This window comes from Carica papaya, chromosome 3 (genome assembly GCF_054855325.1).
Source record: "Carica papaya isolate Zhongbai chromosome 3, ASM5485532v1, whole genome shotgun sequence".
Taxonomy (NCBI): domain Eukaryota; kingdom Viridiplantae; phylum Streptophyta; class Magnoliopsida; order Brassicales; family Caricaceae; genus Carica; species Carica papaya.
In genome coordinates this window covers 22,094,360-22,238,538 of record NC_142311.1, presented here as the reverse complement: position 1 = coordinate 22,238,538, position 144,179 = coordinate 22,094,360, and the positions used below count along the sequence as shown (strand labels likewise).

At 35.6% G+C, this 144,179-nt stretch overlaps 3 protein-coding genes across 8 annotated transcripts; 1 reads left to right on the top strand and 2 right to left on the bottom strand.

The window, feature by feature from the left end:
• Nucleotides 1-48,579: 48,579 nt before the first annotated feature.
• On the bottom strand, nt 48,580-49,566 carry LOC148266842 (uncharacterized). Its single transcript, XM_088216069.1, has 3 exons — nt 49,499-49,566; nt 48,835-49,015; nt 48,580-48,732 (listed from the first exon to the last, which is right to left on the bottom strand). The coding sequence occupies exons 1-3, from the start codon at nt 49,564-49,566 to the stop codon at nt 48,580-48,582; spliced, it is 402 nt and encodes a 133-aa protein (XP_088072195.1).
• A 2,676-nt stretch (nt 49,567-52,242) lies between these two features.
• On the top strand, nt 52,243-56,643 carry LOC110818505 (LOW PSII ACCUMULATION protein (DUF1995)). Of its 3 annotated transcripts, none has more exons than XM_022047404.2 (9): nt 52,243-52,464; nt 53,227-53,379; nt 54,469-54,516; nt 54,609-54,648; nt 54,790-54,890; nt 55,217-55,409; nt 55,485-55,583; nt 55,971-56,088; nt 56,268-56,643. In XM_022047404.2, the coding sequence occupies exons 1-9, from the start codon at nt 52,363-52,365 to the stop codon at nt 56,386-56,388; spliced, it is 975 nt and encodes a 324-aa protein (XP_021903096.2). In that variant the 5' UTR covers nt 52,243-52,362; the 3' UTR covers nt 56,389-56,643. The 3 variants fall into 3 exon arrangements, with proteins under 3 accessions (XP_021903096.2, XP_021903097.2, XP_021903095.2); XM_022047403.2 differs by having other exon boundaries at nt 52,244-52,464; nt 53,203-53,379; XM_022047405.2 differs by lacking the exon at nt 54,469-54,516 and having other exon boundaries at nt 53,203-53,379.
• A 3,875-nt stretch (nt 56,644-60,518) lies between these two features.
• On the bottom strand, nt 60,519-132,107 carry EDR2 (ENHANCED DISEASE RESISTANCE 2). 4 transcript variants are annotated; one of them, XM_022047407.2, is made up of 22 exons: nt 131,543-132,106; nt 131,023-131,097; nt 111,274-111,327; nt 101,990-102,055; nt 101,538-101,641; nt 97,505-97,572; nt 97,305-97,421; nt 97,070-97,125; nt 96,872-96,972; nt 84,207-84,302; nt 83,050-83,114; nt 82,896-82,967; nt 82,642-82,797; nt 69,799-70,034; nt 69,659-69,698; nt 69,086-69,240; nt 68,370-68,471; nt 67,872-67,916; nt 67,647-67,787; nt 61,353-61,448; nt 61,169-61,270; nt 60,519-60,850 (listed from the first exon to the last, which is right to left on the bottom strand). In XM_022047407.2, exons 1-22 carry the CDS (start codon nt 131,678-131,680, stop codon nt 60,743-60,745), a joined length of 2,193 nt encoding a protein of 730 aa, XP_021903099.1. In that variant the 5' UTR covers nt 131,681-132,106; the 3' UTR covers nt 60,519-60,742. The 4 variants fall into 4 exon arrangements, with proteins under 4 accessions (XP_021903099.1, XP_021903100.1, XP_021903101.1 ...); XM_022047408.2 differs by having other exon boundaries at nt 97,070-97,110; nt 131,543-132,105; XM_022047409.2 differs by lacking the exon at nt 131,543-132,106 and adding an exon at nt 130,648-130,795 and having other exon boundaries at nt 131,023-131,103.
• Nucleotides 132,108-144,179: the final 12,072 nt, after the last annotated feature.

Here is a 144,179-nt window from a genome sequence, read left to right as displayed (position 1 = left end):
CAATTTAGCCAATTTTTTCATTAAATTAAATAAAATAAAATATAATAAAATAAAAAAAATATACTTATTAATAAAAAATAAAAATAAAAAAGTAAAGTTTTAGTTGGGTGTTACAGAATATGTTTTGTGCATTAGATAGCAACTCATTTGCACATGGCAAAATGATTGGAATATTGATCCCTCGGCCCTCACCGACTAGAGCCTACAGCCCATGTCTACTCATGTTCCATTTTTGTCAATCAACATGTTGATCCTTCACATGGTTAGTAATCAATCCATACCTATTCCAGAAACATTAGCAATCAATCCTACCAGTAATTAATTCATGTTGAACGTTAGGTCTTATGTTAATTCAAATAGTTATAAACTTATGATGCCACCTCACGGATGCCTAAAAAATGGTTCTCTATTGAAGTATACACTTTCTTCAATAGCAGAATGTACGCTTTGGTGTCAAGCACACATTTTTTATTACAAAAATACCAAAAGAAAGAAAACATAAATAAATCAAGAATTATCTTTAACCCAGATTGCTTGTCAAACTTAAAATCTCCATTTTTCTCTGCATTTGATTAAAGCACTGGGAATGCTAGTTTAAAGTTTTATATAACTCACAAAAAGGACATGATCATTTCAATTTAAGCAATTGGTCAATGAAACGCCATAAAAATGTGAAAACACAATTAAACGTTTGATAATTAATAGTGTGAAATGCTTTCTAGAATTCCTTCTGACACAAGTATCTCAATTCTCCTTTGGGAGATGTGACCTAATCTCTTGTGTAATGAAGTAGAATTCTCCTTAGTTAATTTTCTCTTTATACCTCTTGTACCAACAAGCAATGATTCATTATAAGAAACAATTGTATTAAGCAAATAAAGATTATGATATACTGATAAAAAATCAGAACCAACCAGATTTGAATTAAAAAAAAAAACCTAAATTCTTCATTTTCAAATGAACATGAATAACCAAATTTGTCCAATACAAGAACAGAAATCACATTTCGTTTAAACGATGGTACAATAAAAGCTTCTTCTAAATCCAAATAAAATTCAGTCTTAAACAACAATCTAAATTTGCCAATTACTTCCACCTTAACTAGTTTTCCATCGCTTACATAAATAAATCTGGCATCATCACTTGGCTTGCAATAATGAAGGCAACCCTGCATAAATACACTGATGTGAGTTGTGACATAAGAATCTATCCATCAAGTGTGTGTAAGTACAGAAGGTAAATTAACCTTAGAATAAACAAAATTAAAAAGCATACATTTCTTTACGCTCCACGCATAATAGTTAGCACATTGCTTCTTCTGGTGTCCAGAGCTTTACAAAAGAAACAAATATTTTTTGTGTGAACCTTCTGTTGCTTCTTCTGTTGCACTGGAACTACAACAAATTTACCTATTTTCTTTTTTTGAGTCTTTCCTCCTCCTGAACACAATGTGAAATAAACTCATTTAGATTCCATGATTCTTTCTGACAGTTGTATGTCACCTTAAAATGATTGAACTATAATGGAAGAAAAATCAAAACAAAGTACACAAATACATCTTTTGATAATTCCACTCTTAGTGCCTTGAGTTTCGTATACACATGTGATATCTCCATTATGTGCTCTTTAATGTTTCCATTTCCCTTATACCTCATGGAAACAAAAATCGACAAAAGTCATGCCTCGGCCTTATCACTTCTGACGAAGCGTTGTTCTAGAGAATGAAGGAAATCTCTAACTGTTGTGATCTCATCGGACATAATGCCCCGAAAAACCTCTAGAATGGTATATTCCATAACCAACATACACATACGATTTGACCGATCCTATCTTTCAAACTCTATTTCCTTAGAGATACTGTTAGGAGTAATTGGATCAAGTTGATCAACCCGTAAAGTCTAATCTAGATCTATAACTCCAAGTACAAGTTGAACATTATTCTTCCATTGTGTGAAGTTTGTGCCATTCAACATTGGGATGGAATTATCATTCACAGTGATATTTCCAGTAGAAAAGGAAATTGAACAGAGAACATACAAAAAATAAATTAATTGATACTCGCATAAAACTGTAAATCATAAAATTTGACAATGAATTTTAAATAAAGATATATTTCCATCTCAAGATACCGAACACTTTATTAACATTCTATCTTTGAACAGAATTTTAATTTGTAAGTATTACCTTGTAATAATAATTAAATACAGATAGTAGAAAGACATCAAACAATATATCTTCCTTTGGGCCGATTAAAAGTTTACATGTTATACTGAATAATTATCACGTATTCATTATCACAAAAATAAAATACAATAATGTTAAATATTAACCTTTTTTTGGGTCGACTAATATTTACATAAATTACACATACACAACTGTTTATATTATTAAATAAATAAATTATTCACAAGAGATGTCACTTTGGTGACATGTGTAAATTAATTTATTTCAATATATATATATGTACATACCAATATTAAAATTCAAAATTAAAACCAAATTTAAACTGAATTAGGAAAAAAATCAACCATAAAATGACCAAAAATGTCCTTAAAAATTTTTTTTAGTCAAAAGCTGACTGTTGACCGATCAAAGTCAAAAGCTGACTGTTTTCCGATCAAAGTCAACATTGATAGTTGACTATTGACCAATCAACCATTGACCGGTCGACCGTTGCCTATTGACCGTTCAATCATTGACTGGGTTGGGTCAATATTCGTCGGGTCCAGGCCGAGTTAAGTCCAATCGGGTTGGGTTCAGTTGGCCCAGCCCAAACCTGCCTGGGTTTTAGCCCAACCGAATGGGCCTCTCTCTTTTTTCTTTATTTCTCCTTTTTCTTTTCTTGTGGACCAAGCCCAAATAACTTAATTTTAAAACACAAAAATAAAAACCCAACAAGCCCAAAACCCCTTGTTTTTTCTCTCCTTCCTCATGCAGCCTGTAACGGCTGCTTTATTAATTGCTACAGTAACGGCTGGAATTTTTCAGTCGTTATGCACGTAATTCAGTAGCCGAAACGACTGTTGAACGATTGCATTAACTGTCGAGCTTTCTTCCTCATGCAGTGATGGTAAACTGTTGCTTTTCCTTTCTTGTTTTTCTGCTTCATATATATATGTATATACATCCGCAATATACATATATAATACTTAACTTCTGCATATATATATATATATTTAATCTTTTCCATATATATATCTCTAATATATATATATTTCTAATCCTTATATAGATACATATATACATATATATATATATTTCTACATATATATATATATATATGAATTCAACTAAATAAAAATAAAATCCAAAACATGAAATTTTGAATCTAAAATGGAAAATTACATAATAAAAAAAAATTTTCTCAAAAATACAATACAAGAGATTGTTCTAATACCAATTATTAATAAAAAAAAAATTTCTCAAAAATACAATACAAGAGATTGTTCTGATACCAATTATTAGAATAAAAAAATTCTTTTTGAATTCGTAGATATGTAAAATTAAATATACAATCTTATTCTGAATTAATAAAAAATATAAACAAAAGTATATCTGGATTCATTGTGGAAGAATTATTTGTGTCCAACGGTAGAATCTTCTAAATCAACACGGTGTCTTAAAACTAGTTTTTTTCTGGTGACAGAATTTTAGAAAAATACAATGACAATCTTGTGATTCGAGAACTATAACCACCTTTTATATCAATACACTTTTACAATTTCCATTTCGTCCATCATAAAATAAGAAATTACAAAAATAGTATCTGCACATTACAAACCTATATTTAAACCTGATACATTAAATCCTAATATTATTTAACCAAATTTGATCACTTTTAAACGCACCCATTAAATTGATAGCCTGTACCAAAACCCACATTAAGCAATATGTTAGAAAAAACCCAACAAGAGTGTGAAAAAGAAACAAGTTGAAAATAAACTTAGCGAATTTTGAGACATATTTTCAAGTTTAATGATTATAAAAACTATACCTATACTTTAGACACAAGGTAACTCATTAATTTGATTGGCAGATGCTCCAACATGCTGGTTATTTTTCTCATTTAGGACCAATAGCATTTCATAATAATTTCTGCATAAGACAAACAAGAAGAATAACATAACTCAACAACTTGCACCTTATATATTAAAATTCAATTTATTTCCAACATATATATAATCATTTTTGCATATTAAATATCATCTAAAGCAAATGGGTAGGAAAGATATTGATCACTTCACCGTTATAGATAAATAACATTAAAGAAAAAGAATATAATGTACAAATTAATATAGTTAAGAGTAAACATTATATCGACATACTCAGACAACTAATCTAATAGAGTTAAAAAAAAATGTTTCTTCAACTACATGTACTATAGAGAAGGCAAAAACCCACTTACTAAATCAAATAGGCAAGTTAAACAAGCATGTTACAAAATCATGTAGACAGCAATATGCTAGAAACACATTCACAGCCAAAGGAAATCCATAATCCAAACAAAGGAAATTAAAAAAAAGGTCCTTCACTTGATATAGATAACAGTTTGGTCCTTTACTTTACAGAAAAAGACAAAAAAAGTCCCTGTTCTAATCTAATAGAACATAAGATTTTGTTGTATAAATCCAACTTATTATTGAAGTACTTTAGCAACATATTATTCTCTCTCATCTAATGTATTGGTTTAAAATTTTTAAGAAACAAATATTGTGATCGTAACATCTTGCTCATCATTGTGTTTAATTAATTTGAAAAATCTTAATTATTCGAGCCTTTGGCCATCTTAAACTCATTTAAATTACACCGCGTATTATTTATCATAATTCATAAATCTAGTTGATTTTTAATTATTTTTTCTTTTATTTAATTTTAATTTTTATTTAATTTTAATTTTTATTTAATTTTTTTTTTTTACATTTAACTTATTTAAATGAATTCTAGAAAATTGGCAAAAATCAGAAAAACGGTGAAACGAGAAGAAATCCCGTGGGGAAGCAGAGCTGGCCATGTGGATGCTGCGCAATGTGCCTATGCGCACGCGTGGACAACAGTCACTGGATGTGCGTACGTCCCATCCACGCACACGGTGCGGGAACAGGTCTTGTATGCATCTTGTCACGTGCAAGTGGGCCATCCGTGCAGGCTTGCTGCGCTGATAGGCCCTGTGTGTTTGGGGCCTACACGCGCGACGCCCTACGAGCCTAGGTCCTGCATGCGCGCAAGGCTAGCCCTACATGCATGCAATTCTAGCCCTGCTTGCGCGACAGGAGACCTGTGCGCCTGCAGGCTAGCTTGCAGTGCACCGGCCGGGGCACTGTCGCTTCTGGTAGGGCATCACCGTCGCCCCGGGCAGCACGTCACCGCAACCGGTGGAGGAGACACTCCTCTCTTATTTTTTGTGCCGAACATCTTTTTCTCCTATCTCTTCACCAAAATTTACCACTTGGCAAGAATATGACGGTTTCAAATTTTTATAAATAAGCCTTATCACCTCATTCTTCAACACACTTCCATTCTTCTATTTTTCAAAACTTAGAGAGAGTAAGCTAGTGAGAGAAGGAGAAAAAAAAAGAACGGTAAAGGAGAAAACATCAAGGTTTCGGTAAGGAATTTAATATTTTTTTCAACATTTTAAGGAGTATTTTTAGATAATCTAATATTATTAAATATGATGATTATGATTTTACCTATTTTTATATGCCTTTGTGTTCATAATATGGTCCAAAGTGTATCTCTATTGACATGCATATTGCATCAAGTGTCTCGTTAGGTTTTTTATCTCTTAGAGCTATATGTTCCCCTTACCCTTTGGGGTATCAGTTTCCCCTTCCCCTATCTAGTCTAAAAAGACGTAAGAAAACCGTTTTCAGTGGATGACGGTGTGCGCTTTAACGAAAGTGGTATCGCATTATTTGTAGGGGTCACCTATGGCTAAGTAATATCATGACTATAGATATCTGTTAGGGTCACTATGGTTGGTACGGTCATAGTCATAAATCGTACAATGATTTTTCCAGCTAGAAGTTGGCCTGAGCAAATTGTCATATATGTATTTGATCTGGTCATTCCACTTAAATAGTTAAAAATCTGTATTTACCCTTAGAGATGAAAATTTATAACAATTTTGCGAAGTATGACACGAAAAATATGTGCATTTCATGATTTATTTAATTTTCTTTATTATTTGTCATGATGTATATTCGATTTTCTGTGTTAATGTACCATTTTCGTATTCAAACAAATGGTTTTCATAATGGTGAGATAGGTAAACAAGGAAGCTAAACGGTAAGATAAAATAATGAATTTTTAAAATCTTACATTTTAATTTAATACTGTTTTCCTTACTGAGCATATGGATTTCACTCTTTTCGTTCCCCTCCCCCCAACAAATAAGGAAGAAAATGAGGAACCACAGACAGACCTACCCTTAGAAGTCTATCAGGATCCCGTAGCTCCACAAGTCTGAGTGCATGATTGTTCCCGTGCTCTGATGAATCCAATAGCATAGTGAAAGAAGTGGCCCTTATGTTTTGTATTTTGTAGTCATTTTTAGCCTTAGTTTATGTATGTTTTTGGAACATTATATATATTTGTAAGGGATTTATTATGGTTTGATTCTGTTGCATAAATTTTATTATATACTCATTATTCTGAATCTGTATCTAACTCCCATTTGCCTTAATTAGCACTTGAGATGTCACACATTAGGTTGAAAAAGCCTTTTAGAGTACCTAGGAAAAAAATAAAAAACAATAAGTCATCTTTCAAACTAGATCACCAACTCGTATCTTCCTTTCTTTTGGAGGAATGACACGAGGAAGACCATCCTTAGAGTGTATTGAGCGACTTGAAGCCCCAAATCACCCAAATAGGGTTAAATTTGTCGAACCCTTCCGAGCTATCTAAGGATTAACCACAATCTTAGAACAAATCAAGTTAACTCTTGTCCACCTCCTACCCCCGAATTCCAAAACACTGAAAGATCCATTTCCTACAATATAACGAAGTTTAGGAAACTTAATCCCCTACACTTTGAAGGTGGCCCTGATCCCTTGATAGCCAAAGCCTGGATCCTATAGATAGAGAAGCTCTTCTCTGTCCTAGACCTAACCGAGGAACAAAAAGTTCCCCTTGCAGCCTTCATGCTAAACGGCGAAGCAAAACACTTGTGGTGACTTAAAAAGAAGTCCTTCTTACTCCAACCACCTAGGAAGTTTTTCATGGATGTATTCTTTGATAACTTCTTCCCTGCTTATGTTCGGGAAAAGGAGGAGGAATTTCAAGACCTCCACCAAGGGAGTCTGACGACTGCCCAGTATATAGTCCGTTTCATTCAACTGTCTAGGTTTGCCCCTCTAATGGTTACCCCCGAGAGCCAAAAAGTTATGAAGTTTCTTAAGAGCCTCATGTCGACATCTATGACTAGGTCGCGATGCAGAGACCCAGCTCATATGCGGAGGTGCTCGAACATGCCCAATTGGCTAAAGATCTCATCTCAGCCAAGCACCAATGCATTACCCGAGTCCGTACCCAACAATAACCTCAGCAGTTTAGGAGGAGATTACTTGACCCAGTAAGTAGCCATCCAGATAAATGAACTAGAGTTGCCCTTCCTCCTGCCTTAGCCCCACCTACAGTTCAACCTGCTCGATTTAGCCAACCTTGTCAGCATTGTGGTCGCTCACATGGTGACTTGCCCTGTCGGCATATCGATGCAGAAGCACCCAACACTTTATAAAGGACTACCCTCAGCGATCAAAAGATGTAGCCCGACCCATAGAACAAGGTCACGTGTACTACTTGGATGAACCTGATACTCTTTCTACTCCTGTTCTTATTTAGGATATGCTTTCTATTTATGACACTTTTGCCAAAGCTCTTATCAATACAGGTGTTACTCATTCTTTTATTTTCCGTACATTTTCTTGTAATCTTGATTTTAGACTAGAATCTTTGACAAAAATATTAACGGTAGAAACTCCCTCTAAAAGTCTGCTAGAGGCTCATTGTGTATATAAAGACTGTAAGATAAAAGCTTCAGGAATAAAGTTATTTATAAATCTGATACTGTTAAATTTTATAGGATTTGATGTGATATTAGGAATAGATTAGTTTAAAAAGTATAGAGCTATAATCGATTGTGAAAGTAAAATTGTAATTTTACGATCTTCGAAAAAGGAATAAAATTTTTGTTATTATTTTCCTAACCAATGAATGAACATGAATATGGGTACTGATCCTACTGTGTGTACCATACCAATTATTTGCAACTTTATGGATGTCTTTCCTATTGAACTTCTTGGTCTACCTCCCCCATGAGAAGTAGAGATCTTAATTAAATTACTGCCCGGAACCTAGCCAATCTTGAAGCCTGTCTATCGTATGAGTCTGAGTCGTGCTGAGCTAATAGAGCTGGAACATCAGCTTTCTGACTTTATTACCTGAAATTTTATTCACCCTAGCCATTCTCCTTGGGGCGCTTTGGTGTTGTTCATGAAGAAAAAAATGGTTCCCTCAAACTCTACATGGACTATTGAGAACTCAGCTAAATGACCGTTAAAAGCAAGTACCCTTTACTTTAGATTGATGACCTCTTCGATCAACTACAAGGAGCCACAGTCTTCTCTAAGATCGATCTCAAGACAGGATGCCACCAGTTAGAGTCAAAGAAGAAGATATTCGGAAGACCACCTTCTAATATAGGTACGGTTTGTACGAGTTCAGGGTAAGGTCGTTCGAATTAACCAATGCCCCTGCAGCCTTCATTAACCTAATGAACACAATTTTTCGGCACATACTAGATCAATACGTCATCGTTTTTATTGATGACATTCTAGTGTACTCCAAGAGCCTCGAAGAACATGCAATGCACTTGTCTGAAGTGTTAGAATCTTCACCGGAACCAACTGTACGCTAAACTGAGCAAATAATTCTTCTAGTTGAATCGAGTTTCCTTTCTCGGACATATAATTTTGAGTGAAGGAGTTTCCATAGATCATCCAAGGTGAAAATGGTTATCAACTGGAATCTGCACACCAATGTAGCCGAGGTACGTAGTTTCTTTAGCTTAGTAGGTTATTACCGACAGTTCATTGATGGATTCACTAAGATTGCACCCCGTTGACCCGACTTACCCGAAAGGGGGTACCTTTCGTTTGAAATTATGAATGTAGTGAAAGCTTCATAGAACTGAAGTGTCATCTCACCTCTGCTCCTGTGTTGATCCTCCCCTACAATATGGGAAGATTTTAGGTCTACTGTGATGCATCTCATATTGGCTTGGGGTGTGTCTTGATGCAGTATGGCAGAGTAGTCGCCTATGGGTCCCAACAATTGAAGCCTCATGAGTAGAACTACCCTACCCACGACCTGAAGCTTGCAGCCATTATGTTTGCCTTGAAGATATAGTGTCATTGCCTATATGATCAGAACTTTGAGATTTATACTGACCATAAGAATTTAAAGTACATCTTTTCACAGAAGGAGTTAAACATGAGACAAAGATGCTGGATGGATCTTCTAAATGACTATGACTGCAAGATCATCTATCACCCCAAGAGAGAAAATATGGTCACTGATGCACTGAGCCGAAAAGAGTCTGCTGTGTTGGCTCAAACCATGACCTCAAGTTAGAAATTGATGGATGCTATACAGTCTCTCCGCCTTAACTATTATGGCAAAGGCACCTCTCTTGCCAGATCCGAGCCTTACCAGATCTCTTTATGAAAATTTGAAAAACTCAATCCACGGACCCGAAACTCATCAAGAATCTAGGTAAGTTCACTTCTGATGGATCTAGTGATTTTAGGATTTCAGATGATGAACTGTTTAGATTCTGGAATCGAATTTGGGTCCCTGTTGCTGTAAGGGTGGATGTTCTCAAGACTGCCCATGCTTCCAAGCTATCAATCCATCTCAGAAGTACCAAAACATACCAGGACTTGAAGCGTCAGTATTGGTGGTCAAAAATGAAGAAGGATATAGTTGACTACGTCTCCTGATGTCTTACTTGTCAGCATATTAAGGCAGAACATCAGAGACCCGATGGTTTGTTACAAGGTCTTCTAATTCTTGAATGAAAATAGGAGCATGCAACTATGGATTTTGTTACAAGATTACCCAGAACTTGTTCTGGTCGAAACGCTATCAGGGTCATCATGGACAGACTGACCAAAACTACCCATTTTCTACCCATCAGAACCACTGACTCCATCAGCAAGTTAGCCCGTCTATATGTTAATAAGATTGTCCGAGTTCATGTTGTTCCCTCATCTAATGTGTCCGACCGTAATCCTTAGTTTACCTATTACTACTAGGACAGCTTCCAAGAAGCTCTGGAGTTGGGTTGTATTTCAGTACCGCTTATCATCCCCAAATGGATGGTCAATCGAAATGTACAATCGAAACATTGGAAGACATGTTGCGTGGTTGTGCCATCGACTTCGGTAATAATTGGTATGAGTATCTTCCCATTTATGAATTTGCTTATAATAACAGTTATCATTTCAGCATCGATATGCTCCCATATGAAGCACTGTATGGAAGGCCTTGTCGTTCTCCTACTTGTTGGAGTGAAGTCGGAAACTAGTGCCATTTAGGACCAGACTTCATTTAGGAGACCATTGAGAAGGTCATGATCATTTGTAAAAACTTGGCCACTGCCTAGAGCCGTCAGAAGAGTTACGTCGACAATCATAGGTGACCCTTGGAGTTTACCGTGGGAGATCAGGTCTTCCTCAAGGTTTTTCCCTATAAGGGAAAAATGCAGTTCGAGAAGGGAGGGAAGTTAAGTCCTCGTTATATGAGACCTTTTCAGATCATCGAGCGCATTGGACTCGTGGTATACTGCCTTGCTCTATCCTGAGAATTTATGGGTCTACATGGCATCTCTCACGTCTCAATGCTTAAGAAGTACCACCCTGATCCTTCTCATGTTATTCCTCGTGATCATGACTAAATCATTGTCTCCCTTTTGTAGGTGATCATGACTTAAGGGAGATCATCCATTGAAAGACCCGAGGTTTGTGATGCCTCAACTAGGACATAATTCACTGAATTGTTTCGAGCTATATAGAGTTTAACTATTGATGTGGCCTATAATTGTGCTCACAATAATGATCATCCTTGTCTTGCAGAGGACTAACTAAACCCTGCTTGTACCATTTTTAGCAACATTTCTGAGTTCCAGAAACTAAGCCATCCCTCTTTTGATGGTAGACCAGACCCCGTGGTAGTTGACACTTGGATCATGTAAATAGATAAACAACTCAGTCCTTAAACTCAGTAAGGAACAAAAAGTCCCCATAGCAGCCTTCATATTTATGGGAGACGTTGAACACTGGTAGCATCTCAAAAAGGAGACTCTACCTACCCCTACTACCTACGACCAATTCCTAGATGCATATCTTAAGAGTTTTTTCCCAATATATATTCCTAAAAGGAAGGAGGATGAATTTCAGGACCTTCATCAGGGAAGCATGTTCGTGAGTCATTATGTTTCCAAGTTCATTCAATTGTCCCATTTTGCTCCTAAACTGATAGTTACTAAGAGCAAGAAGGCCAAGAAACACCTGAGGGCTGATATCTTTGACCAGATAGCATTGATGAAGTATGCTACCTATATGGAGGATTTGGAGAATGCTTAACTAGTTGAGGAACTCATTGTCATCCGATACCAGCATATCAACCATGCTAAGACATAGAACTAGTAGAAGAGAAAACAGTTTGATTAGGGTCGTGTTGATAAACGACCAAGGGTAGCCCATACTATAGTTACTTTTTTGCCTCCATCTCCAGTCCCCAAGTAATACTTATAGGCCTGCCTAGGTGTGTCGACACTACGATAGAAACCATGGCAATCACCCTTATTACAAGTTGAACAATGCTTGCTACAAGTGTGAGAACACCCAACACTTTGTGAAGGACTACTCGCAGAAGCTGAATGACACTGCCCGATTGGTCACTAGAGGAAGAGTTTTTCACCTCGGAGAGCCAAATACCATATCGACATCAGCCATCATTCAGGGAATGATTTTGATACATAATTCCATAGCTCGTACTTTGATTGATACTGGTGCAACTCATTCCTTTGTATCTTATAAGTTTGCTAGAAATTGTTAGCAAAACCTAATCCCTTATAGGAAGCTTTAAGGTTACAAACCCCTTCCCAATCAACCTTAGAAGCTTATGTCGTATACAAGTCATGCAGGGTAGATATTTCTAGAATAAAATTAGTCATAGATCTCATTCTTTTAGATTTTCAAGGCTTCGACGTGATATTGGGCATGGATTGGCTGGAAGCCTATCGTGTTATCATAGATTGCTATGACAAAATGGTGACTTTTCACCACCCTGGGAAGAAAATCTTCCATTATGTGTTGTATGAACCTTTCGTTTTGTAATTAAAACATGTATTTTGAATTATAATTATTTTCTGAGTTTTATCTTATGCGTGTGTATTAAAATCTTAAATGAAACAATTATCTTTTCCTAATATCTTTCTTGCATATAGAAAATCATGGATTCCGAAAACATAATACAACTAATACTGATAGTTCGCAACTATCTGAATGTTTTTTCGAAGAAGTTTTCAGGTATGCCACTTAGGCGGGAGATTGAGTTCTCCATTGACCTGCTATCGGGCACACTTTCAATCTTTAAGGCTCCCTACTGTATGAGTTGTACAGAACTTGGAGAATTGAACTATCAACTAATAGTACTGCGATTCAAGAAGCTGATCAAGCCTAATAGTTCCCTGTTGGGTGCCCTGATGTTGTTTGCTAAGAAGGATCAGACCCTTAGTGTATGCATTGACTACAGGGAACTGAACTAGGTGACTATAAAGAATAAATACTCTTTTCCCTTCATTGATGACCTATTCAACCAGCTTCAAGGTGTAGCTGTCTTTTTCAAGATTGACCTCCAGTCTGGTTATCATCAGTTAAGGGTTAGAGTCGAGGACATTCCCAATACCACATTCCGATGTAGGTATGACCATTATAAATTATGTGTTTTGGGATTGACCAATGCTCCTATAGTCTTTATAGATCTTATGAACAGAATCTTCAAGCTCGTACTAGACATATGTTATCGTTTTAATTGATGATATACTCGTGTATTCCAAGGGTCACATAGAACATGTCACCCATTTAGCACATGTTCTGAAGACCCTCCGACAGTAAAGTTTGTATGCCAAATTCAGTAGTGCACTTTCTGGTTGGATTGGATCTCTTTCATTGGCCACGTTATTTTCGGTGGTATTTTTGTGGATCCCTCTAAGATAGAGAGTTTGATAAACTGGAGTTGACCAAATGACACTTTTAAAGTCCGTAGCTTCTTGGGTTTAGTAGGGTACTATCGTCGATTTATTGAAGGTTTCTCTAACATTGCTTCCTTGCTAACCAAACACATTAGGAAATGTGCTAAATTTCTTTAAAGCCCAAAATGTGAAGAAAGTTTTCTTGAGCTCGAGCGTTGTTTGGCTTCTGCTTTGGTATTGGTTATTCCCAACATTACTCGTGGATTTCAAAGTTATTGTGATGCATCGCACCTTGGTCTAGGATGCGTACTTATGCAACATGGTAGAGTGGTAGTTTATGGTTCAAGATAATTAAAGCCCCATGAACAAAACTATCCTGCACATGATCTTGAGTTGGTAGCCATTATCTTTGCTCTCAAGATCTGGTGACATTACTTGTACGGTGAAACTTTTGAAATCTATACTGATCATAAAACTTTAAAGTACTCATTCACCCAAAGGGAACTCAACATGAGATAGAGACGCTGGATAAATCTTTTAAAAGATTATGACTATAAAACTCTATACCATCCGGATAAGGGTGTTGTTGTCAATGCTCTTAATAGGTAGAAATTGGCCTTGTTGACATAAATGATGATTTCCAAATGAAAGATGCTCAAAGTAATTCAAATCTTCGATTGAATCATCAAGGTGGCGACACCTATCTTTTCTATATTAGGATCCAACCCACTCTTATCCAGAGAATTAGGAAAGCCCAATCCCAAGATCCCAATGTGGAAAAAATATAAGGACAAAATGGAAAAAGGAGATCAATATGATTTTAGAGTGTCTGATGACAGAACTTTTAGGTTTCGAGGGTACCCGATGACCCCAAACTCAAATTGGACATTTTGAAGGAAGCTCATGCCTCAAAGTTTGCCATCCACCCTAGTAGTACTAAGATGTATAGAGATCCAAGACTCCATTTCTGGTGGCTAGATATGAAACCTGACATTAATGACTTTGTTTCCAAGTGCTTTATTTGTTAGTAGGTTAAAGTGGAGCATCAGAGACTGAATGGTCTCCCACAATGCCTTTTCATTCCAGAATGGAAATAGGAACCTGTGACCATGAATTTCGTTACGGGATTGCCATGGACTAGATATGCAGATAAGGTTGTTTGGGTTATAGTTGACAAACTGACCAAGTCAGCCCATTTTTAAGCAAAAAAATTAACTAATTTTATCATCAAATTAGTTAGGCTGTATGTACAAGAGATTGTTAGACTATATGGTATTCTAGTTTCTGTGGTATTTGATAAAGATCCATGTTTCACTTCTTAATTTTGGACAAACTTTTAGGAAGCTCTCGATACTAGTCTTTCCTTTAGCACTCCTTACTATCCCCAAACTGATGGTCAATCTAAAAGAAATATTTAGACATTAGAAGATATGTTAGGGGTCTATGTGCTAGAATTTGGTGGTAGTTGGGACATGCATTTACCACTGTTGAAATTCGCTTACAACAATAGTTATCACTCTAATATTGGGATGGCTCTTTATGAAGCCTTCAATGGTAGGCCTTGCAGATCACCAACATGTTGGAATGACGTTGTGAATAGACATCCCTTCGGACCAGACCTTATTCAGGATACAGTGCATAAGATTGCCATCATTTGCAAGAATCTGCTCACTACTTAGAGCCGACAAAAGAGTTATGTTGATAATCGAAAGAATGACTTAGAATTTACAGTGGGTGACCATGTCTTCCTCAAGATCTTTTTGGCCAAGGGAAACATGAGGTTCGAAGAAAGAAGTAAACTAAGTCCACATTTTGTGAGACCCTTTGAAATGCTAGAATGTGTTGGTTTCATAGCTTACCACCTTGTTTTATAACTCGAATTCTTGAGTCTTCATGATGTTTTTTATGTTTGATGCTCCAAAAGTATCATCATGATCCCTTCCATATCATTTCATACCAACGACTCCCAGTGTGATCGAAAATGACCTAATCAGAGTACCTCGTCGAGATCATTGATTAACAAGTGAGAGTTTTAAGATCCAAGAAGATTCCCATGGTCAAACTGGTTTGGCAATATCACTCACATGAAGAAGCTACTTGGGAACTTGAAGATGAGATGTGAGACAAGTATCCCAAACTATTTTAATTTAAAAATTGGAGGACTAAATTTTTGTAAAGTGAGGAGGATGTGACCACCCTCACTTTGTGATCTTGAAAACCTTGAAACCTTTATGTTTGTTTTAATTTTACAAAATTTATTTTAATGCTTTTTGTCAACTGTTTAAGAAAATTAATACATGATTTTTCAATAAAAAAAAGAAAACGGAAGGAGAGAAAAATAAATTTAGAAAAGACAACATGCATGATTTAAATATTGAAAGCTAACCTGCGACTCATGCGAAAAGCCTCGTGGGCATCTGTGTAACAATCCGAAAACCTTCGTGCTTAATTTATAACGTAAACCCCTATTTATTTGGGCCCTAAAGCCGTTTAAACTCCTTAATATTTTGTATTTTATTTTTCAGATGAAAATCGTATTTCGTATTTTATTTTTTCATATAAAAATCATATTGCATATTTTAATTTCGTATTTATTCAGTTAAATGATTATTGAAATTATTATTTTAATTATCTCATAGGTAATTTTATTTTTAGAAATTAAATAAAATAATTTCAAGGAAAAAATGGAGAAAAGGCAAAAAAATCCTACGGGAATGCCCATAGGATAAATCTCTCCCGCACGGGCCATGCGCACGTACACACGTGTGTGCGCGCGACCAACATAGGATGTGCGCACTATAAGCAAGTCCTGTCCGCACACGGTGCAGTCCGACAAGTGGTTCCACGCACTATGTGCACACGTCGTCCACATGGTAGGCCTGTGACGCAGTAGGCTGGGGCAGTGTGCGCTGCCTCGGGCAGTGCTTACTACCCCCTTGAGTGTTAGGCGTTGCCAATTGGGTGTTGTGTCGCCACCAGGTTGGGTGGCGCGTTGCCATTGCTTGGGCGATGTGCCGCCATCATTTGGGTGGTGTGCCTCCAGTTTCGTGCCACCGTAACATCTCATCGTCCATCCGTTGGTCACATCCGTCAGTCATCCATCTCACCTTTTCCATTGACTTTCTCTCTCCTCACCAGATTTTGCCACTTGGAACAAATCCAATTGTCTCCATTTTCTATAAATAGGGACCCTCCCTTCACCATTTCCTCATCACTTCTATTTTCATTCTTGGATCCTTCAAGAGCTTTAGAGAGAGATGGAGTGATCTAGAGTGAGAGGGAGAGGAGGAGAAGAAGAAAAAGTATAGGAAACATTAAAGTTTCAGTAAGGAATTTAGTATTTAATTTTAAACATCCTAAGGAGCATTTTTAGAATAAAATTAATAAAGTTTAAATTAATGGTTACATAGTTAAACTTTATGCCTAAACGAAGTAATTTTACGTGTTAATGCATGTCTTATGATCGTATATGGACCTATTAATTTGCTTGTGTAATTTAGATGATTTAAGGCTTGAAATAAATAATGATATATGATGCAATTAACGGTGGAAAAATGATTAAGCATGAAATAATGTATAGACAAGAGAAATATGTATTAGTATTGGCATGCATAATTCATAAAATATTTCGTTAGACTTTTTATCTCTAAGAGGTTTCTGTTTCTCCCCCCATCTAGTATGAAAAGACGTGACAGAACTGCTCCATATGGATGACGGCGTACTCTCTAACGAGAGTAGTGATGCGATATGATTGTAGGAGTCACCTTTGGCAAAGTATGGTCATAGCCATAGTTAACATGTAAGACAACTGTGGTTGGCACGACCGTGGTCATAAATCATGTCATGATTTGGTAAGCTGTAAATGTGTTGTTGGTTTGGCAAGTCACAAATTGTTGTTATAAATGAAATGAATTGGTCATTTCACATAGGTAGTCGAGAATCCATATTGCCCTTCGTAGATAGAAGTTAGAACGACTTCGCACGAAGAATAAAATGAAAGATAGTGCATATCATAATTTGTTTGATTTTCTCTATTTTCAACGTGATTGATTTGATTGGCATAATATGGCTATAACATGATGGATTTGATCTTTTTTAATAAAATAAATTATTTTCATAATTTAATAAAGAACTCTAACATGACTTTTGATGATAAGTAATGATGATACTTTAAATTACCTTTAAAATCTTATGATATTATTTAAATACTATTTTTCTTACTGAGTATATAGAACTCACCCCTTTCTATGCCCCATTTAGATGAGGAAAATAGTGAGGAACCGATCAATGACCTATTCTTTGAAATCTTTGAGGATCCCATGGATGCATTAACTTTTATGAGTGCATAACTTGTCATGCACTCTGATGAGTCCATTTATATAATGATAGAAGTGGCTCTTTTTTGTATTTTATTATTTTGTATTTTATCATCACTTCTGGCCTCAGATATATATGTAATTGGGAACTCATATATTTTGTAAATGATTTGTAATTTATTCTGCTGCATGCATTACTCTATTATGCACTCGTAATCTATTTTTATATCTTGTACCCTTATGCCTTAAACAGTATTTGGGATGTCATAAATAGTATAAGAGTAGTTATGCAGAATAATCCCTTACAACTGAGGCTGTAGCTAGGAAACCGTTCTAAGATACTTAAGAAATATGTCATCTTTAAAAAACTAGACCACCAGCTCGTGTCTTCCTTTTCTTTTGTAGGAATAGCGCGAGAAAGACCTTCTATAGAGCGTACTGAAAAACCTGCGACCTAGGATCATCTAACTAGGGCCAAGTTACTGAACTCTTCTGAGCCATCTAAGGTCTAACCACAGTCGCAGGACAAAATCAAACTAACCCTTGCCAATATCTTCCTGCCTTTGACTACCGACCAGTTGAGAGGTCTATCTGTTACAACATAGTAAAATTTAGGAAACTTAACCCAATCCATTTTGAAGGAGACCCTGGCCCCTTAGTAGCTAAAGCTTGGATTCTACAGATAAAGAAACTTTTCTTTGTCTTAGACTTAACCAAGAAACAAAAAGTCCCCCTATCAGCCTTCATGCTAACTGGTGAAGCCAAACATTAGTGGCAGTTTAAAAAGAAAGTCCTACTTACCCTTACCACTTGGAAGCTTTTCATGGACACATTCTTTGAGAACTTCTTTCCAGCTTATGTCTGAGAGAAGAAAAAGGAGGAATTTTATGACCTTCATCAGGGAAACTTGACGGTTGCCTAATATGCCACTCGATTTATCCAGTTGTCTAGGTTTGCCCCATTAATGGTCACCCATAAGAGTCGCAAAGGTAGGAAGTTTCTAAAGAGTCTTCATGCTGATATCTATGAATGGGTTGTGATATTGAGATTCAGCTCATATGTCGAGGTGCTAGAACATGCCTAGTTGGCTGAAGACCTTATCTCAGCTAAGCACCAACGCATCGCTTGAGTACATACCCAACAACAACAACACCAACCCTAATAACCTATAAGAAAATTACCTGACCTAGTTAGTAGCCATCCTAATAAACGACCCCGAGTTGCCCCTCCCCCTACTCTGCCTCCACCTATTAGACAATCTGCCCGACCTTTCTAACCATGTCAGCATTATGGTCACGTGCATGGTGATCAACCTTGTCGGTGTTTGAACAACACCTGCTATAAGTGCGGAAGTACTCAACACTTTGTGAATGATTGTCCCCAACAGTCGAAGGACTTAGCCAGACTAGTAGCCCAGGGTTGAGTATACCACCTTGACAAAGTCCGTGCCCTCACCTCTTCTGTCCTTATCTAGGGTATGCTCTTTATCCATGATATTTCTGTTAGAGCTCTAATTGATACAGGTGCTACCTACCCCTTTATTTATTATTCATTTGCTTGTAAATTAGATATTAGACCTGAATCTTTAGGTGAAGTGTTATTGGTAGAATAAAAATTGTATAAAAATTAGAAGCTTATTTTTTGTATAAAAGTTGTAAAATAAAAGCTTCAAAAGTAAAACTATTAGTAGATCTAATACTTTTAGATTTTTCAAGATTTGATGTTATTTTAGGAATGGATTGGTTAGAGAAATATAAGGCAATCGTTAACTGTGAAAGTAAAGTTGTAACCTTGCCATCACTAAAAATGAAATAAAAATCTAATTTTGCTATTATCTAACCTCTAAATAAATAGGAATATGGATGTTAACCCCACTGCATACACCATTCCTATTATTTGTGACTTTTTGAAAGTTTTTCTAGAAGATCTACCTAATCTGCCTCTCCCACAAGAGATAGAGTTTTCTATTGACCTACTTCCTGAAACACAACATATCTCAAAACTTGCATATCCCATGAGTTATACTGAGCTCGCAGAATTAAAAAACTAGCTTTGCAAACTTCTTGGTCAAAAACTCATCCGCCCCAATCATTCCCCTCGGGGTGCTCCGGTGTTATTTCTGAAGAAGAAGGACGGTTCCCTCAGACTATGCATAGATTATAGAGAGTTCAACTGGGTAACAATGAAAAATAAGTATTCCCTATGTTGTATTGATGACCTCTTCGATTAGTTGCAAGAAGCTCTAGTCTTCTCAAAGATCGATCTCATATCAGGATACTATTAGTTGCAGGTCAAAGAAGAAGATATTCCAAAAATTGCCTTCCAATGCTGATATGATATGTATGAGTTTAAGGTTATACCTTTTGGATTAACTAATGCCCCTGCTGTCTTTATGGATCTTATGAACAGGGTTTTTCGGCATGCACTGGATCAATACATCATCGTGTTCATTGATGATATCCTGGTGTATTCTAAGAGTTCGAAAGAACACGCAGTCCACCTGTCTCAAGTATTAGAAACCCTTTGTGCAGAACCAAATGTATGCTAACTTTAGCGAGTGCTCTTTTTAGTTGGATTTCCTTAGTCCTGTAATTTCAGGCGAAGAAGTTTCTGTGGATCTATCCAAAATTAAAATAGTGATTAACTAAAACCCACCAACCAATGGTGTTGAGTTACATAGTTTTCTTGGTTTGACAGGTTATTACTAGTGATTCATCAATGGGTTCTCCAAGATTGTTGCTCCGTTGATCTGTCTCACTAAGAATGGTGTACCTTTCATTTAGGATTGTGAATGTGATGAAAGTTTTGTTGAGTTAAAGTATCATCTCACCTCTACTCGTGTGTTGATCCCCCCCGACAATACTAGAAGATTTTAGGTTTACTGTGATGCATCCCACGTAGGTTTGGGTTGCGTTTTGATGCAATATGGTCGAGTGGTTACTTATAGATCTAGACAATTGAAGCCTCATGAGTGTAATTACCCTACTCATGACCTGGAGTTAGGGGCGGTAGTCTTTTCCCTTAAGATATGGTGCCATTATTTGTATGGTCAGACATTTGAAATTTACGCATACCACAAAAGTTTAAAATATATATTTTCACATAAGGAATTGAACATAAGACGGAGATATTAGATGGACCTCCTAAAAGACTATGACTACAAAATCATCTACCACCCCAATAGAGGTAATGTAATCGCAAATGCTCTGAGCTGGAAGGAATCCACTTTGTTGGCCTAAACCATAGCCTCTAGTCAAAAATTAATTGATGCTATACAGACACTCCGCGTTAACCACTATGGCAATGGTGCTTACCTCACTCATATATGAGCTTTGCCTGATCTTTTTATGAAGATTTAGAAAGCTCAATCTAACAATCCAGAAATCACCAAAAATTTGAGTAAGTTTACTTTTGATGAATTTTCTGATTTCAAGCTACGGATGGTGAATTGTGCAGATTTTGGGATCGTATTAGGGTCCTTGTTGCTGTCAGGATAGAGATTCTCAAGGCTGTTCATGCCTCCCAACTATCCATCTACTCCAGGAGTACCAAGATATACCAGGACATGATGCATTAATATTGGTGGCCTGGAATGAAGAAGGACATTATTGACTATGTCTCCCAATACCTTACTTGCCAACGAGTTAAGGGAAAAAACTAGAAACTCGGCAGTTTGTTGCAAGGCCTCCCTAGTCTGGAATGGAAGTGGAAGAATGTGACCATGGACTTTATCACTGATCTGCTCAGAACTTATTCTGATCCCAATGCAATATGGGTCATTGTTGACAGATTGAACAAGACCACCCATTTTCTACCAATTAGAACCATAGATTCCACCAGCAGATTAACCCGCTTGTATGTTAATGACATCATTTGACTTTAGAGAATTCCCTCATCCATTGTGTCAAACTAAGATCCTTAGTTCACCTCCCATTTTTGGGATAGCTTCCAAGAAGTACTTGGTTCGAGATTGTACTTCAGCACTACCTATCATCCCCAAACTAATGGCTAGTCTGAAAGTACTATCTAGACACTTGAAGACATGTTGTGCGCTTGTGTCTTCGACTTTGGCAATAACTGGTATGAGTATCTTTCCCTATACGAATTTGCTTATAATAAGAGTTATCATTCCAGCATCATCATGACTTTGTATGAAGCCCTGTACGGCAGGCCTACCGTTCTCCCATTTCTTGGAACAAAGTCGGGAACCAACATCGTTTGGGACCTTATTTAATCCAATATACTATCAAAAAAGTTGTTATCATTCGAAAGAACTTAGCCACCTCCTAGAGTCACCAGAAAAGCTACCCTGAGAACCGTAAAAAACCCATGGAATTTGCAGTTGCCGATCAAGTCTTCCTTAAAATTTTCCCTTATAAGGGAAAATTTTAAGGAATATAAGGGAAAAATGCATTTCAAAAAGAAGTGAAAGTTAAGCCCCCGTTATATGGGACCTTTTTATATCGTGAAATGTATTGGACTCATGGCGTACCGCCTTGCTTTACCCCGAGAGGTTAAGTGATGTGTCATCGCCAGCTTAGGTAGCATGTTGTCGTTGTCGTTTGGGTGGTGTGCCTCTGATTTTCATATTGCCGTCACATCGCTTCATCCATCCATCGGTCATATCTGTAATACCCCGCTCACCAGCGCGCTAAATTTCTAACTAAAACTCCCTATTTATTTGGGCCTTAAGATTTCCTTAATTCATTTAAATTTATTTCGTAGTTCTATATTGTAATCGTGATTTAAAATTCGTAATTTCAATTTTATACTGATTTTATTATTTTATTTATTTATTTATTTATTTAATTTAATTTAGTTTAATTTTTTGTTATTATTATTTTTAATTTTATTTATTTATTTTTTTAAGAAAATAATTTTCAGGAAAAAACGAAAGAAGGGGAAAAATATTGCGAGAGTTTACACCCGCAAAAGAGGTTCGCCTGCGCGACTAGTCGCAGGACGTGCACACTGTGCGTATGTTCCATCTGCGCGGGGCCTTGGGCCAGTCCTGCGCACGTGTCTTGTTACACACAGGCAGGCTAGTCTGCGCACATCACATCGCGCATAGACAGGGCCAGGTGTCGCGCACTGTGCACGCATGTACTGCCTTGGGCGGTGTGCCGCCGCTAGTGGAGGAATTTTTCCTCTATTTTTTGCACCGTCACTGAATTTTTCCATTTGGCACAAATTTGATGGTTCCTATTTTCTATAAATAGGGACCCTTTCTTCCATTTCCTCATCAGTTTTATTCCATTCTTTTATCTTCCAAGAGTTTAGAGAGAGAGGGAGTGATCTAGAGGGGGAATGAGAAAAGAAAAATAAGAATAATGTAGGAAAACTTCGAGGTTTTGGTAAAAAATTTAGTATTTCTTTAAACATCTTAAGGAGTATTTCTAGAAAAATTAAATTTATGAATCTGTGTTGATTTTTTACATGTTTCATGTTTAGTAGTTCTAATAAAGTGAATTGTTCTTAATTTTAAGCATGCTATATGAATTTATTGACTCTTGATGATTTTGCATGTAAATTAAATAATGTGAATCTTGTGATATTTGCTTGAGAAAAAATTAAAAAAAAAAAAGAAAAAGAAAGAAGAGAAGGGGAATGAGCTTGAATGGTCTGAGAAATATATATATCTGTATTGACATGCATAATGCATCAAGTGTTTCATAGGATTTTTATCTCTGAGGGGTATATGTTTCTTCCTCCCCCATATGTTCTAGAAAGACGTGAGATGACTGCTCCCTATGGATGACGGCGTACCCTCTGGCGAGAGAGGTGATGCGAATATCTATTAAGGGTTACCTTTGGCTAAGTAATGCCGTAACTATAAAATATCTAGGGCCACAATAGTTGGTACGATCGTAGTCATAAATCGCACATGATTTGGCAAGCCAAAAATGTACCTGAGAAAATTGTCGTTATCTGTATATTATTTGGTCATTCCACATGGGCAGTCAGAAATCTGTATCTGCCCTCATAGATGGAAGTCAGAACGATTTCGCAAAGCATAACACAAAAATATGAGCGTTTCATGATTTATTTAATTTTCTCTATTGCCAAGTATGATATTTGATTTTGATTGTTGTGACTATGACATGATGTTTTTTTTAGTAAATAAAATTATTTTCATAAAGTAAGATAGGACCCTGACGTGACCTGATGGTAAGTATTTATGATATAATTATCCATCTTTAAAATCTTACAGTGTTATTTAAATATTATTTTTCTTATTAGTATATAGAACTCACTCTTTCCATGCCCCCCATATGAGGAAGATAGTGAGGAACCGACTGCTGACCTACCCCTTGAAGTCTATGAGGATCTCGTAGATCCACAACCCTTGAGTGCATGACTTGTCCTGCACTCTGATGAGTCCAATCACATAATGATAGAAGTGGCCATTTTGTATTTTTAGTATCTTAATATTTTATATTTTGCCACTTCTGGCCTTAGTTATGCATATGTGTAATTGGAACTCATATATTAGATTTGTAATAATTTACTCCGCTGTATACAATTTTATCATGCACTCGTAATCTATTTCTATATCTAGCACCTTTATGCCTTAATTAGCATTTGGGATGCCATAGATGATATCAGAGCAGTTACACGAACTAAATCCCTCACAATTGAGGTCGTTGGTAGAAAAGGCCTTGAGGAATGTCCAGCAAAAATAAGTCATCTTTTTAAAATTAGATCACCAACTCGTGTCTTCTTTTCTTTTGTATGAATGATGAGAGGGAGACCTTTTATAAAACGTACCGAAAGACCTGAGGCCTAGGACCACTTGACCAGGGCCAAGTTTACCGAACTCTTTTGAGCTATCCAATGATTGACTACAACCGTAGGAAAAAACAAAGCCAACTCTTGTCAACATCGTGCCTCGAAATACCCTACAACTGAGAGGTCTATCTCTCACAACATAGCGGAGTTTAAGAAACTTAACCTGCCACACTTTGAAGGTGGCCCTGACCCCTTTGTAGCCGAAGCCTAGATCCTGTAGATAGAGAAGCTTTTCTCTATCCTATACCTAACCAAGGAACAGAAAGTTCCCCTAGTAGCTTTTATGTTGATCGGTGAAGGAAAACACTGGTGGCGACTTAGGAAGGAAGTCCTGCATACCCCTACCGCGTGGAAAGTTTTCATGAATGCATTTTTTGATAACTTTTTTCTAACCTATGTCTGAGAGAAGAAGGAGGAGGAATTTCAGGACCTCTGCCAAGGAAATCTGATGGTTACCCAACATATAGCCTGATTTGTCCAATTGTCTAGGTTTTCTCCTTTAATGGTCACCCCTGAAAGTTATAAAGGTAGAAAGTTTCTAAAAGGCCTTCGTGCTAACATCTATGATCGGATTGTGATGCTGACACCCAACTCATATGTTGAAGTATTAGAACATGCCTAGTTGGCTGAAGACCTCATTTCAACTACACATCAATGCATTCCCCGAATTCGTACCCAACAACAACCCCAATAACCCAGAAGAAGGTTGTCTAACCTAGTAAGTAGCCACTCTGATAAACAAACCTGAGTTGCCCTTCTCCCTGCTCTACCTCTACCTACTAGACAGCCTGCCCAACCTTTCCAACCATGTTAGCATTGTGGTCGCTTGTATGGTGAATTACCCAGTCAGTGTATCAATCACGCCTGCTATCAGTATGGAAGCACCCAACATCTTGTAAAGGACTATCCTCAGCAGTCGAAGGATGTGGTCAGACCTGTAGCCTAGGGTCGTGTATACCACCTAGATGAACCCGATGCCCTCCCCATTCTTGTCCTTATTCAGGGTATGTTTTTTATTCATGATCCTTTTGCCAAGGCTTTCATAGATATAGGTGTTATCCACTCTTTTATCTTTTGTGCATTTGCTTGCAAATTTGATATTATACCTGAATCTTTAAAAGAACTGTAGAGACTCCTTCTAGGGGGATTATTAGAAGCTCATTGTGTTTATAAAGATTGTAAGATAAAAGCTTCAGAAATAGACATATTTGTGGATTTAATACTCTTAGATTTCTTAGGATTTGATGTTATTCTAGGAATGGATTGGTTAGAAAAATATAGGGTAATTATTGATTATGAAAATAAAGTTGTAACCTTGCGAACTCTAAAAAAAAATAAAAATCTATTTTTCTCTCTAACAATTAAATAAACAGGAATATGGATGATGATCCTACTGTGTACTCCATTCTTATTATTTATAACTTTTCAAAAGTTTTTCCCGTCGAATTACCTGGTCTACCTCCCCCGCGAGAGGTAGAATTTTCTATCAAACTAATTCCTAGAACCCAACCAAATTCAAAATCTGTCTATCGCATGAGTCTTGCTGAGTTCGCAGAACTAGAGAACCAGTTTTTCGAGCTTCTTGGCTAGAAGTTTATTCGCCCTAGTCACTCCCCTTGGGGTGCTTCGGTATTATTTGTGAAAAAGAATGATGGCTCCCTCAAACTATGCGTAGACTATCAAGAACTCAACTGGATAACAATAAAGAGCAAGTATCCCTTAGCTTGAATCAATGACCTTTTCAACTAATTGCAAAAAGACACGGTCTTTTCTAAGATTGACCTCAGATCAGGATACTACCAACTGAGAGTCAAAGAAGAAGATATCTCAAAGATCATTTTTCAGTGTAGATACGACATGTACAAGTTCAAAGTAAAGTCGTTCGGGTTAACTAATGCCCCTACTGCCTTAATGAATCTCATGAATAGGGTTTTCTGGAATGCACTGGATTAATATGTCATCGTATTCATAGATGATATCCTAGTGTACTCCAAGAACCTAGAGGAACATGCAGTCCACCTGTCTGAAGTGATGGGGACACTCCGTTAGAACCAACTGTTTGCTAGACTTAGTCATTCCAGTTGGATCGAGTTTTCTTTCTTGGTCATGTAATTTCAAGTGGAGGAGTTTTCATAGATTCAACAAAGGTTAAAACGGTGATCAACTGGAACCCACCCACCAATGTAGTTGAGGTATATAGTTTCCTTGGTTTGGCATGTTACTACTAACGATTCATCGATAGACATTCTAAGATTGTTGCTCTATTGACTTGACTCAATTGAGAGGGTGTACATTTTTTTTGGGATTACGAATGTGGAGAAAGGTTTATGGAATTAAAGCATTATCTTACCTCTGCTCCAGTGTTGGTCCTCCCCGATAACACCAGAGAATTTTAGGTTTACTACGATGCATCTAATATTGCATTGGGATGCATTTTGATGTAGTATTGTAGAGTGGTCGCTTATAGATCTAGACAATTGAAACTCCATGAACAAAATTACACTAACCATGACCTGGAGTTGGTGGCCATAATTTTTACCTTGAAGATATGACATTATTATTTGTTTAATCAGACTTTTAAAATTTACAATGATCACAAAAGTTTAAAGTATATCTTCTTGTAGAGGGAGTTGAACATGAGACAAAGACACTAGATGGACCTCCTAAAGAACTATGACTGTAAGATCATCTACCATCCCAGTAGAGGGAATATAGTCATTGATGCACTGAGCTAAAAGGAGTCCGCAGTGTTGGCCCAAACCATGGCCTCCAGTTGGAAGTTAGTATATACTATACAAACACTCTACCTCAGCCACTATGGCAACGGTACCTATCTTGCTCAGATCTGAGCTTTACTTGATTTTTTCATGAAGATTTCGAAAGCTCAGGCCACAAACCAGGAAATCATAAAAATTTTGAGTAAGTTCTCTTATGATGAGTTTTCTGATTTCAAAATCTTAAATGATGGGTTATGTAGATCTCAGGACCGAATTTGGGTCTCTGTCACTATCAGGATAGATATTCTCAAGGCTGCCCATGCCTTCAAATTATCCATCCATCGTGAGAGTACTATGATGTACCGGGACCTAAAGCGTCAATAATGGTGGCCGAGAATAAAGAAGGACATTGTTGACTACGTCTCCTGATGTCTTACTTGCCAACGAGTCAAGGCAGAATACTAGAGACCTGGTGGTTTGTTACAGGACCTCTCAATTTTGAAACGGAAATGGGAGCATGTGACCGTGGATTTTATCACTTGGCTACCCAGGACCTATTATGGTCGTAATGCTATTTGAGTCATCATTGACAAACTAACTAAGACCATCCATTTCTTGCCCATTAGGATCATTGACTTCACCAGCAAATTATTTTGCCTCTATGTCGATGAGATTGTTCGACTCCATGGTGTTCCCTCATCCATTGTATCTGATCGAGACCCTCGATTCACCTCCTACTTTTGGGACAACTTTCAAGAAGTGCTTAGGTCTAGATTGTACTTCAGTATTGCTTATCATCCCCAAGCTGATGGTCAATCTGAATGCACTATCCATACGTTAGAAGATATGTTGTACGCTTGTATCCTTAACTTTGGTGATACCTAGTATGAGTATCTTCCCCTTTGTGAATTATAATAACAGTTATCATTCCAACATCGGTATGGATCCGTATGAAGTCCTGTACGGTAGGCCCTGTCATTCTCCCACTCGCTGGAGCAAAGTCAAAAAAACCAAAGTCATTTAGGACCAGATTTCATCCAGGAGGCTATTGGGAAGTTGCGATCATCCGTAGAAACTTGGCTACCGCCTAGAGTCACCAGAAGAGTTAACCTGATAATCATAGAAGATCCCTGAAATTCGCCATTGAAGACCAAGTCTTCATTAAGATTTTTTCCTACAAGGAAAATATGCGGTTCAAGAGAAAAAAAGAGAAGTTACGCCCCTGTTATGTGGGACCTTTTTGGATTGTGGAGCGTATTGGACCCGTGGCGTACTGCCTTACTCTTCCTCGAGAGTTTGTGGGTCTACATGATGTTTTTCATGTCTCCATACTCAAAAGGTACCATCCTATATCATTCCTCACGATGAGGCGCAAGTATAATCCGATATGACTTACGAGAAACCCTCCATGGAAATTATTAATTAGACTGACAAATTTTTACGCAAAAAAATGATTCCCATGATGAAGGTGCAGTGGCAACACCATACTCCAGAAGAGACAACCTAGGAGTTGGAGGGTGAGATGAGAAAGAAGTTCCCAGACCTATTTGAAACAAATTTGGGGGACCAAATATGTTAAGGTGGGGGAAGTGTAACACCCCGCTCACCACCACACTAAATTTTTAACTAGAAATCCCTATTTATTCAGGCCTTAAGACTACCTAAACTCATTTAAATCTATTTCAAACCTTTATATTGTAATTTGTGATTTAAAATTCGTAATTTCAATTTTATGATGATTTCATTATTTTATTTATTTATTTATTTTTATCTATTATTTTATTTTTATTTTTTTAAGAAAATATTTTCAGGAAAAAATAGAAAAAGAGGGAAAAATCCACACGATAAAATACCCACAGGAGCGGTTCGCCTGCACGGCCACCGCGCGCACTGCATATGTGCACGTGCATTCCTACGCAGGAAAACCTATCCCGCTGGTATTTTCCTGTAGGATTAGTCCTGTGCGTGTTTCTTGTCGCGCAGGTAGGCCAGTCAGCACCTGTCACATCGCCCATGGACAAGGCAAGGCATCGCGCACTGTGTGTGCACTGTTTGCGTAATAGGCTTGTGTGGATAGGCCTATGCATTGTAGGCCCTGTGCACGCACAAGTTAGCTCCTGCACACAGTCGGCCTTGTGGGGTGCACTGCTGCCACGGGCAGTGTGTTACCGCCCCTTTGGGCGTCATGCACTTCCTTGGGTGGTGTGCCGCCGCCAGTGGAGGAATTTTTCTTATGTTTTTCACGGCATCACCGAATTTTGCCACTTGGTGCAAATCGGGACCCTTTCTTTTATTTCCTCATCACTTCCATTCCATTCTTCAATCTTCTAAGAGTTTAGAGAGAGAAGGAGAAAAGAAAAAGAAGAACGATGTAGAAAAACTTCAATGTTTCAGTAAGAAATTTAGTATTTCTTTAAACATCTTAAGGAGTATTTTTAGAAAATTAAATTTATAAATCTGTGTTGATGTTTTGCATGTTCCATGTTTAGTATTTACTTTTAAAGTGAATTGTTCTAATGCACCTTTTCTTCTTTTCCTCCTTTCCCTCTCTCTCTAAAGCTTTTAGAGGATGGTAAAACTTAAATTTTCTAACTTTAAAAGTAAATACTAAATTCCTTACTGAAACCTTGATAAAGTATTTTGTTAGGTTTTTTTATCTCTGACGGGTTTCTGTTTCTCCCCCCATCTTGTCTAAAAAGACATGAGAGATTGCTCCCTATGAATGATAGTGTACCCTATGACGAGAGTGGTGATGCAATATGATTGTAGGGATCACCTTTGGTGAAATACGGCTCTTGCCATAGTTAACATGTAGGACCACTATGGTTGGTACGGCCGTAGTCATAGATCGTGTCATGGTTTGGCAAGCGGTAAATGTGATGTTGGTTTGGCAAGCGTAAATTGTTGTTATAACTAAAATGAATTGGTCATTCCACATGGGTAGTCGGGAATCCGTATTGCCCTTAGTAGATGGAAGTTGGAACGACTTTGTGAAGAATAAAATGAAAGACAGTACATATCATGATTTGTTTGATTTTCTCTATTTTTAGCATGATTGATTTGATTGATATGATATGACTATGACATGATGGATTTGATATTTTTTTAATAAAATAAATTATTTTCATAATTTAATAAAGAACCCTGATATAAATATAATGATAAGTAATGATGGTACTTTTAGTTACCTTTAAAATCTTATGATTTAATTTAAATATTGTTTTCCTTATTGAGTATATGGAACTCACCCCTTTCCATATCCCTTCAAGATGAGGAAGATAGTGAAGAATCGGTCACTGACCTACACCTTAAAGTTTTTTAGGATCCCGCAAATCTATAAACTTTTATGAGTGCATGACTTATCCCGCACTCTGATGAGTCCATTTACATAATGATAGAAGTGGTCCTCTTTTGTATTTTGCTATCACTTTTGGCCTTAGATATATATGTAATTGGAAACTCATATATTTTGTAAGGAATTTATAATTTGTTCCACTACATATATTTATCTATTATGCACTTGTAATCTGTTTCTATATCTAAAAACTTTATGCCTTAATTAACATTTGAGATGTCACAAGCTGCATGCCTCATGGGCATTTTTTCTTGCTCGTGTGATAGGACATGCGCACCTGAACATATGCAGACAGATTTTGCCCGCCACCCATTGGCCAGCTACTATTTGGTGCAGACCACTATTAGCCTCCGCAACACCCTTCTGGCACTTGCTACACATTAGTTGGACATCCACGTGCACGGTCAGCCATTTAGCCGATCAACGGCCACACTTCCCTACATGTGATCTAAAGAATCACCATGCTTCAGCCCCAACTATTTAAACTTCTTATTCACTCATTCTTCTTTCACTCTTTCATCATTCAAGAGATTAACTTTTAGAGAGAGAGCTTGAGAGTGAGTTAGGAGCGTTTCCTAAGTGAAGGATTGTGAGGTTGCCCCTGTTGCTGCCTCCTCTTTTATTGCTGCACTCAATGCAAGCTTTCCAGCGCATCCATCCTTTCTTCCCTGAGAGATAAACATCGACCTTGTCTCCTTGTTTTCCTTTCCTTTGGTGCCTATCCACCTCACAATAGCCATATTTTCTTCTTGCAAAAATAAGGTGCAGATAAATTCTGCATTCTTTTCTAGAACCTAGATTCTGCCTTCTGCTACAATAGTTTTTCTTCTTTAAACCTGAGAGTTTTCTTCTTTAAAGAATGAATGCATGAGCTTTTGTGAAGTGTTTATGTGTTTAGAATAGTTTTAGTCGGTTATTGGATTGATATTTTGCTATAATTCTTTTTAGAAGTAAAAATTTGGTGTTCATGAATACTTGGGAATCGATCTTGGAAAGTTGAATGCAAAATGGCATTTAGGAATCAAAGGGAAAGGCCTTCGACTTGGCCTGGTGCGGAGAAGACATTGATGTGCCAAGACAGATCGTACCACAGGCGCAGTCGTGTGCCGAATGTGCAAAGGACACTATCCGATCACACATATATGCTGAAATAAGGCCCCTAGCATGTGGTGCGCGTGCACAGCAGTCGCGCACTCGTATTCAATCTTCGTCAAGTACTCATACAAGTTGAGGTAGCTCATGGAAGAACTGTGCATGCATGTGCAGGACTACCCTGGCACATCTATAGTGTGGGTTCAGCCCCTGGCATGCACAGCGCACACGCAAACACATTGCTCAACCGAACACCTAGGCGCGAGTGAGCATGCGCAATATTACTCTATGCTGTACGAATAAGGGAATAAATAATTGCTGCATTGAATGAGCGCATGCAGGCATGCCAAGCTGCACAAGCACATGGACATATTGTCCAGCACGAAGAGACATATGCATCTATGCATGCGGGACTATCCTGACATCTTCAAGGTGTCCAAATAGCCAGCCTTAAGTGCGCTGCAACACGTAGTCCACCTAGGCTAGATGACCTTGTTAAGCACACCCGTTTGGCAAAAAGGTTGCGCAATTGGCCCTCATCTCGCCTAGTTGATGAGTACAGTGATGGGTTTCCTCGTGGGCTAGGTTTGTTTGATGGGCTTCAAGGAGCCCAAAAATATAGTAAATGAGCCTCTATTGGGCCCAAATTTGTTATTGGGCTTTATGGAGCCTAGAATTTGGTAGTGGGTCTTGATAGGTTACGAGTTAAAGTTTATAGTCCCAATGAACTGAGGACTAATTAAATGAGCCTTGTTAGGCCTAATTTTGTTAAATGAGGCTTGCTGGGTCTTGTTAGATGGGTCTTGTTGGGTTGAGAGACAATTAAAAAGCATATTGGTAAGTCCAAATGGGGCATAAAAGAAGAAGTTATACAGTTATCTGTAAATGGACGATGGATTTTGGAATAGCTTTAGGAATAGTCATTTATTGTGATGTAAATGTAAACGAACAAAAAAAGTCCTAAATTCATTTAATCATTATCATAGAGGGATTATCATTATCTGTTCGTCTACTAACTGGTATTGAACCACTCCCTATGAATGGATATTTTATTGGCTTTCCCTCTTATGAAAGTAAACCACAATTGATTGTAGGGATCACAATGGCGAAGTAATACCGTGATCATAGATTTTCACTGAATTACTAAATTGTGAATTGAACTATTTTTTCCATTCACAATGGCAGTTGGGGGTCCCTCGGCCCTCCATTGATATACGTTTAAACGATTTCTCCTGAAGGTGTGTAAATAATGGAAACTAAATTGACTCGAATAATTTTTAAAGTTAAAAGCAAAACTGTCTAGTTGTCATGTAATGGATTGGATTATGATCTACCTTGAACGACTTGTTTTGTTGTGTATCTAATCATATTTTTAGGGATAGATCGAAATTGTTATTTTAAAGAAACTTAAGTTAAATTTTACTATGAAATTTTTAGCAATCTCTATCACGCTATACGGTGTTTAAAATGATAAAATGTGTTTCACTGATTGCCTTAAATGAACTTTTGAAACGTTAATAGTATGATTATAATGTTGCTTTTCCTTATTAAGTTTCATAGAATTCACCCTAATCCATCTCCCCCAAATAATGTTGAAGAAAACGATATGCCTCTTAACCTGCCCCTTGATGCTTGCTTGGATCCGTTTGTGGATCCTTAGATGTTGAGTGCAAAAGTGCGCTTTACTATGAGGGACAACTATTTGGTAATTCATAGAAGTAGCTTAAACAATGTTTTGTAAATTTTTGATAGCTAACTTTGATGCCTCATAAATACATTTGTAAAATTTTTATAAGGGATGAATGTAACTTATGTGTTATAATTTAAATTGAATTGCACTAGTATCTGCTCTGTATTGGACATTGTTGCCCACCGGGGAGCGGGATGTCACATTAATATTAGTTTTTAACATTATTCTGTCAAATTTTAAGTATTTCTAGTATAATATGGATGTTATTTTGCATTGACAAGAGATAAAAAAGGAAAAGATATATGTAGTGTTTAGTTCTTTAATCTAATTCACCATCTTAAAGATGACTCTACAAAAGAAATTTCTTGAGACCTCAAAAAAGATGTTTCACATCTAAAAAAGAGTGTTAGATAAGAAGAATTTTAGGAGTCAATTTCATTTTTATTACATCAAAAGTGGTATTAGAAAACAAAATTATAATGTTGCACAATATAGAGTTGTTTGAGCAAATTGTCATTGAAGTTATGATCCACTCTCTCAATCTCCAACTCTCATTTGTCTACTGTAGCTTGAAGTTTTATTTCCTAAAGGCTCTGTTAACCCAAGTATTAAAGTAATCAAAGAAAAAGGGGTGAATTGAATTTTTATTTTTTAGAAAAAATAGATTTTTTAAAATTTCAAACTAAGTGCTTCTAACTTCTTTAATTAGTGAACTATACAAAAATGTTAACCTTAAACAAAAAATGAAAGCAACATAAAACAAATTATAGAGAGAAAGAGAGAGCTCAAACTTGAATTTATGGACATCCTCTTCCTCAAGCTAACTTATTTCCACTACTTTCCTTAACTTCTTATAAAAGAGCTAGTTTCTTTAATATTTACCTCAGTAAGCATTTGTGTGTCTAAATAAAAGGATCCCAATAGGGCTTTACAAAACTTTTTACAACAAACAACCAAGAGTTTAAAAGAAGGAAATTTATATTTACTCTCTCAAGAGTGGACTGACAAATGAAAGCTCACTTTTAGGTTTAATGAAGGCTTAAGAGAAAGAGAAGAACTTTTGCCTTATTTTTCACAAAAATTTCTTAAAAGTTGTTTGAAATAATATAAGATAATTATTTAAAAATGTTGTTCTAAATTACCAATATCACTCAAGAGGGAGGTGAATTAGGTTTCTCGAGGTTTTTGTTAATTTTTATCTTGACCCAACTTTTCAAAAATTTTAAATTTCTAATTAGTTAATTCCAATTAATTTCAGCAATGATTTATAGAAAGCAAATATAACATAAACTACAAGTCAATAACAGTTAATGCAAGTAAATTAAGTAGGAGTAAGGCAAAGAAAATGCAAACATAATTTATAGATGTTCAACTTAGCACGTGCCCCTATATTATCTCCTCGGATACCCACCTGATAATTCAACTAATAACCTCTTCTACTAGAACTGCTTATTTTTCTAGGGTCGAGAAGCAACATCTTTCAAAATGCTTGTTATTCATAATGCTAAGCTCACCCTTACAATACTTTTTTTATTCGATGCCAAGCTCACCCTTATAATGCTTAATATACTTAATGTCAAGCTCATGCTTATAATGCTTGATATACGTAGTGTTAAGCTCACCCTTACAATGTTTCTTCAATACTTTTTACTCAAAAAAGTTCAAATCCTTTCTTATAATACTCAAGAGTGAGTAAAAGACTAAAGCTCAATCTTTTCTAACGTGACCGTAAGGAGGCATTCAAGTTACCAGGTAAATAGGGATCAGAACTCATGACAGCCCTAAGATAAAACCTGAAAGAAACCTCAATCGAAAAAACAGAGTCAAAATTCAGATACAAGGTCCAATCCCATAAAGCCCAAAGATTCAGTTCGAACAAGCCTAGATCGGGTAAGATGGATCATCAACGCCATCACAATCGAAAAACCATATGGGTCGCTAAGACAACAGGCCTAGGGAAGCATCGAAGATGATGAATTAAGGCTTTTAGATTAATCTAGGAAGCTAACAGCCCACTCCATCACCTATTGAAAATCCAAAAATCTGACTCGAAGACAATGCGTGCAAAGTTGTGCATATAGGGTAGAACCCTTGAGTGGCCAACCTGAGTCGCCTGACCCGCCCAATGACCCACTAGGCCCAAATTGTGAGCTAGTAGGCCACGCACACAAAGGAAATGAGTGGCCTATGCCACACATCAATAGAGATGGGTCAAAAGAAGCCCACCAAGAAAGCCTGAAGGCCGGTCGTCAACCCGAGACCCTGCCCAATGGATTTTAGTGTGAGAAGGAAGACGTTGGGCCGATTGACTGGCCCAACAAGTAGGCCACCACACCCAGCCCAGCAGCACCTACAGGGCCAGCGGGTGTGTGTGTCGGTCGAGCTACAAAGCCGTAAGGCTAGCGGGCCACACGCACGTGAGCCCGGCCCAAGCTGTACACACACGTGCAGGCCTCCTTAGCTCGCACATTTTTGTGTGTGTTTGGAGCGGCCAGGGGGGGGGGGGGGGTGGGGGTGGGTGAAGGGGAAGGGATGGCCTATCTTGGAACTTCTTTTCCACCATATGCCCCATGTGATTTTCAAGGCCAAAATTAGTAAATTCACATGGTAATTATCCTTCATTATTTTATTAATATTTTTTATGTATTTAAATTTCAATTATATTCAAGGATTAACTTATGTAATATTTTAACCTTATTATGTAATTTTAATTCTAGGACCCTATCTTATTATTATTTTAATATAAATTATATCCCTTAGAATTATTCAATTATTTTATAATAGGATAAAATAATATTTTATTATGTAATTATCCTAGATTTAGATAGAATTTTATTTAGGATATTATTTTATTATTTTTTCAAGTGGTTGTCATCATCTAGAACTATCCCCGGAAAGCCTATAAATAGGTCATTGCCTATAAGTTGTAAACACAATCAATTTGAGAGAAATAATATTGAAAGCTTTGGTTTTTCTTTAGGAATTAGCATTTTGCTAATTTTTATTTTAGCATCTTCAAGTTCTTCAAGATGCAGGAGTTTTCAGAAGTCTTATTGAGCCAAGGAGTAGGGATCAACTTATTGAAAATTTTGTGGCTTTTTCCCTTTCCTTGCTAATTTTTTATAGTCTTTGTTTTTACTTTCCTTTTAGGATTGTAGATTCAATTAGAGAGAAGTCTTTTTCTAGGCGGTTAAGTTTCGGTACTGCATACATTGAGTGGGTTATAGGAATTGATTTGATCCTCCCCATACCCTCTTGTGTCATCTGGTATAAGAGTTTAGGCTCCCAAAACTCAAAACTATCTTTTTTGCTTTCAGCATTTTTGTTCCCAAATTAATATTCAAAAAAATTATTTGATCGTTAATTCATTTGCATATTACTTCGATTCATTCAATCTATGTGTTTCAAATGATTTTGTGTTTATTCCATTATTCAAAAAAATTATATATCAAAAATATAAAAAAAAATCTAAATTACACCTCATAAGGCAATTGGCACGTTGTTTGCATCTTACATGATAAAAGTAGAGTAACCGCCTATTATATTGTCAGAAAACCATTGAGAGGAAGAGTAAGTCATCTACTAGGTGAGAGTGAAAAATTTTATTTTTCATTCTATTTGGATCATTTATACTACATTGCACAATCCATTCGTGGTTGCACAATTTGGGAATCTAGAGTCTATTAGGAACTTTTTGTAAAATTTTCTAACTTGTAGGGACTCAATTAAGTAGATCCCAACTTCGATGCTCAACTTGATCAAGAGAATGAGTGTGGTAGCATACACAAGTGTAATGGGACAAAATGAATTACGGCACCCAGACACTAGCTCAATTTCACATGCAAATGTGTTCCTCCAGACCACAGTATCATCTTAATGCCTTCCATTATTTCGTAGCTTCTCTATTGTATCCAGGATCATTATGCAGCAGTGAGATGGATTCGAGGGCAAATCCTTTTGAAGAAGGGGCATATGATGTACTGTAGGGAGGTATTCAAGTTACCCGGCAAAGAAAGATCAGAACTCGCGCTAATCTGAAGATAAAACCTAGAAGAATCCTCAACTGAGAAAGTAGAATCAAAATTTAGAGACAAGGCCCAATCCCGTAAAGCCTAAAGATCCAGTTCAAGCAAGCTTAAAACGGATAAGATGGATCATTGACACCATTAAAACTGGAAAGCCATATAAGCTGCCAAGACAACCGACCTAAGGAAGCATCAAAGACGACTTATAGGCTTTCAGATTAATCTAGGAAGTCAATGATCCAAATCCATGGCCCGTTGAAAATCTAGAAATCTGACCCAAAGACAACACGTACAAAGCTGCACATGGCGAGGGAGAACCCGCGAGTGGGTAACCCGAGTCACTTGACCCGTCCAGTGACCTGCTAGGCCCAATTCACGGGCAAATATGTTGCACACATGAAGGAAACGAGTGACCCATGCCGCACGTCCATTGAGATAGGCTAAATAAGGCCCACTAAGAAAACCCGAGGCTGGTCCTCAACTTGAGACCCGGCCCAACGGGTTCAGGCCCGAGAAAAAAAATGTCAGGCTGATCGACTGGCCCAGCAATTAGGTCATCGCACCCGGTCTAACAGTAGCCGCGAGCCTACTTGGTGCATGTGCTAATTGGGCTATAGAACCGTAAAGCCAACGGGCCGCAGATGCGTGTGCTAGTCGAGCTGTGGAGCCGTAAAGCCAATGGGCCATGTGCGCGCGCATCTCCCTAGCCCGTATGTTTTTGTGTGTGAGTGTGGGGAAGGGGGGAAGAGATGGCGTATCTTGGAACTCCTTTTTCACCACATGCCCCATGTGATTTTCAAGGCCAAAATCAGCAAATTCACATGGTAATTACCCTTAATTATTTAAATAATATTTTTTATGTATTTAGATTTAAGTTCTATTCAGAGATTAAATTATGTAATATTTTAACCTTAGGATTATCTTATGCTATTATTTTATTATGTAATTTTAATCCTAGGACACTATCTTATTATTATTTTAATGTAAATTCTATCCATTAAAATTTATGAATTATTTTAAATTAGGATAGAATAATATTTTATTATGTAATTATCCTAAATTTAGATGTAATTTTATCTATGATATTATTTTATTATTTTTTCAAGTGATTGTGATCATTTAGAACTATCTAAAGAAAGCCTATAAATAGGTCATTGTCTATAAGTTGTAAACACAATCACTTTGAGAGATATAATGTTGAAAGATTTGGCTTTTCTTCAAGAATTAGTATTTTTCTAATTTTTCTTTGAGCTTCTTCAAGTTCTTCAAGAAGCAAGAGTTTTTAAAAGTCTTATTAAGCCAAGGAGCGAGGATAAACTTATCGGTAAGTCCATAATATTTTTCCTTTCCTTATTTATTTTTCTAGTCTTTGTTTTTTCCTTTCCTTTTAGAATTGTAGATTTAATTAGAATGATAGATTTTTATAGGTGGTTAAGTTTCGGTATTGCTACATTGAGTAGGTTATAGGAGTTGATTCGATCCTTCCCATACACTCTCGCACCATTTTCTCTCTTAGAGAGTAGATATAAAAGTTAAAATTCAAATATTTTAGATTTAGAGATCAAGAAGAGAAGTTAATTCCCAAAACTTATAATAAATGAAGTAAAGAATGGTATTTAAAGGCATTAAGATAAAGTTACATATTAGACATAAATCTAGTCGATGAGAACAGTTAATGCTCTTAAATATAGCTTTTTTGTGTTTTTCAAATTATGTAAGCGACAAATGTGTTTAGAGAGTGTCAACATTTTATGTCGTGTATATATTGTCATACTCCTAAGAGGAAAAATTCTCATAACTAGTTCCCAAAGTTTTTCAAAAATTACTATAATTCTCAAAAGTTTCCTCAAACGTTTCTTACAATGGCCTAAAGAGTAAAGATAAAATATTTGAAGTTTTTCTCTCTCAGAAAGTCAATCTACAAATTATAAACATACTTAGAGCTCAAGACATATCAAAAAACTATGATTTTTTCTTTTTTTTTTCCACAATCAATTTTTTTCTCCTTTTTCTTTTTCTCTCCACTTGTAAAATATATAGAAAAAATCATTTAAATATTTGGAAGTTAAAAATAGTTGTTAGAGGATCTTTGAAAATAAAATCAAACATTTAAAAAAGCTAAAATCATATTACTTAAGAATTCATGATTTTCTCTATGACGTGATCTTGCATACTACACTTATTATAAAAAGTGTCTTCCATCAAATTTAAATTTAATAGAAGCAATTTAAAATAAAATTAGTCTAAATGATGATATCATCTTGGGCAAATCATAATACTTGATATACTTAACGTTAATAATTATAGTTTGATTTTAGTGGTGATTTTGAAATAGTACGAAATAAAATACATGTTCAATCACATTTAACATTAAGATATTGCTTCTATCCATTCTGAGAAGTATTATGTTGAATTACCTTTTATGGCATACAAACTATTTAAAGCAATATTCTATATATTTAGAAAAGTGATTCTTATAATCTTATTTATTGACACACTAAACTCAGGTTTCTTAAAAAATCCATTTTCTTAAAAGTTCCTTCCACACAGTGTTTTAGTTTTAAAACATAAATAAGAGAATTCTAAAACCAAATTTTCTCTCTAAAAAATAATTTTCATAAATAGCACATTTTTCAAAAATATTTTCATGAGTTTAAAATCGAAAGAAATTATACTGAGCCGTTAACTATGAACTAGGTAATTAATACAAAAGATTACCAAATCTTATAAGGGATTTATGTTTGATTTTTAATTTGTTCCTTTTCTTATTGATACCTTTGTAGTCTTTCACTATATGTTCCACTTTATTTCGTGACAACACATTTGCTTGCTTAAAAAACTCTATTGACATTGTTATCATAAAAATAAGTTTATTTGATTCCCCAAAATCAATAATATAATCCATTTTGTTCAATAATCCCCCTTTTTTTATGGATGACAAAAAAATTTTTGCAACATATGTCATGTACAAATAATTTTAGATTATTTCAAGAACTCTCCCCTTATTAAGTTTAAGGAATGCCCCTTTTGTAAGTGCTTCTAAGTCTTTCTCTTTTAAACTATAGATAAGCAAAACGTTTATCCATCATCTATCCAAGTTCTAAAAAAAGCTTTAAGGCAATATCAGGTAACGAGATATTAAGCAACTGAAATTCCAACAATTGTCATTTCATTTTATGCATGTTATGTTTTCTATAATATTTTACTAACCTTCTCTTCACACCTATACTTCTCCCCTTTTTGTCATAACTCAAAAAGTCTTATCAAAACAAGAATTCTTCTCTAATACTTCTCCCCATTTTTCTTTGTAGAAATAAAAAGTAAGCAATAACGTAGAGTGATAGTAGAAACATATTTGTTATCCAAATAATTTAGAGAATAGATTTAAGCATAGGCAAATCAGAGAAGCATTTCAATATAGGGATCTGCCTAATATTTTCAGGATGTATGAAGAAAACATAATGGCAAAACACAAACATAAGCTAACATACTATTGAGAGAGAATGCATAATAACTAGTAGAATAAAATGCATAAGTAGTTTTCTAAAAAATTGCAAACCATATAGTCCATGCTTACTCAAATAAAAATTTATTGCAATTATTTCATCATAGAGACCCTAACAAAATTCTAAATTTCTAGACCTATGTACTCAATTTTTTGATAACAAGTCTTCATTTAATAGGTAATTCATCATTTTGTTCGAAAATGCACTTGATATGGATTCAAACATAAATATAGAAGAAATTGATTACTAAAAAGATGCTAGAGGTTCTTCCTCAGCTGCTTGATATGAGGTATCAAGAATATGAGTGCCTGTTATAGTTAGTCTTGGCTTTTGGCAACTTATAGAGGCAAGTGGTAATAGAGAGATGAGAGACTTGTAAGGTACCAAGGCTGGTGTAGTCTTAATGTCCTTCATCTATTTAAAAATAATATAGGGTAGGTTCACAGGTTTTTCAGTCACAAAGTGCCACATTATCAGGTTTTCATAATGGATACCTGTGTGATGGCACCATAATAAGGAAAAATGTTTGTCCTAATTATTGATAAGGAATATAACTCTATTATGGTAATTGTCTTTTAGGAAAACTCTAGTTGCATATTTTTCCTCTTTCTACTATGATACTCTTGTATAAATATTCACAATTGTCAATAGAATATGATTAAGCTTTCAAATCTTTTATGGTATTAGAATAGAAACCCTAACCACACCATGTCTTCACCTAAAGCCAAACTGCCAACAGTGATGCTTCCATGGCTGTTACAACTATATCAGCGCCAACTTTCTTGCTCCTTTTTCAATTTCACCCAATATTTCACATCAACTAACAATTAAACTTACTAATACGAATTTCTTGCTATAGAAAATGCAGTTTTTGCTTGTGGTAACTAGTTGCAGTTTAGAATGTCATCTTGATCAAAATGAGTTGGTTCCATCACCAGTGTTTGAAGATGGTACATAAATCCTGCATTTCAACTCTAGAAATGACAGGATCAGATTGTCCTTAGCTGGGTTATCGCTTCAATTTCTAAAAAGGTCTTGCCTCAATAGGTTGGCATAATAACTGCCTGAGTAGTGTTGAATAAACTTGTATCCACATATGCCTCTGGATCAAAGGCTCAAATCTAGGTGTTACATGCATAATTACATAACTTAAAGTGAGAAAATTTCTCTATAGAGACCTATGTAGTGTGTACCAAAAGGATTTAAGGTAAACTGGCAGCATTATAACATCATACTCCAGATGAAGAACTTATTGAATTTGTTGTTGCTTGTCTTGGACTAGCCTATAAATTATTCTTTAAAATGCTCGATTTTCATACTAATGATTTTTATTTTGATGATCTCTATGGTATGGTTTTGACAGAAGAAAGGCATCTAAAACATGAGGAGACAATTATAATACAACCTTATGCTCAATTCTCTCAATTTTCTCCCAATCAATCAAGCAATAGGTGCGATAGAGGGAGAGAAGGACGTGGTCATAGTCAAAAGAATTATCAATCCTCCTTCTCTCCTTCTCAAAATTGTAGGTATCAATAATTTAATGGTGCTTAGTTTCAATATGTGCTTTTAGATACTTTCACAATTGTGTGTCACAATTATAATGACAATGGTCATATTTCTAAGATATACCCTTCTCCAAAGGTGAATAATTCAAATACTCATGCTCTCACCACCAAACCATCCATAAATATGACAAATACATCATCTCAACCTACCCAGGCATGGCTAATTGATAGTAGTACCATAAATTATTTAACTACTGATCTTGACAACTTGGTAATCGATTCTGAGTATATCAGACCTGAAGAGGTTACTCTAGGTAATTATTTTAAATTACCTATATCTAATGTTGAAAATTCTTGTATTACTCTTAATAACCATAAGTTTTCTCTTCATAATATTTTACGAGTTCCAAGTGCTACACAAAATTTGTTGTATGTTAATGCCCTTAAACGTTCTAACCCTGTTTCTATGGAATTTTTTGTTGATCATTTTTTAAGGATTTGGACATGAAGGAAATTATGCACTAAGCCAAGAGTGATGGTGGTCTGTATTCTTTATCTACCTTGCCCAAGGGTTTTACAACCCAAACCTATTTAGCCACTCATTCTACTTGGTCTGCACGGTTAGGACATGTCAATACACCAACTGTTCGAAGAGCAATTGATCATCAATTAATTTTTGGTCCTCGTAGTCTTTCTTATATGTTTCAATCTTGTTCAATGTTAAAAAGTCATAAGCTTCCTTTTACTTTATCGCGTTATTCTGCCACTGGGCCTTTGGATTTGATTTGTTCGAATTTGTGGAGACCTTCCTTGTCATTTCAAATGATGCATATCAATATTATGTTATTTTTCATGATCATTATTCTAAATATACCTGGATTCATTTTTTGCATTATAAATTTGAAGTTCTTTTTATGTTCAAACAATTTCACACTTTAGTAGAGAAAGTTTTTAAGAGACCAATTAAAGTCTTTCAAGTTTATTGGGGTGGTGAATTCTAAGTTTTATTGTGAAGATATAATATCTCACCGTGTTTCTTGCACATATACCCCTGAACAAAATGGTTGTGTTGAACGCAAACACAGACATATAAAAACTGGTAGGCTCCCCTCTATCATGTTTATGTCCCACATAAATTTTAAACAAATGCATTTGATTTAGTCGTTTATGCTATAAATCCTTTACCAACTCCAATTTTGAATAATATGTCTCATTTTGAGAAATTATTCAATCACAAACCAGACTATAGTGCTCTTCTAATTTCTAATTATTTGTGCTATCCATGGCTGCTTCCTTATTCCACCAATAAATTATCCTCTTGCTCTCATCTCTATGTTTTTTTGGGTTATATTAGAGCCCATAAAGGTTATAAATGTTTTGATCCCCAATCTAATAAATTTTGTCTCACGCCATGTTGAGTTCGATGAACATGTTTTTCTTTTTGCCAAGTATGATGGTGTGGATGCCGCTACATCTTTCATGATTGATCAGCCTCCTATTTTTGTCGTGCCATATTTTATTTTGGTTCACATGGATGAGAGCTTGAGTACTGAATGTTCCTCTTACGTTCAAGCCATGGGCACGGTTATCTCTGTACCTAGAGATGTGGGTGAGTTTAACTCTGGATAGCAAGCTATGACATGGTTAACACTATGCAGACTCCTTAACACTATAACAGTTTGCCACTTCTATTCACATTGATTCTCCATGGATACATGATGCTATTGATGTTGAACAACCTGGTTCTCTATCTCCTGTTCCATCGGCTATCTCAGATAACAATACTGGTCGTCGTCGTCCTATGGTTACTTGATCTCAAATTGGGAATTTAAAGCCAAAGAATCGATCCTCTTTTAATGTAGCAACTACTTCTATAGTTGACCCTACTTCTTACTTTGAGGGAGTAAAGTACCCTCATTGGCACGAAGTAATGCAAAATGAGTATAATGTGCTCATGGAAAATGGTATGTGGTAGTTAGTTCCTCTTGATCTAAAATAGAATTTTGTTGGGTATAAATGGGCTTATAGAACCAAACAAAAACCTGATAGTTTTATTGAGCAGTACAAAGCCTGCTCGGTTGTCGAAGGATACACTTAATATCCTAGAATTGATTTTTCATACACCTTCAGTCTTGTTGTCAAGCTTGCTACAAGTTGACTTCTTTTTTCTATTATTATCTCTCAAGGATGGAAAGATACTCAGATTGATATTTCTAATGCTTTTTTATATGGGTTTTTAGAAGAAGAAGCTTACATGTCTCAACCTCCAGGTTTTGTAGATCAACAACGAAAGGATCATGCCTATTTACTAAAATAGTCTCTTTATGTTTTAAACAGCACCCATGATGTGGAATAAAAGGCTCACAAATACTTTATGTCATTTTTTTTTTGGGTCCAATGCTGATCCATATCTTTTTTATTAGTCTCACGAAGCTAATGTTATCTTTGTTTTTATATACGTTGATGACATTCTTGTTATTGGTTCTAATGAGATTCTTATTCAATAATTGATTGCCTATCTTCACAAGCAATTTGCACTACGAGACCTTGGTCAACTCTCCTATTTTCTTGGTATTGAGACACATTGGAAGCCAAATGACTTACTGTTAACTCAATGAAAATATATTGTAGATTTGCTTGCACGGGCAAAAATGTCTACCTCTAGTCCTATCAATACACTGGTGGTTGTTTTAGATAAACTTAGTGCTCGAGATGGAAAGACTTTTCAGGATGAAACACCATTTCAGAGTATTGTTGGTGACCTGGAATATTTAACTTTTACTCATCCTGAAATTATCTTTATTGTTAACAAAGTCTCTCAATTTATGCATTCTCCATCTGATGTTCACTGGAGTGCTGTTAAAAGAATTTTGCAGTATCTTTGTCACACTGCAGATCATGGACTCTTCTTGAGTAGGCAGCCAAATTTTCTATTACATAGATATAGTGATGGAAGTCTACTACTAGTTTTTAAATTTATTTAAGTTCTAATTTAATATCTTGGGTCTCTCATAAATAACAATTTGTATCTCAATCCTCTACTAAAGTCAAATATAGAGCTATTATAATGGTAGCTTCTGAGATCACATGGCTTCGTTTGTTGTTGCATAAGATTGGCCTACCACTTCGCATTTTTACTATTTTATCGTGCGATAATTTGAATGTCATATATTTCACTACTAATCTTGTGTTCTGTCATCGCACCAAGCATGCTAATGTTTTTACCAGGCCCTTAGCTAAAGACCGCTTGCATTGGTTGCCAAATAAGTTAACGGAGTTGGCTAACCCTGCTCAACCTGTGGGGGAGTGATAAAGAATGTAATTCTATTATAGTAATTGTGTTTTAGGAAAACTCTAGCTGTACATTTTTCCTCTTTCTACTATAATACTCTTTCCTATTTCTACTATGATACTCTTGTATAAATATTCATCATTGTCAATAGAATATGATTTGAGCCTTCAAATCTTTTAATTATGTGATGTAGGATTCAAAAATCCTAAGAAAAATCTTGAACTGTAGACTTTATAGTTTCAACAAAAATTTAGTTTCCAATTAAAAGCTTGAAGGCCTCTTACATCTTTAAAATAAGGAATATTGCTTATTCACACCTCGACTTCATTAAAAGTGGCTCCCCTACATGGAACTAGCATTTACTGAGCTATTTTTTCAATCATTACCTTTATAGATGGATTACCTATTATAGTATATAAATATGCCCAGAGGCATCAATTCTCATATTAACATAAAATAATTGAACAATCATGGGATAAACTTTATAGGTATCAACAAAACAGTAATCATACTCTTGTTGTTTCAATAAATTATTCAGGAAAAAATAAGAAGGTTGAAGCTAGTCATTTTAATGGGTTTGAGAAGTGAAATGGAAGGGGCTATTAATCCATTTTGGTACTTGGACTTGGGGTTTGAGGATTCAAAATCCATATCTTTAACTTACTCAACGCCTTGTGTCTACTTGTCATATGGTTTGGGAAGGAGAGGGCTCCATGCTAATAGAGGGCTACTAAAACTTTAAATTAGAGGAGTCATTTCTAGATCCAATGGGTTTAATGGTAGGAGCACGAAATGAGAAGACACAACGTGAGACAATACAAAAGGAAGCTGTGACATCCCAAATGCTAATTAAGACATAAGGGTCCCATATACAAAAATAGATTACGAGTGCATAATAGACAAATGTATGTAGCAAAAAAAAATGTTTACAAATCTTTTACAAAATATATGAGTTCCCAATTACATATATAACTAAGGCTAAAAGTGGCAAAAAGTTACAAAATAACAAAATATAAAAGAGAGTCACTTATATCATTATGTAAATGAACTCATCAGAGTGCGGGACAAATCATGCATTCATAAAATTTTTAGGATCCATGGAATCCTCAAACACTTCAAGGGGTAGGTCAACGATCAATTCCTCTCCATCTTCCTCATCTAGAGGGGGCATGGAAATGGGTGAATTCTATATACTCAGTAAAAAAATATATTTAAATAACATCATAAGATTTTAAAAGTAATTAAAAGTATCATCATTATTTACCATCAAGAGTTATATCAGGGTTCCTTATTAAATTATAAAAATAATTTATTTTACTAAAGAAACATCAAACCCATCATGTTATGGTCATATCATATCAATTAAATCAATCATGCTGAAAATAGAAAAAATCAAACAAATCATGATATGCATTATCTTTCATTTTATTCTTCGCATGAAGTCGTTCTGACTTTCATCTACTGAGGGCAATATGGATTTCTGACTACCCATGTGGAATGACTAATTCATTTCATTTATAACAGCAATTTACAGTTTGTCAAACCAACAACACATTTACGACTTGCCAAACCATAACACAATCTATGATCACAGTCGTGCTAACCACAGTTGTCCTACATGTTAACTATGACCATGGTTGTACTTCGTTAAAGGTGACCCCTACAATAATATCGCATCAAAACTCTTGTCAGAGGGTATGTCCTCTTCCATAGGGAGTGGCCGTCTCACGTCTTTTCAGACCAGATGGGGGAGAAACAGAAATTCCTCATAGATAAAAAGCCTAATGAAAATACTTTATAAATTATGCATGCCAACGCCAATATATTTTTCTCATGTCTATATATCATTGCATGCTTAATCATTTTTTCATCGTCATTTGCATCATATATCAATGTTTCTCTTAAGCATTAAATCATTTTAATTACACATGCAAATTTATAAGTTCATATACGATCTTAAAATATGTATCAACATGCAAAATTAGTTCGTTTAGGCATATGAACTAAATCATGCAACTATTTAATTTCATCTTGTAAATTTTAATCTATAAATACTCCTTAAGATGTTTAAAAGTAAATACTAAATTCTTTACCGAAACTTTGATATTTTCTATGCCTTTTCTTCTTCTCCTCCTCTCCCTCTCTCTCTATATCGCCCCCTCTCTTTCTAAAGCTCTTGGAGGATAGAAGAATAGACAAAGAAGTGAAGAGGAAATGGTGAAGAGAGGGTCCCTATTTATAGAAAATGGAGACCACTGGATTTGTGTCAATCGGAAAAATCTGATGAGGAGAGATAAATTCAATGAGAAAGATGAGATGTGACGACCGACGGATGTGATCGACGAATGACGATGCAATGTGAAGGCAACGCGATAATCAGAGGCATGCCACCCAAAAAATGGTAGCATGTCACCCAAGCGACGAGGACACGCTGCCCAAGCCAGCGATGACTTGCCTCATAATCGGCAACGCACACAGCCCAAGGCAGTACTCACTGCCCCAGCCAACTGCGCGTTACAAGCCTAGCTTGTCGCACTCGCAAGCCTACAACACAGATGGTGCGCGCACAGGGCGCACGGAGCCGTGCGCCCTTCTGTGCGTGATGGGATGCTAGCGCAGACTACACCTCGCACCCCACATGGACGGGAGGTTCTGTGCTGGCCGCGTGCATGCAGCGCGCTGGTGGGATTTTTCCCCCGGGCATTCCTGCAAGATTTTCCACTTTTTCTTCGTTTTTCTCCAAAATCTTTTTATATAATTTCCAAAAGTAAAAATCACTAACGAGATAATTAAAATAAATAATTTTAATAATTATTAAACAAAATAAACTATGAGATTAAAATACAAAATATAGTATTCATCTAAAAACTAAGATATGAAATATTAAAGAGTTTAAATGGCCTTAGGGCCCGAATAAATAGGGGTTCACGTTACAAATTAAGCATGAATATTTTCGAGGTGTTACATTCCCCGCACCTTAAAAAATTTTGCCCCCCAAATTTGTCATAAATATGCCTGGGAGCTTCTCTCACATCTCACTCTCCAACTCCCACGTCATCTCTTCTGAAGTGTGGTGTTGCCAATGCACCTTTATCATAGGAATCCTCTTGTTGCGCAAAACCTTGTTGATCCAATCAAGGATTTCTGCGAGGAGCACGTTGTATGTCATATCAATTTGAACCTGCATCTTTTAATGAAAAATGATGTTATAAGGGTCAGAGGCAGGTTCAAGTAGACCTATAAGCTCTCAAGGTAAAGCAACGTGGTACACCACAATTCTAACACATTCCACGATCTGAAAAGGTCCCACATAATGGGAGCTCAGCTCTCTCTTCTTACTGAACTGCATTTTTCCCTTATAAGGGAAGATCTTAAGGAGGACTTGATCACCAATTGCAAATTCCAAGGGTCTTCTACGGTTGTCGGCGTTGCTTTTTTGGTAACTATGGGCAATGGCTAAGTTCCTTCAAATGATAGCAACTTTCTCGATAGCTTTCTGGATGTAATCTGGTCCCAAACGATGTTGGTTTTCAATTTCGTTCTAACAAGTGGGAGAACAGCAAGGCCTACCATAGAGAGCTTTATATAGAACCATGCTCATGCTGGAATAATAACTGTTATTATAAGGTAATTCATATAGAAAAAGATACTCATACCAGTTATTGCCAAAGTCAATGACACAAGTGCAAAATATGTCTTCTAGTGTCTAGATAATACGTTCAGACTGGCCATTGGCATGGGGATAATAAGCAGTGCTAGACTAAAATCCCAAACCAAGTGCTTCTTAGAAGCTGTCCTAGAAATGGGAGGTGAACCGGGGATCTCGATCTAACACAGTGGATGAGGGGATGTCTTGGAGTCAAACGATCTCATCGACGTACAGACAGGCTAATCTGCTAGTGGAATTTATGGTTTTGATTGGTAAGAAATAAGCAGTGTTGATCAACCTGTCAATGATGACCCATATTGCACTGCAACCAGAATAGGTTCTAGCCAGATCGATGACAAAGTCCATGGTCACACGCTCCCACTTCCATTCTAAAATAGTGAGGCCTTGCAACTAACCGCCAGATCTCTGGTGTTTTGCCTTAACTCGTTGGCAAGTAAGGTATCAAAAGACATAATCGACAATGTCCTTCTTCATTTCAGCCACCAATATTGACGCTTCAGGTCCCGTACATCTTGGTACTCCTAGGGTAAATAGACAGTTTGGAGGCATAGACAGCCTTGAAAACATATATTCTAATAGTGACAAGGACCCAAATATGATCCCAAAATCTGCACAATCCATCATCTACGAGCCTGAAATCAAGAAACTCATTAGAAGTATACTTACTCAAAATTTTGGTGATTTCTTGGTCCGTGGACTGAGCTTCCCAGATCTTCATGAAAAGATCAGGTAAAACTCGAATCTGGGTGAGGTAGGCACCATTGCCATAGTAATTAAGGCGGAGTGCCTGCATAGCATCAATTAATTTCTAATTAAAGGCTATGGTTTGGGCTAACAAAGCGAACGTGCAGCTTGGCTTGGTCGCATGCCTCTCATGCTTCCTCATGTAGGTGAGGTTCTCGCATGTGCGGGTGGGTTCTCTCGCACATGCAATAGTCCACACATCTGCCAATGGGGGTCACATGTGCAACATATACAATCCATGGATCTTTTTTGGGCCTTGGCCCACTTTAGCCATGAGGTCTTTAGGCCACCTTGGGTTGGGCCATAGATGAGCTTTTCTTTTTAGCTTGTAATTTCTTCATGCCCATGAAGCATTACTGGGCTTCAAATATTTTTTGAAAAAATTTGGCCCACTCCTTGGAATAGTCCCATTTAAGAAAGTCAACGATGAAATTACTTTTCTTTTCAGGATACCCCAATTTAAGAAACTAGAATTTACTTTCTTGTTCAGGACGTCCCAATTAGGAAATTGTGATTTACTTTTCTGTTCAGGGCGTTTCTGTTAGGAAACTAGACATTACTTTCCCGTTTGAGTCGATCCCATTTAGGAAACAAAGAGATTCTAGACTTGCTTGCTTGTTTGGGATGGGACTTGCAGGACTTATGTGTGCACGTCTGTTGTGCTGCAGGAGCATGGTCTCATGCTGCAGCGAACTCGTAGGTAATTATTGTACAAGAGTCCAGATTTCCATGGAATTCCTCCTTGGTGCAGGATTTCATCTTTGGAACCAAATTTAGGTAATACAAGATCACATCACTGAGGCTTCTTTCTTTTTTAGTGGAGTATCTCTTGTCAATGTTCTATGACAATTGAGTAGGAGATGAGAGGGATGGTAGCAATAAAAGGGAAGATAAAGGTTTAACATATGGTTTAGCAAAACATGATAGGATAAGGAAGAGGTTATGTAGGTGGTGAACTAATGGCTGAAAGGGGTAAGTGAAGTGAGGTGTTATTTAGAAAGTGGAAGTAGTAGGGATTGTGTTGGATAAAGAGGATACAACTAGACAGGGAAGGTGATAGTAGTCTGTTGACACATAGAGGATAGAGGGCTTTTGAATTTTGAAATTTCGAGTTTGGTGATTTTAAATTAAAAATGAAACTGTTGCTCCACTTACAACATTATTTGTTAAATTTGTAACCTCTAGGCTTTAAGTCGCATAGTGCGATTGTAGGAATCACTTATTTCAATGCATTACTCATTTTAACAATCAACCAACCTATTTTCTAACGTAATTCAAATAATCACGTCTATTATCACATCACAAGTATCAAACTAACATTATAAGATTTTAGCAATACAACCCAGATGTGATTATGTGATTTGAATAATCATATTTCATGGCACATATACAAACAAAACAACATAAATCTAAAGAGATTATTTTAAAGAAAATCTTATTGAGCCTTTAACCATGAGTTCTCTAATTATATAGAAGACAAGCAAATTTAAAAATAAATTTATTCTTGATATTCAATTTGTTTTTTAAATGCTCTTATGATCTTTCATGATTTATTCTACTTTCTTGACTCATACCTTTCATGTTAATTTAAAATTTTAAATAACATTGTTAGTGTAAAAATAAATTTATGTCATTCATTAAAATCAGTAATTCAAATAATTTTGTTAAAAAATCCTATTCAAGGCAAAGTCTTTGCCTTAATTTTTATAATTTTTTTTTAAAAAATTTAACAGAACATAAAATCTTTCTTAAAATAATTACCTAATTTTGATGGTTTAGCATTAAATAATCTTAGTTTTAATTTATAACAGAAATTTTTTTTTTACTAAAGCAAGATTAAAATGTGATTTATCTTAAATTTTAGAAAATTATTTTATCAAATCTCTCATTTGTCAAAAATATTTAACTTACGTAATAAACTATAAAGTTGACTATTTGACCTTAAGTCTTATCTAAATTTATTTATTTTATTAGAATATAAAGAATAAATTTTTTTATTTAAATTAAAAATTAAATTATTACTTCTATTTTACAATCAATTGGTGAAAATGATTCTCCTATTAAAATTTAAACACGATAATAATGCGCTAGAGATTGTTAGAGCAACATGAGCGTATTGCACATGAGATTTTATGAGTGACAACAGAGACATGTTGGAGCTCAAATGTAGACTTGTTAATAATTTAGAAGATATTTTTCACTATTTAAAAAAAAAAAAAAGAAAAGGAACAAAAACATATAGAGGTAGATAAAGTTAGTATGGGCCTGAGTCCAAATGACTTGTTAAAGCCGACAAGCAGAAGAAGATGAAGGCCACCATTTTCATGGCTGCTGCCAAAAAAAAGAAAAAAATGATAGAATTAATCTGAGCTTTGCATTTATTTTCCCACAACCACCATGCATTTTCACCAATACTCTACAAAGATGCCGTCGTCTAGTTCTGCTACAGTCGTTGCCTCAGCGATTCTATTTCCTCAACCTTCCATTCCAGACAGAAAGGTAACGGAAACTTCTTTTTTCTTGTGGCCGATGATCCAACAAAGTAATATTCCAAAATTTGCCTCCATTTTCTAATTTCTGAATTCTTTTAAGTTGATTCCCGTTACAGTTGTTATATTGTCTGGTGTACTGGCTTCTGCTTGTGCAGTTAAAATGATATGAGCTTCTAAATTTCTGGTTACTTTTACTTGGATTATTGGTTTGTCCTGATTTTTTTCTTTCTTTTTTTGCAAAAGAATGGAGCACCTTTTGTATTCACTCTGGGATGGAAAAAAAAAATGCTCAACGAGATATTTCAATTTGTGCCATAAAGAAAAAATCTGTGGAAATTAAATACTTCTTGAGTAAATGGAATCCTAGAAAGCTAGAAGTTATCCAATGATTATCCATCCATGGAAAGCAGAATTGGCGAATTCAATTTACACCAAAAGCATAATTTTAATGTTATGTTTGTGTGTATGCATATAAGTTGATTAAGGCAGATGTTCTGTCTTCGAACTTTTTGAGGATTGTTGAATTTTTCTAATGGACTAAGAAAGCCATGGATTCTTGCTGTGGAAGTATATAGAATTGGGCGTGGAATTGAGTCTGGAATTAAGATGCAATTTTTACTTAAATTCTTGTCTTATTTGTTTTTTATTTTCCGTCCCTATTCCGTACAATTAAATTCTGAACTAAACCTTTCTATCTCTCTCTTGCCTTGCTTTCTAGTTAGTGATTTTTCTGTTCCTGTATTAGGTTCTTAACTGCAAAATCTTCCAGGAAAAAACTGATAGCAATCTTGGTCTCAAAAGAAATATCACATCTACAGAGAAATATTTCAAATATTTTATTAATTCTGCTTCAAGGAATGATAATACCTTGGTCGAATTCGATGTTCCATTCCCTAGTGACTATTCTGAGCTTCTTGAACAAGTAAGTTCTTATGTTACATCTACTCTTTTTTCTTGAGGAAAAGTTGTGCATATGCCCATAATGTTGTTTTTGTAGATAACAATACTCTATATATGAAATAAATTATGGCACATGAGCTTAAAATGAGGATATATTCTCCTCACAATGGCCATTTCTACTCATAGATTGGTTTACTGCCTGACTTCACTTTTCTAGTTTGATTGACAGTATGTATATGTCCTTCATCTTCTTTTCTAATGAATCTCCTTCTGCAATAAGTTCCAAGTAGAAGGCTTTTCTACTAATATCAAAAAATGCACAATGTTTGGTAGGGCTGAATCTTTGGTGAAATAGACATGTCCACATGATACCCAGCAGTAGTATACCTGTTGCAATCGCTGATGGCTGAACTTCAGTAGAGAGATTAGTCAAACTTCCTGAAAACTTATCTTTTCTTTGAGCTATAAAGCATGAATATTGTAGTTCTTTTTCAAGTTTTAGCACATCTTAGGCAAACATTTTTCCGTCGCTTAAAAGAGATCAGAAGTTGTTACCATTAGGAGAGTAAGCACATTGTCGAAGTCATGTGGTCCACCTGGAGTAGTTTGCAAGACTAAAACACTACATTAGTTATCGTCATTAAAATCAGGAGTTGGCATACTGTTAAGTCATGTGGTTCGTGAGCAGTGGATGGCGAAGAGCAAAAAACTATATTTGCTAGATGAACCATAGCAAGCCTATATGTCATGAAAATTTGGTTAGGTTTCTATGTTGGCTTAAGCTTTGAGTTTGTCAGAAATAGTAAATTAAGAACGAAGGATGCTTTTTAAATTTTTTTTTATTGTTACAGTTTGTCTGCTATATCTAATCTTTAGCTATGAGGGTTTGCTTTTTTGCGCATAAAATTTATGTCTTAGTTTGAAATAGTAAATTTTTTGGGCCTTCCTTTTCCTAGAAGCCAAAGATCTCTAGATCCTAAAATTGTTAGCTTTTCTTGGCTCAGTAATTATAAATTCAATAGCTACACAGATGTTAACCGAAGATATTTTCACAGGCATCAACTTATGTAGTATGTGAATGTTCTTATTTTCTGCATGTAACACTTAACAGGCCAAAAAAGCTACTGAACTAGCTTTGAAGGATAACAAGCAGCTGATGGTAAGTTAGCATTCATCATGAATGGCTAATCAAAGTCACATTCAGGTTTCCAAATCACTATTTGGTTTCTGATCTACAAATATCTTCTACAGGAGATTGACTTTCCAACAGCTGGACTTGAATCTGTATCAGGTTATCTACATTTATCTTTTGACATGGTGTGTCCCTGAAAAATAATTAAAGAATAGAAAAGGAAGGGGAGGAAAAAAGAATGAAAAGAAGGATCTCGTTTCACTACTTTACTGCCTTTCACTCTAAATCAACCATTGCCAGGGGATGGTGAAGGAGGGGTGGAAATGACTGAGAGTATGCAGCTAATTCGTGAGTTTTGTGACCGCTTTGTAAGTCCAGAAAAAGCTACACGTACCAGAATAGTGAGTATCCGTGTATTTAATCCATATTCTAAAATTTTTTTCTCTGCTTGTCCTTGTACTCCAGTTTCTTTTGTTTTGTTTATTTATTTATTTTGCATGTGCAACTGTGACATCTGGGTGGGGTGGGTCAATGTTTCAATGGTTTGAGTTAGTCCTTTTGGAATCTTTACATGTAAAACCTCTCTTGCTTCATGTGTAAATTTTCAATTATGTAGCATTGATCATCATATCTGGACCTCAGCCATAAAAGGTGATATCTTTTTCTCCACTGTTAAATCTTCTAGCATCTAATTTAGGTTCGTAAACCTGTTGATCAAAATTGGCAGTTTTTTCCAGAGGCAAATGAAGTTAAATTTGCAAGAAAATCAGCATTTGAAGGCACTTCCTTTAAACTTGACTACCTGACAAAGCCATCCTTTTTTGAGGATTTTGGTCTTTTTGAAAAAGTCAAAATGGCAGATCAAGTGAAGCCAGAAGATGAACTGTTTCTAGTTGCCTATCCGTATTTTAATGTCAATGGTAGTGCTATTATTTCCTGATTCCCTTCTTCTGGAACTTTCAACTCCATTGACCCCTGTTCCCTTTGCAACTCAGAAATGCTTATGGTGGATGAGCTTTATAAAGAAGCTGTTATGAACACGTCTAGGAAACTAATGATATTCAATGGTGAACTTGACCGCATAAGATCAGGATGTATCCTTTTCCAAATCTGTATGTTTTTATCCTGCATTTTTGTAGCTTTATTCGATTGTGTGATCATTTGCATAAATTAAAAGCACACAATCTATTTAAAGTCATTTGGTAACTTTTCTAATTAAGCCTCTATTGGTTTCTAGAAATTTTAAGGTATTCCAGAAATATAGGTAAATTTTAAGACTCCATAAATGTGATTGGTTAACTTTAAATTTTTGTTGCATGATTTTTCTGACAAACATTTAAAATGCATCAATCACTTTTGATCTTTCTCAACCCGTTTCTACTACCAGAACACCTTATGTAGGAATCCTGTATTCTTACTGCATATTCTAAATGCATCAATTTAACCCTTCTAGACTAGTTGATTTTCCTTAGTAAACAAAGATTACCCACCATTCTTCTACCCAAAGCTGGCTGCACTTTCAAAAACACTGCTGCCGAAGATGGAGACTGTATATTACATTCACAATTTTAAAGGACAGAATGGAGGAGTGCTGTTCAGGTATTGCCAGCAAATCTACCTATAATTTTTTAATGTTTGCTCTCTTAAATTTTATTACATATGCTGAATGATTTCAAATTGAATAGCTAACTTTGAAACCAATTTTTCTTTTCTGCTCAATTTGATGCTTCAAACTATTATTGTCACTGTTGTTATTGATATTGTTATTGTTTGAATAGGTGCTACCCAGGTCCTTGGAAGGTCCTGAGAAAAGTGAAGAATAAATATCTTTGTTTGCATCAGCAGGAAGTTATGCCATCTCTTAAGGAAGTTGCCCTTGATATTCTTCCTTCATCTTGACATCTTGGTATTTGATTGTTACACTACTAATCGTATAGAATCATCCTCCTGTTTTTCTGGTCTGCCCATATTATAGATCCAGTGTTCAGCTTATGTATGATTAAGCTCGAGATGTGTCTCTGTTGCATCAGTTTCACCAAAGGAACCATTGTCCTAGAAATGAGAGTACCTAAAATTCATTATTAGGTATTAATGCAAAAAATTACTCTATGATCATGCTCTTAATTCTAGCAGAGTTTAAATTTTGTGTTGTTATCTTTGTTTCTCTTCATGTTATGTGATGATTGACTAATTCTGAAGGCTGATCGCCGAAAGTTGTTTTCATTTGGAAATATTTATACAATGTAATTTGGTTAGCTCATGGATATTTACGTGATCATTAGGTTTTTAACATGATTTTGATGCTCTATCCATTATTGCGTTTCTTGATTGTGCATTCTTGTTCTGCGTAATGTTAATGGCCATTAAAATAGAGCTGAGCTTTTTAAATTAATATAATAATTAAATAACAAGACTAAAGTATTTATTTTTGACACATCAAATATTTGAGTATGGAAATTAAAAGTAAAGCATCAAACAACATATTAAATTATTATGAGCATAAAAATTAAGAGCAAAACATTAAAGATAAAAAGAATAAGAAAAGAGAAATACGAACTTAATTTATAAAGTTTCAGTCTCTATCCCTTAATTGTGAAGCATTTAGGCTATCTGATGTTTCAGATTTGAAGTGTGCATTAACTGTTGGTCGGGAGATGATGGCAATGGTGGCTCAGAGTTCGGTTATATATATTATCAAACTAAGAGTTTTAACTCAATTTTGACAAAAACCCTTAGCTCAGCTCAATTTTCTGACTTGAGGTCAAAGGCCCGAGATTCAACTCATAACCAATTATTCAAACCACCCAATGATATTGTAAATTACTTTTATACTCTTAATAAAGAGCTTTGATTTCGTATATCATATTGAATTTGTAAATGGAAGAGGAAAGTTTATGATTTTAGTTGGAGGGAATGTTAATTTGGAGAAGAGAAGGATTTTGCAGAGATTTCGAATGTGAAACTACACTGGATATAGGACGAGAATTGTTGCGAGTATGGTCTTCCATTACGATGAGGAGATTGTCTTCATGATGGAACAATTTTTCTTGCATAAATTAAATTTATATAGTTATCATATGTAGCTATTAATTAAAGGAAATAGGTGAACTACTTATTTGGTAACTATTAACATTAGGATTTGAAAAACAATGCACCATGTGATATTTATATTTGTTCAAATAGTAAATTCTTGAATGGTAAGTCAATTCTCTACGAAATTTTCTATTAAATAGTTTGTTCATTTGAATATAATAATAAAATAATTAATTGATTTGAAAAAAAATCGGCACTAAGGACACTTGATTCTTGCATCATTCCTCAGTGGCTCTCATCTCTTCATAGTTGTTGGAGAGAATCTTGCTCAAAGAATTTTGTTAGTACCTTTCTCCAAAACTCTCATAGTAGATCTTCATATGATGACAATAGTTATATTTATGTCAAAATATTTAATTTTATTTTCAATTTTTGTAAAATATTTAAATTGTATGATAAATTTTTTTAAAGTTTAAATTAACTATCAAATTTTAAAAATATTTAAATTGCACTATTAATCATTATTATCTGTTATATTAGCAATGATTATATGTGTTCGTTGATGTAGCATTTATTTGGAACAACTTAAAATATATCAAAATATATATGTATGGATATACATATATAAAATTTGCTTATTCTATCACCTTCCTTGATGCCACAAAGAAGTTGTTTCCATGCCCTAGCTTTCGCATTTAGTGGAGTTTACTTCGCCAATTGTCTAGCTCTTTATCCCTTGTTTAATTCCCATATGTGTTGATATTGTTGTTTTGTTTGCTGGTCGACATTGTGTTTCTTAAAGAAGCATGAGTATTGCTTCCCCGAGCCTTGCATTGTTGTCGTGGAGCCTTGCTTAGTGCTGCTTCATCAGTGATCTCTTCTCTCTCCATGGTTACGAACTGCTTCACCGAAACTTGCTTTGCACTACTTTATTGACAATCTCTTTTCTTTACATGGTAGCCAACTTTTTCACCGAGCCTTGTTAGTAGTTAATGACTGTTGGATGCTTCACTGAGCCTTGTTACTGGCAGAAGGTAGGGCACGAAGGAAATGGTTGTTGGGTGCTTTAGGGTTTGGGTTTAACATAGAAGGTAGGGTGTTAAAGAGATGGGTGTTGGGTGGCAATGGAAATTCCTATAGTTTGACCAATTTAAGGGTTCTTACGTGTTCCCACGTCCGTTTTAATATCCAAAAAAATTGACAAATTTCATTTCTTATAAACACATACAAGATTCGTCATGACAAAAAAGATAATAGTAACCTTATGATTAACTATTTCATTTTTGAATTTCATAGTAATACAAATATATACCCTATCGAAATAGAATTTGTAAGTCCTTCGCATTTGCCCCTATTCATTGAGAATCAGAAAGATACTTGTTCAAGTTTGAATTTGTTCATTTCTAGGTTTTTATGCTTTATTTTTATTTACTTAATTATTTATTATTTATTTTCTTTTTTTATTCTTTTATTTTATTTTATTCCCTTCTGTCATTACTTCTTTAACTCTCATAGTTTTGACTCTATAGAATCTAACATATTTTCTCCTTGTGCGAAAAATACTAAATAAATTGATCATATTGATTTATCGATTAAAAATACTATGTAAAATTTTTGATTTTTTCCTCTTTCTATCCTTATTCTATAAGGACAACATTTGAATTAAAAGAGAACCTTTTCTTCTATACATATATATGTATATATGAATCGATATTATTACATTCAAATTTCTTACTGATACCTCTTAAAGAAAATTCTAAATTGGATCTCAAATTGACAAGTTAGTATGAACTAATCCATACAATTATGCACTCTTCGTGCAAATTCGTGTCATGACAATGGAACCTTTGAGGTTTGCGGTCAATGTAGAAGGCAAGACATAAGTCTTACAACTGTGTATTTAAATCAATACACGAAGATACCACACAGACATCATTATATTAATAATATGACATTCACATAGTATCTATTTAAATTTGTCAACGAACATACATGGCCACTGTTATCAACATTAACAAATAATAACAGTTAAGAATAAAATTTGAATAATTTTCTAATAATAATAAAATCAGATATTTTGCCTTGTACTTAATAATTGTTACCATCAACTACTTTATTAAAATATTTATATTTTGTAGTTTTTAATTTCTTCTTTGAACAGAAGATGCAAATATGATATAAGAAATGTGAATATACCTTAAAATTATTCTCTTTTTTAACACCAATTCAAAACCTTCTAAAAACTATAATATAGAGAATTTCATTATTACTTTAGCTCTTCAAGAATTTAATTACAGTTGTAAATAAATTATATATTAATTGTTCATTTCATAAGTAGGGTTCAAAGCAAAATGAAACAATTACTAAAATTTTTATTGGAGGAACAATATTTAGTTCGTGAATATATTGTTCTAATTCGTTATAGTATTTCATATAAACATAATTTTTATCATTTTAAATAATTTTTTTTCACCAATGAAGACAAAAGTGACTTTATATACGAATTTAATAAAAAAATTTAATTTTTTTTTCTAAATAGCCTCAATTTTTTTCTTTTTTTATTTCCAACAACTTTTTTAAATGTACATTTCTTTTTTATCACCTGCTCAATTAAAATAGTCTGGTGTATCTGATGAGTGAACAGCAATGAGAAGGCACCTTCTCTTTAAAGTTCCAAATATTCATGAACTCCCAATTTTCTTCTCTTCTAAGCTTCTTATTGCTACAAAATGCTAAATCTAAAAGCCTCTCAGTCATAACAGAACTTTAAATATCTAAGGTATTTCAAAAGCGATTTCCATCGTCTAGGTGTAAAAGAGGTTTTATAATTGCCATGGAAGAACTGCTCTGAAAGAGACTCCTAATTCCTGATCTATCAATTTTGAGTTGGCACTTATTAGTCGCAGGCTTGACGTGTTATACTTTATAGTAATCCAGTACAGAGCTATAATGTTCTGACAAACATTGTTAACGCTAGCAAAAATTGCTTACTGGAATTAGAAAATGATTTTTTTTTTTCTCTTTCTTTCGGTATAGAATGAGAAACTCCTGTTTGGAAGCAACGATTGGAAGTGAAACTCAATTTCTTGTCCCTTCTCCGCCTTCAAGCCCCGAGGAGAGGAAAAGGAAAGAAAATTTACAAACAATGAAACTGAGAATTGACTACAGATATCTGAACAAATGATTTCCTATAGAATCAGTTATGGTCATTGCTTTTTTGTCAATTCGAATTCGGATCTATCTTTGGAACAATAGCAGATGACAGCTCAATATGGGAAACACGGACGGCACCAATTAGTCGCTCTGGCAACTCATCTGTAGTATTTGCCTGCAGAAAAATAATATAAATGCAGCGAAAGGCAAAGAAATCATGCAAAAGGGAAAAAAAGAGTGGTATACAGGGAAATATTAAACAATATAGAGAACCATTCAAGAACTGCTATCAGGAACTTGATAACAAATAAAATCATGAGAAGGCTAAGCCATTTGAGAGGCCAATTGACAGATTCAGTCAATACCTGGTTTTGCCTGTTATGCTAAATCCTAAGCATTTTTTATAAAAATCTAAAGTTCTAAACGTAATACTCAACAAGTAGCTTTCCCTTATTACATGGTTGGATCAATAAAATGTTGAGGACATACATACCTGTACAAGGAAAGCCATATCAACCACCAATGTCGTAATTACACCAATAACAAGGCCCAAAACTCCATTAGCAACAGTTGAAGAACCTATGTCGACATCAATCTGCAGAAGATGAATTATGTTATATTTGACCATTTTATTGGTGTCAGCCAAGCATACATCAGAGACTGCGAAAGATCTTTACTTCCAAGTATGTAGAACCACGGATATAATTGCAATCAACTGCTTTGCCCAACAGACATGGGGTGCTTCCCACACTTTGCCGCACAATCCATGAACCCTGCATGGTTCAATGCTGAAAATTAAGAAAAAGACACCAAATATATATATATATATATATATATATTCAACAACTAAGAAAGCGAAAAATACCCTAATAATGATTCAAAGGCATAGCTTTCAAACACATGTAAATTTCACATAGTACTGTTGAAAACATACAAAACATTCAGTTTCTCTGTAAATTCCACATGGTACCAAGAACTGTAGGTATTTTTTTTTTTGAATTTCTTCAACCTTTATTATAGTTTATGCTGTTCTTTTTCTAGTAAGAGAAAAAAGGGATTCGCATGGGCAGTGGATTCCTATACTTACAAATTTGTCTGTAAAGTTGCTCCATGCATTCATTCTAGCACACGCCTACTCTGTCTACACGTACCTGTGCAAGCCAAAGATGGCCTGACATATTATCTTCTCCGTTCTTATCAGCTTTTTTTGTGGCCTTCCTTGCTGTACAGCTGACATCAATCTTCATTGCTAACACTGGGCTCAAATTCTCCACGCGCATCCATAATAGCCTCCATGTTGGACATTTCTATTGCCAAATCGTTGTAGGAGAAGACCCAACACAACATTCTATGGGTGATGCTAGGAAGGAAAAAGATGATATCGTCTTTCAGTACCATCAACCAAACCAGGGAAATTCTCATTAATCTATAGTTAGAAGAGTGTCAAGAATGGTTGGGTGTGTTTTTTACTAAATATTATAATTCTATATATATAGGTTTTCTAAAACGAAAAAAAATAGACAATAACTTATAATTAATTACAAATAGTGTAATTTACTTTTATATCTTTTAACCTAATTTATTATTTTTTTAACACTTCTCCTCAAATTAGGGAATAGATATTGTCCATCCCCAACTTGCCAATAAGACTTTGAAATATTGAATTGCTTAAACCTTTAGTTAACATATCTTTTAGTTGAGAATTACTACATATGTATGAAGTACATATTAAGCCGTTGTCAAGTTCTTTCATAAAAGTTTTGTTGATATCAATGTGTTTGATCCAATCGTATTACATTAGATTATGAATGATACTTATGTGTTTGATCCAATCGTGTTACATCAGATTATGAATGATACTTATGACTGATTTATTGACACAATATACGCACATAGGGTTTTCCTACTTGATTACAAGATTTTTAAAATTCTTTTTATCCATGGATAGTCCACATATCACTTGTGCCATTATCCAAAATTCTAATTTTGCACTCAACCTCAACTATATTTTGCTTCTTACTTCTTTAGGTGAGTAGATTGTACCTTGAAAAGTATAGTATTATGTAGTAGATCTTTTTTTACAACTCATCCTGCATAATCTGCATCATAGTAAACTTTAGGAATAGTTTATCATTTTTCCTCAACATAATTCCTTTTTCAAATGATCTTTTAATGTAATGCAGTACTCTATAAATTGCTTATAGGTCTTTTGAACTATGATTGTAGGTTGCTTGTAGGTGCACTTCATTAAAAAACTTACTGCATATGCGATGTCTAGTTTTTTGTGGAATAAGTATATCAATCTCCTAACTAATATCTAATACATTTCCTTATTTATTAGCATATTTTCTTCTACTATTCCTAATTTGTCATTAGGATCATTGTGTGCTAGTTGATTTACATACTAACATGCTAGTGTCCCTCAACAGGTTATGAATATAATTATGCTAAGATATAAAAATATCGAAAGTTAGTGACTTCAATTTCTAAAAAATATTTCAATTTACTAAGTTCCTTGATTTCAAAATCTTTTGTCAGAAACTGGTTTAGTATCAGTTTTTCTTTCTCATTATCTCATGTTACGATAATGTAATTAATGTATACTAGGAGAGTTGTAACTCTTCTTGTCTCTAAGTACTTGATGAAGATAGTATGATCTCCTTAAACCTGCTTAAATTCAAGATTTACCATCATCCTTGCATACCTACCAAACCATGTTCTTGGCGATTGCTTGAATCCATACAATGCATTGTTTAGTTTTCATACCTTATTTGATACTACTTCTTCGTGAAAGCCTAATGAGATATCCATGTAAATTTATTCTTCTAAATTTTCATGCAAGAAGACATTTTTTATATTAAATCGTTGTAGTTGCCAATCAAAGTGAGCAGCTAATGGAACAAGATTTGTACAGTATTTATCTTGGCTAATGGTGCAGATGTCTCTTGGTAGTCTACCCCATATGTTTGTGTATATCTCTCTACCACCAGTTTCGTTTTATATTTCTAGATTGTCCATTTGCCTTGTATCTGATATAAAAGACCCATTTGCATTCCACTGGCTTATTACCTTCGGATAAATCCACAATTTCCCATATTTGATTTTTCTCAAATGCTTGCATTTCTATATTCATAATATTATCTTCCATTTGTCAGAAAATATTTCAAATACTATATTAGATCGGTATTCAAACTTATGAGAAAGTTTTTATAGAACAGTGATCACTTATCAAATGACACAAATTGTGAGATAGGATAAATGTCTTAAGGTAAATTTTGTTAATAATTTGGTACCTTTATCTTCAAACATAGGCTCTTTCTGAAAATAAAGTTGGGTGAAGTATGATTTTTGTTTAACAAATATAACATCTGCAAACACGTAGAATTTCTGGATGGGTAGATGGTAACACTTATACCTCTTTTGAGAGGAATACTCCAAAAATACACATTTCAGGGCTTGGGGATCAAGTTTTCTTTTATGATGGAAATAAATATGAATGAAGGCAACACACCCAAATATCCTAGGGATAAGATAATTTGTAACACTTACTGTTAAACGAAAATTTTAAAATATTTTTAGAGGACTTTTGAATTTAAAAATGTGAATAGGTAGATGATTAATAATGTAGGTGGCGATAAGGATGACTATACCCCAATATTGTTTTGAGACATTTTAGAAAAAGAAAACTCTGGTGTGACTAAAAAGGGACTATTCTTGCATTCCACTACTCCATTTTTTTTGTGGAATGTGGACACTTAATGATTCATAGAGAATTCCTTTATGATGAAAGAATGATGAAAGTGTTTGGCCAAAAAGATCTTTGGTATTGTCGATATGAAATCGTTTTATATCAGTTTTAATTGAGTTTTTACTATGTTACAGAACTGATGTATGATATACCTAACATCAGATTTTGACTTTCAATAAAAACAGTCAAGTGAATATAGTGCAATCATTAATAAATGATAAAGATCATCGCGCCTAAAAAATATTAACTATATGAGTTGGTTCGAAAATATTATTGTGGATTAATGAAAATAGAACTAAATCTTGTTTATTACTAATAAGAAATGTCACATTTTTTTTTTTGTAAAATCACAGATATCATAATATAAATTTTTATATTCCTACTTCATAACAATGAGAAAAGCATAACCTTTTAAGATAAAAAAGAATAAGTACTCAAGTCCTTTATACTTGAGCCAAATCTTTTGTATGAAGTTAGTAGTAATAGCAAAAAAAGATTTCTTCAGTGCATCCAAGTAGCAAAATCCGTTTTACCTCAACACATCCAATTATCTTTCGCGAAAGTCACAATAAGAAGAATCAAATAGTTTAAATCTTGTGAGAACTTATTGATCGACACAAGATTAGTACACAGTTTGAGAACATGTAATATACTTTTTAGGATAAGGGTAAAAGTAAACTCAATGTCACCCTTGCATATAATAGTATTGAGGGAACTATCAACAATGACAATCTTTTTATTATTTGGACATGGAGTATATGTATGAAAATATTCAGAATTATTGTTCATATGATCTTTGTCTCCTGAGTTTACAATCCAAGAATTTTCGAAGAGCTTATTAGAGGCATTTGATCCATGTGAGGTAGAAGCCACACCTGTGTGCGCGAATAAATTAACATCTATTTTTTTCTTCAGGAACTCGAGTCGAGTCATTAGTCTTTCAATCTCCACATTGAATTCACAAAGATATGAAGTTGTTATTTTGGCATTCGTTCCAATAACTTAGATATTACCTTCGACATCCTTTAAGAATTGTACGGTAATTAATGTCGAAAAAAAATTGTTAGAAGGATTTTACCTAGAACACGTGGCTGCATAAGAGGGGAATCAACAACTTGCAAGTGATCACATTCTGCACTGAGTCACTAAGTCAACTCGCTGAGTCAATTCAAAATAGGAACTCACTGAGTCAACTCGAACTAGGAACTCATTGAGTCAACTCCTATTGAGTTTACTCGGATCAAGAATAGGAACTCATTGTACACAAGGGCACGGCAATAGCAGAGAACAATTTGTCTGCATTTGCCATCCGGAGTCTACATCTCGTTGCAAGTAGAGGTGTCATGAAAGACGATAATGGAGCATAGAGGATCGCATCTGTGTTGGGTCTAGGACGCACCTAATGGTGGAAATAGTGCATAACCAAGAGAGCTGCGCAAAGGCTAGGGTTGTGTCCTAACAGAGATTAGGGCATTGCTAATCAATAAAGATCACATGAGTAAAGATTGCATGACCAGGTTACGTCTACGATAGAGAGAACAACATCACGCGGCCACAACAAGGATAAAGTTCGTGGTGCAGTTGCATCTGCTCGCAGTGTGGCTGCATCTACATACATGCTGAAAGCGCCCGACTGAGATATGCCTAGATGGTGGTAACTAGGGTTGTGCGTCTAGACAGACTATGCAACTGTGTGACCATGTCTAGGGTTGTGTGCAACTTGGTCGGACAAATTGAATCCAGTGATGAAGGCCAGTCTTGGTGGCGATGGTTGGTTATGATTTCAGCTTGTGGTGGAGGTGGCTAGTGTATGGTGTCGGGCGGCTAGGGCTGTAGTGGCCAACAAATAAGGCTGATCCCTTTACGGTCATCTTATTTCGATAATAAATACTGAATAAGGTTTATAAAAATATTTAGAATTTCTTAACATAAAAATTTGATACGATCTCAAAAATAATTTGATGTGTTTTTCTATTGAATATTATAATTTTATATATACAAATTTTCTAGGAAGGAAAAATAAATACACAATCAATTACAATTAATTATAAAGGAGGTAATTTACTCTTATACCCTTAAACCTAGAAGAGCTTCAAGACATTTAAACAATATATAGTTGAATTAGAAGAATTATTTTAAGTGGTCTCAATTTATTCAAATCTTGTTTGGGAAAAAAAAAGAAAACTCTATCATCTCCTAGAGATGAGATTGAAGGAGATCCGAGATTTGATCAACTGGATGAAACAAATTCAATGATCATATCATGGCAATGGAACATAGTGAATTCTCATATTAGTGAGGTTTACATGTTTTTACCCACATCTAACGAGATTTCTGATGTTGTTTGATAAACGTATTCGAAAGCTCATGATACAACACAAATATACAAGATTAAAGTCAAAACTAGTACAATAAAATGAGACAGTAAAATTGTTACTAGGGAAACATATTACAGAGTATGTGGGAAAAACTTGACCTTTCACACTAAGTGCAAAGAGATGGCACAAATTTGGAGAATCTTATTGAAAAATAAAGAGTTTATAATTTTCTTGTAGGTCTCAATTGGTATAGGATAAAGAAAACTTGAGCATAATACTTAGAAAAATTTTATTTAGAATCAAAATTGAAGATCTAAGATCTCAATAATCGAATCAATACCTCAGTATTTTGTATAATAATCATATAAATAATATACTAAATAACTAATTAAGCTACCTTATTTATAGGTATCAGAATATAATCAAACTAGGAGTTTTAAAGTCTAGCTAATAATTCTACTAAATAGGAAATTAAGTTATTTACTAATAGCTCAATAAGCTAAATACTTTAATAGTAAATCAACATTAAAATTAGATAAATATCTCTTAGTATTAAAACATTATGCACAGTAGGATCTTCTCTTCTGCATCGTACCCTCTTCGATATAGACAGAACAATTTGGATTCAGTACCAAATCTTCTAATTCGTCAAACTATAGGCAGCACGAGCTAAAGAAAATGGATCTCTAAGCAAAAATAAACTCAATCCTCATTTCTTTTCGTAAACCGCAATCAAACCTTAAAAAAAAGCTTGAATAAAACTTCAAACAAATTAACTAAGTACAATGCAACTAAACCAAGGTTGAATGCCCAATTATTTAGCTTAATTAAGTTCATTTCCAGCACTAACAAGAACGTTTGATTTAAGCATTTACTATGATATGGTGATGTAAACACAAGTCTACCTTGGGAACTGATGGAATAAGCTTTAATCTGCTATTCCGAAATTCATCATCGCCATCAACAAAGCGTTGCAAGAGCGATCCAGGTAATAACTCCTTTGTGAGAAAATAAAATACCATACTATAGTGTGTTGAACCAGGAACCTATTACAGTACAACATAAAAGTATATCAAACTCCCAATGCATTAAATTTGAACACCACCATGATTGAACAAAATGAAACTTACTTGAAGATTTATCACCAATGAGAAAAGCCCTTTCTCTGAGGCAACCTACATTGAAATTTATAAGTAAAGCTTAAATACAAATGTAGCATATCTTTACTTCAATAAACTTAACCTTCACAATACATTCTAATATCATTTTTTTAGAAGAGAAAAAAGCATAGAGATCTATACTATCTCCGCAGATCTGAACAGATAAAATAAAAAATTTCCAAATCCTTGGAATGGGATTCAGCAAATCAACTTATAGGAGATGATAAGATGTTATCTCAGAAATGTTCAGGTTCTGCAACATGCCGAACATAAGCATTCAGAAAATCAATATTCAGATAAACTCAAATGGAATAAATATTTCTTCTTATTGTGATTCAATGAGTTACTAATTACATCCCATATTAGAAGAAACTGGTCCAAGAAAAGATTACCAGCCTCTCAGTATGCAAGTTGCAGATTTTCAGAACATTGGTCAAAGGTACTAAAAATGTGGCTTTCAATGCTTACTTGTGCTGCACAGCCTTGACGTCTGGCAACATGGTCCATTCTTTTAGTGTCTTTGAACCAATCAACAGCAACAAGATCCATTAGATGCTTTCCTGCAGGAATCTTCAGAAACATTCCAAAAGCAAGAGTTAGTGAAACTGTACTAGTAGCAGCAATACCAGCCACTACATATCATAGAGGACTGCTCATGTATAATTTCATATGGAAAAAAATACGCAAATATTGAATATCTTCGTGATTTCTGCACATATCAAGAGTGCCAGCCAAAACATGACCTCAAGCAAAACCAATTTAAGAGGAAATTGGACCAATGTGCTGTCTAGAGTTTCTTGTTGGATAAAATTTAAATTTTTTAAGGTTTCTAAAATTTTTCAGAAATGTGCAAATCCTAGTTTCATCGTCACTTAATCTCTTTATCTTGCTCCATTCAAGTAAATTTTATTTAGTTCCTATGCTTCCCATACTTCCATCTTATTTAATGCCTGCTTAAAAGTCCTTCGTAATTAAATGATTTTGCATGTGCTTCTATGGCATGTTTTTGTATATTTATTCATTTAATATGATAGCAACAAATCTGATAGTGCATTGAGAGATATTGTTACGACGATAACATTTCAAAAAAAGAAAAACCAAGATGCTTGTTATCACGGTATAAAAACCCTGCTTACATGAGCAAGAAGCATATAACAGAAGAAACAAGTGAAAGGTTCAAAAACCTTTGTTTTGTCATAAAAAAAGTGCTTGCTTCGAACTCTGAAATTATTCCCATCAGATAGTTTCCAACTGTCACGAGCATTATCACGGTCATCATGTCGTAGATTACCCGAAAAGCATGATAAATCAATTTGATGAACTGGTTCTTCTTCCACGGCTTCAATGGATAAAACATATTATGGTGAATAATGGATCTTCCAAACAAAAAGATTTGAGAAAAAAGTTGACTCGTTTCGTTCTTCAATCTACATGTAATTTTCTCTGTCAAAAATTCGGGGGGTGGAGAGAAAAGCAATTTCTATTTTTGTCAAATCTTTTGTGTTAGAAATCGGAATACATGAGAAAACATTGTAGTTACAATTCATGAATTTTGCAATGTTAATAGATTTTGCTAGTCGAAAAATTTCTAACCTTTGATGGATCAAATTTTTTAGGTTAAGCTGTAGATGTAACATGCCTATATTACACATTCGAAAAAAAATAGATGCAGTTTAGATGTCCTGGTTAATTCTATAAAAATGATTTTCTTCAAGACGTGGAAGCATAATGATTAAGAATATCTGTTTATCATTCACCTGTTCTCTTGGTCTCGTTCTCCAACCTACTTGTATAAGCCTAAAAATAAAAACAAGTATAAAAATCTAGAAATAAGAAGCAAAAATACAAACCAGAAAATGAAACATGGAAAAAATGAAAAAATTCAGAAAATACATACCTCCTGTTCTGATTCAGCTATTTGAAATTCTTCATCATCATCTGAGAATTCATCCATCATCACAGAGTTTCTGCTTGCAGCATTGTTTTGATCAAGAGAAGGGGCAGAAAGACAAGATGAATCCTGTAGCTTGTGGCCTTTGTTTGAAGAAACAGAAGCTGAGGACATATTCACCATAACAGGGATTCTTGGACGGGAACCCCTTTCATCTGTTTGTGCAAACCATTCCCGCAGACCTGCATACCAGTATAGCAGAAAAGTGAGAACAGCATTAAGCTTAAAATAATCATCAATTAGAAATAAGATCTACAAGAAACAATACTCAACAGTTAAACCCATTATTATTCGGGTGAGGACCATTTTCTGGACTTCCAGAAAGAAGAATCTATTAACTTAGTAGTAGTTAATGGAAACTCGTGTGCATATTCAGAATTACAACACAACCACACAACGTTTGATTCAATTCTCATCCAATTCCTACTAAACTCCTAGTTCTAATTTTCATTTATAGATAATTGGAAAATTATTTTTTATGTTTAAGTTACCATCAGCCAACCTTGAATCCCTCGACAGTGGAAATTCAACTTCCACCTTGAAAGGTAGGAATTAGTTCCTCACCATCAAAGAATTCAAAGTGGCGCTAATGATAACTCAAAACACAAGAAAATTACATTCTGATTACATATATTAAGACTAAAAAAAATTTGACACAAGAGTTGGACGAAACTTACACTTAGTTCCTTGCTTGCATTTTTTAATCAAGAAAAAGATTCATTACAAAGAGAGACAACATAGAGAGAGCACAAGATATCCTTCAAAAATTCATCTCTTGGGTAGTCGTTTGGCTAGATTCATTGTTAATGGCAGTCCAATGTGCATGCAAGAGAGTGAATCTCCCAGCCATCTTCTTTGGTGTGCAAAGGCAAGAAAGTTATGGGAGCTTCTCTATTGTTCCTAAACTTGTCCTGAGCTGGCATTAATTAAATTGCAGATGAATTATGGCCTTGGGCTGGCATTGGGGTCCACAAATCCGAGGAAAAGCTTATCTCCCTCATTCTATTGGCTTTGATTTTAGTTTATCTGAAAAGTGTTACAATGTTGTAGAATATATTACAAAATATTCTCACGTAATCATTAGATGATTTCCTATATATATTAACATTAACAGGATGGTTTATGTTACCATATATATATTCTTCTTCTGTGTATATATATCTATGACCCATTAGAATAAAATACAAGAAATATTTTTTATATTTCTCTATTATTTTACATGATATCAGAGATAGAGTTTAAAAAAGAGCAAGACTAGACCATTTCTTGTGCCAGTAGAGAGTGACAGAGCGGATTCCAAATGAACTCCAACGACCAGACACTGAGAAGATGAGTCGCGCGATTGACAGAGCCGACTCCAGACGAGCTCTAACAACTAGACACGCACAGGTGAGTCGCTTGACCGACCTGTTGGCAAGCACGCGACGACCGCAACAGAGGGCAGATCGGGTGCACGGAAGGTGGCAGATCGGTGCGAAATGGAGTCACTTGACTGATCTATTGGCAAGCGCACAACAGTTGCGACAGAGGGTAGATCGGGTGCGCGGAAGGAGGCAGATCGACATAAAATAGTTGTGCGAATCTCCCTGTGCACATATGGAACCAAAGGTGCTACTTGACCGGTTTGTGTGTGAAACCAAAAGGCCAGAGAGGAGGAAGCCGAGGCGACGGCTAGATCATGCGAAAGCTAGATTCCAATAGGTTTTCAGCGCGACTTTGCGAAGATCCGTTCCAAATTTGGTCGTGTTGTGGCTCTGTGGGGATTTCTGGTTGAAGGAGCATCGCATGGGACTTCTAGTGGCCGTGCATGGTATTCCGTCGGTGGCGCATGGCCGATGCGTGGTTTCCAGTGGTGGCACGTGCAGTGACACATGGTTTTCCTCTGGTGGTCGTGAGCTTCTAGTGGTTTTCAAGTGGGTCTAGATACTCTGTCTACGTTTGAATTTATGATTTATTTGTAGTGTTGTTGTTTTTCCGTCTATCTTTTATTGCTGTTTGTCTGGGTGTTTTTAGTGACATCTTAATTCTTCAATTAAAATGAGTAGTAATATTGTCTGCTACTACTGTCATGAATGAAGACATATAAAGCGATACTATAAGAAATTGTAAAATCGCAATCGAAGAACACAAACAGCTAATATTTTTGTTGTTACTACTAGCTCATTTTCTGAAAGAACTGTTATAATTTTAGATAACAACTATGCTAAATTCTCTCAGTATCAAAAATATTTAAATAAATTTTCTACTCTTGCTGAATCAGAAGAAAAAAAAAATATCTTATCTTCTTCTCGAATAGATAGGTGATTGATTTTAATGTTACAGATCACATGCCAAGTAATCCTAATATCTCTTCTAGTTTTTTACCACATAAAACACCATTTCCTATAACCATTACTAATAGGTCGACCTATAACATTGTGAGTTCTGATACTATAAAACCAATTTCATCTATTAACCTGTCATCTGTATTAAATCTACTTAAATTTACTTTTAATATGATTTCTAGGAGTAAGCTTACTAAAAATCTTAATTGTCGTATTACATTATTTCCTAATAATTGTGCTCTTCAAGATTTTAGACGAAACAGATTATTGATAAATGACATGTATCAGATGATCTCTATATTCTTGATACTTGAATGTCTCGATCGGTTGCCTGCTATAGTCTCGTTTCTCCGATTGAAACACATTGTCAATTGGGACATCTTTCTCTTCCTGTATTAAATAAATTATGTCATCAATTTCATAATGCCCCTTCATTAGATTGCGAGTCGTGTCAGTTCAGAAAATATCACCGTAACTCGTCAAGTTCAAGAGCTAACAGACAAGCTGAGTCTGTTTTTGAGTTATTTCATTGTGATGTTTGGAGCTCCTATTATATTCCATCTAAAATATGGTTTAAATATTTCGTTATTTTTGTGGATGATTTTTTTTGAATAACTTTAATATATTTTATAAAGAATTATTTTGAAGTATTTTCTCACTTTTTTAGTTTTTATGTTGAAATTAATACCCGATTTAATGTTTCTTCGCATGTATTGAGAAGTGATAATGTAAAAAAAATATATTTCAGACTCATTTCATAATTATATGACACAATGCAGTATTCTTCATTAATTCTTGTATGTTAATTCAACACAATGCAAGATTCTTCATTAATTCTTGTATGTTAATTCACCATCTCAAATAGAGTCGCTAAGAAGAAGAATTGGCATTTACTTGAGACAACTCTACCCTTTTTGTTCCAAACGCAAGTCAATAAGCAATTCTGGATTGATGTTGTTTCCATGCCTTGTTTCTTGATTAATCGTCTCTCATCTATAGTACCCAATGGAGATGTTCCTTACAGTGCTCCTTTCCAAAGCAGTTTTTGTTTTCATTGCAAATAATATTTGGTAACACCTATTATGTTTGAGAAATCCAGCCTGTTGTAACAAAATTAGACCCAAATGTCTTGAACTATATCTTTTTGGGATATTTTCGCATTCAGAAAGGATACCGATACTTCTCTCTAAATCTCAATAAATATTTGGTATAAATTAATATAATCTTTTCCGAGAATACACCTTCTCCTCATTGTCCAATTTTACAAGTAAAGAGGCGGACAATTAGTGATTTATCTATAACTTCACACCAAGTGCCTCTACTGAACAAATATATAATAATATTTCTCCAGATAATGTGTTTCGAGCTCTACTTGAGCAAACTGATGATAGTGGTGGTGTGTCTCCGACTTAAGTAGCACCACTAATTATTCATGTCTATTCTAGAAAACAACAGACTAATGATACATGTCTAGCATTAGCTCTCTCGTCATCTGATTTTACCTCACATGACCTTGATCTTCCCATTAGTCTTCGAAAAGGTAAACATTACTGTTCCATTCCTAAATCTACTTATCTCATTGCTAATTTTATTTCATATGATCATCTGTTTCCTTCGTCCACCTCATTCATTACTTCTATACAATCAATTTTCATAATTTGTATAGTTAAAAAAGTTTTGAATCACTCTCATTGATATAATGTAATGTTTAACGAGATAAATGATTTCGATAAAAATAATACATGAGATTTGATAGATTTACCCAAAAGCAAAATGGTCGTGGGTGTAAATGCATATTTTCAGTCAAAGTAAACCTTGATACCTTTGTGGCAAGACTTAAAATCAGACTTGTAGCAAAACGTTATGCTCAAACTCATAGGGTGAATTATTCTGATACCTTCTCTCTGATAGCCAAATTTACATTTGTCCGTTTACTCATCTCTATTATGACATCTCGAAATTGACCCTTATACCAGTTAGATATCAAGAATGAATTCCTTCATGGCAATCTCCTAGAAGAAATATATATGAAACAACCACTTAGATTTGTTGCTCAGAGGAAGTACAAGAAAATATGTCATTTGAAGAAATCTTTTTAAGGTTTGAAGCAGAGTTCTCGTGCGTGATTTGACAAATTTAGTGAAGTAGTTTTGGAATTTGGGATAAAGAAAAAAAAAGGAAGAAGATGGTTTTTTATAGTATTTTTTATCTTTTTTGCTAGAACCGGAGATCAATGGTTCCAAAAATTTAGTATATTATTTAATCATCCTCCTCTTAACTCCAAGAGGATATAAGTAACCTTCACATGTACATATTTTTTCCTTTTGGAATTTGTAAAGCTTCTTTTGCATTTAGGTAGGAATCCCTTGGTGCCTTGTTATATGACTACTCTTTTGCCTCTCAAAAACAATAAAAATCCTCCGAAAATGATAACAAAATAAATATAGGAAGAGAGAAGAAGAAAGAAGTATTGTTGTGGTGTGAAAAAGTGTGGCTTTGTTCGCTGCAAAATAGAAAAGTCAATTGAAAGAAGTGTTTTTCTGATGTAGCACTCTCAAGTTAGATTAAATAATCCAGTATTCCAATCAATCAATACCAAATTGGAAATGGACAATGTACATTCACCTGCTTGAGGAGCAGAATTGAAAAACACATATTATGTGTAATTAGGATAATTAAGGCTAAAGGTACTAATAGTTAAATACACTTGTGTATAGGTAACTGTAGGTTTCCTTTTCTTACATTCAAGAATATGTATATATAAGGTTTTGTTATTCAATAAAAAACACACGATTCCATTCGATAGAACTTAACAATCTTAATGAGTAAGAAAGTACTCAAAAAACTTATTCTAAAATTCATCACTAATTATCTTCTTATTTCACAAACCATTCATTCCCATCTTTTTTTTTTGGAGGAAATACAAACCATTTATTCTTACAAGAACTAGAATTAACTCCAATAAATTAACACCATAAATGTGCCACAATTGACATGTCTGTTAACACATGGCAGAAAACAACCTTTTTGAAGAATAACAGCTGTAACAAACTGTTAGGAACCAGTTGCACCAGGAAGGACTTGGAACTGAAAGTAGAAGATTAGCTCCTTTAAAAGTATACAGGAGACGTGGCAACATCCAAAGGTGAAATGGGACACGTGGCACCATCCCGTGTAAAGAAACAAAGGGCTACAAAGGGCTATGTATAAAACATTGACGGGAACGTAAGGAACACGTGGCATTGATCTGAAAAAGATATATAAATCCCAAAGTTTCTAGGTTAAATGCATCTAGCCTCATTTCGAACTTTCATTTAGGGCTTTTTACTGGCTCATGATTTTCATGGAGCGAAGTCCGACGATTTCAGGGTTTATTCTACATATTCTTTGTATATTTACCTGTATCTATGTAAATCAGAGGCAGGTAAGCAATATTTCAAGTGTTCTTTCTCAAAATCCCAACACAGTCTCCTTTTCTCCTCTCTGTTCTTCTCGATCTACACTGGTTCCCGTCCAATCTAACTCCTTTTCTTTCTGTCTTTATTGTTTCACTTCGTGTACATGTCACAAGTACCTGACAACTTGGTTTCAGAGTCAATCAACCAAGAGAAAACCATAGCCAGTCTTGTGACAATTGTGAAAAACAAAGGGAAAGCTGTGGTGAATGAATGACAGAAAATACAAACCCTAGAAGAGAATGTTCGTGAGGTGGACCAATGACTCTCAGACTTCATGTCTGAGGTCTACGACTCCAAACAACAGACGAAGGCTTTCCTCCTTCAGAAGTTAGCTCTGTTTGACCAGAAGTTTGACCAACTGAGAGAACTATTACAAAGCAGTGTGTGTTTGAATGACTCGCCTCTTAAGGTAAGCCACTCATCTGCTGCTTTCAATCCTGATAAAGGCTTGCTTCCAACTCCTAGCCCGAGAGAGGACAGAGGTAGTAGCACGCAAAGCCGCGAGGTACCTCAACAGGTAGCCCTACAGCGAAGATAGAAATACCTATCTTTGAGGGTAAAAACTCTAGGACATAGGTTTGCAGAGGCAATAAATATTTCTAAATAAACGACATATCTGATGAAAATAAAGTAGAAACAACATCCTTGTACTTCGGAGACGGAAATCTGATTCCATGAGGCAGCAAACAACTCTAGGGTGTTTGAATTGAATGTTTTTGTAGAAGAACTCTGCAGAAGGTTCAGAGGGTTGGCAGGAGTAGACATTGTAGAAGAATTCAAAAAGCTAATACAAGATGATATTATAATTTAAGTATCAAGAAAAGTTTGAAGAAATGAGATCCTTGCTTCTGACTGAAAATCCAAAACTTTTAGAGAAAGATTTTATCTCTAGTTTCATTAGTGGTATAAAAGAAGAGCTGAGTCCAGTGGTAAGGACGCATCAGCCGCTCCCCTTAAACCGTGCCTTTGAATTGGCATTGTGGCAAGAGCAGACAGTTGAGACTATTGACCATAATAAAACTCGGCAATTAACTTTTCCTACAGTACATTTGAAACTCCAACAATCCATTCAAAATTCTTAAGGGAATCTAGCAACCACAGACAAATTAGTCAAAACACAAACTCAACAGAAGTTCATGCCAATCTGGATTCCCAATCAACTTGAATTGAAACGGAGTAACCTATGTTATAGATGTGGAGATAACTATTTTCCTGTCCACCAGTGCAAAACAAAAATAGTAATGGCAGTTTAGCTATGTAAAGAGGAGGAAGATGAAGAAGAAAATTCTTTGGAGGAAGAAAAACAGGAGAATGAAGATGACCCTATCATTCTGTCTCTGCAAGCAATTGCATAGTGTCCACAGGGCGGAACAGCCACGATTCAGGGCTTCCTTAATAAGAAAGCCATCTTGATTTTTTCAAATAAATGGGAGTTCCAACTCGTTTATTGATAAATCAGTGGCAGAAGAGATGAAGGAGTTGGTTATGCATAACAGACCTGATGTAAACCCGAACACCATGGAAGGAAGCTCCAACCAGCCAGCCTTGATTCCTCATACAATACCCAGCCAAGAAAACATCAAGAATCATCAAGAAGATGGTTTGGAGAATTAGGAAGAAAGATTCAAGATCCGGAAGGCCCTATCACCCAAGCACGAGCCAAGAACGTCCAAAAAGCCTTCAATCTTCTTGTCCAAGAGTGGATCACCCAAGAAACAGAATTTGCGGGCCAAGAAACAGTAAGAAAAGGTTCGAGAAATCAAGAAGAGTCTTGACCATGCATGATCTTGGCCTTGAAGATCCATGGCTGAGAGGAAGGGGAGGATTTCCAGCCCGCTCGCGCAGGGTTCTCACCCAAGTAGGAAGCCCGAAATCTTTTCCTTGAAGAGGCTAAAAGACTCACAATCAGATTCAACAAAATGTACCAGCAGAAGATGCAGGTTGGTTGCGGACATAAGAAACAGAGAAAGAAGCAGAAAAGGGCAAGGGAGGAGGAGAACACATACCACCCGCGGCATGACATCCAATCCAAGAGCAACATGGAATTCATCCCTTGAACCGCCAGCTCCTACAAGTTTTCCTAATTCAAATCAGAAAATAAAATCAAAGAAGAAGACCGCTTGAAGAAGAAGACTGTATGAAGAGGGGAGAAGGAAAAAAATGAATGAGAGTCCAAGAAGGAATCTTACAAGCTGCCAAACGAAATGATCCTATCTTTAATTCAATTGAGTTTATTTTAGATTAAGTTTTAGTTTCCTATTTGAAGTAGAAATAAGAATCAGATTAGGATATTTAATTCTTATTCAAGTAGAATAATGGATGGCAAGTCTAAAAAGATTAGATATCTTTGTTTTAGCTTCCAACCTTCCAAGAATGAGTTCAGTGAGCGTGTCTTCAACACGCTTATTGAGCAAGGAATTAAGATCACTTATCGAGGTAAGTCTCGTGGTGCCTTTTCAATTCTAGTTCTTTGTCTCTTTTCCTATAACCTTAGTTTCACTCCCTTGTTGAGTGCAGGTCATGTAAGGAGGGTTTACTCAAATTTTTGAATTTTTGGTTGCTGATGTATATACAGAATTTTAGATTGCGTTGTTGATCCCAGATTTTACATCAGTTGATATCAAAGATTAGATTCTGGTAAATCTATTATCTTTCGATTTACTACCTTACATTTACTTTTTGCATAAAAATTAGCACTTGTTACATAAAGTGCTAATTCATCTAGTCTTTTTCAAGGAATTTCCTTATTATTGTCGTTATAATAAAAAAAAATAAAGAGCAAAAAAAAAAATTTCTGAAGTCGCAAATTCTAATATCAAGTATTAATCCAAACAAGGCCAATCAACTACCAGATCAAAATTCAAAAAAGTGCGTGATTCCCTTGTTTTCTTTTTACAATAGTGCATTCATTATTGTGCATTAATGTCTACATCATAGAAACTCAAGTGAGTCATAGAGCGCAACTGTCATTGGAATATAATAATTAGGCATAGCATTCCAATTATATCCATAGGGGTTAACCAGGTCCTTAACGCTTTAAGTCCAGAATTGTCTTTCTTCTACTCCTAGTTTAATTCTTTCTTTAATGCTCTAGTTCTATTATGTATCTAAGTGGTTAATTGCATCCTAACTACTTAGCTATAAGCATAAAAGCATCACATATTCTTCTTCTGTGTGTTTACCGCTGAGCTTTTAGAGAACAAGATCCTTTTTAGGATTTTTTGCAGAGTCTTAAAGACAACCTTAGTTGTCTTAATTCAAGAGATCCAATTCCAACACTTTACTTGATGGAAGAAAACATGGAGGTAAACACAAGTGATTGTGAGAGAGTGATTTCTTTTTTTTTTCCATTAACATCTTTTTTTCATATATGTCACAGCCTAATGAAATCAACTGACTTATGACCTTTGCATGAAGGTTGATGGATGACATGTATAATAAACTGAGCTTATTCAATGAAGGCATAGCAACAAGGATGGATGAGAGAGATGGAGGAAGGAACCGTAGCCATCCCAGACGCCGATACTGCCAGGATGATAATGAGTACTATGGTGACAATAGTGAAGTCAATAGAAGAAAAGTCTGTAAGGAAGATGATGACATCAAATCCATCAAGATGCAGATACTCCCGTTCAGAGGCAGGAATGATGCAGAGACCTATCTCGAGTGAGAACAGAAAATACAGTTGATTTTTTACTGCCACAACTATAATGAAGCTACCCGCAGTCGAGTTCTCAAATTATGAACTTATTTGATGGGATCAAGTGACAGCTCTCAAGAGAAAAGATGGAGACCAACCTATATTCACATGGAGAGAGATGAAATCTATCATGATAAAAAGCTTTATTCCATTTCATTATGACAGAGAATTGCACCAAAAGCTCCAAGGATTGATCCAGGGATCCATGTCCGTAGAAGACTACCACAAGGAAATGGAGATGGCAATGATTAGGGTCAGAATTTATGAGGTCAGAAGCCACCATGACTAGATTTCTGAGTGGTCTGAATAGGGAGATTATCAATGTTGTGGAGCTACTCACTATATAGATCTAGAAGGGATGGTGCACATGATTATAAAGATTGAGAGACAACTGAAGAACAGTGCCTCCTCTAGAGGAAATTACTAGTCTGCACCTCAATATAGTTCTAGATAGCCCAGAAGGAGGGACAAATCTAGGTTTACTGAATCTAATAGTAACCTTAAACCACCTACTACTATTCCAAAACAAAGTTCTATTAAGTGTTTTATTTGTCTTGGAGTTGGACACATCGTCACGCAATGCCCCAACAAAAATATCATGTTATTGTGAGACAACTGTGAGATAGAGAGTGTCATTGAGTACAGTAGTGATGATGATAGTATAACATCACTAGATAATTCTGAAGAAAGTTTAGAAGTCCCAGTGCAAGGTGAGATCCTAATTGTTAAGAGAGCACTGAATATATAATCCAAGGAAATGGATAACAATCAAAGAGAATATCTCCCCAACCAGATGTTATGTGAATGGGAAGGTATGTAATTTAATCATATATGGGGGCAGTTGTGTCAATGTTGCTAGTTGACAAGTTAGGGTTGTCATGCACTAAACATCCTAATCTTTATAAAATACATTGGTTCAATGAGTTTGGAGAAGTCAAGGTAAATAAGCAAGTCAAGATTCCCTTCTCTATAGGCAAGTATAAAGATGAGGTATGCTGTGATGTCATTCCCATGCACGCCACTCATATCCTACTTGAACGAGCATGGCAATATGATAGACAAGTACATCACAACGGGCTTAAAAATCAATACTCTTTACGTCTAAATGACGTAAAGCACATGCTGACACTTCCATCCCCAAAAAAGTTTATTATAATCAAATTAAAATCAATAAATCTTTTGAAGACTATTCAGAAAAAGAAAAAAGAAAAAGAAAGAAAAGAGGACGAAAAGAAAAAGAATGATCCACTGAGAGAAAAAGAGACCGGAAAAATAAATGACCTATTGAGAGAAAAGAGGTTAAAAAAAATAAAAAAATCCACTGAGTGTAAAAGAGGCCCAAAATAAAAATAAAGAAGGCTCAATGAGAGAGAGTGAGGGAGAGAAAAAAAAAGAGTACTTATATATGAGGGAGAGGAAAGTGAGAAAAGCGATATGTGAGAAGAGAAGCTTAATTTTTCTGATCTTGACACTTTTTTGCCTAATTCTGTTTTCTCTCTTTTGCATAAATATGAAGATGTGTTCCCAGAGGAGATTCTGAATGATCTACAACTACTACAAGGGATCGAACATCAGATTCACTTTATCCCTGGAGCTTCAATTCCCAAGCACCCACCCTATCAAAGTAATCTCAATGAAATAAAGGAACTTCAGTAGCAAGTAGAGGAGTTGTTAGGTAAGAGACATGTGAGAGAGAATTTGAGCCCTTGTGTTATTCTCATATTACCTGCGCCTAAAAAGGATGGTTCCTGAAGACTGTGTGTAGATTGCTGAGTCGTCAATAAGATTACGGAAAAGTAAAGACACCCTATCCCTAGGTTAGATGATATATTGGATTAATCAAGTGGGTCTACTATTTTTACTAAAATCTTAATAGTGGATATCACCAGATTAAGATGAAACCTGGATATAAGTGAAAGACTGTCTTTAAAACTAAGTATGGATTGTATGAATAGTTGGTAATGCCTTTTGGGTTATCAAACACCCCTAACACTTTCATGAGACTTATGGACTATGTCTTACAACCTTTTCTAGGTAAATTTGTGGTACGTCACATTTCGCTTTCTAATTCAAAATTAACTTTCTTTCTTTTTTTATCTATTGAGAGCTAGACAAACTAATTGTCGTTGTCTTGGAATGCAAAGATTTAACCCAAGAAGTCAAGGTAAGGCCCTATTAAATGGTCTCCAACCCTCATACCACCTTTTCGCTAGCCAAAAATCCCTACAGCCTTATGGAAGAGCTACTGATGACGGCAATAAAATAGATCAACAATAAGAAAGATTCCAACGCCATGAGAGAAGAAGACACAAAATTTGAAGAATTAGAAGGTCAAGTGAAGGATTCTAAGGTCAAGATCGGCAAAACAAAAGACCCAACTGAAGGTATAGGTAGTTAATCCCCCTACAAGGTGTTTCACCAATACAACCCAATTAATGCCTCGTAGGGGCATAAGGGGCACATTTTGTTTGAAATTGAATACCAAACACTAAATGGCCTAAAAAGATGTCTGGTGGCCCCACCAAAAGCAATCAAGGAAATATTGCCCATTTTATCAAGAAAGAGGCCATGACGTCACAAATGTTTCTAGTTGAAGGATGATTGACATATTACTCAAAAAAGGGCATTAGGGAAAATATATAAAAGAGCCTAGAGAAAGATTGCCAGCCATTGACAATTAAGATCCTCCTAGAGGACCTTAAGTCCTAAATGGTGGGTAAAAGGCATGTACTGAGTCCCTTCTAGAAGAGGATCAATAGCAAAACAAACTAACTATAGGACTCATTATTGAAAACTTGGGCTCCTCATTTTCTATAAGAAAATATGTGAAAGTGATGTAGTGCCTTCGGAACAAATGGCAAGCAGCAAAGAACAGTGGGACCCAAAATATCCTTTTGCAATGAATGTTCGAGGTTGTCACTTTACCCCTATGTTTGTGATTAAGCCCATAATCACCAATTTCAAAGTCAAGTGAGCACTTGTAATGAAAAAGCAAAAGTAGGTAACCAAATGATCGAGAAATTTCACTTACTTTAAAGTTCTCAAATGCCTCAAGAAAAAATTTCCAAGCATACCAAATCAATTTACATCAAGTTTCCTGCTATAACCTGATTATATAAACTCTGATGGTTTTTAATCCCACAGTTCTCAGAACAAAACATAATGCTTCCTTGCTACCAAGAAATGTAGGCAAGTAAATAATTGCACACAAAAAAAAAGCAAAACAGTATCAAATAATGAAGTCCAGAGTCTGAGCAAAAGTGATAATATTTACCAAAAAATTTATACTGTACGGAAAAAAACTTACCAGCGACACTATTCAACATGTGAAGAAGACAATGTTGCTGAAAAGCTGAAATGTAACCAACACCCCATCCCTTTAAATCAATCTGCATTAGGTGTTGGACTTGTGTTCTTGGCCTTCCATTTCTTGATTTCAGCGGGGATATATTGAATCCTCCACCTAAGAGAATGAAAACATGTCAGCTTGGTGAGATAATTCAAAATAAAGTTAACATGCTACTATTCCCCATTAAACCAGTAGAAAGCTCCAAAACTCACTCTCAAGATGAGCCCGAACATAACCTGGTTGTGGACCACAGTTCTCATGCTCCCTAGAGCGAAATAATACAACTATATACAACCAAACAGAAAATCACTAGTGTGAAGAATAATAAGGTTTAAGTTCAAACAAGGAGACAAGTAAAGAATTTACCATAGCTTCCATCATCATTCCGGCGCCAATAACGGACATAGCAAAGGTCTCGTGGCCACACAAACCTGCAACCACATAGACTTGCAAGTACAGTAAAATGAAGTCCATAGAAGACAAACAATCCTTGTTGAAATCTAATAATTTGATAAAGAACTTTCTTAAGCATTAAATCTGGCTCATAGATCACTTTGGAATAAATTTGGGTTAATAGATGAGCTTGGATTAATAGTACAAGTCTACAACATAAACAAAGAACATGTCCAAAAAATAAAACAATTTTTATTATCAAACTTTCTCTAATAAAAAAAATTATTATTAAGAGAGAAAGAGATACAAAGGTAAAACCATAAAAACAGACATAAGAGTTTTTGCATTAAATATCAGACAAATGAAGAACATTTTCGTGGCTATCTGTATAGGTCTGTAAACATTCAAAATTCTTCACATCATAACAAAATATGGCAGTACTTGCAGGCTTAATTACATTATTAAAACTGCACTTCAGTCTACACTACCACTGAAAGCAAATCTCCTTGCAAAATGTTCATTTTCTGCTTTCATTTCTCTTTTTCATCTTCCTTTTTTCATCTCGTGACAGTTGGAATAAATTAATTCAAAATGTTGTTAAATTTTGGAATAGATTAGAAAGGTCATACTCGCACCATTTTCAGTTTTACTGTCTAACTGTGAGAAGAACTCAGTATTAATGTGGCAGTACCAAAAAATATCTTATACAGACAAGAGAAACCTTTAAGTACACCAATCTTACTAGCTCCTATTCTAGTTCTCACGCGAGCATTACGTTTTCGCGAATTCTTTTTTTCACCTTTCTTTTTTCTTCTGGTGACAACTGGAATGAAGTAATTCAAAATGCTGTTATATTTTGGAATAGATTAGAAAGGTCAGAATAACACAATTTCTGGTTTCAGTCTACCATGTGAAAGAAATCATTATTAAAATGACAATGCCAAAAAATCTCTCTGTAGAGACAAGCAAGACCTATAAGTCGGCCTATCTTACTAGCTCATCCAAACAGTAGGTTTTAGTGAATTCATTTCCAAATTGCAATAAATTATCTATCAGCTAAGATCTTTGAAATAACTGTAAATAATAATCATTGCATAAATAACAGGCTGAACAATTTTAAAGACTATTACATGGTAAACCAGTCGAGTTGAAGTCTATGATAAAGTATTGCAGTGTGCCCATCTACCTCTTCCACTAAGCTACCATACCGGAAACTGCAATCCCACCTGCATTAACATAAAATTAAAATAATAAAAATAACTTGAGTTTTGCAGAAGTATAATTGAAGATCATATGTTCTACGTCTAACTATAGCACCCAACATCAAAGATCCTGAACTAGTTCTTATGAGCACTGCAAAGAAGCCTTAATTGAAAGAATAGACTTCTACAGGGAGGAATCAGAATTTTAAGTGCCTGTTTAGTTGTAGAAATTACTTTGAGCCTTGAGTTTTGGTTATTTTTCACTATATGTCTTTTATTTTATAAGAAAATGTGTTTAGTTGCTATCAGTAATTTATACATATAATAACTAAAAATATAGATAAATAGTAAATGCCTAATTATTGAAAAAAACAACAAACATAATAATAAGAACAATTTTTTATTCGATAAATTTTTTTCTCAAATATATTCAAATAAAATCTAAATCATATTTCTATTTAATTTATTTACCTTTCTAGATTTGGTTTAAATAATAGATCATGTATTTACTAATTTTAATATATGTATAAAAATAAACATTTCAATTAATAATTCTATCTTTTTTTTTTTTCAAAAATTTTATTTATATATACAATTTGTGTTAACATATAATCTGGATCTTAAGGAAAAACAATTTCAACACAGTTTCCAAACCATGACAAATTTTATTTTATAAAATTTTAAAATATTACATATATCATTCAAATTATAATTATTTTCTAGATTTAAAAACACTTCAAAAATAATAAGGTAATATATAAATAAAACATAAATATCTAACATAACTTAAAAATTTAAAAACATGAAATTTTCAATTATAATTTCCAGCATTAAAATAAAATGAAATTTTTGATATGTTTATTAGTATGCAAGTACATTTCAGTTAGAAGGTAGATAAGTTGTAAACATTTGACCTCAAATTTTAAATCTAAATTGGACCCAGGAACGATAAAATTTTTAAATATGAATAAATGTTTTGGTGCTATGGGAAGAACGACTTTTTCCCCACACGAAGGGCAAAAGCTCATGGATGGTTTCAGACATTGCTCCCTCGGTGTTACATAAAACTGGAAGGTGATAATCTTGTAATTAAGTGGGTTTGGATTCTAAACTCCTCTGCTCAGTTATTTTTGGTTTGAGTTTTTCTTTTGGAGGTTTTTTCGATTCTTCTAGTTGAAATCTTGAAAAGGATGTCTTATTCCCCACATATGTACTATATTTATCTTCCTACAAATCCTACTTTTTCTATTACAAAATTTTAAATATAATTATTTTTAGATTAAAAAATAATGAAATAAAAATTTATGCAATAAAATTCAAAACACAAAATAAAACCAGAAAAGCAGTAACTGTAAATAAAATAAAAAATACATGAAAAAAAAATAAAAGAGAGAACTTGAAAATCTTCAGATTGGCCAAAATAAGGCACAGGTGACATCGGATCATGTGTGCTTGGATGTTACTCTGGGGTTCAGAAGTCTGGTGGTGACGTCACCTTGATGTAGTACAGTTTAACATAAAGTTTTTAACATTTGCCAGGATTTCATTTGCCAAAAAAAAAAAAAAATCTTTTCTGAAATTTTTATATTTTTTAGACAAAAAGGAACTTTATTAAAAAAAAATAAAAAATAAGAAAACAGATCAGATGACTATCGGCCATAGCTCAAAATGACAACCAAAAAGAGCTTTTGTCCCAAACAACCAAAATAACAGAATAATAATCTCTAAAGATTTTAGCATTTCTCTCTAACTTAAGTACTGAAACGCCACAAGAAAAGATCTCAGCACTAAAAACCATTGCCACTCTTTACATTTGTTGAAATCTCCTACAACTTTTTTTCGTGAAGTCCAGACAACATGAAAACTGTCAAAAAACAGGGACCAAGATTTCCAGCCGAAATGACAATGCGAAAAGAAAAGGTGACCAAGAGACTCGACTCTACAGCCTTATAACACATCATGCGCACCCCCGGAGATAACACTTGATTTGGTCTGAGAGCTTGGAATAAATCCTTAGTGTTCAACTTGTCCAGAAGAGCGGTCTAAAAAAAAGACAGAAGGGAAGCAACCGATACTCAAGCCCACCACATAGCACCAAAACGTTTTCTCTCCAAAACTTTTCGACAAAGCCTCAGCTAACCCAATTATAAGCCTTCTCGAAATCCAGACTTTGTTGATCGAAAAAGAAACTTTATTAATATGAGAAAGAAAAGAAAAACAAAATCAGAAGATGAGACATCCTCCTCACAAAGTCACAAGATAAAAAAAATAATTACATCCTATGGAATTGAAATGATAGCATCCCAATTTCGATGAGCTGTGAAATGAGTAACTTCCACCACGCGCAGAGCTGCACGCGGAAGCTTTTCTGGCCCCAATCTGCTTCATTTTTCTGGCCACCGTGTACTGTAGATCTGCCTGAACCGAAGAAGCCGTTGAGCCGAGCCGATTGCAACCCGAGCCGAGCCACTGCACCAAGCCAAGCCAATTTTTAGTCGGAGCTGAGCCATTTTTTGAGCCGAGCTGTTTTTGAGCCGAGCTGTTTTCGAGCAGAACCGAGCCAGACAGCCAAACAAATCTGATTTCAGTATTTTTCTATCCTTTTTTGGTTATTTTGGTATAAATTAAGAGATCTATTTTCCATTATTGGGTATTTTTTTTTTTGTCTTTAGCATTTTAAAATGACATAAGCAAGAAAAGTGATGGTTTCTTATTCGGATAACTTCTCATTACAAATAAGCCCCTTAAAACTTGATGAAATTAATTATCTTACTTGATCAAGATTTTATTTATTGTTTATCAAGATTAGAAGATTGCAGGGATAAATTACAGGTGATTTGGAGTATAACAAATAGAACTTTGAAAACTCTTTGGTAATCTCTTGGTTAATCAATTTCATGCAACCTTATATTGCATGAATATATTTGTTACTCGATACTGCAAAAAAAATATGAAATACAACATCTTTTACATATTCACAAGTGGGTAATAACAGTCAAATTTATGAACTCCGGAATAAAGTTCATGGCACAAATCAATGAGATATTACTATTTCATAATATTTTTCTGAACTGAGTGAATTATGGTAGGAATTAAATTACTATCAAGACTTTCAAGCAGATTGTCCTGCAAATGCAGTCAAATTTTAGAAATTGATAGAAAAAGAGCGAATTTTATGATTTCTTAACTGGTTTGAACACATAATATGATTAAATACAGGTCCAAATGCTTGGTAAGGATCTTTTTTCTTCATTAGAACAAACTTATATCTAATAAGAAAAAAGTAGAAAAAGTATCATGTTTTACATAACACCAGTTGAGAAAGCTGCATTAGTTACTCATTTTGAACAATCCAAAAATATACAGAGGTGTGACTATTGTGACAAGTCAAAGCACACTAGAGAAATTTACTGGAAGTTGCATGGAAAACAAACTAGAGGTCATGAGAGAATAGTGGACCTACAAGAGCTCAAGAAAATTTAGTTGAGAAAAGTGAAACATCTGACCCACCAATAGTTAGAGTCTTTTCGAATGAGGAGATTCAAAACCCTAAAGCGTATCCTTTCTTAATTTAACTCTTCATCAACTATAAGTGCAACAAATCTACTAAAATCATAATATTCAAACAAGAAAGATGATTGGTACTGATAAACTGCAAGATGACTCTTCAAAACCTGATCTGCAAGTTGGGCATGAGAGATATCCTCGGACCAACTTGAAGGAAGGAGAGTGTGAGTAGTATAAGTTATTATTTAAGTATTTTAGTTTATTATTTATTATATTGTATTATGTAATTAGGATTCTATGAGAATAATTATATCATATTATTAGAATTCTAATAAAATAAAAAGTTTCTTATTAGTAGATTATGAATTTTATAAATACTCTAAGTGTAACAACCTAAAGGGTGATAATAAAATTATTATTTTTCTCCTAAAATTTACAATACTAATAATATTTTCACATTTATGCTGAGAATATTTCCACACTAGCTCTCAACCTGGGTTAAAAATGTTATTCATCTCAAACTTGAAACTTAGGCCTTTAAAGCTTTTTCGAGGCAAGGCTTTCATTGTCTGCAACTTGTGACCTTGGTGGTATGTAGACCAGTTAGATAAGATTGCCTTCTACTTTTTCTTTGATGAAGTGATGATCAATCTCAACATGTTTAGTTTTGTCATGATAAATTAGAGTTTTTACAACACTTAAAGCAAACCAATTATCACAAAAAAACTTCATAGGGTCTTATAGGTTGATTCCTAATTCCTTGAGTAATCTTCTAATCTAAATATCTTTACAGATTGCATTAGCCATAGTGCGCAATTCAGCTTTCATACTACTTCTAGATAGCACATATTGTTTCTTTCTTCTCTGGGTGACCAAATTTCTCCATATATATGAACAATAACCAAAAGTTGATCTCCAGTCTGGGACAGATCCTACCCAATAGTATCACTATAAATTTATACATCTTGTTTTGGACCTGATGCAAAATCCATAACCAACTATGCAATCCGAACTCACACATACACAATTACCATAAAAACTTAATTAACCCACAATCAACCTGTTATTGGAATTAAAATAATAGAAATAAATGAATTGATTAAAATGACATAAGAAACATCTTGATAAATTGAAATCAGTTCAACAAAATGAATTGATTAAAATGCTACGTGTTACCTTAATAAGTTGAAACAAATTCTTTATGCAACAAGAAGGTTGAAAGTTGAAACATGTTACCTTAATCAGCAAAAGTCCTAATATAAAAAAACTACTTTAAAGTAGGACTCTTAACTAATTAGCAAGGACTTCTCAATAACAACTACTCATAGGTGATAACATCATAATTTACACATGACTAAGATACATATTAAGGATTCTTTATGCTTTTAGTTGGTCGGCCCTTGTAGTAGTTTGCTCGGCTAGGACTTAATAGATGAGTGATATTTGGCCATACTTGGATAAATACACATGTTAAATATGCTTCAGAAGAGAAGTAATCAGCTAGGATGCTACCAAGAAGAGTGATCTGCTTCCAAGAATGAAATACCCGAGAGTCCAAGAATTTAAGGACTCTTTTGTAGGATACTGACGGTCGATTGCTTGTAAAAGATTTGTAGAAGATTTGGATGAAACTCATGACTTGTAGGACTCCTTGTTGGCCAATTTTGATGAGTTGTAAATGAATAAAATCTCTTGCGAAGGAGCTGGCCGAGAGTCCATGTGTATGACACTTTAGTGCTCGGTATTCATGAGTTATAGGACAAGTTATTGGCCGCCTCTCTCCATGGCTTCATGGGCTTAGTCTCCATCTTTCAAGGCCTTCCAAGTTCAGCCCAAAACTTTCTTCTTCATGGATCCATCCTTAACATAAGCTTGAAAGTATTTCTTGAGTTTATTGATCCATGACCTTGTGATCAATCCACTTGACATGGTGATAATCCATCCATATAGCCTAAGTGTACCCTGAGTTGGATCCGTCCGATGCTTATCTCCATGTGGACGGGCTTCTTCATGACTTGTGTCTTGAGGAGCTTCTTTAGTTGTATCTTTTTTTTAAAAAAAAAAAGAAGATAAGATGTATTGATGTGAGGTGCCAATGGAGCACTATCCATTTACAAAAACTTTACAATGCAATTAACATATCTACAATATAACCTAAATTTTCAAAATATTCTACATTATACCCTAAAACAGTAGAGTCAAAATAATGAAACTATTTATTCTTCATGCTATTAAAATCTTATTCAAACCCCTCAAAATCTTTGTTTCTCTCCTTCTAAATAGCCCAGAATATGGTAAGAAGAATTAATGTAAGCGCTTTGTTGCTCCTCAAGTTTTCCCATGCCAAAAGTTCGAGAGAAACAGAATCTACCATTACCCAAGAAATTCCCAAAAGTCCGAGTATTATGCTCTAGAATTTGTGAGATTTTAACATTTCAAGAGTAGATAATTACATGATTCAAGAGATCTCTTACATAAGAAACACTTGTTGATAGTAGTGTGCCCTTTTTTTATCAAATTGCCCATTGTAAGGATTTTCTCTTTTACAGCTTCTTAAGCAAAAAAAGCTATTTTTACGAAGGCACGCGATTTCCAAATGATGTTTTAGAAGAAATGATATTATTCATTAGAATTATGACCGGCTAAAAAAGAGTAAAGAGAGCTGACACTGAAGAGGCCATTTTTTTTTTTAATTTCCAATGTAGTTTATCATTTTGATTTTACTTCCTTAGTTGTATCTTGTTCTCCTCTAATGTGGCCGTGACCTCCTAAGCTCATGTGGCCATGATTTCTTTTGTAGCCATGAGCTCTCATGTATCCATGAGCTCCCATGTAGTTTATTTTGATTTGTGCCACCTTGATCTCTATCAAGGCCATTCTTAAAGAATAAATTCTGGTAAGGTGTTAACTACAAGTATCTCAAAATCCTATAAGCAACCTCTGTATGTTCTTCTTGTGAATTATTCATGAGTTGACTTACAATGTTAACAAAAACTCCAATATTTGGACGTGTATATAAGAGGTAAATGAGTTTGCCTACAATCTTTGGTACCGAATTTTATCAACTAGAACACCTTTTCTTTTCTAGACATCCCCAACTTATGGGTGGTTTCCATAGGGGTCTCAGCTAGTTTAAACCCCAACATCCCACATTCGGTAAGCAAATCTATGATATATTTTCTCTGAGACATATAGATTACTTCTCTTGATCTTGCCACCTTCATTCCTAGGGAATATCAAAGATTTCCTATATCTTTAATCTCGAATTTCTTAGCCCGAGTTTTCTTAAAATTAATTAGTTCTTTTGTGAAATCACCAGTGATAATTATCTCATCAACCTATTAAAATAGATAACTTACTATGGTTTGATTTCTTTATAAATAGTGTATAGCCCGCTTGACATTAGAATATCCACATTGTTGCAGTAGTCTTGTGAATTTTTTGAACCAAACTCTTGGGGATTGCTTAAGACTATATAATGACCTTAACTTGTAAACCTGATATCTCATATCTAGAGTTTCAAATCCAAGAGAGATCTTTATATACACTTTTTCAACTAGGTCTCTACTTAAGAATACATTTTTCAAATTTAACTAGAATAGAGATCAATTCAAATTTACAGCTAATGAAAAGAGAGCACAGATAGTATTTAGCTTACCCACTAGTACAGATGTATCTTGATAGTCGCCATAACAATGGTAAATCTTTTTGCCATAAATTGTGCTTTATATTGGTCGATGCTTCCTTCATCCTTAAGTTTTACCATAAAGATACATTTGCACCCTACCGCAGAGCAATAAGCCAGCTCAAATTATTTCTATAATTTTCAAAAATTATAGTACCTTCATTTGATGAATTCGAATTGGACTCTTATTCAGGTTCAGGCAGTGTTTGAAAATTTTTCTCCAATATGGGAACATGTGCTCTCCTTGCATAGGTACAAAACTCGTTGTGCACATTATTTCTTAGTAACTTCGGAGGTGGAGAATTATATGCTGGAAATACTTACTCAATGCTAGAATTTACACTTCGAGGTGCGAATTCAAAGAGATCTGGAAAACTTGGGATTGGTTCTAGAAATGAAATCTCAAAATCCCGATACTAACATTCCTCATTGTTTTCTCTCTCCACCTAAATGGCAATATCGCGATAAAATGCTTCATTCTCAAAGAAAAAAGACATCCACAAAATGGTAATATCTCCGAGTGGTTATGGAATAACACTTGTACCTTTCTTATTTGGTGAGTATCCCAAAAATATACATTTTATAGTATGAGGGTCGAGTTTTTCACAGTTGTGAGATAAATATGGACAAAGTCAGAACTCGAAATACTTTTAGTGGAATTATTGACACAAGGCAAGAAAGATAATGTTTAGGACGAATTTTGAATGAGATTTGGAAGTTGAAAACACAAAATGGCATTCAGTTTATGAGGTAAGCTACAGTAAGGATGGCATCCCCCCAAAAATGTTTTGGAACAATAGTTACAATTCTCAAAGAACACGCGATTTCAAGGAGGTGTATGCTTTTTCTTTCTGCAATCTTATGTCATTGTGGGATATTTAGACAAAAACTTTGATGGATGATTCCTTAATCCAACAAATAACCTCCCAGAACATTATCTTTGGCATTATCTATTCTAAGGCTTTCATTTTTGTTTAGAACTAATTTTGGATCATTTTGTGAAAATTTCGAAAGAGTTACTCAACTTCTGACTTTTTTTTAAGAAGAAAAACCCATGTCAAATGAGTGCGATTATTAGTAAAGGACACAAACCAACGAAACCTAACTACATGCTTAACGCGAGCTAGTCCCCATAGATCTCTATGAAATATTATGAACATATGAGAGAGTTTATATGAATGGTTTGGAAATGGATTTCGTGTGTGTTTTAATAACTGATGACTTCATATTGAAATAATTTTGGATTATGTTTTTGAATATCAACGACAATAACTTTTCAAAGTACACAAAATTGGGATGAGCTAACTGAAAATGCTATAAAATAATGTCATTATTGGAAGCATTAATTAAAGCGTTATGTGAAACTAGACCACTAATATGTAGAGCTTGTCCACTTTCAAAGTCGTTACAGGTGAGGAGGCACAATCCGAAACACTCCTTGCCATTTCCAATCGTCCTCCCTGTGTCCGTACCTTGAAATTCACACAAATTTTTAAAAAATTTAGCGACACAATTATCACTTCAAGCCAATTTGCTTATAGATAACTAGTAACAATCTAGTTTTGGAACAAATCACATAGAGTGAAGTATTAAGTCAATGACTTGTGATTGTGTTACATGGAATAAGGTTAGTAAATAATTAGGAATCTCCAGTCATAAAGTCAAAGACACCCGAGTCAAGAATTCAGACAATAAATTGTTCCTTTCCAACATTAAGGGCATATAGGATGTTACCTTTGTGAGCCATAGATCTCGAGGCTATGGAGGGAACAGGTGAATTGTTTTGCTGTACAAACAATTGTTGGAGTAATTTTGGTTGTTTTTTGTTGAAGACAGATGTCCCAGTACTTTTGAGCTTTTCTCTTGAGGTGGCTGAATTACTTCTGCTCTGCCTAAGTTTTGCATCTTCTGATCTCCCATGAAAATCCCAACATTTACCCTTAGTGTGACCAAACTTGTAACAATGATCACATTTTGGTCTTTCCTTCCTTTGTTTCCAAGAGTTGAGTGGTCGTTGTCCTCCTATAATTATAAAAGCAGTTGCTTCGATATTATTGAATGAATTATGAGTTTCCATCATGACTTTCCTGCAGCTTTCTTCACGCCTAACTTCAGTAAATGCTTCACGAATGCTGGGAATTGGTCGTTTGGGAAGGATCTTCCTATGCACATCATCTAAGTTTTTATTTACCTATTAAGAAGTTGTATAATCTCTTTTGTTCCAAAAGTTTCTTGTGATACAATCACCATCTCCCATTTCCACATGTTTTTCAAACACATCATGTTGCTGCCAATGATGGTTGAGTATGTTGAAATATTCAGTGACAATAAATTTTCCTTATGATTGATCATGAAGAAGGCATCTGATTTCAAAAAGTTCAGACGTCCTTTTTATGTGTGGGTGTGCCTCCGTTATTGCTTCCCATATTTCTGCTACAATTTCGTAGTGATAAAATTTTCTCCTATTTTACTCATCATTAAATTTAGTTGCCACAACGTTAATTGGTTATTTTCTGTTTTTTATGCTTGATATGTTGTGTCTTCCTTCTTCAGTTGTACAGCTTCACTAGTAAGGTATTCACCGTTTCCTTTTCCGGATCTGAAGGTGAGGATTGATTATGACCATCGCAAGTAATTCTGGCCATTTAATTTGTGGCCGGTGATAGTGAGGAGCTAGCCGTTGAAGGCTCCTAGTTGGCTTATATGACTTGGGATGACATCTATCGAGGAGGCTCCTTTCTTAGCAGCCACGGACTTTTTTCTTTCAAGAATGCAGGCTGTCAAAGTCTGAGTTGATCAGATACCATGTAGAAATGGAGTAATTTCTTTCTGCACTTCGAATGGCTGAAAACAACCAATATATACATACTTTATAATTAATTACTTTCCTTTTATAGGAAGATTTGACAATTAGTTTACAGTATATAAGGAATCAAAAATAAAATCTAATAACGTTAAAAAATCTAGCAATTAATACCAAAAGATACAGCTAATAATAGTTGGTTTTTTACTAAATCAAAAATTAAAGGCTGAAAATAATGAATTAAATGCTGAGAATATTTCAATGTTAATGCTGAGAATATTTCCACATCAGTGTTGAGAATATTTCCACATTAATGTTCAGAATATTTTTATACTAGTGTTGGGAATACTTCTGCACCCTCTGTTCCTCATGAATGAATGAAAAAAAAAAAAAATCTTTCCATCGTTGGGGGCGTGACCTGGCTAAGCCCAAACATGTGAATCAACTTAGTCCAGAGTCCCATGTGAAACACATGAAACAGATGTCCAGAGGAAGAGCTTGGTGAGGTCAACGGATTTCTAACATCTTACTCATGTAGAACTTCCGCTGCATGGCAGTCCATGTAAACACCTTTACTTTTGAAGGAATTGGCATTTTCCAAATACCTTAGCAATAAGCATGTGGTTAGTGCTTGGGGACCAGACCTCGTTTTCTAAATATTCTATTTTTCTTCACTAGCTAATTTCCAATAAGAGAGACATCTCAAATAACATCTACTTGTAATCCAAAGCACTCTACTGGTCATAAATGGTCCCATCTAGCACCCAAGTCAACATAGGAAAGAGCTCTTCTGATTATACACCAGTGACTAGCCTTATAGGTTGATAATCTGAAGCCTTACGGGCATGATCTTTCTAAGGGACTAATTAATAAAGAAAGAATTCATGCAAGTATTAATTTTACCAATGAGGTGGAATTCCTCAAAACACTTTATGTTTTCATTAATGAAATCCCAACATCTCTAAAGAAAGGGTAAAGTAAAACCATTGGGAACCGGAGCCTTATCCACACCAAGATCCCAGAAAGCCCTCTTAATTTAGCACTCCTTGAAAGATCTCTTGATCCATTTAGCTCACTCCCCATAATCAAACACCAATCAGTGCCCTCAATAAAGGACAGTCGATATTCTCATCTAAATACAACTTCATAAAGTAATCCGTAATCATTCAGCCAAAAAATCGCCCATGCTCCATAATAATTCTTCCTCCCTCTCCCATTCCCCACCACAAAAAGAGTTCGGTATTGGCATCACCTTCTTTTAAGTCATTTCACCCTAGATTTCTGCCTCAAAATAATATGTTCTAACAAGAATCTCCTCAAATAAATTCTTAAAGGGGACCAAATTGTTGTTCATTAAGTAACGTCATCTGAGGCCAATCTATCAAGAGTAGCAATCTTATCAAGAAGGTCATTTTCTCTATTGTTAGAAAATTATTTTGGACGAAAATAATTTTAGTTCACTTAAATAAACATGCTTCTACTTTCTTTTAAAAGAAAAAAGGAAAAATCTTAAGAAAATGGAGATATTTTCCTAAACTAAACAGGGCCTAAGCATTTGTGACAAGTAAGACAACCAACAACAAATGTCCAGAATTTAACTTCAGTGTCACAAAATACAAACTGGAGCATTATTAAACAAGATGCTGATACGTATCACCCTCAACCAGCTATCAGATACAACCATAACGACAAAAAAGAAAAAGAAAAAAAATAACCTACCCAAGATACAAGGCCAATTTTATAGTCATAGAAGAGAATGAACAAGTAAAAAATGATAAAATAACAAAACATTCGACAAGAAAGAGATGGACGATTGAAGAAACTTAAAACATGAAAAAAGAGATGGGAAAGGGTGGAAGTGGAGAGGATTTGTGTGTATCTCTCTGAGATCTCTTTCAAAACACTCTTACGAGATCAGATTAAGGAACCATAAAATTCAAAAGATGATCTTATTTGGTAGTTAAATACAAATTTAAGCGGTTTGCATTAGACAATATAAAAGATGAGAGTTCAACAGGCTTCACGTGTCCTATTTAACATCTGTTGGGTCCTATTCTGCGCGCAGAAGAATATCTGCATCTTTTATCATGGAATTGGCTCCTTCCTAAGATGAAAATTTCACAGAAGAGTGACGGAACATGCAAACTCAAAATTAGATAATTCCCTTGATTTGTCCTGGTAAGTCTCTTGATAATCCTATTAATATTTATATACTTGAGCCTCAAGATTGCTAAGAAGCCTAATTTACAATATCAAATGCCAACTAACATTATCAAAAAAAGTTGTAATAGATGTAATATTATTCTGCCATTAACCAGGGAATGCTTAAAATCTATGCTTTTCACACTGATTTGGACATACTTTATACTAAAACTAAAAAATAAAAGCTTTAGCAAGAGCATTTATGGACAAAAGGTCTTTCAATCACAATGTCTATACATGTACAAACACTAGAATCTCCCCATGCTGGATCAGTGGACACGCGCCCCACATGGACATAGAGAGAGAGAGAGAGATTTTCTGGATAGGATAAGCACTATTAAATGATATTATATATTCGAACTATGAAAAGTATAGTTGAAAGAAGAGAACACATACTCATATCGTGTTCCATCCATGCTCATTACCAGACCAAATATTTCTTCACAGGAAGCCTCCACAACACCTACAGCCTTCATGGCTCTAGTACAGCTCCTTGGCTGCACCAAGAAAACCGTAATGATGATTGTGACCCCAAATATCTGAATAGTTTAGACAAAACAAGATCACAAATATAATAAGCAAGCAAATCCATACAAGGTAATCAACTTCAAGAAGCTCTTCAAAAATGCGGAGTCCTGCCACATTATATACTAAAAGTAAGTTGTTAGCAATTTATGAAGCCCCAAGAACATAGATAAAAATCCAACTTATCCAGTTCCTATAATACATGAAGGTTTTCCAGAATGCTTAGTTAGGAAATAAGAAGAATTTGATTGTCATGCCTGAAGTCAATCGCCAACCAAGATAAAATGCTAGGGAAGATACTGACCATTTTGACATTGAAGAAGTCGCCAGTGCTTTCCAGAAAATGCTTGATTGTTGACATTCTGGTTTGACAATTCTGAGTCGAACTCCTTAGTCCAATCGAGTATTGATTCAGGTGGACCTGCTAGTTTCTAGAATATGGTGAGCTTCAGCGAGATCGCACAAAATTAAGACAAATCAGAAAGAAGAGGAATCAAGAAGCACCATTTCCAATTGTTGTTCTCCGCAGTAAATTTGGACGAGTATCATCTTCATCCTCTGCAGCACTGAATCTGACAAAATATTTGAATATTAAGGTGTGACGCCAAAATGCACACCAAGCTAGAAATCTAAATCAGACTATATAGGTTAAGTACAACATCAATACATCAATGTTGTTAGAACAACTATACAAAATCTGTACGCACAAGTTCCTTTCCTACTCCTATATTGCCCCACCTAGAAGGCACTAAGGCAACTTTTCTAAAATCAAATGGCAAGTGCATCTACATAAAGAACAAATTATGGCATCATCTCAAAGCAGTAAAAGACAATCACTTTTAACTGTCAAGTTTAAAGAGTAAATCATTATTAAGTTAGAAAGAGGGCGAAAAGAGAAAAAAAGTGGCATCCTCTCAAAATAATTACCGCCGAACCAGAATCATGATGTTTTCTGCAGATAGGAAAGGCCTTTGACCAGCTAAACATGAATTACTGCACTTTTACTTTTCTTGCAATGAATTCCCATAAATAGTAACTAGCCCAGTGTTAGCATCGGGATAACAGAATTCCACTTTAATCAGTGTTAGTCCAGTGTTAGCAAAAAGTTATCAACCCGAAATGAGTAGAAAGCAGTTATGGGACTGATTTATATTTAATTCTCTACTAAATATCTCTCTAATTCTCTCATAAATGTATCTACTTGTTGCAAATTAAGTATTATGAATAAAAATTCGGTAAACAAAAATTTTAATTACAATTTTTTTACATCAAAGGAGGAAGAGAAACTAAATTGTGCATTTAGATATTATTGTGTCTAATAATGTATCAAGATATTGTATTATGTGTAATAAATCTGCACGATATGTATAGGATATATGTATTGTCTAGGTGAAGTATGAGATAGAAAGAGGATAATAAGAGATACTTACTAAAATCTGAAATTAGGACTAATTCCATAATGAGTACTGTAACTACTTCCTCTATAGTAAAAATTTACATGGCTGTAAAAGGAAGAGTATGTATAGAGACTCTTACTCAAGAGATCATCAGATTCTCTCTTAATGAGCCTAAATTTCATTCAAAATAGATAAAGGTTGAAGAACTCCAAAACATTCAATAAAGTCTGCAAATTGTTATATTCACTGTCCCATAACTATATCCATTAGTAGGGACCCTAACAAAATAGAGCAAGATTGATCAAGAGACATGGTTTATTTCCTTTTCCAATGTCAAGCTTGCACAAAATCTTCCCATTCCCAGATTTAAAGACACAGTCGACAACTTTCATTAGCGACTGGAACTGCCTCCAGGATCTGCCGACCTTCACAAAATGCATGTTACCTCTCCCTCACCACCTGGCCTATAGCCCTATATATCTATTGGCAAGTACTGTTAGAATTAGTTTGTAAATGCTATTCGCCAAATTAATTAGTCATATATCCGTCACACCAACTGCACCTTCCACCTTGGGATCAGAACTTGAAGCTTGAGTTCAAAAAGGTCATGAATTTCCTGTATCATAGAAACCCCCAAAAAGAGACAAAACCACCCCTAATAACAGCACGAACTTTACTGCAAGAAAACATAGAGAACTGTTCGGTTCAAGAGCTTTATCACTGTTGCAGCTCATTAAAATTTCTAGTCTCTCTTTAGCTGAAAAAGGTCTTTCCAACCAAGTAATGTCTCGAGCCTCAATTGTGCCAAACTCCACTGCATCCAAATTTGGTCTTCTATATTCCTCTTCAACATATAGCCGCTGATAGAAACCCCTAAAAGCATCATTCAAACAACATCTCAATTCGTGATCCACCCCTCCCACCACAACTGTAACAAGGAAGTTTGTCTTCCAGTGGTAGTTGGCGATCATGTGAAAAATCCCCTCTTTGAGCCAAACGAGTCTAGATGTTTGCCACGAACCACCTCTTCTATAAGTAACCATGCACAAGCTAAATCTTGGCTACTTTCCTCCTTTTTCTATTAAACTCTAATTTCCTCCTTTCAAGGTGTTTCCTTGGCTATGACATTGCTACTTCTCCACTCTTTGACTCGGGCCTTTGCAAAGGCTAGTCATTCTGAAATTAGTTAAATCCTCCTCGTTAGATTTGCACCCACAAGGACACATTAATATGTAAGTCTTCCACCTTGAACCATATATTTTTGGTACAGAAACAATTGAGGCACCATGTAATTCTATTCAACTCGAAACAAATAGGGTGATAATCTGAGGTATTTTTTGGGGGGATCTTCTGAAAAATGTTAGTGGTCATTAACATCAAAGTAGAACAAATCAAATACCTATCAATATGGGAAAATGAAGCATTATCCTTCATGTTAGACCACATCCACTAACCACCTGAAAAAAGATCCATAAGGTTTAGATCCTTCATGTCTGGATTCAGCATCGCATGCCTCATAGGCTAATATAGACAATGTTTCTTGCTCAATAACAACATATTGAAGTCTCCTCCTATGACTTCAAGGGTTGTTCCATGACTACTTGACTTTCTCCCAGTCATAGAAACTGCCTATTAGGAATGGTAGCCAGTCAAGTTCCAAAGGGATTTGCAAAACCCGAACCCAACCAGGTTTTAAATATATAAAACTTGAATACTCCCTGAATCAGAGCCAGGTTGACCAAATTTATTTTATTTTTGGCCCAACTGCATTCTGGTTAAATCCACTTAGATCTGAATTTCATATAGATTTATTATTTATATACATTAAGTTAAAATATGTATTATATATACACCAAATAAAAATATATAACATATATTAATTAAAATTAAATATATAGGATTTGGACAGGATTTTTGCTTGTAAACCTGAACCGACTTGGATTTGATTAAAGATTAAACCCACCCGACCCAGATTTAATTAAAGATTAACTTGACTAGATTGGACCAAGTTTTCTTTAACGAAATAACTGAAACGGGTTACAGGAAAGCTAGGTCGTGGTCTCTTTCTTTTTCTATTTTGCCATCTCTAGTGCCTATTGACTCCTTCACAGTTATTCTCCATTTGGATGGACCTTAGATTAAGATCTTGGGCAGCCAACAATTCTTAACAATGGTTAAGAAGAGTAGCCTTTTGACTTTCATGTTTGAATGAGTACTCAACTAACCAGGTTGGGGCCTTTACTCAGAAGCCCAACCGTAAGAAGAGCTACGTGCCTTTCCTTCATTTTTTAATGTTAGAAGTTGTTTTCCCAAATTGCCACCAATCAACTAATACTGCAAGGCCGAAGCATAAGACCCCTTGAGAACCATGCTCTCTTGTCGACCTCTTGGCAAAAAAATGCTAAAGGATAAGTGGTGATTATATGCTTGGCAACAAACGTTCCACTTACACCCACCTTGATGGACACGTTTGAGGCCTGAAAAACCTGCTCCAGCAGTGCCTCATCCTCTGACCAACAGGATTCAACAAGAGCCTCTTTCTTCCCTTAGACCTCAGCTTCTGCTCCTCCACGGATGAGAAGTCTCCACATACATCCTTCATTTTACTCCCTCAATTCACCAGAAGATGCCACTTATGTTCTTCCCCAACCATATCATTAAAGAACTATCTACTCCCCTAGGGACACAATCCTAAGACTTGTTTCCTCTAAACCAAAAAAGTTTACAAAGTAATTTGAACAACAACATGATTTCTAGATCAACAACTTACGAAGTCTAACCCTAGTCTCCTTCTCTAGTGATCCTAAGAATATATTGGCCTGCCCCTTCTAAAATGATATTAAACAATTTCCTTCTATCATTAGGAATTTCTTAGGTCCTAGGAGGCCACAGTTAAACAACCAGTCTAGAAAAGAAAAAAGAGCATGTACCATCCTTAATGAACTGCCATTACAAACTGATTACAGTCCTTTATCTATTATAGCAAGTACTACATTGTATATGATAATATTACAAATGCTCACTGATGCATATATTAACCCCAAGAAAATAATAAACAAGATAGAGCTCCAGAACATGGATACATTTGTTAGCACCAATTTACAGCCTACACAAAAGATATAATGTCAAAAGGCACTCACTGACTTTCATGGTCTGATGAAGACGCAATTCTGCCATTATCCATCCCAGATTTATATTCAAAAGATAAATATTTGTTACCATTTACAGCCTGGGAATCTTGATGCTGCGTGTAAAAGTATCAAACTATCAGTTTCATGAGCATTAATCCATGCAATGAATGGATAACACTGACATTTACCACAATACATAAGAAGTATCCAATTCATTACAAAATCAAATGACTATTGTATTGCAAAACAAAAACAATAATAATAAAATAATAGAATTAAATATACAACGCTTCAATGAAGTGCACCAAATAGAACAGGCAAATCAAAAAACAAACTCAAATCTGGCAATGGGATGTTGAAACTGGATCACAAGAAGCCTCACGAGAATGAAAAGAAAAAACAAAGGTTGAGCCAAAATATTAGGAAAAAAAAAAGACAGAAAGAAAGAAAGATAAACAAACCTGATCGATTACAAACTCAATTTTTTCTTTCCACATCAGTGCCTCCTGGATGTTGAATGCTGCCATCTAGGAAGAATAAAGACATGTGGATGGAGCACAGATGATCATTACACATCAAAAGGAACCCAATACATGAAATGAACAATTGCAACTAAAGTGAAAAGTACTGAAGAAAATGAACAATCTGGAATGTACTAAGTAGAGGATTTTATGTTTTCAATTTTTTCCCTAGCAAAAACAATTTTAACATTCTCTTTTCTGTTTTCTTTTTAAGTATGGTCATTGACAATGAAAGTAAAGTTGAAAAATAAAAATAAGGAAAACATGCTTAGAAACAATGTTCCCTCTTTCAGATAAATACTACATTTATTAGAGGAGTATTATAACATATTCTGTTCCATCCGTCCTTCACATGACATAGAACTATTATATTTAGCTTATTAACATATACATATATATATATATGTACCTTTTCTGTAAAGTTGTAGAAGTACTATCTTTCCTTTTTTGAGTCGTAGCACAATCGTTTATCCCTTTTGTTTGACCATTTTCATCTAAAAGATCTCAGCCACATATAATTTTCAATCATTATCAGTTTTAAATTTACATTTTTTATTATATTCTTTTGTTTGGACTGCTGCCTTAAAAACACTTAATAAAAATAATTTGCTCCAAAACTTATGTCGTTTTGCTTGAACTGCTGCCTTAAGTATGCTGAATATAAATGACTTGCTCCAAACTCGCACACACATCGTGATTTGTCTCTTGGACTATGTGTTATGTGTTATCAAACTGCAGAGAATCAGAATCATCTCTTTTTGCATTACGATTTGGCGTGAAATTTGTAGCCTATCTTTTTGACATTTCACAAGTGGCTTGGGCTATTTCTGGTAATCCTGAGGGGCTTATTATATCTGCCCTCGAAGGTTTTGGGATAAGGAAACAGAGCTTGACATTATGGAGGGGGATAATTTTGGCCACTTTGTGGGTGATTTGGTTGGAGAGAAACACAAGAATCTTCAAGGATAAAGCTACACATTTTCCATGTGCTGGAGATAAATTGTCCTTTTAGGCTTACCTTTGGGCAAAGGCACGAACTTTTTCAGGAGTACTTTGTCTTTGTTGCATAGACATGTGACAGCATTCCTTGATTAAAGGTGATACATTTTCTCCTTTCTGTTCTGGGAAGATATTTAATTGTCCGTTGTCTTTTTATGTATTCATCTTTTATCTTTAGAATACTTCTTTTTCTATCAAAAAAGATTGTTCCTTTAGGACCTCAAATGTCTCTAATCAAGGGCCTGTTATGAATTTTTGGATAAAATATGTTAGGAAGTGAAATCTCACACTCCATACATCTACCTAAATACGATTTAATTTTTAATAGAACATGTTTGGAAACTAAATCTTACACACTTCATACATACATATTAGGACACCCTTCGTTCTCTATCATTAAGGTTATGTACAAAAGTACATATCCGAGTCCTCAAAATTGCCGGTAAATTAGGACACCCTTCTTTCTCTATCCTTAAGCAAAGAAAATGATGCATGATAAGTTTTTTTATAAAAAGTATAAAATATCATTAAATACAAGCACCAAGGAGATGCAAACCATGTACAAAAATATTTACATATGACCAAGAGTTTGGTGTTATTGGTAATCTGTGCTTACACATGATATAGCTAGATGTGTTTGTTCTCTGCCCGTCATAATAATGATGAAATTAGGCTCATTGTACAATATAGCACTATGACTATGTTTCTCTCTAAATATTCGATGTATGTGATTTTTTAATCGTTATTCTGCCTTTATAGATATATAAATATATTGCATGATAAAAATGTTATGATACCGTAGTGCACTACTCACTGAGATTGTGAATCTCACCCCACATATCATCCTTTCAGATACTGAGGATATAGCTGCTGAATAGCGAGTGATACAGGAGGGCGATTTTGGACTTAAGCTCTGAAAAGTTTAAGACTTGAGATTATGGTTTTATATCTAATCAGTATTGTAATGTAAAAATTTTTAGAGTCTCTAACTGTATGTAAAAATTGTACATACGTCAAAGGATGATAACGCTTCTGCGTTTGATTGTAACAATAATATTTTATTATTCATTTAAGAGTGTGCTTTGGTCATACCCTATGAAAGAGAGTTATGATAGTCTACACCCCTGGATGCCTTAAAGGGAGTACATAGGCCCCCATTCACCATGACTACAAAAGATGTGGTGGTAATACAAGATTTAACCCACTTCTGCCACTGGTCCCTAAAGCCCATCCCTCCTTAGAATATAATCAACAAGATTTAACCTGCTTTCCTACTTTTTCATCAATCAAACTTAATATAGGCTGGTTATACCTACATTAGATTCTTGCTTCTTCCACCCAAGAGAAATAAATAAGATCATTCTCCAGTCAAATCAGAGCCCATAATATGTATTTTCCATTTAACCATTATATTCATGCTTATTAAAAAGAATAGACAATTTCAAACACATTTGTACTCATGGATTGAGTAGCAGACAACATTGAATAAGGAATAGCAGATAACTTGGACAAGACAAAGATGAACAGGATTTGCAATGGAGAGAAATGGTTTTAGAACAGACCAACCACTATAGTCTAATATTCATCATTACTTTGTAATAAATGAAGCACTTGTGCCTTTCCTTGTTTCTAAAGATTTCATAAAATGTACCTTCTAGAGACCCAAATAACCAATCCAGCCATGTATTGCTAAAGATCAATTAAACCAATATTTCAAATGAACATATTCAAACTTGAAGTATTTTTCTGATTTTTGAAAAATGAGGAGCAAAGAAATTGACTGAGAAAGATCTCTTATTCTTATTATAAAAAAGTTGTGATTGGATTGACAGATATTTGGTTAAACTAATAATCTTCTAATTTGAGAATAATCAAAAAATCGAAAGTGCTAAATCAGAACACGAAAAAGCGACTAAGTTTGCCTAGTTACTCTTTGAATGGCTACTTCTTTACTATTGCGCTCCATTTATCACCTTAATATATTATTTTCTTTATTATTGTCAACACATAACAAATCAAATGATTACAATAGACAATATATAGTTAAGTTAGAATTATGAACACGATCTTAGAAATCATCAAATCCTATAAAAAATCATTATATTTTTGAAGTGCGGGTGTCAAGTAATTCTTTCTAGCAAAAGAAAAATTCTCTTAGTTCCTCAAAAAAATTATATTCTTTCTTTTGGTTTCCAAAAATAAGGTGTTGGGTTAAATCCCGCAATTGACACAACTTGTGTTTAGTTGCTAAAGGAAAGTTTGGAAACCTGAGCAGATTGCCAATAAAACGCTAGAAGAATGTGCGAATGACATCAAGTCATCACGTCTCTTATGCCCTAGACACAGATAATATAATGATTGGGACAAAGGATCACAATCCCATAAGAGTAAACACCCTTTAATTCAAATTGTAGGCCGTCTCTTGCCTACATGAAGCCAAAATCGTTAGAAATCACTAGGTCAGCCATACTATTAAATTTGTTCAAGGACCTTGCACAGACTTCCCATCAAACAATGGAGAGCTGATCATGCTTGGATTTGTTACCTTAACCTCAAGGAAGAGGGACGCCCAAGGCAAGCTTAGTGACTGAAGTGAACTTCTAACAAAGTCCATTTAGTGAAATGTCAAGGATCTATGTCGAATTGGTAGCTATATGCAAATCAAAGGAATTTCAATATATTCCAATTGGACAAATTAAGGTTAGTCTTCGGATTATTGCATTGATATTTATCAAATCTATCATAATAAGGATATTATAGTAAAGGAAGGGAGGCTCCTTGGTTGAAATTTCCATCAATTTTTGACATAGCCCGAGACAATGATATAACAATCAAGGAGGCACATCTTGGCAATGGAATTTTTTTTTTTTTGAAATAAAAAAGTGTGTAGTATACATTAATATTGGCACAAAGGGGTATCTGCCCATGTATAAAGATTTACAATTCAATCAAAGTGTCAATAAAATTCCCTAAATCCTCATTTGAATGAAGAGGATGACCAATAACAAAAAACTAAGGGTCTGCACCATCTATTCTTGAGTGAGTTAAAACCATCTACATTATCAACCCCATCAAACGCCATTTTGTTACCCTCCTTCTACACAACCCAAAAGATGGTAAGTTGAATTAGCTCCTCTTGTTTCCTCCTTCCAGCCATATCCTTCCATACCCAAATTTCATCTCTCATTGAATCTATCATCATTTAGTTGATTCCTAATAGGCTATAGACCATGGTCCAAAGTTTGTAGACCACTAGACATTAGAGCAAAACATGGCTACAGGTCTCCTCCGCCCTCCTACAAAAATAACACGCATTTACCAAAACTTTGTCTCTTCTCCTTAGCTTATCAATTGTCAAAATACACTCTTTGCTAGTCTCTCATGCAAAAAAAAAAATCAGGGTAGAGCTCTTTCCTTCCAAATCTGTCTGAACGAGAGAGTATAACTATTACCATCATGCTTGAACAGTTGCCTATAAAAGGACTTAATTGTAAAAGACTCTTTTGTTGTAAAGCTCCACAACGGCATGTCATTATCCCCATTCAACATCACATAGGAATAAGTCCTTAGCAAAGTCTCATATGCACCAATCTCCCAATGGCATCTCATTACTCCCATTCAACATCACATAGGAATAAGTCCTTAGCAAAGTCTCACATTCACCAATCTCCCAATCATTCAAGTTTCTCTTAACAAAAACCTGTCATTCTTTTTCACCTTCAATCTCCATAGCTAAATCACAAATCTTGATCTCTCTCTGCTGAGGTATAGCATAAATTTGAGGAAACTACTCTCTGAGTGTACCACCCTCCAACCACAGGTCTTCGCAAAATTTGATCCTCTCCCCCTTCCCAACCTTCCACCGGATGTTCATCTGGATATTATGCTTGCCTAGACCAATCTTTTTCCAAATGCGCCTCCCATGTGGTCTCGAGCCCAATCTAGTGAACCAACCTCTCTATTTAGCTGCAATTGTTACTCCAAAGGGCATCTTCCTAGGTTAAAAACCTCCACAACCACTCACCCTGCAATGCCTCATTCATCTCCACCAAGTACCACAAACCGAAACCACCAAGACCTAGTGGTTTTTTTATGTCACTCCATGCCACCAAATGATATCTCCTGCAACCCTCCATGTCAACTCAGAGAAACCTGTTTTGAATAGGATCTGGCTTTTTGGCTATGCTCACTGGGATGATTAATAACAACATGAGATATATCGGCAGATTATCCAAAGTGCTCTTAATGAGCGTAAGTATCCCTTCCGTAGAAAGAAGAGCTCTTTTCCATCTGTCAATCTCAATTCAAATCTCTCCACCACTGGTTCCGATGTCTTCGCCTCTTTATAATTAGCACCTAGAGGAAGTCACATGTACTTAATTAGCAAACAAACAAGTTACAGCCCAAAGCCCTCGCCAAATCCTTTGAGGCTCCTACAGATCCCAATCTCACATTTCTAATTTGGTGATATTGATACCAAGCTCTGATACTACTTCAGAGCTCATCAAAACACCTCATATTTAACAAAACTCTTCTCTCTGGTTCATAGAAAAACATTGCATCATCAACAAAAAACAGGTGAATAATCTTCTCAGTCTGAACCCCCAATCCCCTCTAAATAGTTCACATTCCCTATCTCTTATTATCATACAGTTGCCATCTTAGCAACGAAAATTGAGATGTTGATAAGGAATTCAAATGATTAGGAAGCGCAGAATTATGTGAGGTTTCTTAATGCACTTCCCTAGGCAATGATCTCGAGCAAAGTAAGGATGAACCTATCTAGAGTCTAAGTTATGAAGGACTCTTCTCGGTCAAATCATATGACCTTTTACTAGCAAAGAAGCGGAGAACGAGAGGTTTCCTTGGAAGTTAATGTGGAAGGTGAAAGTAGCTCCTAGGGTGTTAATTTTTGCTTGAGAAGCAATTTGAGAACACATACTCACTTTAGATAAGTTAATTAAGAGAGGCAAAATTTTGATGAATAGGTGCTATTTGTGAAAAAAAAAAAATGGAGTTGAGACATGCAATTGCAATTTCCTCTAGTGCCCACTAGCACATCACCTATGGTTATTGGCTTATAGCCTTTTATGTCTGAGATGGGCTATAGCAGGCACCGTGAGAGAGAAGCTTTGGACATGGAGAAGCATCCCAACTCATAAGGAAGAGGAAGTTTTTGAGGGAAATAGTTGGCAACTTTGGTAGAATTAAAGACTCTTGGTTCTAAATTCTGATTTGTTTTATTAAAAGTCAACTTCCACATTCAAGTGAAGATTAGGAGGATCCTATTGATTTCTTGTTAGACTAGTAAGTTCTTTTGTACATGAGTTTGCGCCCCTTTGATGCGTTGTAAATATACACATATTTCTTATTTAAAAAAGAAATTATCAAATCTAATATCAATAAAACTATTTTAACAAGCACACAGGTAAATTAAAGTTGTTGATTATTATATTTTATTAGTTAATTATTTTATTTTATTATTTAATTACTTAGTATTAAGTAATTAGAATTCTATGATAATAATAATCTCATAAAATTAGATGTTTAATAAAATAAAAAATTTTCTATCAGTAAGACAAGAATTCTATAAATACTCCAAATGTAACAACTTAAAGGGAGGGAAATAAAATTATTATTTTTTCTTCAAAAATCAACATGATACCAAAGCCAAATAGTTATTTTAGGGTTTTAGGATTTTCTTGAAATGCTAAAATAGCACAATATGTTATGTTAGAATTCACTTATTTAGATCTATACACATTACCACCCTAGAGAGCCAAATCTGAGAGAGAGAGAGAGAGAGAGAACCAAAGAAAAACATATCTGGTTCTTTTCCTTTCATCTCGACCATCATCTGAAAACAGAGACAATGGTGGCGGCTTCCCAGCATACGAAACGTTTCAGCGCGACTAGATTTGTACGTTGGGACGGAGAAAGACGAGTCGTGCATGATCTGTACCAGCAAAAACAGATTGGTGCACGCGGCGAACTAGTCTGGAGGAAGAAGATGAATTGCGCAATTTGCCAGTACAGCAGCATTGCTATGATGCTATTTTTTACTAGACCTGCATGAGGACAGTCAGAGAGAGCCTAGACGAAGTTATCTATGCGTGAAACCATTGCTGGAGAGAGAAAAGGCGCGCTGAAGAAGAAGACCCAACCATGGCGGTCCACTTCGCGCGAAGGCAGAATCGACACGTTTTTGGCGCAATTTCATTAGATTTGTGCCGGATCTGGGCAGAAGCAGACTTCTATGCTGATTTTTGGCGATTTCTCGGTGGCGCATGACAGCTTCCGGCAGCGGATCGTGGCAGTTTCCAGTGGCAGCACATGGTGGTCTAGTCATTTGGCATCTAGTGGCATGTGAGAGCTCGTATGGTACTCCGGTGGAGCCCGAGCCGTTTTAGAGTCGAGTCAAGTTGTTTTTGAGCCTAGTCCGAGCCATTTTGAGATGAGTCAAACTGTTTTGAGCCAAGGCAAGCCATTTTCAGCCGAACAAGCCATTTTCAGCCGAACAAGCCATTTTGAGCGAATTGAGCCATTTTGAGTCAAGAAGAGTGGAACTGCTGCCTGACAGATCCAGTTTCAGTTTGCAACATTTTTGTTGGCATCTTTTGACACTTGTAAACTGCAGGATGACTCTTCAGAACTTATTTCACAAGTTAGGTATGTGCGATATCCCTGCACCAACTTGAGGGAAAGTGTTGACCATCATATTTTATTAGTTAATTATTTTAATTTAATATTTAATTATTTGGTATTATATAATTAGAATTTTATGAGAATAATAATCTCATACAATTAGAAATCTAATAGAATAAAAATTTATTTATCAGTAAGATAAAAATCCTATAAATACTCTAAATATAACAACCTAAAATGTGAGAAATAAAATTATTATTTTTTCTTCAAAAATCAACAAAACCCAACTAGAATTCTTATTTTAGAATGAGCTACGAGCCACTATGAGTCTAATATATGTGTTTATAACATATGCCAATAAATAGATCTGATTATCCTTGTGACCCATTCTGTAACTCAACCAAATAAGCCTTTTTTACTCTACAATAATAGGTGAATGTCACGTCAACTCTAATTTTTAGAAAATTATAGACATACTTTTTTATCATCTAAATCTATTAATCGAAAAGACAGTTTTTTTTATAAATAGAACATAGATAAACATAATGTTCTTGTTGATGGTAGGTATCCCTATCCAATAATTATATATCTCCAATTATTCAGGAGAACATAAATTTGATAGGCCAATAATTCCATATAGAAAAATTTGGATTGAAGAATTCTAAATTTTTTCTTCAAGAAAAGGTCAATGTTCAGTTCTACACTAGTACCGATACTAAAAGTAACATTAAGAGAGTTAATATTATCAAATATTTGATCAAACTAATTAGAAGGATCTTTTTTTATTTCGCAATTCAGCAGGATGAAGAAATCAAACCCTCATCCAAAAAGCTCCTTTTTTCATTGGATGGGAATGAGAGAGAAAAATTAAGGCTCCACTTGGTTCAATAAAACATTTTTAGTTTTTATTTTCTATATTCATGTGTTCTTACATAAAAACTATATGTGGTAATATATATTAATTTAATACTTAATCATAGATGAAAACAATTTCCAGATAATATTTTTTTCTTCTCAAACTCATTCTACATTATCGCTACTATTTCCTAAATGCTATTTTCATTGTGCACTAGACAGCAGCAGGTTCCTGCAAATTGATTTATTTGAACTCAAGAACATAGGAACGTGAACTCTCTACCATTATAGCTTTCTGGTTGAAATGAATATCTTCTTTATTTTGTAATTTATGCAGTTGCAAGTTTGTATTCTTAAAAAGCATTTTTACTTGACATCAAAAACCAAGTTCCAAGCTATTCTCAATGGAAACAAAAACAAAAAACAATTTCTTTCTAAAATGAGCATGGGTTAAAAGTCCATGGTTAAGACTGAGAAGAAAATCCAAACATGGGCAAAAGCAACAAATAATAGCACTGAACTTGAAAGCAAAACCAAATGCTCACAGCTATACAATATTGCAATTCATCAATATTACTGAAACAAAATCAAAGTCCTCAAATAAAGCTAACATCATTATATACCAAACATCTTTAACCACACAACCAAATGCTCACTACTAAAATGGAATCGAAGACCATATCTTCTTCTACTATTCATATTAGATACAAGCAAAGACAATATACCGTGATTCTGTGGTGCTTCTCCTTCTTGTTGTAAACGAATAAAACATAGACCATCTGCAAAACGGAAAGTCTTAGGTAAGCTAAATTGAAATTCACCTGATCAAAATAACATTATCATAAACTCTGATTGCACAATTTTTCAACAGTAAATATTGTCATAATACTATTAAAAAAATCACATCTTTAATGAGCAAGAATGCATTTCTGTGTTTGTGTATGTGCTGTGTTTGTGTATGTGCCAATGCTTGTGCGTGAGAGTGAAAGAGAGACAGATAGCGAGAGAGAGAGAAGAGAAATAAAAGAGAATAGAGAATATATGTGTTAAATTTTAGCAGCACACATTTTAACTGAACAAAAGTCCCATATCCAAGACAATCTAAAGAAACTAAACAACATTGACATTTGGCTAATGTCTCCTGGCCCAATAATATCAACAAAAATATACATCCCAAATTAAAGTCAAGCATCAAGAACTCATATAGGACGGCATGCTTAGTTATAGAAAATAGGATCTGCTTCTTTGTAGAAAATTATTTCGAGTGTAAAAATTTTAATCTGCTGTTAAGGTCCCAGATTTTGGATCAGGTCATCAGCTTACTAAGATTGAGTAAGTAGAATTAGGATTTTGGGCTCATTAGAGAGAATCCTTTGATCTCATAATTTTAAATTATGAGTACGCTCTCTTAGAATTTAAAGTTTCAGATCACATAATTGTAAATTATGAAATAAAGTTAGACTATAGTTAATTATTTGATAACTTAATAATTAAGCAATAACTAATTTTCCAAAAATATAAAAGCTAATTAATTAAATAAAAGTATAATTTCTTAAAATTATTAATGAACTAATAAATTTTAAGAGGAAAAAGAATTTGTATTAGTAGCAAGGCATACCAATTAATATATCCATCAGATCCCTCAAAAAGAAAATAGGATACCCCTAGAACAACACATACAGATTTTGGAACCAAAGATCTTTAACTCAAGAAAGAGGAGAGTCACTGCCCTCAAAGACCCTTTTTTTCCTCTTGTTGCAATCCCACAAGGTAGCCAGGGGACTAAGAGAAATGATTGACGCCCAAAATTCTTCAAATACCAAATCCATCTTCATCAAACTCAACCTTTAGAATTCAAGGGCAATACATCAAATTCAATAAGAAAATGGACACCACGAAAGGAGGTGGTTCCAATATTCAACTAGTCTCTTGCACAAGTAGTACACATTCACACCGATCTTTCCCATTTCCTGATATTATCAACAGTGAGAATTATCAACCATCCCACTCCCAAGCAAAGATAGCAACTTTGAAGTTGGCATTAAGCTTCCAAATCTTCTCCAATGAAAATTAGCATATGGAGATCAAGTTGAGCCAGGTGGAGCTAGAAATGTTTTATCGGAAAATGACGGAGAAGCCTCAAATACTCATCTAACTTCCTAATCATTGAGATTTCTCACAAAATCAATCACCCACAACCCACAGGTAGAATATCTCCTGCTATGGCATTCTTACATCTAGTCAAAGAGAACCACAAGAAAATGTTGATGCAGCGCAACCACCCCACTTCAATCGTGTTACAGTCCCGACTAATGGATCTAGTATGGGGCGATCAACACAGAAATCAATTCTTTCATTTTCTGCCTTTGCCTATTTTTAGATTTAAATTAAGGATTCGTCAGGAAGAGAGAACTTTACGATCTCTAGAGTAAGAAAGTACTATGCTTTAAAAATCTTCTTTAGAGCTAAACTGTAAACAAAAAAACTGCATTAAGTTTTTAATAAAGGAAGGAAGAGCAGTTATTCTGGAAGTTACTTCCAAAATCAGCATATCTCCCATCTGTTTCTCCCTAATTTTCTCCTACTAAACACAAAAATACAACTTTCAATATTAGCATTGCTCCCATCTGTTCTCCCTAATTTTCTCCTACAAAATACACACACACAAATACCATATATAACACATAACACAAATGCAGGAAATGCCCTATCTGCAAAATTACATAATTATTTGACACCTAATTACCATTACATAATTACCACTAAAATACAGGTTGAAACACAAACCCTACAACAAGTCATCCCATCAAAACCTCCTCCTCCGGGAATTGACCCTCAACCTAATACACTAGCATACGTCATTCCAAGGGAAATCGATTTTATCCCAAATGCCCAAATCAATTGGCCCTCCAACCTATTGCGACTAACCCAAACATAAAGTTGGGAAGTGTATATTAAGTGTAATTAGGGAAAAAGGGTATATACTTGTTGGGAAGTGTATACTAAGTGTAATTAGGATAAAGGATATATTAGTAATATTCCCTCCTTTGTAATTAACCATGCTTCCTTTTATTATTCATGTAAAACTATATATATGGCTCCAATATTCAATGAAATACACCACATTTTATTATTTCGAACGGTATGAAAGCTACAGGAAAAGATATCCTAACTATTCCAAAACTCTAAATCAGCCTTCATTCCTGAAAATAGAGAAAACCCTAAATGGGGCCAGCCCTCATAGCCAGCTACTATCATCAATACCGGTGTTCATCTAGCCACCAACCTACAGCCACTGTCACCTGCAGCCACTGCTACCTGCAGCTGCACACACCAACAGCAAGTCTCAGCCAAGTCTGCCACCCAGGCAAGCCTGCCACCAAGGCCAATCTACAAACCAGCAGCATGCCTCCAACCGTTCACCTGTCAGTCACGCACCCCCAGCTGCACGCTACCCACCTAGCCACTGCATCTACCTACCAGCTGCATGTCCCTCCAGTCATGATTCAGTCCAGCCACCAGTCCAGCCCATAATCCCTGGTTTTCTTAATAATCAGCCTTAATTATCCTAGAAAGCTTTAGGTCATCACGAAGGTTAACGCTTCAAGTCACAGGCAAGAGTCGCCACATGGTAAATTCACAACAACCCAGTGGAGAATTTCAACCAATTCGGATGGCATATTGCATGAATGGGAAGAATGACTTGAATTGGTCACAATTGATTCTAACAATCCTCAAAAGAAACCAGAAACTTAGCCACATTCTGGGCATCAGATCTAAACCGGGAGATCCACAGTTGATGCCTGGGATCAGGAAGATTCAATGGTAATGTTTTGGCTATGAAATTCAAAATCACCACAGATAAGCAGCACTTGCATGCTCCTTCCCACTGCTAAGGAAGTCAAGAAGCAATCAGATAAACTTATTACAAAGAAAAGATGCAAACCAGATCTACGACCTGACAATCAAAACTTGGTCTACGAAGAAAGAAAACAAATAGGGAATAAAGTATGTTAATCTATTAAAAAATTGATGGCAGAAACTAAATCAATACCATAGTCTCACTATAGATTACAGCAAAAGATGCAGCCCATCTAATGCAGTTTGTGGAGCAAGATCGCGCATACCAATTCATAACTGGTCTCAACCCAGAATTTGACCAGATAAGAATCCAAATATTGGGTAAAGAAGACATGCGTCCTAAATGAAGTTATTTCAATTGTAATTGCATAAGAAAGCAAGAGGGTAATGCTAGAACTACACCCAACTGAAGGTTCAGAAATGACAATTAAAGACCCCAAACCACGCCAATATATGAAGGAACCAAGTTACAATGAAATCCCAGCTACTGTGGGGAGTACAAGGACAATCTTTAGTGTCCCTTCTGCAAGAAACTATGGCACACCAAGGAAAGGTGTTAAAAACTTTATGAAAAAACTAATGCCTCTATCAAAAATGAAGAGTACAAGAATAATTCCTAGAAGCCTCAAGGACAGCCACATATGACCCACCTACAAGAAGAAGAATAGTCTACAGATCTTATGATTTGAAGACAGAAATTGAATGTCTGAGGACTCGATTTGGATATCTGGAAAAATTTAAAGGTACAGGTCTGTTGGCCCATTCAGGTACACTTTCTATCTCCCATAATTTAATATCTTAAGTAAAATTTTTGCATTGTTATAAATTAGAGACTTAGGAGCCAACGAACACATGACCAACTCCTCTAAATATTTTAGCATCTACACCTCATATCACAGCAATAGGAAAATCATTACTGTCAATAATTCGCTAACCATAGTAGCAGGAGTTGGAAACATAAAGCACAAGCCTCACTCTACTCTTACTAATGTACTCTATATCCCAAATTATGCATAAAGCTAATATTAGTAACTAGGTTGACCTAAGACCTCAATTGTTAAGTATTTGTTTCCTCTTCTCTTTTTGAATTTTATAACTAAAATTCAGGAGGATGATCGAACATACTGAAGCTCAGAACAGGTTACAATTCCTGGATGCATATGAGAACCTCATACTGCTATCTTTACCAGCTCCCTAAATAAGATATGATAATATCGTAGAAGATTAGAAAATCCTTCTTTCTCTATCCTTAAGGTTATGTTTCCTTCTTTATTTACATATTCCAATAACAAACACTAGTCCAAATGTATGTGACTACAAACACAAATATGTAATTTGTTCCTCTAATAACAAAAGAAGTTATTTTCCTTTTATATTGATTCATAATGATATTTTGGGACCTCCATATATTCCTAATATTTATAGGGCTAGATGGTTTATTTATTTTTAATAATTGTACTCGGGTAACTTGACTTTTTTTATTAAAACCCAAACTTGAAGTTAGACTTCACAATATGATCAAAATAAAATGTTTTCTGACTGATAATACACATGATTACTTTAATCAAATATCGTCCTCCTTCTTTCAAAGTGAATGAATTATTCATGAGTCTTCCTATGTCTACACCTTATCAAAATGGAGTGGTCAAATGAAAAAACAGTCACTTGCTTACTACTACATGTGATTTTTTGTTCCAAAACCATGTGCCCGAACACTAGTAGAGGAGATTGTTTTGACTACTACCTATCTTATAAACAGGCTACATCTAGGATGCTAGAATTTCTGCAGTCCTATAGAGGTTCTAGCCACCTTTTTCTTGAGGTACAAGTCATATACAACCTTATTCCCAGAGTCTTGGCTATTTGTCTATGTTCACATAGATTAGTCTCAAAGGAAAAACTTGATTCCTTGCCATCAAGTGTGTATTTGTAAGGTACTCGTCGACACAAAAAACAAACAAATGTTACCATGGAAGAATGATTTGCTGTTTATTTTATTGAGTAATACGAACCTATATATACAATTTCCAAGCAATCATATAAGGAAACTCAATTAATTACAAAGATTACAAAATTACAAGGGTATGTTACTAATATACTATTTGCCCTACTTTCTATACAAATAAACTTACCAACACTTCCCCTTAAACGGATGTATAGATATTATTTATTCCCAACTCGCCAATGATAGCCTGAAATTTAGGATTATTCAATCCTCAAACCAATACATCCAAAGTTGTAAAGTAGTAGGCATGTATGGTGTGCATATCAATCCATTAGTCAGCTTCTCCTTGATAAGGTATCGATCAACTTCAATATGCTTCGTCCTATCATATTATACAGAATTGTGAGAAATGTTAATTATCAATTTATTATCACAATAAAGCCCCATAGGTCCGTCCACGAAATCTTCAAGTCTTCCAAAATCATCTTCAACTAAGGAGCTCATACACACCTTGGACCATAGCCATAAACTCTGTCTTAGTACCGGATCAGGATACTACATTATTCATTGTACTTCCCCAAGACACTAGGTTTCCTCCAAGGAAAGTACATAGTCAACATCCATATATGCTTCAAGGAGCAGTACATTATTATCTTGAACATAATTCCCTTTTCTAGAGTACCCTTCAAATAGTTGAGTATCTTATAAGAAGCTTACACATGCACTTCTCCGGACTTGTGCATAAACTGACAATGTTTAGCCTTGTATTGACAAGTATATTTTAATTTCCTCACTAGCCTCTGATACATTTCCTTCTCCATCTTGGGGTTTTCCTCTACAAGCCCCAATTTGTAATCGGAGTCTAGTGCTATATTGGAAAGTTTACATGCCAATTTGCCAGTTTCCTTCAAAAGATCCAAAATATAGTTTTCCTAAAATATAAATATTTAGAACTTGGAGTAGGCCACCTCTATCCTAAAGAAGTATTTTAATCTTCTCAATTCTTCAATCTCAAATTCCTTACTTGGCATTGCTTGAGAATCTTCTTCTCCTCTTCATCATTTCCTAACAAAATTATATCATCTACAGACACCAGTAAGGTTGTGCCTCCCTTACCTCCGAGTGCTTGATGAATGGGGTATGACCTCCCTAACTTTGTTTATAGCCCATTGATATCATTACTCTGGCAAATCTCTCAAACAATGCCCGAGGAGATTTTTTAAGTCCTCACAGTGCGTTTTGAGCTTGCATAGTTTATTCTTCTCTCCTCCTTTGGATAACCCGATGAGAATCTCCATGTAAATTTTATCTTTTTTCCCTATGTAGAAAGATATTTTTCACATCAAACTATTACAACTACTAATTAAAGTTAGCAGATAAGAGTAGTAAAACATCATATTCAACTTTGCAACAAGTGCATAAGTCTCTTGATAGTCAATTCTATATGTCTAGATATTAGATATATCCTTTACCTACTAATCTTGCCTTGTATCTCTTAATAGTTCCATCATACTTATATTTGATAGTGAACATCTGACTGCATTATACAAGTCTTTTTCCCTTAGGTAAATCCACCACTTCCCAAGTTTGATTCTTCTCAAGTGTTTGCATTTCAATATTCGTGGTATTTTTTTATTTTTCACTAGTTAAAGTCTCAAATAAATTTTTAGAATCGATACTCTGTTCAAGCTCATAACAAATTTTTTGTGAGCTGGTGAACAATTTTTAAATCATACAATTAAAAATTGGATAAAATGGATGTTTGGTGCATTCTCTAATCTTGTTCTAAGTGCAATAGGTAAATCAATCTTAAAAACACAGTGATTCTCAAAGGCCACATCACCTCCAATGCCTAGCTCAGATTCTTGAACATGATTTTAACAGAATCGGAGTTTCTCCTTGTATACACCTGGACAAAACAAGGGTCCTATATAGGTTGCCTGTCAGGCTTATCCTATGAAGTTTTTGACTCATTTTGTGGATTTTGATCAGTAGAAAATCATGAAAGCGTAGTTTAATAATTTTGTGTGAATTTTTTGTGGATAGGTGGGGATGCCCGCTACCACAATATTCCTTTTTTCTTCATTCTGGTAGAATATTTTTCCAGTGTCAAGTGCCTATATAATGGTATCCTTCTTATTCTGTAATGCAAGGAAAATCAGAGAAGAAATTCTTCTCCTCTCGAAAATCTTCATCTTCCTTCCCTAAAATCTTCATGGGATCAGAGCCTTTCCGATCCAGAAGCTTCAATCCAACTAAGCCGAATCCTCAGATGGCCGCGGATGAGCAAAATCCCTCTCCACCTGAAGTACTCTCAGGTGCTTATCTACCTACACCCATCAACACCGGATTGGTGGAACAGTCTTCATCGTTCATCACTAGCCACAAACTCAACGACAACAACTATCTGCAACGGTCTTCATCAGTGTTGTTGTTCATCTGAGGGAAAGGATGTAACGAATACTTGACTGGCGAAATCACACCGCCACCAGCACACGACCAAAATGCGCGAGCCTGGAAGATTGAAAATAGCATGGTCATGTCGTGGCTAGTAAATTCTATGATTCCCGAGATTGGAGAAAACCTCTTACTCTACAAGACTGCGCACGAAGTCTGGGAAGCTGCCCGAGAGTTCTACTCCAGCCGGGATAACACGTCAGTAATCTTTGAGATTGAATCCGCCCTCCATGAGCTGCGACAAGGTGAGATGTCTGTTATCCAGAATTATAATTCTCTCACTCGTAATTGGCAGTAGCTTGATGTCTTCAAAGAACACAAATGGAGCTGTTTGGAAGATACAAAGAAATTCAGAACGATTGTTGAACAGAAGAGGATATTCAAGTTTCTAACGGGGCTCAACAAAATTCTGGATGACCTAAGAAGGCGAGTGTTAGGCACAAAGCCCTTGCTGAGTATTTGAGAAGTTTTTTCTGAGGTCCACCGCGAGGAGAGCCGGAAAAAGGTGATGATGGAAGAAACCCCACTCACTCAACTAAGAGAGAATGCCTCGGCACTCACCACTCGGGTCACTCAACTGAGTGAGAACGCCTCAACACTCACCACCCGGGTCACTGATTTTCGAAGAAAGAGAGGACGGCCATGGTGTGAATTCTGCAAAAAACCAGGCCATCTTCGTGAGAAATTGATACAACCCGAAGATCAGCAAGAATCATAGTCAACAATCCTAAATATCTCTAATTCTAGTATCGTTGAAGCAAGCAAAACCCCCGCAAGGTCCGGTCAACTATTCAGCATCAACTTCTCTATTTTTTTTATTATTTAATTCCAGCATTATCTTATCTTTTTGTTGAGATTTTTTTAGTTGCTACTAGCCATTGTGCTCCTGGATAGCAAGGAAAAGTTGTTGTTTCCATTCCTATTTAAGCCCCATCAGATTATGGATGAGGTAAGAATAAATTAACAAGAAAATTGTAGGTTTTTCTATCCCAAAAATAGAAACTTACGTGCAATCCTTCTTGCGTTTTTCTGGGCATCTATTATTTTGGTATCAGAGCTATGTCGCACAAGGAGAGGATTGAGAATTTGGAAGAAAGCATCGGAGGACTGCAGGACAGCTTCAACCGGATGGAGCTTAGAGTCGCCGATAAACTTCCCCAAATGGAAGATACCCTCAAACGATTAACAGAGACTCTGTTACCCAACCGAAAAGGCTCCAGCTGCAATACCCCAAACCGAAATGGAGAAACACGACCAAACCGCGACGAAGGAGCTGAGCGAAATGACAGTGGCCGAAAGCCATTCTTCTCCAAACTCGCCAAGCTAGAATTTTCTATCTTTTCCAGATATGACCCGACCGAATGGCTCAACCGCGTCGCACAATTCTTTGAGTATCAAGGAATTCTCGAAGAGCAAAAAGTCCAACTAGCTTCTTTCCACCTGGAGGGCGAAGCCAACCAGTGGTGGCAATGACTTCGCCGGACTTATTAAGAAGAAGGAAGAGTGGTGACATGGATAGGATTTGAAGAGGAGGTCTAGGCTCGTTTTGGGCCGCTCGAATGTGAAGACTTCAATGGAACCCTATCCAGAGTGAGGCAAATTGGGCCCTTACGAGATTATCAAAAAGAATTTAAGAGATTGGGCAACAAGGTGAGAGGTTGGACCCCAAAGATCCTGGTAGATACATTTATTGGCAAGCTTAAGCCTGAAATTGCTGAAGGTATTCGGATGTTCAGGCCCAAATCTTTGAAAGAGGCCATCAGCTTGGACCGTATGAAGGACGAGCAAATGAGTCGACAGAGAAGGTTCAATCGGGTCGGATGTAACGCGATAAACCCGCCCCCAACCCTAGCTGCAGATTCCGCCCCGAAGCACCTCTCGTGGGAAGAGATGCAGCGCCGTCGAATGCAGGGCCTCTGCTTCAACTGCGATCAAAAATTTAACGTAGGCCACCGCTGCCACCGAATTCAAGTCCTGCTCTTTGAAGGGACCGAAGAAGAAGAAGAAGAACCGAAAGAAGCGGAGTCCGAAATTTTCCTTCATGCTTTCACTGGTTGGTCCACCCCAAAAACGATGCGTGTTGATGCAACCATCCACAGTCAACACATCGTCATCCTCATTGACAGCGGCTCAACTCACAACTTCATCAGTGAGCGAGTCGCGAGCTTGCTGAAGTTACCAGTACTCCAGACTCAAGCCTTCTCGGTCAAAGTTGCGAATGGTAGTCCGATGAGATGTTACGGACGATTTGAAAATGTGACGGTTAACATCTAAGGTATACTCTTCCATTTGACTCTTTTCGCTTTGCCATTAATTGGTCTCGATCTTGTTCTTGGAGTTCAATGGTTGGAAGCATTGGGAGCGATTATGTGTGAATGGGGACGGATGACCACAAAATTCCAGTGGGATGGTCGACTGCGACAGCTGCAGGGCCTTGACACTCCACCTCTCCAGATTGCTTCAGCTGAAGAAGTCACCAAGAGCACACTTAGACACTCCTCTCTGTTTGCGGTGTATCTGCAGACAGAAAACAACACTTCTCTGGTCCACCTCCATCCAGAAATGTAAGCTCTCTTGGATCAGCACCAGGATCTTTTCAAGGATCCATAATCAATTCCTCCCTGCAGAGACGTTGATCACCGCAACAGTTTGAAGGAAGAGGTTGAACCCGTCAATGTCAGACCATACAAGTATGCCTATTTCCATAAAGGTTAAATTGAAAAACAGGTGAATACAATGCTTGATTCAGGGCTGATTCAGCCAAGCACCAGTCCATTCTCCTCACTGGTGCTATTAGTACGCAAAAAAGATGGAACTTGAAGGTTTTGTACCGACTATCAGGCCCTCAATTCAGTTACTATCAAAGACAGGTTTCTCATCCCTACGGTTGATGACGTGCTGGATGAACTCCATGAAGCTGCTTTCTTTACTAAACTCGATCTCACTGCAGGTTACCACCAAGGGTACATTCATCGGATATTCACAAGACGGCCTTCCGCACTCATAACGGCCATTATGAATATCTCGTCATGCCATTTAGGCTTTGCAATGCCCCTTCCACCTTTCAAGCAGTCATGAACATCTTCCGCCAGCACCTCCATAAGTTTGTTCTAGTTTTTTTTTATGACATATTGATAGACAGTCCCAGCAGGAAATTGCACCTTGAGCAGGTTAAGCAGGTTTTTGACATCCTCCGGCAACATTAATTTTTCATCAAGCTAAAAAATTGTGTTTTTGGAGAAAAGGAACTTAAATACTTGGGTCACATAGTCACATCGCAAGGGGTCAAAGTGAATCAAACCAAAATTAAGGCCATATTAGATTGGCCTCGACCAAACAACATCACTGAGTTGAGAGGATTTTTGGATTTGATAGGCTATTACCAGAAGTTCGTTCGGCAGTACAGAATTCTTGTTCGGCCCTTGACTAATCTCCTAAAAAAAGGACAATTTGGGTGGTCCGACAAAGCAGAATCAGATTTCCAAAACCTCAAAGTTGCTATGACCACAACTCCTACCTTGGCACTCCCGAATTTTGAAAAGCCATTTACCATAAAAACTGATGCTTCCGATTACAGCATTGCAGCATTCCTCACTCAGCATGGGCAGCCTATAGCTTACATGAGCCAGGCATTAGGCGTTGCCAAGCAGTCATGGTCGACATACGCCAAAGATATGTTTGCCATTGTTATTGCCATAAAATTGTGGAGTCCATATTTGATGGGCAGAAAGTTCTATGTGCACACGGATCAGAAAAGTTTGAAACATTTCCTGAACCAACGAATTACAACCCCAGAATAGCAAACATAGCTCTCTAAGTTGTTTGGCTACGACTATGAGATCGTGTACAAACCAAGAAAAGACAACTCTGTTGTCAATGCTCTATCTCGTAGGAAAGATAGCCCCACCCTACATGCTATCTCTATGCCCAAAAATAAACTGTGGAACATCATCCAGGAAGCTGCGGATCATCCCTATATGCAGACAGCCCGTAAGTTAGCCACTGACTCAACAAGTGGTTCCTTTTCACTCAAGAACGGGTTGATTTATTTTAAGCATCGAATTGTTGTCCCTCCTAAATCAGAAATCACACAACAATTACTGCAAGAATTCCACTCATCTTTGATCGATGGCCACTCAGGTTTTCAAGAACTTACAAAAGGTTGGCCCAACAATTTTATTGGCGAGCCATATACCGAGATATTAAAGAATATGTAGCGGCATGCGACACCTGCCAACGAATCAAAGCCGAGACACTCTCACCAGCCGCCTTCTCCAACCGTTGCCAATCCCTTGCCAAATATGGGATGATATTTTCATGGATTTTATCGAAGGACTACCTATCTCACACGGAAAAAATACTATCTTGGTTGTGGTTGATCATCTTAGTAAGAGTGCGCACTTTATCGCTTTGGCTCATCCTTACACTGTTAAGAACGTGGCAGAAAAATTTGTAGACAATGTGGTAAAATTACATGGTATGCCTCGCTCCATAATTAGTGACAGAGATCCAGTCTTTACTAGCCGTTTCTGGCAAGATTTTTTTAAGTTGTCTGGCACCCAACTCCGAATGAGCTCCTCCTACCATCCACAAACAGATGGATAGTCAGAAGTTGTGAACCACGGTGTGGAACAATATCTACGGTGCTTAAGCCACCAACAACCATGTAAGTGGAGTTCTCTCCTTCCTTGGGCCGAATTTTGGTACAACACAACCTACCACTCCTCTATCAAGATGACACCTTTTTAGGCCTTATAGGGGAGACCGCCGCCGCCCATTCCCTATTACCAAGATGGCTCAACCCTTGTCAACAAAGTTGACCAACAGCTTTGTAACCGGGATGCCCTCCTCACACAACTTCGCATTAATTTACAAGTAGCCAACAGTCACATGAAAGCCACAGCCAATGCCCATCGACGTGAAGTGAAATTTCAGAAGGGCGATTGGGTCTTTCTCAGACTCCAACCATATCGGCAGCAAACCGTTTTCAAGAGAGTCTTCCAGAAGCTCGCATGTCGATACTACGGACCCTATCAGATCCTCCATCGAATTGGCCCCGTTGCTTACAAGCTTATACTTCCACAAGGATCACGTATCCATCCCGTTTTCCACGTCTCCATGTTAAAAAAACAGATTGGTGACGCAATTGCTCCTACTGAAAATCTGCCTAAAATATCTGAAGATGGGGACCTGCTGCTGCAATCCCAAACCATTTTGGAAACCCGATTGGTCAAAAGGGGAGCAAAAATTGTTGAAGAAAGTCTTGTCCAATGGAAAAATTTGCCCCCAGAAGAAACTACCTGGGAAAATAGCAAAGAACTAACAAATAAATTTGGCCACTTGAGCCTTGAGGACAAGGTTCCTGCAAAAGGAGGAGGCAATGATACAACCCGAAGATCAGCAAGAATCCCAGTCAACAATCCCAAGTATCTCTGATTCTAGTATCGTTGAAGCAAGTAGAACCCCCGCAAGGTCTGGTCAACTATTCAGCATCAACTTCTCTGTTTTTTTTATTATTTAATTACAGCATTATCTTATCTATTTGTTGAGATTTTTTTAGTTTCTACTAGCCGTTGTGCTCCCTGGATAGCAGGGAAAAGTTGTTGCTTCCATTCCTATTTAAAGCCCCATCAAATTATGGATGAGGCAAGAATAAATTAACAAGAAAATTGTGAGTTTTTCCATCCCAAAAATAGAAACTTACGTGCAATCCTTCTTGTGTTTTTCTGGGCATCTATCAGAAATGCTGGAAGCTTCATGAAAAACCGGGAGAGACAAAGCCCATCAGACCAGAAATTCATCACAGAAATGTAGCAATCTCAGATGATACATGAAACACTCAACCCGACAGCGCTCCCTTTAGTCCATGGAGGCCCTCTTAAAGATTTTTTCACAAAAGGGTCTTCTCAGTAATGCTTCAATTGCACAAAAAGATAATTCCCTACTTGCTTTATCTGCCTATTCCACAAAAAAGGCAAATGTGAATTGTGGATTTAGGGGCATCTGATCATTTGATAGGAGATTGTTCATTACTTCACCGATACAGTGAGTGTAAGGATGTATTTTCTATAAAAATTGTTGATGGAACAAGTTATAAGACGTCAGGAATTGGCTCAACTGATGTATCACCATGTTTGACATTACATTCAGGTCTCTATGTACCCAATTTGGATTGCAATCTGTTATCTGTAAGCAAACTATCTAGGGACCTGAATTGTATTGTCAAATTTGACACTGCTCTTTGTGTATTTCAGGACTTGGTCTCGAGAAAGACGATTGGCAGTGCTAGATTGGAGTCAGGACTATACCTTCTACCAGTTGAAACACCTCCTTCAAATGGACACACTTCAAATGCAGTATGTGCTAATTCAGTTTATGTAAGATGTTCAAATGATGACCACTCTACCATGTTATAGCATTACCGATTTCGACACTCAAACTTTTTGTATTTGAAACAACTGTTTCCTGTTTTGTTCAGAAATAAAAGTCCGCTTTCATTTTAGTGTGAAGTATATCAATTCTCTAAACATATTCGAACAAATTTTAGCATATAATTCCTCAAATCCTTTTCATTAATCCATAATGATGTATGAGGACCATCATGGGTAAATAATATTACTGGTATAAAATGTTTTATATCCTTCATTGATAATCACACTAGAATTACCTGCGTCTTCTTTATGAAAGAAAAAACTGAAGTGGACCAAATATTCCAGAAATTAACGCTATAATTCAAAACCAATTTCACACTACAATACAAGTGCTGAGATCAGACAATGCATGCGAATATTTTGAATCCACCCTGGGAGAATACCTTATGGATCAAGGCAAAATCCACCAAAGTTCATGTGTTTACACCCCACAGCAAAATGGTATAGCTGAAAGAAAAAATAGACATATCCTTAAAGTTGCTCGATCACTTATGTTTACTACACATGTCCCCAAATATCTTTGGGGAGAGGCTATCCTCACCGTCACCTACTTGATCAACAGGATGTCTTCCCGTATACTCAAACTTAAAACACCCTACGAAACTCTCCTTCAAGCCTTCCTTAAATCTCACATTCTAAACACAGTCCCGTTTGAAGTCTTTGGCTGCTCTGCTTATGTTCACATTTATGCTCAGAGAGAAACTAAACCCGAAGACCCTTAAATGTGTATTTGTTGAATACTCATCAAATTAGAAAGGATACAAATGTTTTTTTCCCAAGTACCCATCGGTTTTACAACACTATGGATGTAACATTTTTTGAAAACCAACCCTTTTATCCCACTCTTGATATTTAGGGAGAGAATTTCACTTAAAAATATCAATTGTGGGATGTGAACACACTTCCTCCACATATCTCTTTGACAAATACACCTTCTTCAACAACTGAATCGATCCCTAAAACTACAAAAGAGTTAGTTGAACCTACCGTCCCTGAAATTACAAAAAAGTCTGAACTTGTCACAAAAACTGATAGCACATTACCTGCAAAGAGTGAACTACGTGTTTACATTAAGAGAAATAAGAATCAAGGTGGTAAAGTATCTGAACCAACTACATATTGTCATGAATCAACTCCTGGACCAGGCACTCAAAATACAACAGATAATGAAATCTCTGACTTATCGACTGATATTGACACTGAGTTACCTATTGTTTTACGAAAAAGTATTTGTTCTTGTATCATACATCCCATACAAGATTATGTCTCATATGGTAAACTATCTTCAACATATCATGCACTTGTGAGTAAACTAAACAGCAACACCATGGAACCAAAAACAGTTCATGAAGCACTCAAGTTTCCATAATGGAAAGCTGCAATCCAAGAGAAAATCAAAGCACTTGAGAAGAATGGGACATGGGAGTTAACTGAACTGCCTTCAGGAAAAACCTCAGTAGGATGCAAATGGATCTTCACTACAAAGTATAATTTAGATGGAAGTGTGAATCGGCACAAAGTCCGCCTTATTGCTAAAGGTTTTACTCAATCATATGGGATTGATTATCATGAGATATTTGCCGCAGTTGCCAAGCACAACACTATCCGGGTACTATTCTCATTAGCCTCAAATCTTGATTGGTCTTTTTATCAACTTGATGTGAAGAATGTTTTTCTCAATGGCAATCTAGAAGAAGAGGTATATATGAAAGTTCCACCAGAACTTGAAATGAACCTGCAAAAGGTGCGTAAACTAAAAAAAGACACTTTATGGTCTCAAGCAGTCCCCGAAGGCATGGTTTAATAGATTCACCAGGACAGTGAAATATATGAAATATGAACAATACCAATCCGATCACACATTGTTTGTCAAACACAGTGTCACAGGCAATAGAACTGTTCTGATTGTATATGTTGATGATATTATCCTAACTGGTGATCATATTGAAGAAATTCAGATACTCGAAAGCTTTCTAGCCAAAGAGTTTGAAATCAAAGATCTTGGGATACTCAAGTATTTTCTTGAAATGGAAATAGCTTGGTCTAAGAAAGGAATCTCTGTATCACAACGGAAATATGTCCTGTATCTCTTGAAAGAGACAGGTACGCTTGGTTGTAAACCCGCACCTATAGAGTCAAATGCTAAGTTAGGTCTCAAAATTGATTGTAAACTTGTTGATAGATAAAGGTATCAGAGACTTATAGGCAAGCTTATCTATTTAACTCACACAAGACCTGACATCAGTTTTGCAGTGAGTACTGTGAGCCAATTCATGTCTCAACCTACTGAAGAACACATGAGTGCAGTATATCGAATTCTGAGATCTTAAAAATGACACCAAAATAGGGATTATTCTTTTAAAAAACAATGAACAGGAACATTGACATCTTTACTGATGCAAACTGGGCAGGATCAGTAACTGATAGGAAATCCACATCTAGTTATTGTACATATGTGTGGAGCAATCTAGTCACTTAGCGTAGCAAGAAACAATCTGTTGTATCAAGAAACAGTGTTGAACCTGAATTACGATCACTTGCTCGTGGGATATATGAAGGAGTGTGGCTGAAAAAGATACTACTTGAACTAAGATTCGCAGTTCCTACTCCTTTGAAACTCTGGTGTGATAATCAATAAACCATTAACATGACAAAAAATCTTGTGTACCATGATAGAACCAAACATGTTGAAATTGATCGACACTTCATCAGGAAAAAAATTAAAAACTAGGCCATAATACTACTATTTGTTCCAACCAGTCAACAAACTGCATACGTACTCACAAAGTCACTACCAAAAGGGATATTTAATAATATTGTATCCAATTTAGGATTACTCAATATCTATGTAAGCTAGATTGAAGGGGAGTGTAGAAAACCATAAAAGGATAGTTTAGTAATTTTGTGTGAATTTGTTGTGGATAGGTGGGGATGCCCGCTACCATAATATTTCTTTTTTCTTCATTCTGTTAGGATATTTTTCGGGTGCCAGGTGCCTGTATAATGGCACCCTCCTTATTCTGTAATGCAAGAAAAATCAAAGAAGGAATTCTTTCTCTTCTTGAAAATCTTCATCTTCCTTCCCTAAAATCTTCATTATCTTTTGATGAGATGATTGGTTCAGGTGATGAAGGCAAAGTCTCTAATGGTGAAGTGTCTAAAGACAAAGGAACAATGTCAATATAATAATGAAGGCAAAGTGTCTGATGGTAAAATATTTCTTTTATTTTTTTAATATAATAATATTTCTTTTCTTACCAAGAAAATAAAATAGAATGATAAACAAGATTCTATTATGGATGATAATCACGCTTGGTAGGGCACAACAATGCTCCAAAAGTATAAAGGAAAGGGCTATAGCCTTATTTCCATTTTTGGTCTTTTAGATTTCTTGAACAAGAGGAATTCAAAAGCTTCTCATGGTTGGAAGAAACCCCAATAGCCAGAATGTAGGATCATTGGTTTCAAAACCTTATTCAGAACCTTGGATCAAGTAATGTGATTAAAAACCCACACATACAATTTGGTACAAAAACTTAACCCCTAAATAAACTCTTCCAACTTAACCCACAATCACCTGTGATTAAGAACAAAGGTAATTGGCAAAAAGAAAAAGAATCGGTAAAATGCTACAAAAGTTATCTTGATAAGTTGAATCAATTATTTACTCAACAAGAAAGGTTGAAGAAAACCTCTCCAATGAGCACTCAAAAGTCGAAGGCTAACCCAAGCAAAAAGCTTTTATTTTATTAAACTTGAACTTAAATTGATTACAACTAAAGAAATAAGGCCCTTTTATAGCCATAACCCCAAAGAATTATAATAGAACTCAAAATCTAAAATCTATGAAACATATCTTGAATTCCTATCTACGGCTTTTAAAGAAAATAATAAAATAAAGACTTGTAACTTAACATAAACATGACTCTTCTCTCTTAAATAGTCTTTGAAATCTTCAAGGATTATGCTGACTTTATCTTGGATTATCTTGCACAGTTTGGACTCCTTTATTTTAATGATTTTTAGTGTTGAAGATGAGCTAAAATCCAGCCAAGTTTGATGAAGAAAAGAACTCTTCTTCCTTGAGAAAATCTAGGAGAAAATTGACCATGAGGTGTAGATAAGCTCCCTTGATCTTTCTATGTTTAAGATGACTCAAATACTTATTTAATATGATTTTGTGAAAGGAAAATTTAACTAAGACTCTTGAAAAGATGACATAGGACTTTTTAAGCTTGATTATCATGAGTCCTACTTGGATTAGGACTCTTGAAGCTGAATTTTGGATGGAGATGAAGAGAGGAGAAAATCTCATGGGTGGAAGAGTTTTTTTTTCTCTCGACCATGTGCCCCTATTTTGTAGGGCCTCGCATGGCCAGCTCCCTTCTTCCCTTATGGACTTTCAAATTTGTTCTAAGTCTTTTTTTCTTCAAGAATCCACTCTTGTGCAAAAGTTTGCAAGGCTTTCTTGAATTCTTTGGCCCTTAAACTTGTGATAATCCTTCCATGTGTTCCAAGTCCATCATATGTTGTGTTTAACCCTTGTATGTTCCCATATGGCCTTTGTCCATGGCCTAAAACATCTTGGCCTTCACTTGGACAGTCCATGAGGTCGTGACATGAGTGCATTTTTTATGAAAGCAACGTTTTTCTATCAAAATCGAGTCTTCATATAGCAATACCTTCTATGCAAATCCATACTAAACTTATTACAAATTTCAATAGTGGCAAACCCCAGATATCAGAAGTAAGCAGCCTCATCATCTAGTATAGACACGATGAACCCTTGTAAACTCCTTTCAAAACTATTTACAAAGTGAACGACTCATTTGTGATTGCTGCAGAACTTTAAAATCTAATTTTGAAATTCTATCATATTTTGCAGAGGCAAATAGTTTTTTGATCTGTCAAGACATGCAAGTGGTTGGATCCCAGCCGATTTTTTTCTGATAATAAATAACATTAACTTTTAAGCCATAATCATAGTATTCATACTCGATTTTCTCCTATCAAAAAGAATATATATAGATATATATTAAAGTCAAAGTTTTTGGTTGGTTTACCTTGTCTTTCGGTTTTTCGCTGTTTCCTTTTCTCCATATGGAGGATTGCTTAGCCTCTTCCATTACAATTTGTAGTAAACCTATTCTTTCATCCCCCCCAAAAAAAAGTTGTACTTGTTCATCTAAGATCATCACAGAAGCCTTATGTATTTCCAGATCATATGAGATTATGCCATTACATCTAAGAACATGAGGATTGTAACTGTTCATATATTTGCACTTAATTGACTTGAAAACGATAATCTTTCCAACATAATGTTTTAATAACAAAAAGTTAGGGGGTCAATTTGAAGGTATATGCAGGATTCCACCAATGCTCAGAGATGAAATTCAAAAATATACCAATGGAGTCCCAACTCTTGAAGCCATTAACTTTATGTCTCAATTTTATTACAAGGTCATTCTCTTAGCTCCATGGAGAATTTAGCGAAACCTTTTGATACATTGATAGACTTGTATGTTTTGTACATAGGCAGCATCCCCTTTGTGCCTATATAAATACAATTCATACTTTATACTTCAAAAAAGAATTTTGTCAACAATAAGGAATGTGTCTTTGTATGCATACACATTCTCTACCTATATCCAGACACATGTACACATACTTAAATAGTATACATAATAAATGTTTATAAACACATATATGCATACTACACATGTTTTATGGAATAAAATTTTACGGGTGTCCATCACTAAAAAATAAGAAAATATACTCACATGTCCATGGTGAGTCTTCAATCCCCGGTCCTCCACCCTACAATTGCCATCTATTAACATGGTCTTGATTGGGACCTGATTTAGCACGAACAACTTTTAATCAAAATTTTCATTATTTGGGAATAGCTTTCAAATCCATCAAGTTCAGAACTGAATTAGAAAGCTGTAAAATTCAGCTCTGAACAGGATAGATTACGTAAAGATACAAAGCAAAAGAAAGCAAACTAATTTTTAAAAAAATTGCTAAAATCCCATTTCCCCCCTTTTTTTCTTTAGCATCATTCTCCTTTCCCTACAAGATGCTCTTACTCTAATATAATAGTCATCGTCTAAAGCTACTCAAGACCGATCATCAAAGATGCTTAAAACTAGCATTTCTAAAAGCACTTTCTCGCTTCCAACATCAGAAATAAAAAGGAATAAGAAAATATTCATCAAAGCTAGCCACTCTCAAGTGTACAAGTTTTCCTCAAAACAGTAAACCAAGCAAGCAACATCGAGTCAACCATTTCCTTTTCACCTGATTATCTTGGGGCTTCCTCTTGTAATACGCGAGAAGTCGAGGCTCGAGCACGAAGTATCGCATGTGAATAAACGATCGGCCGATCTTTCTCCTTCCGTACCTTACCATCCATCCTTCATATACTGTCTTGGACATTTTCGCCCTTCCAATCCACCAAGTTTCCACACAAACACCACTTGCAAAGAGAAAACGCGAAAAGAAGAGGGAAATAGAATTCTAAACTAGAAATTCTGGCAGAACTGGAAGCTTAGATCTCTCAATCTTCGCTTCCGCGAGATCAAAGCAAGCTATGTCACATGATTGCTCATTTTCATAAACATAGAAAAATCGGCGAATTGAAAAGTTGAATTCTCATCTATTGAATATCACTGTGAATTCAGGGACCAAGAGCAAAATAAATCCAGGAATCAGAAAGCGAAATCAACTTCCTAAGTAAAATCCGGAGAGTAGTGACAGAGAATCGAAATGTGGAGAGCGGAACTGAATTACACTGAAATAAATATAGAACGAATTCTAAAAGAGAGGAAAGAAGACAGAAAGAGAAAAACAAAAGAAGGAATGGATGATGAAGTAAATTACATAATAATAATGTTTAAATGATAAATCATGTTATAATATAATATTACCGTCACTGTGTTTAATACAATACGCCATAATTATGTTTCAATTTTTAATTTATTTAATATCTTTATTTAGTTAGATAACACCTTAAAACTAAAACTTATAAGTGATCTTTTTTTTTGTAAGTCTTTTATCATTATTAATATATTTTTTGTTTAAGTATTCAAATTTGTTTATTTATTAATATCTAGAATTTATTGTTACTATTTTTTTTAACTCAGTTAATATTTTTATTTATTTATATAAAGAAATATCTTAAATTTATGATTGTTAAATATATAACATTATTTAATTATAAAATATTTTTAATTGGGAAATTAATTTATTAAAATTAATAATCTTTTAATTTATGTAACTTTAGTTATTAGTACATCTTACTATATATTTTGTGATACCTCGAAATTAATTTCAAATTAATTTTTTGTGTTTGATGTAATAAATTTTGTATTAAGGTTGATGATATAATTTATAGTCAAACATAAAAAAAAAAACTGAGAGAAATATAAAGAGATTTATAATGGTTTGTTATTTAGGCTTTATGGGCTTATGTGGGCCTAAAGGAGTCTAATGGGCTCTATTTCAGCTCAAATTTAAAATCAAACAAAAAATTAATGACAAGATGAGGAAACAACTGGAAGAGTGTGGAAGAATCTAAAATAAACATGAAGAGACATGAAAAAATGTGAGAACTTTTTAGATAAAGTAACATAATAAAAAGTAATAATATAAAGTGGAATGGTAGAAGAGAGGCAACATTTCTCTTGTGGTTCTCCACTTCTATAAATAGGAGATTTGGGAATAGAGGAAGAGATATTGCGGATGGGAGAGAAAGAGTAAAAAACATAGAGATGGTGGAAGAAGAAAAAGTGTGAAGTGTGTGATTTTGTTGAGAGTATTATGAGGTTTTCTTTAGAAAAAAATCTTAGGAAAAATATTTTTAAATTTGTGAGAACAAAGAAAAAAAAAGAGAAGATGAAGAAGGCTCATGGCCAAAAAAATGTTATAACTCATGAGAAAGAAAGAAAGTAACTCAAATCATCCCGAAACTTTGCCAAAGGAATTTGTAAAGCTATAGATAAAAATGAAAGGTTTGAAATATGACTACTTTGGATCTAAGATAAGTGGGTATTATGAATTCATTAACGTACGTAGCTTTGAAATATTTTACGTACTTTAAGTATAAAAAATGTTCAAGTTGATATTGTGATATCATGGCTCACATATTTTTGGAAATTATTTTATTTGTATTTTTATATGTGCTAAGTAAGTATTTGTTAAAGTTTTACTTCGATATAAGTGTTACTTTATTTTTTATTTTTGAAATATGATTTTAGTATGTGTGTGTCACTTATTATAGAAATGAGTTATTCTGAATGCACTTACATTATGCTAAGCTTCAATGTGCCTATACATGTCATTACGTCTTTGAGTGTATTGGTAAAGTGATAAATGTGCACCCAGATATATCGTTTCATGTTCGAGTGTACGGGGAATCAATGTGATTTGCGTGCCCTGACTGTTCCATATTCGGGGATAATAGTGTTTTGATTTACACTTGAAGGATTATATGGATGCTAATTAGGGAGGAGACTTAGATGAAAAAAAAAAAATCTACCTTTGGATATGCTTTCCTACTAAAATTTGGTGTCATATCATGAACCAATAAGAAACAATCATGAATAGCCATTTCCATAATGAAAGCTGAGTTTATAGTTTTTTTAGCTGCAGTGCAAGAAACTATTTGGTTAAAAATGTTTATGGACCATTTGGGAGTCAATGGTATAGCTAATAAACTAATAATTATGAATTGTGACAGTCAAGCAGCAATAACATATACTAAAGATCCCAAATTTCATGGAAAAATAAAACATATAGATATTAAATATAATTTTGTAAAGGAGATGGTTGCACGAGAAGTGAACATTAAGTACATATCTATGCACGATATGGTAGCAGATCCATTTACAAAGCCTACACCAAGAGATGCATATTATATGCATGTTAAATCATTAAGTTTACATAGGTGTTAAATGTACTCACATTTTATATATTTGCCAACTATGTTCACTGGTTATGTAATCAATGAAAGACTTTATTTTTTTATTTTTTATTACCTTATTTACATTTGTTGTAGAACATAAATATACAAACATGTATACATATGTTGTATACATCTATACATTTAGAGAAAACATGTCGGATAGCTATAAGGTTGGCCTTCCCACAAAGGCAATTGCCTTTGTTATTGGTATGACAAAAATAAGACAAATTTAAGCTAATTACCAAGGTAGTAATTAAGAGCTAACTTAAATATTAATAATTGTCGTCACTCATCAAGATGAGAAATTAAATCATAATAAAATTGCTAAGTTTATAACACTAAGTGAATAATTTAATAATTATCACTTTATCTGTTTCATCGTCATATTAGAGTTCTAAACAGTTAAAAAGTATTTAAGTGGACTCAACTTAGATATTGATTATATCTTACTACAACATGTAGATATTTGTAAGAAATAAAAGGCATACACTCCATAGGAAATGAGAGAATACCGTAACATGTGATTTATACCACATGTGTACTAATTTAATCAGTGTGTAATAAAATTAAGATCTCAACTTTAATATTGGTGTGAGACCCTAAAATTTTAAGAGAATCTCATCTAATACCCTCATGAGTCATTGGTATTGCTAATGAATAAGTAATTGTGAACTGTGACAGTCAAGCAGCAATAGCATCTACTAAAGATCCCAAATTTCATGAAAAAACAAAACATATAGATATTAAATATAATTTCGTAAAGGATATGGTTGCATGAAAAGAAATAAACATGAAGTATACATCTATGCACGATATGGTAGTAGATCCATTTACAAAGCCTATACCAAGATATGCGTATTATAGGCATGTTAAATCATTAGGTTTGCATATGTGTTAAATGTACTTACATTTTATATATTTTCCAACCATGTTCACTGGTTATGTTATCAATAAAAGACTTTACTTTTTTATTTTTTATTTCCTTATTTACATTTATTGTAAAGCATAAATATATAAACATGTATACATATGTATACATCTATATATTTAGAGAAAACCTGTTGGACACATAAAAGGTTGACCTTCTCACATAGGCAGATGCCTTTGTTATTGGTATGACAAAGATAGACAAATTTATGCTAATTACCTAGGTGGTAATTGAGAGTCAGCTTAAATATCAATAATTATCGTCACTCATCAGGGTGAGGAATTAAATCATAATAAAATTGTTAAGTTTATGACATTTAGTGAATAATTCAATAATTATCATTTTATTTGTCTCGTTGTCATATTAGATTTTTGAAGAGTTAAAAAAGTATTTAAGTGAATTCGAGTTAGATATTGAGTATATCTTACTACAACATGTACGATATTTGTAAGAAATAAAAGACATACACTCTATGGGAAAGGAGAGAATACCATAACATATGATTTATACCACATGTGTACTAATTTGATCAAAACGTAATAAAATTAAGATCTCAACTTTAATATTATGTGAGACCCTGAGATTTTAAGAGAATATCATTTAATACCCTCATGAGTCAATGATATTACTAGTGAACCAGTAATTGTGAACTGTGATAGTCAAGCAACAATAGAATATACTAAAGATCCCAAATTTCATAGAAAAACAAAACATATAGATATTAAATACAATTTTGTAAAGGATATGGTTGCACGAAAAGAAGTGAACATGAAGTACATCTATGCACGATATGGTAGCAGATTCATTTACAAAGCCTATACCAAAAGATGCATATTATAGGCATGTTAAATCATTAGGTTTATATAGCTATTAAATGTACTTACATTTTATATATTTTCTAACCATGTTCACTGGTTATGTTATCAATGAAAAACTTTACTTTTTTATTTTTTATTACCTTATTTACATTTGTTGTAGAGCATAAATATATAAACATATATACATATGTTGTATACATCTATACATTTAGAGAAAACATGTCGGACAGCTATAAGGTTGGCCTTCTCACACAGGCAATTGTCTTCGTTATTGGTATGACAAAGATGAGACAAATTTAAGCTAATTACCTAGGTAGTAATTAAGAGCCAACTTAAATATTAATAATTGTTGCCACTCATTAGGGTGAGGAATTAAATCATAATAAAATTGCTAAGTTTATGACACTAAGTGAATAATTTAATAATTATCACTTTATTTGTCTCATTGTCATATTAGAGTTCTGAAGAGTTAAAAAAGTATTGAAGTGAACTCGAGTTAGATATTGAGTATATCTTACTACAACATGTACGATATTTGTAAGAAATAAAAGACATGCACTCCATGAGAAATGAGAGAATACTGTAACATGTGATTTATACCACATGTATACTAATTTGATCAAAGCACAATAAAATTAAGATCTCAACTTTAATATTGTGTGAGACCTTGAGATTTTAAGAGAATCTCATCTAATACCCTCATAAGTTAATGGAATTGCTAGTGAACTAATAATTGTGAACTATAACAGTCAATCGGCAATAACATATACAAAAGATCTCAAATTTCATGAAAAAACAAAACATATAGAGATCAAATACAATTTCGTAAAGGATATAGTTGCACGAAAAGAAGTGAATATGAAATATATATCTACGCACGATATGGTAGCAAATCCATTTACAAAACCTAACAAAGAGATGTTATAGGCATGTTACATCATTAGGTTTGCATAGGTGTTAAATGTACTTATATTTAATATATTTACCAACCATGTTCACTAGTTTTGTTATGAATGAAAGACTTTACATTTTTATTTTTTATTGCCTTATTTACATTTATTGTAGAGCGTAAATATACAAACATATATACATATGTTGTATACATCTATACATTTAGAGAAAACATTTCGGATAGATATAAGGTTGATCTTCTCACATAAATAATTGTTTTGTCATTGGTATGACAAAGATGAGACAAATATAAGCTAATTACCTAGGTGGTAATTAAGAGCCAACTTAAATATTAATAATTGTTGCCACTCATCAAAGTGAGGAATTAAATCATAATAAAATTGCTAAGTTTATGACACTAAGTGAATAATTTAATAATTATCACTAAGTAAAATTGCTAAGTTTATGACACTAAGTGAATAATTTAATAACTATCACTCTATCTGTCTTATTGTCATATTAGAGTTCTGAAGAGTTAAAAAAATATTTAAGTAAACTCAAGTTAGATATTGAATATATTTTACTACAACGCGTACGATATTTATAAGAAATAAAAGACATGCACTCCATAGGAAATGAGAGAATACTGTAACAAGTGATTTATACCACATGTGTACTAATTTGATCAAAGCACAATAAAATTAAGATCTCAACTTTAATATTATGTGAGACCCCAAGATTTTAAGAGAATCTCATCTAATACTCTCATGATTCTAATCTGTTTCTTGAACCTTTTAGTTAAGGTTCATTATCTTAAGAAATAATCAAAAGATCATGAATGATTCAGTCCAAAGGGATATCTCTGAAAAATGAGTTAAATAAAATGTGAGAGAATTAAGATATAGGAATATTACAATTTAAAAAATATATCACATTATTGATGTACATTCATTGGTCGATCAATTTTGTTTATCTATGGAAAAACATAATTATGGATGTACTCACTTTATTAGTTAAATGAGATTATTAGAGATATAAATGTGATATGTGATTTGGGATAGCATACAATTATATACTCCAAGCTTCACTATTCGAGCAGCTATATACTCATAATAGATATATTGTAACGGCCCCGGAAATTAAAAGGAAATGTATATATATTTATTCTAAGTGCGGAAGTGAAATAAAACAGATTATGATTAACATCCCTTACACAATAATCAAAACGAATTAAAGTATGAAAGAATAAACTAACTTAAAGGAAATACTATGAAAGAATACTGTAAGGAAAACTAAATAATTCTTTTGCTTCTACTCGCCTTCTTCCTGTAAAACAGGCTCGGGAACCAAATCCTCCTGATCTGAAATGGTTAAGTAAGGAATGAGCTACACTAGCCCAGTAAAGACATCACACTATCTCACTGTCACAGAAGTAAAGGTTGGTAGAAAACGAAAACGACCAATGGAGCATAATTTATAACAAACTTATTTATCAATAATAAAACTCTTTACTGTCCACCTATCTCGGTGAGATTCATGAAAACAATTACATCATAAATATCATAAGATCATGCACACTATACAACATAACACATATCATGCTTTTGTATTTCAATCATCAGGAAATAATTTTTCCCTTTTATTCAGCCTACTAGTATCCATTGGAATCGATAGGGGGTCCCCGCTACATGTGAACCATTCACATTAATAACTTAATTCCAGGGTCGTCCCCATACCCTGTCCGGTATGGGTGCCAAAACCATAAACCTCAATACCCCGTTCGGTATGAGGGTGAAACGGGCTGTTCCCACACCCCGTTCGGTATGGGCGCCAAAACACTTAAGGTCTCCATACCCTGTCTGATATAAGAGACCACGTTCCCAGTAGGGTTCCCTATGTACCCGGTCCGTCCACCATCTCCTAGGATATCTAGTGAGGCTGTAGACATTATCCATTATCAATTCACATATTTTTTTACTATTTTTCTTAATCTCAATTATCCAATCAAATACAAAATACGTAAACCAGTAATGGACACCAAACAAGGCAACACAACATCAGGTTCACAATAATTCAAAGCATAATAAATGAAACCGTGATTCATGCATATGAAACCATAGAATAAACACATCAGGCACCATACTGCATTCAAAAACTGTAAAATAAATCAAACAACACCTGACCGAAAATTTATCAGATTCGGGTTTCATTAGCAACCTTAATCAATTAACATATCTATTAATTCATAAAATACAGTTTTATCATTTATTAGGCTTTAATGCCGTGATAGAAAATAGGGTGAGGGATCCTTACTTGTTTCGGAGTCTGAAATCGGGTTCTCACTGCGCCTACAGGCAGTCCTTAGATTCCCTGAATTTTTCTCTGGAAATTGAAACACACTTCCGGTACCTGCATGTGTCCCCAAAAAATCCAAAATCAGACCCAGGGTCCTTTCGAACAATATCAAAATTCTAGCACGGCGGCTCCGCCGTGCTCCGACGACGGCGCCACCGCCCACGGCAGCGATATGCCTCGGGTTGGCCGTTTCTAGCCGTTTTGGCCTAATTTGGCCAAACTTGCATTGGTTCCTATGATAAAACACCTCTAAGGCCCTCGGTGGGCCAAAAAATTCCAAAAAACCAAGACTTACCGGCAGCGAAGCTCTCGGGTGCGGTGGCTCCTCCGGCGCGAGTTACGATTCGGTGTTTTGCTCTGGTCAACCTGTAGAGAGAAGGACGGTGGTCACAGTGGTATAAAAATTACATCGAACGGGAAACGGGAAGGGCCTCATCGGAGGCAAAAACTGAGAAAACCTGCGGCGGTGCCGCTAGACGTTGGCGGTATTTTTCGGCCAATTGGCTGGTGGTTTGTCTCCGATTTGACCACAGGGAGGTTCAGCATTGAAAAATGAGCCAATGGGAGAAATTTTACCTCGTTTGGAAGTCAGAAAATCCTCCGATGCAGCGGCAGGTGGTGGCAGTGGCAGGTTCCTCCAGTGGCTGGGTCGTCTTCTCCGACGAGGTTTCTGGCGGCTAGGGTTTGGGGTTGGGTGTGGATGCGATTATTTGTAACTCTCACCTTTCAATCTGGGCCGTCCATCATGATTTAATCTGGGTCGTCCAATCGCGATTAAATTGGAAATAAATCTGAGCCGTCCATCACGATGCAATCTGAGCCGTCCGTGCATGATCAAATATGGGCCGTCCGCACGCGTGAGATCTGGGTCGTCCACGCGCGCCTTTGATCTGGGCCGTCCGTGCGTGCGAGAACGGATCTAGGCCGTCCAATCGCGCGAACGCGGATCGCCAACGTGTCTCCGTCCCGTGTGGCTTCCCGCGTCAGCGTCCTTGCCATGCAGCGTATCCTGGTTGGCCGGGGCTACTGACTGGGCTACTGCCGTGGCTGCTGACGTGACACTATTTTTCTAAATGTGTTTTGACCCCCGGTTTTCGATTTTCTTTTCAAAAACACCCCTAAAATCCAAATTTTCACCCATTTTCTCCAAAATCAATTTCAATTAAATCCTAAAAATAATTTTACCTTATTTTATTATTATTATTATTTTTATTTCTATTAATTTAAATTAAATTAAATTAAAACCTTATAAATTAAAAATTAAAATAGAATAAAATTGAACGAAAATTCAATAAAATTAAAATAAATTAAAAAATAAAAATAAAATAAAATACAAAATTTTTTGGGTGTTACATATATAGCCAAAGTGCTCTTGAAGTAGGCATGTTCACACGACCTATTTACATATGAGTTTTGTAGAATTTAAGAGAGAAATGGTCCAATCACTTGTGAGTAGAAGATATTAAAATTTATCCGATGGATAGGTCACCCATGATGGGACTCGACCCAATTTGGATAAGCGGTAAATGTCATTTAAAATTCAAAAATCAAGTGATTGTGGTTAGTTACCACCTCCAAAAGAAAACGAGAGGTTTCCCACTTATTATATATGTAACGGCCCTGGAATTTTGAAATGAAATATGTGTATTAAAAAGGTCAAATGCGGAAGCGGAATAAAAATTTGATTAACATCCCTTATACTAAAACCAAAAACGTGCTCAAAGTATAAAAGAACAAACTAACTAAAAGAGAAACTCGAAAATAAAAGCTATAAATATAACTACGGAGTCTTCTGGCGTCCCCTTCGCCGTCTTCCTGCGGAACGGGCTCGGGAACAATGTCTTCCTGATCTGAAATGATTAAATAAGGAATGAGCTACACCAGCCCAGTAAAGACATCACACTATCTTACCGTCACGGAGGTAAAGGTGGGTAGAAAACGCAAAAAGACCAATGGAGCATAATTTACAACAAATCCTTTTATCAATAATAAAATCCTTTACCATCCACTTACCTCGGTGAAATTCATAAAACAATACACGAAATCAATAACATTATCATCATCATGAAATCATATAAACTGTATAACATAATACTTATCACGCCTTTTGTAATTCAACCATTACACAACATATTTTTTCTCTTTTACCAGCCTACTAGTATCCATGGGGATCCATAGGGGTCCCGCTACCCGTGAACCCTTAACACTTGTAATCAGATTCCAGGACCGTCCCCATACCCCGTCCGGTATGGGCGCCAAAACTATAAACCTCAATATCCCGTCCGGTATGAGGGTGAAACGGGCCGTCCCCATACCCCGTCCGGTATGGGCGCCAAAACACATAAGGTCTCCATACCCTATCCGGTATGAGAGACCACAATCCCGGTAGGGTTCCCTACGGACCCGGTCCGTCCACCATCTCCCAGGATATCTAGTCAGGCTGATCACATTATACAATTATCAATTTACATAACCTTTAATTCCCCATTTTCCTCAGTCAGCATCATCAATTCACACACAAACAAGCAAACCAGTAATTTATGCCAAACAAGACAACATACAACATCAGTTTCTCAGTCATTCAATCCATAATCAATAAAACAGTAAAATATGCACACGAAACTATGAAATGAAAACATCAGGCCTCATACTGCATTTAAAACTGTAAAATAGGCCAAATAACAGTTAACTGACAAACACACCAGACTCGGGCTCCATTAGCGACCTTAAGCAATTTCACACATTCGTTGATTCAAGAAATACCGTTTTATCATTATTGAACTTTAATACCGTGATAGAAAATAGGGTGAGGGGTCCTTACTCGTTTAGGGGTCCGAACACGGCTCCACAGTGCGCCTACAGGCTGTCCTTAAATTTTTCTGAATTTTTTTCGGGGAACTGAAACGCACTACTGGTACCTGCACGTGTTCCAAAAAATCCTAAATTAGACCCAAGGCCCCTTTCGGCCAATATAGCAATTCCGGCACGACGACTCCGCCGTGCTCCGGCGACGGTGCCGCCGCTTGCGGCGGCGATTCACCTCGGGTTGGCCGTTTTTGGCCGTTTCTGGCCGAATTCGGCCACACTTTCATCGGTCCCTGTGATAAAACAACCCTAGGGCCCTCGGGGGGCCAAAAAATTACGAAAAAACTGAAGCTTACCGGCAGCGGTGCTCTCGGGCGCGGCGGCTCTCCGGCGAGGTTCGTGTTTTGGTGATTCGGCTCTGATCAACCTGTAGAGAAAAGAATGGTGATCACGGTGATATAAAAATTGCATCAAACGGAGGCCGAGAAGGGCCTCATCGGAGGCAAAAACCGAGGAGGGACGCGGCGACGCCGCTGGGTTTCGGCCGTGTTTTCCGGCCGTTTGGCCGGGATTTTAGCTCCGATTTGGCCACAAGGGAACTCAGCGTGGAAAAACGAGTCAGGGGTATGAAATTTACCTCGATCGACGGTCGAAAAACTCCCCGGTACGGCGGCGGGTGGCGGCGGTCGGCTCCTCCAACGTCTGGTTCGTCTTCTCCGGCGAGGGCAGGCAGCTAGGGTTTTTGTGGTCAGGTGTGGGGGTTCTATTTATACCCTTTTGCCTTTTGATCATAGCCGTCCATTTTGATTAAATCTGGGCCGTCCGTTTTTTATTGAATCTGGCCCGTCCGTGCGCGTGCATCTGGGCCGTCCGTGCGCACGCTTGATCTGGCCCACTTGAGCTCCCACTAGCGTACTGCTTCCCCTACCAGCATGTAGGAGGCAATGGCAGAACCACACGCCCAGGGAGGCGACTTGGGAACTGGAATCATAATTTAGGGCCCAATATCCATTAGTGACCTTAAGCAATTTCACACATTTGTTGATTCATGAAATACCGTTTTATCATTTATTGGACTTTAAAACCGTGATAGGAAATAGGGTGAGGGGTCCTTACTTGTTTCGGGGTCCGAACACGGCTTCACAGTGCGCTTGCAGGCTGTCCCTAATTTTCCCTGAATTTTCCTCGGGGAACTGAAACGCACTACTGGTACCTGCACGTGTTCCAAAAAAATCCCAAATTAGGCCCAGGGCCCCTTTCGGCCCAAGTCGCAACTCCGGCACGGCGGCTCAGCCGTACTCCGGAAAAGGCGCCGCCGCTGGCGGCGGCGATTCGCCTCGGGTTGGCTGTTTTCGGCCGAATTCGACCACACTCGCATCGGTCCCTGCGAGAAAACAACCCTAGGGCCCTCGGGGGGCCAAAAAATCACAGAAAAACGGAGCTTACCGGCGGTGGCGCTCTCGGGTGCGGCGGCTCTCCGGCGAGGTTCGTGTTTTGGTGATTCGGCTCCGGTCAACCTGTAGAGAAAAGAATGGTGATCACGGTGATATAAAAATTGCATCAAACGGAGACCGGGAAGGGCCTCATCGGAGGCAAAAATCGAGAAGGGGCACGGCGGCGCCGCTGGGCTTCGGCCCTGTATTCCGACCATTTTGCCGGGATTTTAGCTCCGATTTGGCCACAGGAGGAATCAGCGTGGAAAAACGAGTCGGGGGTACGAAATTTACCTCGATTGGCGGTCAGAAATTCCTCCGGTGCGACGGCGGATGGCGGCGGCCGGCTTCTGGTTCGTCTTCTCCGGCGAGTGGCAGGCGGCTAGGGTTTGTGGTCTGGTGTGGGGGTTCTATTTATAACCCTTTGCCTTTTGATCTCAGCCGTCCATTTTGTTTTAATCTGGGCCGTCCGTTTTTGATTAAATCTGGGTCGTCCGTGCGTTTAAATCTGGGCCGTCCGATCGCACGCTTGATCTGGGCCGTCCGATCGCGCCTACACGGATCGCCAACGTGGCCCTTTTTAGAACAACGTGGTCTTGCCACGTGGCAGGTCCCGGTTGGCCGGGACTGCTGACCGGGCCTGCTGACGTGGCTGCCGACGTGGCTTTTTTTTTTCGGCCCCTTTCCGGGCGCTACAACTCTCCCCCCCATAAAGAAATTTGGTCCCCAAATTTGCCTCATT

Coding starts and splice junctions, on each gene's coding strand:
- LOC110818505 (XM_022047403.2), top strand. CDS start 52,363: ATGCATTTTCACCAATACTCTACAAAGATGCCGTCGTCTAGTTCTGCT. Junction 55,410..55,484: donor TCCGTATTTTAATGTCAATG/GTAGTGCTATTA, acceptor TTTGCAACTCAG/AAATGCTTATGGTGGATGAG. Junction 56,089..56,267: donor AATGGAGGAGTGCTGTTCAG/GTATTGCCAGCA, acceptor TTGTTTGAATAG/GTGCTACCCAGGTCCTTGGA.
- LOC148266842 (XM_088216069.1), bottom strand. CDS start 49,566: ATGGACTTTGTCATCGATCTGGCTAGAACCTATTCTGGTTGCAGTGCA. Junction 49,016..49,498: donor ATATGGGTCATCATTGACAG/GTTGATCAACAC, acceptor TATCATTTGAAG/GAACTTAGCCATTGCCCATA. Junction 48,733..48,834: donor CTTTTCAGATCGTGGAATGT/GTTAGAATTGTG, acceptor TAAAAGATGCAG/GTTCAAATTGATATGACATA.
- EDR2 (XM_022047407.2), bottom strand. CDS start 131,680: ATGTCCAAGACAGTATATGAAGGATGGATGGTAAGGTACGGAAGGAGA. Junction 83,115..84,206: donor CAACTCGACTGGTTTACCAT/GTAATAGTCTTT, acceptor ATGTGGTTGCAG/GTTTGTGTGGCCACGAGACC. Junction 61,271..61,352: donor GTGGTTCTACATACTTGGAA/GTAAAGATCTTT, acceptor CATCTTCTGCAG/ATTGATGTCGACATAGGTTC.